The sequence below is a fragment of the Myodes glareolus genome, chromosome 9, assembly GCF_982192425.1.
Source record: "Myodes glareolus chromosome 9, mMyoGla1.1, whole genome shotgun sequence".
In the NCBI taxonomy this organism is placed as follows: domain Eukaryota; kingdom Metazoa; phylum Chordata; class Mammalia; order Rodentia; family Cricetidae; genus Myodes; species Myodes glareolus.
The window spans coordinates 23,644,396-23,766,291 of NC_142034.1; the positions used below are offsets into that span (position 1 = coordinate 23,644,396).

At 50.3% G+C, this 121,896-nt stretch overlaps 3 protein-coding genes and 3 long non-coding RNA genes across 12 annotated transcripts; 3 read left to right on the top strand and 3 right to left on the bottom strand.

Annotated features, from left to right (window-relative positions):
* Positions 1-4,670: 4,670 nt before the first annotated feature.
* Ccr7 (C-C motif chemokine receptor 7) lies at positions 4,671-15,852 on the top strand. The gene is made up of 3 exons (XM_048450752.3): positions 4,671-4,797; positions 10,915-10,964; positions 13,855-15,852. The coding sequence occupies exons 1-3, from the start codon at positions 4,788-4,790 to the stop codon at positions 14,929-14,931; spliced, it is 1,137 nt and encodes a 378-aa protein (XP_048306709.1). The 5' UTR covers positions 4,671-4,787; the 3' UTR covers positions 14,932-15,852.
* Positions 15,853-24,914: 9,062 nt separating this feature from the next.
* Positions 24,915-56,829, bottom strand: LOC125410965 (uncharacterized). Of its 2 annotated transcripts, XR_015003823.2 has the most exons (6): positions 56,750-56,829; positions 51,813-51,900; positions 50,198-50,505; positions 29,853-30,164; positions 28,540-28,665; positions 24,915-26,239 (listed from the first exon to the last, which is right to left on the bottom strand). It is a non-coding gene; the product is annotated as an uncharacterized LOC125410965 (long non-coding RNA). The 2 variants fall into 2 exon arrangements; XR_015003822.2 differs by lacking the exon at positions 29,853-30,164 and having other exon boundaries at positions 25,138-26,239.
* Positions 56,830-59,117: 2,288 nt separating this feature from the next.
* Positions 59,118-71,369, bottom strand: LOC125410866 (uncharacterized). Of its 3 annotated transcripts, XR_015003821.2 has the most exons (4): positions 70,877-71,004; positions 69,050-69,181; positions 60,997-61,099; positions 59,118-60,191 (listed from the first exon to the last, which is right to left on the bottom strand). It is a non-coding gene; the product is annotated as an uncharacterized LOC125410866 (long non-coding RNA). The 3 variants fall into 3 exon arrangements; XR_015738751.1 differs by lacking the exons at positions 59,118-60,191; positions 60,997-61,099; positions 70,877-71,004 and adding exons at positions 67,772-68,035; positions 71,237-71,369; XR_007235191.3 differs by lacking the exons at positions 59,118-60,191; positions 60,997-61,099 and adding an exon at positions 67,772-68,035.
* Positions 71,154-93,928, top strand: Tns4 (tensin 4). 4 transcript variants are annotated; one of them, XM_087910016.1, is made up of 13 exons: positions 71,154-71,293; positions 74,310-74,823; positions 80,609-80,981; positions 82,372-82,796; positions 84,343-84,429; positions 84,738-84,863; positions 86,185-86,277; positions 86,551-86,628; positions 88,153-88,224; positions 88,965-89,133; positions 89,691-89,759; positions 89,983-90,009; positions 91,607-93,928. In XM_087910016.1, the coding sequence occupies exons 2-13, from the start codon at positions 74,397-74,399 to the stop codon at positions 91,746-91,748; spliced, it is 2,088 nt and encodes a 695-aa protein (XP_087766142.1). In that variant the 5' UTR covers positions 71,154-71,293; positions 74,310-74,396; the 3' UTR covers positions 91,749-93,928. The 4 variants fall into 4 exon arrangements, with proteins under 4 accessions (XP_087766142.1, XP_087766143.1, XP_087766139.1 ...); XM_087910017.1 differs by lacking the exon at positions 71,154-71,293 and adding an exon at positions 71,422-71,558; XM_087910013.1 differs by lacking the exon at positions 71,154-71,293 and adding an exon at positions 73,053-73,114.
* A 12,120-nt stretch (positions 93,929-106,048) lies between these two features.
* Positions 106,049-117,924, bottom strand: Igfbp4 (insulin like growth factor binding protein 4). Its single transcript, XM_087910018.1, has 4 exons — positions 117,325-117,924; positions 110,844-110,989; positions 109,663-109,797; positions 106,049-107,370 (listed from the first exon to the last, which is right to left on the bottom strand). The coding sequence occupies exons 1-4, from the start codon at positions 117,671-117,673 to the stop codon at positions 107,236-107,238; spliced, it is 765 nt and encodes a 254-aa protein (XP_087766144.1). The 5' UTR covers positions 117,674-117,924; the 3' UTR covers positions 106,049-107,235.
* Positions 117,925-118,252: 328 nt separating this feature from the next.
* Positions 118,253-120,113, top strand: LOC125410969 (uncharacterized). The gene is made up of 2 exons (XR_007235213.3): positions 118,253-119,374; positions 119,839-120,113. It is a non-coding gene; the product is annotated as an uncharacterized LOC125410969 (long non-coding RNA).
* Positions 120,114-121,896: the final 1,783 nt, after the last annotated feature.

Here is a 121,896-nt window from a genome sequence, read left to right on the forward strand (position 1 = left end):
CGCCTGGTACCCCTGCTCCCACGGGCATCTGAATTGGCTTCCTACCGCTCCTATGCTAAGCCAAGTTTGTCCCCCTCGCTAACTCCCGCAATGTTGCAGTCAATGGTGTCTTTCATTGTTTCTTAAACATCTTGAAATACGTGATATTTAATGTATGATATATAAAGCTGTAAAAGTAATGCCGTGGAGGCTTGGGCGCATCACAAACATTGCCAAGTGATATTTGTTGAGCTTCCAGAACTCTTCTCTACCTCCATGTCCTTCACTAACATGTTCATGGGCGCTTTCCCTCTTCTCATATTGCTTGTAATTTGCCTCATTTTGTTTTGTTGTTTGAATCTTTTAGGTCATGGAGTCTCCTTCTGTAAAGCTGGCATCTCTGGTATTCTATATGCAGCCCTAGCTGGCCTTGTACTTGTGGCAATCCTCCTGCCTCAGCCTCTGTACCAGAAACCTCGGCTGATAATCACGACGTTGCCCATCGTCCCCACTCTTATGGACTGGATATTTCCCAGGACCATCGCCCAGAAAGAGCACACACTGAAGTCCTAGTCCTCAAAGGGCCGGGTTGAAGAGTCAGACATCTAAGGAGGAAGTTGAAATTAAACGGAGGCAGAGAGTAGGGTCCTAATTCAGTAGTATGTAACTGCCATCACCAGAAACTGACCCTGCTAAACCGTGACTCGGGACTTCCAGCCTCCAGAGCCATGAGGAAATACATTTCTGTTGTTGTGGGACTTTTTTTTTTCTTGGTTTTGGTTTTTCAAGACAGGGTTTCTATGCGTAACACCTCTGACTGCCCTGGAACTCCCTTCTGTAGACCAGGCTGGCCTCAAACTCAGAGAGATCCGCTTGTCTCTGCCTCCTGAGTGCTGGAATTAAAGGCATGGACCACCACACCTGGCCAATTTCTGTTATTTAAGCCACCCAGCCTGTGATATTTTGTTATGACAATCCAAATGGACTACACACTCCATATAAACTTAGCAAGGCCAGGGATCATGTGTGCTTGTCTTTAGATCAGTACAGTCCGACACCGTGCTAAACACATAAGCTTACCTCAAATACTTACTGAATGAATAAATGAGATCATTGAGAAACAAATCAGATAGGGTTCTGGGGTAGGCAAGATGGTTTAGTGGGTAAAGGTGCTCGCTGCCAAGCCTGACAAGCTGAGTTCGATACCAGGAGCTGACATGGTGGAAAGAGAAAAATATCTCCTGCAAGATGTCTTCTGACCTCAACAAGCATGCTGTGGCACATGTGCCTGCCCACAAACTCTCTCTCGCTCTCTCTCTCTCTCTCTCTCTCTAAATGTTTTTAAATGTTTGAAAAGCAGATAGGATCCATACCTAAGATCAAGAGTATCTATTTTGAAACAATACAAATCCTATTCAAGCTACTGCTTCAACTGGGCTCTGTAGTCAGTTTTATTTTTAAAATTTTTTAAAATGTATTTATTGGTTGGTTGGTTGATTTTTCAAGACAGGGTTTCTGTGTGTAGCCCTGGCTATCCTGGAAACTCACACTGTGGACCAGGCTGGTCTTAAACTCAGAGATCTGCCTGCCTCTGCCTCCCGAGTACTGAGATTAAAGTTGTGCGCCACCACTGCCCAGCTCCTATAATCAGCTTCTAATAAAGAAATAAGAAAGAAGACAGGGTCACCATCTCAGGGAAAAGTTGAAGTCACACCATCCATCAATCAACTGCTCACTAAGCACCTGCTACTTGAGTGTGCCTTGTCGAACAGCCTCCACTTCCATAAGGCAGCCAGTTTCAAAGGGCCAAAGATGGAGTCAGGGTACTTTCTTTTAATTGGCTTCTCCTGTGGACTTGCCTTTGTTTAATACCTTGGAGTCTGTGAAGCTGCAATTGGAGAATACAAACTCAGAATTGATGCTCATACACAAACACGTGCTCATCACAACATGGGCCACAGTGGTCCTCAGGGTGCCATGGGCTTTCATGGGAGTTCCAGTTGTAGAGGGTCCTGTTTTGACTTTTCGGTTCTCTTGATCTAACCTGGTGTAACAAGGCAGCCGTCCCAAGGTCCCTGCTTCAGTGTCTCGCTAGGGATGCAACATATAAGCTTAATAAGTGAGATGAGAAAGAATAATCAATGAGATGAGAGAGAAACTTCTGGGATAAAGGATGAGGAAGCTTGAACGAGAAAGGGTCTCATAGGCTCATATGTTTGGATACCTGATCCCCAGTCGGTGGAACTGTTTTGGGAGGGTCAGGAGGTGTGGCCTTGATGGAGGAGGTTTCAAAAGCCCACACCAGTTCCAGTTCCCTCTGTCTCTCTGTCTCTGTCTCTGTCTCTGTCTCTCTCTCCTCAACACAAAAGCTCTCAGCTACTACTCCCATACCCTGTTTGCCTGCCTGCTGCCTGCTGCCAGGTCCCCCACCATCATGGTCATGGGCTCACCCTCTGAAACTGATTTCTTTTATAAGTTGCCTTGGTCATGGTGTCTCTTCACAGGCACAGAAAAGTAAATTAGAATAATGACTTGTATACAAATATCAATAGCAGCAATTATGATAGCTAAACAGTAGAAACAATTCAAATAGCCAACTGGTGGTAGAGAAAAGAAGTGTGGTATATCCAGACAGTGGATTACTATTCAGCCACAGAAAGTAATAAAGAATTGAAACATACTGCACATAGATGAACCTAGTTAAAAGAAGGCAGGTACAAAGGTCACATGTGGCACATGTCTGTGTTTGTGAAATAACCATCAGAAGCAAATCCACAGAGGGAAAGTAGATCCGTGACTATGAGGGTCTGTGTGAATGGGAAGAAATGGGAACCATTGGTAATGACGGCAGAAGATTTAACTTAAAAATAATTCAGTATTTACCATGGTGCAGGAAATTCTGTGACTATATACACACCGTGGAAAGGTCTACTTTAAAAGGGTAGATGTTGGGGCTGAAGGGATGGCTCAGCAGTTAAGAGCACTTGATACTCTTGCCACAGACCCAAGTTTGGTTCCCAGCACCCATGTGGCAGTTCACAACCACCAATAACCAGTTCCAGAGGATCTAATGCCTTCTTCTGTCCTCCACAGGCCCTAGGCACACATGTGGTACACGTAAGTCCGTTCAGGCAAACACTCATGCACATAAAATAAAAATTAATAAATCTTTTTTACAGGCAAATACTATAGCATATGAATGATATCTAAACAAAACTGTTTTGTTTTGTTTTGTTTTTTTAATTTAGAAAAAAAAGAGACATCCTGGCATAGCCCTGTCTTTTAACCTTCCATTGCCTGTCAGTGCATCCTTATTGGTCAGTTCTCCCCAGAAACCAAAGGGAAAACTGTCTGGAAAAGGTAGTCCCTATACACTGGGCAGAACAAGGGGATCAAGTGAGTGCTTGAAGCATTATGTTGCCATGGCAATTGTTTTTAAACTATTTAGTACAGAAGCAAGGCTAAGCCATTCCAAACTCCGTACCAGGTACTGTCCCTCACTGAACTGACTACAGCCAGTGGCCAGAGATAAAAATGTACAGGTGTCTTTCCTGGAAATGGAACATTCAGTTATTTGCTCTAGAACTTAGTGACCACCTAACAAGCCCAGCATGAACTCTTGTGTTTGCTTTAAACTCACTTAATTGGACTGAGGAGCTGGCTCAGTGGATAAAAGAGTTTGCCTCACAGGCATGAGGAACTGAGTTCAAATCCCCAGAACCTCCAAAAAAAGGGAAGATGGCTGGCTTCTGGAGTTGTCCTCCGACCTCCACACACAAGCAGTGGCATGAAATTCCCATATTCATGCAGACGACTACGCACAAACACATGTGTACACAAGTCATACACACAAAACAATAGAATTAATACAAATAATGTTTTAATTTAAAACGCGAATTACTAGTCTCCCTCTGGGGGAAATGCGGCATGGGAGTGTGTGCTGGGGGAAATGGGGCATGGTAGTGTGTGCCTGTTCATCCCGGCACAGGGCAAGTGGAGGCAGGAGAACCAGAAGTTCAAGGTCATCCTCAGCTATGTTGCAAGTGTGAAGCCAGTCTGGGCTAGATGATAAATGAGACCCTGCCTCAAGAAATATAAATAAATAAATAAATAAATAAATAAATAAATAAATAAATAAATAAATAAATTTCTCTGTAGGGAGCCAGTTTGGATAATAGCTTAGGCTTGGTAAAGGCACAGACACCTGTGTCCTCTCTGGTGGCAGAGAAAGCCAAGGGGTTACAGGCACTCTCCTATCTAGCATCTTTAAACACTGAAAGCAAACTCTTTCAACTTTCACTTTGTGGTTTTTTGTCATTGAAGGCTTACCGACCCATCCATGATGGCCAGACCCCTCAAGGGACCTTGCAGGTGGATGCTGGGACAGTCGCTCTTGTTCAGGTTCATACCGGTTTGAAAAGAGTTTCCTTCAAAACAAAGAGAAGGACGAAACCCATCTCTGACTCCTGAGCCTTGTGGCACAGCCAGTCAGCTAGCTGGGCATCACAGATGGAAAGAGTCCCTCGCCGAGGCTCTACCAGGTGCTACCAGGACCCTTCAGCGTGTAAAGGACCCGTGATTCAGAGTCCTATGACCGCTGAGTGGGGCTGATACTTTTTAGACCCTGTGGTCTCAGAAGACTCTGAGGGAGGGTTGAGGGAGGAGCAGGGGTGGGAGGGGCAAGGACGAGGGTGGATTCTCTTACTACTTAAAAGGGGCTCAATACCACTTCCTCCCAGACAGGGGTAGCTGGAGATAGAGACACAAGTACAGCCTTCCTGTGTGACTTCAGCTGCCCAGAAAGCATCATGGACCTGGGTGAGTAAGCCTCCTCATGCGAGAAGAAAAACCAGACTCTGGGCAATGAGTCTAGGGTGTCCTGAGGGGAGCCGCCAGAGAAACCAAGGCAGTCGGTATGAACTGGCAGTTGCTTTCAGATAATGTCACCCTATTGCCCCCTGCCCCCGAGGATGTGCCTGCCCTTTCAGACCCATCTGAAAGGGAGGGATCGGCAACAGATGCCAGAAGGAACAGGGGGAATAAAGTGGCATCTTCTAAAGCAGCAGGGAATAGAGAGTGTGGCTGGCTGACCTTGTTTGACCTGGATAGAACTTGTTCTCAGCTGGGAGTGATAGGTGACGTTCTCTGGCACCTCAGGACACCCTGCTCCTTGTCTGTGCCCACCTTTTCTCTCCTGTTAAATCAGGATTTGAATCTCCAACCCTGTAGAGTTTTATAAGAAAGGGTAAATTGGAGGGGGCAGTGTTGTGTGTTGTGGGATCATGCAAATACAAATGCAAGCTGCAACCTCTGCCTCTCTCTCTCTCTCTCTCTCTCTCTCTCTCTCTCTCTCTCTCTCTCCCCCCCCCCCTACCCATCCCATTAGCTCAGTACCTTTTGCAAGTTAAAGGACCAGCGACTAGTGGGGGTGGGGGCGGCGTTTGGCATAGAGAAGCCATAGCCAGACCTCCAAGCACATCAGAGTCCCTAAATAAACTCCACCCACCACAGCCCAGCAGAGAGACTGCTCTTCTCAGCTTAGCCTCTGTTTCTACTATTGCAAAGTACCAGGGAAGTCCCAGGAGGCACTGAGTAGGTAGACCAGCCCCAGACTCCCCAGTTACGAATCATAAATCTCGGCTGCAGAGTCAGACCCCACTGAGGCTAAAAAGGCCAAGTTCCTAGAGGGTTCCGCTCATCAGCCAGTAAAGCACCATTGTGGCCTCAAAGCCACAAGGGGTTGACTTTAAAAAGTGAAGGTTCCCTGGTGCTGCCCTCACACCCCTCCCCACCACACCACAGTCAGCAGCACCTTTATCTTTGCCTCCCCTGCCCAGCATGCATTGCACACTGGGTCTGGACCCAGCTGTGGAAGGTATATAGTGGTGACCACCTCTGCTGGCGGGAAACTCAGGGGAAGTAGAGTTTTATTTTTACGCCTCTGCCTCCCAGATGTTTCAGGGTGTAGTTAGAAAACATTGATGAGATGAATGAGTGGATGGATGGGTAGATGGATGAATGGATGATGGATGGATGGATGGATGAATGGATGGATGGATGAATGATGGATGGATGGATGGATGGATGGATGGGTGGATGATGGATGGATGGGTAGATGATGGATGGTGGATGGTGGATGGATGGATGGATAGATAAAAATAGATAGATAGATAGATAGATAGATAGATAGATAGATAGATAGATGATGGATGGATAGATGATTGATGGATGGATGATGGATGGATGAAGGATGGATGAACAGACGGATGGACGGACAGACAGACAGACAGACAGATGATGGATGGATAGACAGATAAATAGATAGGTGGATGGATGGATGATGGATGGATAGATAGATGGATAGTTGGATGATTGATGGATGGATGATGGATGGATGGACGGACAGATGGACGGACAGACAGATGGATGGATGGAATCAATCACTCCAAGTAGTTTTTAGATTTTGATTGTCTACTCCAGCTTGTTCTGCCACCAGCCTGTTTCTGTGCCTACCCCCAGGTTTCTACCTCCACCAGTCATTGTCCCAGAGTGCTCACCCTGTCCACCTTCTCCACCTTTCCTGTATTAACCTCTAAGAAGCGGCTCCCAGGATAGAGGGAAGGTTCTGAATTTATAGCACTTGCTAATTCCATGGTGTAAATTCTCCCACCCCAGTTGACCCATTCAAGGTCTAAATGTTTAACACAAACAAATGTTTGATACCAGCCTTCCTGGCACTGGGGCATTATAGAGTCTCTCCTGGACTAGATTTGGGGATGCTAGGCGCATGGCCTTGGTACAGGGGGCGGGGCAACCCCTGGTCCTGGAAGAAGGGGTTGTCTTGCTTTTTCACTCAACTCAAAAGCACCCCAACAGCTAACCCTGAACTGCTGGTGTGAGGGGAAACTGCTCAGAACCTTTGCTCAAAACAGCCTCCGGGCCGTTGGAAGAACGGGTGGGCCACAAAGAATCTGTTTTTCACTCTCCGTCTGCCCAGCAAAGACAAGAAGTGTGTGAGGAGGCCGGGTTTCTGTTATACAAAATGAAAAACTCCAAACCGGGGCTCTTTCGTGATTTGAATGAGCAGCCCTTGAGGTGCCCTCCCACCTTCAAGAAATAGGACCACAGATCTCAGCACAACTTCTCAAAAGCAGAGATAAGACAAACGAACCCTTGAGAGACTCTTGTCTCACCACTGATCCATAGATGGTGTCAGAAGGAGAGTCAGGGTCAGCCCCTCCCGGCCCTTCAGAAACCTGGCTGTGGAGACCAACATGGTAGCCCAGGGTAGTTAGGAGAAAACACTCCCCTTTCATGGTTTTCTCTTCCAGTCACTGTGTCATTCAGTGAGAATTTTATGAATAGCCAGGCTGGTGGGGAAAATAACATCTATGTCAACATGCTCCAGCACTCCCTAGGGTATGAGGACAAGACTGAAAAACAAAAACAAAACTGTGAGTGTGGATCAGGGACGCATTTACACTGTGTTTGGGAAGAGCGTGTAGAAGTTGTCAAGCCAAATGAAGACTTAAGGGGTCAGGATGTGGCAGGGACTTCAGACTCTATGGCCATCAGAAGTCAACATGGCAAATGAGGAAACTGATTGACACACAAGCATGAGGTCCTGAGTTTGGAGCCTCAGAACCTGTGTTCAAAAGCTGGTCATAGCAATGCACACAAGAACGCCAGCCCTAGGAAGGCAGAGACTGCGGGATCCCTAGGGCTCGCTGGCCAACTAGTCTTCAGGACTGGCCAACTCCAGGTTCAGTGAGAGACCCTATCTCAATAAATCAATCAATCAATAAATAAATAAAGTGGTGAGAAACCAAGGAAGATCCCTGATGATGTCAACCTCTGACCTCCATATAGTCACACATACACCTTGGACTCCTACTCATTCAGCTCTGGTGAAGGCCATAGAGGGACAAGAAGCAGGAAAAGGCACAGGTCAAGGGGAGTGGGGGAAAGTGGGCATGTCAAAAACGAAGCCAGGCTGGGACAATCCTTACAGCTCTGTGTGACAGCATCAGGGGGTCCATACATCATCCTAAAAGGAATGGAAGCCTGCAAAGACTTTTTACCCCTGCTTTCCAAAGAGATGTACCCAATAGATTAAATGTGTGTTTTGGAAAGAGTGAGGAACAGCAAGGCCTTGGATCAGGACAGAGAAGGGACCCAGCTTCAAGAGACGGAGGTGTAGAAGCAACAGAAATGGTCAGCCAGTGGCAGTGGCAATATAGAGGGCAAGAATTGCCCTGTCCTGTGGAGGACCATCAGAAATGTCACATGACTCAGTCATGAGAACCCAGGCTAAGTGTCTCATTCACATCTCTGATCTACATTTTAATAGCTGTGTGGCTCCAGTAACGCAGCTTAACCTCTCTGGGCCTCTATTCTCTAGAATATAATAGGAGTACAGGAGCTTCCAAGATGTTTTGAGGGGAATAAACATAACAAGAGTGGGTAGGAGTGCGGTTTCCACAGCTAGAGGGCCAGCTGGGTGACCCTAGGGAAGCCTTGTGCTGCTGGTTCCTCACGTGAGTGCCTTCCAGGGTATGCATGAGGATGGATGGGGTGAGGGCACCCATATGTGGACAGCGCAATGAGAACCCAATGAGTGCCAACTGTATCACTGATGAAAGATCTGGTACCCTACTGACAAGCTCCCAGCAGCTTTCACATCCCTGCCTCCCATCTGCTTCCCTGCTTCTGCCTCCTCCCTCTCCCATGTCCCTACCTACGGTGGCTGAGAAGGTCCGGAGAGGACAATGTCTGAGGTGTCTCTGGGGCCCGATGGTGGGCAGCCAGGGTTTCCTGGGCAGTCTGGGGGGGACTAGGAAAGTAGACAGGTGGGAGTTTTAGGGCCGGAGGGGGAGAAGGTTTCCCAGGGTGGAGTGGGGTGGAGGTGTCAGGCTGGAGTGCTGGGGAATTTTTCTTTCATCATACTCATTCTGCAAACCCGAGAACTCAGGAAACACCCAGCACCTCAGTCCGTGGCTCCTCAAGCCTGACATTCCCAACCACTGCCCAAGAGCAGAGTTGCCTTATGACTGTTGACAGGTAGGAGCCCTGTGACTCACTGCCACTGACCAGGTCCTTCTGTCACCACACATGCGAATTCCCCCAAGTTCCCCTGGTGAACTGCCTCAGAAAGAGCCTGTCCTAGATCTACAGCACCCTGACTCACCAACCCCTCGCCCCCACCCCAGATCCAACATCCCTGGAATGAGAAGGCAAGGTTAATCACGCGCCCTAGAGCCCCTCCCCACAGTGGCTGCAAAGGGGCCAGGACAGGACCGAGGAGATGGGGCAGACAGAGTAAAACAGAGAAACAGTTCTTGTCCCCCCCAGGGAGTTCTCGGTCTCACTGACAGTCAGATTGAGCTTTCCCTGCAGTAACCGAAAGACGTTGACGTGTTGAAAGAAACCTCGAACGCACAAACACCAAAATGAGTCAGGGGAGGGAGGGCTGTGCATCAGACCCTGAAGAGAGTGTGGTTAAGCATAGACACGTGGCCTTGAGCACGGGGCTCAAGGGGTAATTCAGTTAGAAAGGGCGAGGAGGAGAGAGGACCTGAGAGGCCACGTGGTGATATTCCCACTCCTGGTTGCCAATGATCTGGTGCAAGCTAAGAACAAGGGGACATTGGCTGTCTGTCCCCAGAGAAAGATGGAGCTAGGGAGGCAAGGACTTTGAGGAGATGGTTGGAGGCTTGACTGTGGTAAGCATAAGGGTCTCTCCATCTTTAGAGCAAGGAAGAGCTCTTGGAGATTTAGGAAGAAGGCATCATGGGGAGAGACCACAGAGCTATGCTTTAGTAAGGAGTGTCTCTATCACATGAAGGAAGATGTGCAGGTGGGAAGAACGGAACGCTCATCCGGTGACCTGATGCCCTCCCTGCTTGTACTGAGAGTAGTAGCCAAGCTTAAAATCCCCAGTCCGGGCCCTCTCAGTCTGGAGCACATGTGGGTGTCATGTAGCTCAAACTCCAGCAGGTGGTGCTGTGGCCAAGGACACGTAACCTCTGGGTTTGTGCAGCTTCCCCGACCTCCAGAGGGCCCCCAGGCTCCTGAAGATGCCTGGAGCAAAGTCTGGTTTGGCCCAGGTGACATTCACGCGTCCCATCACAGAGACTGACTCTCCTGTGGATCTGAGCAACCGGAATTGGGGGCTAGAGAAGGGTCTCAAAGGCGAAGATGGGTGGGTAAGATAAAACCACTTGGCCGGTTGTCTTCTTGCTTAGAAGAACACACAACCCAGGCTGGCCCAAGGCTCAGCCTCCAGCAGAATGAGGAGCTGTCCACGGCACAAACAAGCTTGTTCTAGCCAAGGGTCCCTGTCTGCAGGGCATTCGAAGACAAGTTAAAGGAGAGCAAACAAGTCTCCATTTCCTTAGCTCACCTCCCTTGGGACATTTGTAAGGCTTCACATGTGGCTGTCCATACATCTGGACACCAAGATATGCTCCCAGGCCAGTGGATCCTGCCCCCAGGGTAGAGCTGGACATGTGTGCATACACCCTGACCACCCCAGAACCCTGCCTCCTCTTCCTGCTTCCTGTGGAATGGAAAAAGGGGGTGCTCAGGCCCCTGTGTGGAGCCAGCAGTCTTGAGGAGTTGTTGGGGTACAATGGATTCTGCAAACCGACAACAGCCTGGCCGGGCCAAGGCGGGAGGGGGTGGGGAGCTGTTCTGCTTCTTTCCCAGACCTGGGAGTGGAGGAGGAAGGGAGGGAGGTGAAGACAGGGATGCTGGGCAGCAGGCCAGGTGTTCAAACACACAATCTGGTTCTGATGTTCTCTTTCAGCAAATGCGATGCCTGGAGCCTGGGATGAAAGTTCCCAACGGTGCCCCCGCCCCGCAATCCCCCGCTTTCCTTAATAACAGAGTCTTGTCTCTGCCAGGCAATAACATCACCTCCTTTGTCTCCTACAGGCAAACCCATGAAAAACGTGCTGGTGGTGGCTCTCCTTGTCATATTCCAGGTGAGGTTTCCTGCTCTCTTCCAGGGGAAGCTCTCTTCCCTCCTCCATGCCCCCTCTCCAACCAGGAGTTCTGGCACACAAACAGTTGGCTAGAAGGGAAGAAATGGCCCAGACACAGCCCACCTGTCATTCATTAAGCTGACTGCCACCTCTCTCCTGGGGTTTGGGGGTTGGGGCAGACATTCTCTGGACTTCCTTTGTCCCCACTTAAATTAAACTCAGGGGGAAGTGACCTACCCACACCTCCATCGCCTCACCTCCCACCTTCCCACCCAGGAGACAGAAACACAGTTTCTGAGGTCTTAGAGAGAATTGCCCTGCGCATCACAGTGCTCGGAGGGGGCCTGTTTTACACATAGGCACGTGTCCATCTGTGACATCTGGAAGAGGGACCCTGGGTCTGGTGATCTGGTTCCTCTCCAGTCACCCAAAGTTACCTCCTCTTGCCCTTCAGTCCCAGGTTCTCCTTGTAACCTCATTCTATATGTTCTTTCCTAAAAGAGAGGGCCGGCTGGCCTGCCCGTGGGGAGGGGGGCGGGAGAAAGAGTGGCGCCTGGACCCTGTGGAGAGGACTGAGAACAGAACACATATAGAGATCTGAATTCTGCCGAGCAGAGAGCCTGCTTCACAATGCTCCATTCTCTGGCCCGGCCAGGAGGCAGAAGGTGTGCCCCAGCAAGCCCCTCAGAGAAATTGTAACTCCCAGAGTCAAGTTTCCTCCATTTGGGTGGGAGCTCTCTGGAGGTAGAAGGGGTGGTCAAGGCCAGCCTGGAGAAGTAATGCTTCAGAATTTGACTCTCCCCCAGGTCCAGAGGCCAGAAGGGCAGCTTTCCAGGAGCTCAGGCCAGGGGCAGGCCCCACGCTGGGCACTGTTCCCCAAACCCCATTTTAGAGGCCCCCTGGAGCTTGGGCTGTAGCCCTTAGCCTGGCCCCTTCCCCATCACCGCTCCCTCCCCTCCTGTACTGCTGGCTGGAAGGCCAGGGAAGGGTGAAGACATCTGTGGCTGGTTTTTGTCTTTCACTTGGGGGAAGGGGGGTTCAGACAGGGCCGGATGTGGTGGGACTGTGGGCTGCAGAGGCGGCAAGCCTGGGGGGAGGGTGTGGAGGAGGAGCAAGGGTGGGGGGAGAGAACAAGACTGGGGGCGCGTAGGAGCACACTTCTTAGAAGCTGGGAGTTCTGTCCTCCGAGGGGTCCACAAGCCCCTTAAATCCACAGGCCTCAGACCCAAGGCCTTGGACCCATTCATGAGGGGCTAAACGCAGCTAACCTCTCCCGGCTCCCCCAGCGGGGCTACAGTCACACCTGGACCAGGGAAAGAACCTTGCTGCAGACTTTTCTTCTCAAGATAGCTATGCCCAAAGAAAAGGTTCCCAAACACCACTTTGTCCTCCCTCTGTTGCCAGTAAAGGTACAATCTGTGGGCTGCCTCTGAGTGGTTGAAAGTCACTTACCCAGTGGAGGACCCATGAGCTTTCCAAAGTAGGCCTTCAACCCACTCCCCTTCATCTACCGTGGTCCATCTCTATCACACACAGGCACACACACACACACACACACACACACACACACACACAGCAGGCACCCCTTCATTGATAAAAATCACAGCAGATGCTGAACCTTCCCCCACACACACCCTGCAGCCCTGCAAAAGGGCTAAAAAAAGCCCAGAACAGCTGAGCCCTGCTGATTGGGATCTGCCGGAAGTCAGGCAAAGAGGTGTGGGGAGAGGGTGGGAACACAGAGGGAGAGTGGGAGAAGACAGAGCTTCCTTCTAGGGGCTCCAGCACCCATAGGAAGGGCACTGCAGGAGCTCTGCCCCAGAGGCCCCACCCGCCACACGTGTGTATCGACTACCCGAGTGGAGTGGGCACCATGGAGCCATGGAAATCTCCATGTCTCCTACCATTGGTCCACAGTCACCACAGTAGTGGACTACGAGGAACTCTCCCAGGGGCCTGGGAAATCTAGTCCTACCCAGAAACTTTGATCCCTTCTTGCTCCAGACCTTCCTCAACCTTGACCCTAACATAGGTTTTCCCTCAAAAGTTGAGGCATTTTTTTAGCACTCTCCCCATTCTGCCCCAGAAAACTCCACCAGGACCTAAAAGAGACTCCAGAAGACACACCTTCCCAACACCACAGCATTGGTTGAGAGTAAGATAAACCCTCTGTAGTCAGAAAAGGAACCGGCATCGAGACCCCATACCTCTCAACAGTGGAGCACAGGGGATACCTCCATCTCCCAGACGAAGAGAAGATGTGTGCTTTCCAACTCAGGGCTCAGCAGACCCCCAAACCCTAGACTCCTTGGACTGGGTGTCCCAAGAGTTGGCAAAAATCAAACCGTGACTACTGATGAGTAGAAACCTAGACTTCAGGTCCTGCCTCAGTCTCCCCAGTCAAGATGTGCAATTTAACAAGATCCCCTCCTTAGAGACTTCATGTGCACAGTAAACACATTATTTAGATTTATGTTATGTGTACAAACGTTTCGCCTGCAAGCAAAGTAAGCACACCACATGTATACGGGCTGTCTGGGGAGGTCAGAAGTGGGCATCTGATCCTGTGGAACTGGGGTCACAAACAGTTGTGAGCGCTGGGAACAAAACCAAACTTCTCTACAAGAGCATCTACTACAGTCTTAAGCACTGTGCCAGTTCTCCACCCCACACGCTGGTGCCTGAGAAGCACTGATTTCAGATCAAAGACCTACTCAGAGTTCGAGGGGCAAATATAGATTCCTGGGCCCTGCCTACTGAGATGCTGGCTCGATGGGGCTAAGGTCTGAGACTCTCCAAGAAGTAGCAAGTCCGTGATAGAGCCACCATCCTAGGCTGAGTCCCAAGCAGATCCAGGCTGCTAGCTAAACAGGTGTGTCTTCCCCCGCAGGTGTGCTTCTGCCAAGATGAAGTCACAGATGACTACATTGGTGAGAACACCACAGTGGACTATACCCTGTACGAGTCGGTGTGTTTCAAGAAAGACGTGCGGAACTTTAAGGCCTGGTTCCTCCCTATCATGTATTCAGTCATTTGCTTCGTGGGCCTGATGGGCAACGGGCTGGTGGTGTTGACCTACATCTATTTCAAGAGGCTCAAGACCATGACGGACACCTACCTGCTCAACCTGGCCGTGGCCGACATCCTCTTCCTCCTGATCCTCCCCTTCTGGGCCTATAGTGCAGCCAAGTCCTGGATCTTTGGGGTCTACCTGTGCAAATGCATCTTTGGTATCTATAAAGTGAGCTTCTTCAGCGGCATGCTCCTGCTCCTGTGCATCAGCATTGACCGCTACGTGGCCATCGTCCAGGCCGTGTCAGCCCACCGCCACCGCGCCCGCGTGCTCCTCATCAGCAAACTGTCCTGCGTTTGTATCTGGGTGCTGGCCCTATTGCTTTCCACCCCGGAGCTGCTCTACAGCGGCCTCCAGAAGAGCTACAGCGAGGACACGTGGAGATGCTCGCTCATCACTGACCACGTGGAGGCCTTGATCACCATCCAAGTGGCCCAGATGGTCATTGGCTTTTTAGTGCCTCTGCTGGCCATGAGCTTCTGCTACCTCGTCATCATCCGCACCCTGCTCCAGGCACGGAACTTTGAGCGGAACAAGGCCATCAAGGTGATCATCGCTGTCGTGGTGGTGTTCATTGTCTTCCAGGCGCCCTACAACGGTGTGGTCCTGGCCCAGACAGTGGCCAATTTCAACATCACCAACAGCAGCTGTGAGCTCAGCAAGCAACTCAACATCGCCTATGACGTCACCTACAGCCTGGCCTGTGTCCGCTGCTGCGTCAACCCTTTCTTGTACGCCTTCATCGGGGTCAAGTTCCGCAGTGACCTCTTCAAGCTCTTCAAGGACCTGGGCTGCCTCAGCCAGGAGCAGCTCCGGCAGTGGTCTTCCTGCCGGCACGTGCGACACACTTCCATGAGCATGGAGGCCGAGACCACCACCACCTTCTCCCCATAGGGGCTCCCCTGCTCGGACTACGAGGAACTCTCCCAGGGGCCCTACAATGGGGATTGGGAGCATATGCAAGGACTCAGGACCCACCAAAGAGCTGCTGAGGGAAGAGCAGGTCTGGCCAGTCAGGTTGACCTCAGGGCCTAAGAAACCGCTACCCATGCTACCTCAACCAAGGCTGGAAGAGACTCCGCTGAGAAATTATTACCCAAACCAGGACAGCTGTCCCTAAACTGACAGACGAAAGTAAGATTTGAGAGGCCATCGAACCTTCTGGAGAGAAGGGTGTGGGGCTGGTGGACACCCTGGTGGTGGGAATGGACCAGTGAGACCTCTGCAGGAACCCTCTTCTAAGCCTAGCAAGAAGTCCCGTGGATTCAAGGACAAAGGTCACTTATTCCAGAAACCCAGGTTTTGTCCCCCCAAAGCCAAGCTGGAGGAATCACTTCCTGGCTGGTGGAGGGAAGGGGAGCCATGGACTGGTCTGATTAACTCTGACTGAGCTCCCTTCTTCCAGCCTCCTTCTCCATGGTCACCAAGCCAGCAAGAGACAGTGGTCTCCATGCTCCCTCAGAACACTGCTGCCCCTCCCTTCTGCCCCTCCTCAGTTCTCCCCAGGGAGGGGGTGGTGTTTCCTGCCGGCCAGGCTGCATCATCAGCCTGAACGCAGTCCCAGCTGGGGCTCTGGATGGCCACACGGACAAGTGGTCAGGGCCTCTCCTCTAGGGTGGGAGGAAAAAGCTGGGAGAAGGGTCAGGGGCAAGAAGGAAGGTGGCCCTGCTGGCTGACAAAGGCCGGCAAGCTGCTTCTTTATTCTCTGTCAGCAACAGAAACCTTCTCCTCATGTTCTGCTTTCGATTTATAAGAGCACACATTTTACTCAGACACAAATAAAAATTTTCCCTTGAGGAAACAGCAATTTTAAAAGACCGGGGGAAAAATTCTTTGGTAAAGGGCAAGTGAGTGAGCTCTTGGTAATCCCCACACTCCACCTGATGGCCCTCGCTCCGCACACCCCTCCTCCGCAGCCTTCCTTTCTCAGCTCTCAGAAACATGAGGTCACTGAGTGCCTCCAGAGAGACGAGCCCAGGGAGCCGCGAGAGATGGAAGGAGACTGGAGGGCAGGATGTCCAACTCGCAGAGCCCAGGGCCGTGCGGGCGGCCGTGCACGTGGGGGACCACTCTGAGCGGAGAATGGAAAGGCCAGGTTGTGCCGGGGGCGTCTGTGCCAGGGACCTCGGCGGACCCCAGCTGCGTTTACACCCTGGTGTGTTTGCTGTTCCACCAGCCTGGAGCAGCCCTGGTCCTTGTCGGGCAGCCTTCAGACCCCTCTGAGAACTCGCGTTTGGTGGGACGCTAGGAGGTCACGGCGGAGTTCTAGAGGAAGGGGCTACGATGAGACAGGAGGCACGGGCTGGATGGGAGTCCTCGGTGGGTGCTGGAGAGCCGGAAACACTCAGTGTCCGCCTTTCCGGTCTCGAGTAACAGTGGCGCATGTCTTAGTCCGTTCCTGTTGCCTGTAACAAAATGCCACAGTCGGGAAAACTTATAAACAATAGAAATCTATTCTCACAGTTCTAGAAGTGAGACGATGAGCAGAGAGCCCACGGTAGTTCTCTCAAGCCCTTTTCTAAGGCATTAGCCCCACTCATGAAGGGCGGAGCCCTCCTGACCAGCCAGTAATCCCCCAAAGGGCTCCAGTACCATCAGTATGGGCTCAGGTTCCAGCATGGGGTTATTGGAGGGACATCTCCATTCAAAAGATAGCACCACAGGAATCCTTGTGGAACGCAGAGGGAGAGGACCTGACTCTGTCCACCCTCACCCCATCCCCCACGGCCCAAAGTGTCCCTGACATTATTCCCCAGAGTCCAACTGTGTCCCTACCTTCTCCATGCCAGAGAGGTTAACCCAACCTATGATGCCCAGGAAAGTGTTTGAAGGCTTCCTAAGCACTCTGAGCCTGGAGGCAGGCTATAGATGAGGCATGAAGGAGAGAGAGGCGAGCCGTTCACACAGAAATATGATTCCAATTTCCCCAAGCCCAAAGAAAATGGAGCCCGCCCCATAAGGATGCCCATTCTCTAATCTTGGAGCCACAAACACACCCATTACCCTCCTCCACAGGATGCACGGGGCTAGGAGGATTTTTAACACAGTTTGTCAGGCGCCCTCCAGGCCTGGAACTGAGCACCCTGGGAGGAACGGGACGAGCACGAGCGAGCGCAGCCAGCGGGCAGCGGCTTTCGGGATGATGGGTACTGAATATTAAAAGGTACAGCTGCGACTGTGTGACCACAGGCATTGTGGCAAGAGGATGATGCCACTGAACATGTCCGTCCCCAAGGGGAACCTGCCAGAGTGTGTGTGGGTGTGTGTATCCTAATGAGGTTACAGATGGGAAAACAACCCTCAATTCCTACAGGGGAGGAATGTAACCGAGTGGTCATGGAAAAGGAAGCTGGGCCAACCACACAAACACGCCACCCTGGCTTCAAATACATTTTTCTAGTATAACTGGACGTCTCCAAATATTTACAGAAACAACAAAACCCCCAGCAATGTTAATTCCCCAAACTGCCATGTCTCCGGAGTTCTAACCTCAGCCCTAGGCTGGCTTGACCACGGAGGCCTGGCCTGATGCACTCTTGTGCCTATCTTGAACTGAAGGGTGTTCTCCAGAAGAGAAGAGAAGGACCCCCAGGGAGCCCACCCGGGTCTTCTTTCCCATTCTCCCTTCTCATTTGCTTCGTGTAACAACACCTTCTCCCTAAGTTTGCACTTCCTCGTCATCATTCTGGAATTGCCCACAGGCCCCTTTGCTTCTTCAACTCTCCCCTGTGACACACACACACACCAGCCCCCATCCACATTCTCCCTGGCTGCACCCATTGGCCAAATCTAAGACATTCCCAGGCCACGGAGCTGCCCTTCCTGCTGGAAGGTACCACACCTCCCATCTCACGGGCTCAGCAGACTGCCGGGGACCTCAGGGCACAGGGGCTGACCCCTGTCATTCTCTCGATGGAGAAAGGAGCTGACTCACCCAGAGGGACCCAGCGATGAGGGGAGGTTGCTTAAGCTGGCTGTGGAGCCTGAGGGTCTGGCAGGGTTGCCAAAGGGGATGCAGAACAGAGGTTCTGGAGCCCAGCCGGCCCTGAATCTCAACCCTGCTGCTCCCCAGCTGTGTGACCTTCAGCTGTTGCTCAACCACTCTGAGGCTCAGATTTCTCCATTGCAAAACAGGGACGATTTGGGTAAACACTTAGCACGGAGCCCAGAATGTTGAATGAGGTAGTAGGGAGCTCCTGCTCCATAGCCAGATGGCCTGCTTCAGAGCCCGACTCCCTTACAATGCCTCAGTTTCCAAATCTGCATAATGGAGTCATTAGTAGAGCCTACCTCCCAGGGTTGAGGTAAGGAGGAAACTTCATCTGTAAAAATAAAACACTTAGAAACACCCAGGCAAGTGATAGAATCTTTTGGGAGATATTTGAGAAGTTAGAACTTTAAAACATCACAGGACTGGAGAGACGGCTCAGTGGTTAAGCTGTTCTCCCACAGGGCCCCACTGCAGTTCACAGCATCTGCACAGCAGCTCTTTTCTGTCTACAATTCCAGCCCCGTGTGATTGACACCCTCAGCTTACACTGCAGGCACGTGGTGCACAGACATGTGGAAGCAGGACACTCATATGCATAAAATAAAAACAAGTCTTTTGTTGTTGTTTTGTTTTTGTTTTTCCAGGGTTTCTCTGTGTAGCCTTGGCTGTAGACCAGTCTGGCTTCAAACTCAGAAATCCATCTGCCTCTGCCTCCTGAATGCTGGAATTAAAGGCATGGGCCGCCACCACCCAGCATAAATAAATCTTTTTAAAAATAGAATATTTCTTTTTAAAAAGAAAGAGAGAGGGTCAGAGGTGGCCCACATCTTTAATCCCAGCACTCGGGAGACAGAGGCAGGTGGATCTCTGTGAGTTCGAGGCCAGCCTGGTCTACAAGAGCTAGTTCCAGGACAGCACTACATAGAAAAACCCTGTCTTGAATAAAAAAAGGGGGTGAGGGGGGCTGGTGAGATGGCTCAGTAGTTAAGAGCACTGACTGCTCCTCCAGAGGACCTGGGTTCAATTCCCAGCACCCACATGGCAGCTCACAGCTGTCTGTAAATCCAGTTCAAGAGAATCTGACATCATTATACCAATATGCATGAAATAAAGTTAAATAAAGTTTTTTTTTAAAAAAGGGGGGGTGACACATGAGAGATGGTTCGGGGGTAAAGGGTTTGCTGTATCAATATGAGGCCCTGCATCCAGAATTCATGACACTCATGCAAAAGCCAGGATTGGTGCTGAGGAGAGTGGAGAAAGGCAGATCCCAGAGCCTCAGGCCAGCTGAGTCTCACTGAAAGTAGAAGCTTCAGGTTCAATAACAAGACCCCGGCTCAATAAATAAACACGAAATAGATGGATGAAAAAGTAAATGGTGGCAAGCAATAGAGAAAGGCATCCCAAGGAAATTGTTGCTGAATTCAAGGCCACCACGTTCAGTTAGTTCCTCAACCCTGTGTCCAGCCACATCCAATTCACGACAAACTGGAAGACACCCTCCTGCCAGGTAACCAGGTGAGGCAGCTGAGGCCCAAGAAAAAGAAAATATGTCGGCACTGGGGTCTCTAGGAGCTCTTTGATCTCAGAGCAACCCTTGAATTCCAACCCCACCACCTGACAGAGTCACCCTCAGTCCTGTCTCAATCCATACTCAATAAGAACCTCTCAGGCAGGCAGTGGAGGCAGAGGCCTTAGATCCCAGCACTTGGGGGGCCAGGGAGGGGCAGAGATAGATGGATCTCTGTGAGTTTGAGGCCAGTCTGGTCTACAGAAGGAGTTCCAGGACAGGATCCAAAGTCACACAGAGAAACCCTGCCTAAAAAAAAAGGAAAAAAGATAAAAGAAAAAAAAACTTATCTTGCCCCTGTCATTAATATGACCTATTTGAAAAAAGAAAATAAGTCATCTCGTTTGGGAATTAGATAATCAACTTTCATTTTTTTAGCCAAGGACAGAGCTGGTGGGGAAGAAACAAGGCCACGTGATGGCGGTGAGGGAAGAAAGGATAGGGGTTGCGGAGGGGCGGGACATAAGGGTGTGTCTAAGGGCTATATATTGAAGACCAGACTTGGAGAGCATATTCAGTAGACAGATAAATTCTCCAGTGTGAGTGCATGTGCACACACACACACACACCCTTCCTTACACACACTCCCTTACACACATATTCTCCCCTACACACATACTCTCCCTTATACACATACCCTCCCTTACACACACTCCCTTACACACATACTTTTCCTCTCACATACCCTCCCTTATACACATACTCTCCCTTACACACACTCCCTTATACATATATCCTCCCTTACACACACACTCTCTTACACACACCCTCCCTTACATATACACTCTCCCTTACACACATACCCTCCCTTACACACACACATACACACACACACACACACACAAACACCCTCAAGCCTCTCAGTTTTAGAGAAGAGTGAGCCCATGACTGTTTGTTTGTTTCAAGGGAAAAGTAAAAAAATGGACATGTTTCCCTAGAAAAATCTAGGGGTGATGGTCCTGGGGATTCTCTCCCCAAAAGAACAACTTATCTGACTTCAGAAGAACAAACGCTCCCAACCTCCAGGGCACAGGAACTGAGTCCCTGCTCACTCACCCAGCAGCCATCCCAGCCAGGGACACAGCCTGGGACACTGACTTCAGAGGTAGCTCCAGTCAGAGATTCTCTGATTGGCCCTGCGACCTCAGATATGAGAGGATGTCCATGGCCCACAGGGCCCTCCCTCTGATTTGTGTGTGATCTGGTCACACTTCTCTGCTGATGTCAGGCTCGCCCCCTCCTGTGTGCATTTTGAAAATGGCTAATTACCCTATTTTGTCTACCGCCTACTAAGCCCATGGAGTTCACTGGCCAGGCTTGCTGGGTCACACACAGAGTTTGCCCCCCTCCCCAGTTCTCAGCTCTCAGCATGAGCTCCGGGTAGGAGATCCTAAGGTCCAGCACCCAGAGAAGACATTTCACTCAAAGTCAGAGCTTGCCCAGCACAAAACGCTTTGTCCTAAGTAAGCGTCCACTATGGTGAGGTCTAGCAGATGTTGCAGATGAATTGCCCCCGAACCCTTTCCCTGAGTCACAAGGCAGCTGGGAACTCGGGCGGGCGCGTTGGTCTTGGATGATTGATGCAACTGCAGTCCAGTGACTGGGGCAGAGGTATCTTCCTCCAGCCCGGAGGGTGCTCTCTGCAGCCTGGCTAGCGCTAGGCCTGTCGCTAAGTCTAATGCTGAAGAGTCACCCAATCGGGAACCACCTTTGCCTCCTTCGCGACAGCTCCCGCAGCTGACTGGTGGACGTGCCACCTTGTTGGAGCGGGCACCTCTGTTCGCCACCGGCCCCGTTCCTCACACCCAGGCTCTACAGAGCCTCTGCGGCTGGGCGCTGTAGTCAGTCTCTGGACTAGAAAGTCAGGGTCGGGGGATGGTGACAATGAGGATTCGTGCCTGCTCTGCCCATGGCCTCTCTCAGTCACTCCATTCTCACCAGTGCCCCCAGCAGAGAGCAGGCCGGGAGCAGACCAGACTGGGAGAGCTTCTGAGCTCTATTGTTAAAAGAGTCACGTGGAGGATAGGGGTGGGAAGAGAGGGAGTAGGGAAGGGATGACAGGAATCAGAGGGGCTGGGGACCAAAGGGAGGCTTTGAGGAAGGGAGGAGATGGGCTGGCATTTGCTGAGTGTCCAATCTAGGTATTCACCTCCCACTGAATTCTTTTTTCTTTCCTTCTTTTTTGTTTGTTTGTTTGATTAGTTGGTGTTTTGTTTTGTTTTGTTTTGTTTTTCGAGACAGGGTTTCTCTGTAGCTTTGGAGCCTGTCCTGGAACTAGCTTTTGTAGACCAGGCTAGCCTCGAACTCACAGAGATCCGCCTGCCTCTGCCTCCCGAGTGCTGGGATTAAAGGTGTGCACCACCACCACCCGGTTGTTGGTTGGTTTTTTTGAGACAGGGTTTCTATGTGCAACAGTCTTGGCTGTCCTGGAACTCACTTTGTAGACTAGGCAGCTAGCCTCGAACTCATAGAGATGGCCTGTCTCTGCCTCCCGAGTGCTGGAACTAAAGGCGAACACCACCACTGCCCAGCTCTCCCGCTGAATTCTTTTGGCAAAGGGTTAGAGAGGGCTGGTGTAACTGACTCACGGTAATCCAGCCAGCAGCTGTGTTCCGACCATATCACCTGCTTTGCTTATACTATGTTTTCAAACCTTACCTTATTGAATTCTCTTAGCTATCCTACAGGAGGCCCATTTTACAGACAGGAAAGTAAAGCTCACCGAGTGGAAGGCCCGTAGAGCAATAAAACCACTAAAGGATTTCAGCCAGTTCTAGCTGGCCTCCAAAGGCCGTGCATCTGCCTGCTCGCTGCAGTGTCCAACCACATCACTGCTTATTCTCATCAAACACTTTGGGCGCTGGGCCTTGTACTAGGTGCACACACATATCTCAGGGCTTGCTGGGTGCAGAGTTCTGTCCTGGGAGGAGACACAGGCAGAGAACGAAGACCACCAGCTTCTGAGAGGAACAAAGCAGTGCTCCTGCACCAGGTTGGTGACTCCTCCTCCCCTCGCAGGCCTCCGCAGGCATCCTGGCTCTACCGTGGTATCACTGGGCAGCATGGGCAAGTCATCTCCGCTCCAGCTCTTCCGGACGGAGCAAGAGAAGGCTGCTAGGTCGTATATTTTCCACCCGCCCCCTCCAGTTCTGAGGTGCGGTGGGTGCATTGACTGGGTGGGGTCTGGGAGCCTGGGCACATCTCTGGGCATGTTGATGCCTGGAAGGGGTGCAAGGTGAATGGGTGAGGGGCTGAGGAAGCCACTCCACCCCCAGCTGTGGTTTCTGGTGGGGCCACCACTGTGGCAGCAGGTGGAGGGAAGTTCTTGTCACCGTTCCAACAAAGGCAATCAAACAAAAGCCTCCTGGGGCATTATGGGAACAGTGGTAAAGGCGCCAAAAATAAAACACACCTTTCCTTTGATAGGCACTGGTAGCTGCCTGGGGGTTGTGAGAAAAGTGCTCTGATTTCATGCCCCAGTTCATGCACACGCACCATGCACAAGCACAAGCATGGCCTTGCACACAACGCACATAAGTAGGTACTCAACAATCACACAAGAAACGCCACTGTACAAATCACACACATCCGTCATACATATGTCACACAGCCACACACAGAAACATATGAGGAAGACTTTCCCTGAATAAGGAGCCAGCTCCATAGGCGGTGACACACATCACATGTGTCATGTGTGTGTCATATGATATGGCTTGTCTGTTCCATTTTGAAATGTTCATGTTTTGGGTTTTGTTTTGTTTTTTTCAGTTTGGTTGGTTGGTTGGTTGGTTGTTTTTTGTTTTGTTTTGTTGGGTTTTCGAGACAGGGTTTCTCTGTGTAGCCTTGGATGTCCTACAAGTAGTCCAGGCTGGCCTTGAACTCACGATGATCTGTCTGCCTCTGCCTTCCAAATGTTGGGATAGCTAAAATATTCAGTACTTTAAAATAATCTTTTAGAGTTTTATTTTATTTAATTCATATTGGTGTTTTATCTGCATGTGGCTGTGCACCCTAATGTTCATGAAGAGATCTTATCCCCTGGAACTGGAATTACAGACAATTGTGAGCTGCCATATTGGTGCTGGGAATCGAACTCAGGTTCTCTGAAAGAGCAACCAATGCTCTTAACCATTGAGCTGTCTCTCCAGCCCCAAAGTTTTCAATAGTTTTTAAGCAAGGGGCTGAACATGGATATTTTATACTTTGTCCTTCCAGTTATAGAACCAAACTTGCTAGTATCTAAATCATAAGTATTTCACGTATGTAGTGTGCTTAAAAATCATACAAACACCAACCGGGCAGTGGGGGCACACGCCCTTAATCCCAGCAGTTGGGAGGCAGAGACGGGCAGATCTCTGTGAATTCAAGGCCAGCCTGGTCTACAGAGTGAGTTCTAGGGCAGCTAGGACTGTTTCACAGAGAAACCCTGTCTCGAAAAAAAAAATTCATACAAACACTAATAGGCAAAAATGCATCCAATGCACACACAGAGAAAAAGACAAATGCATACATACACGCCACACACACAGTACTGCAGGGCCTCACCTGTGTATATACGCTGCAGTACACAGGCCATTCCCCAGAAGGGACATGGACAGCCACTTGCAGGGTTCAGACACAGAGCTCAGCTGCAGCCCGTTGACATGATTGGATTGATTTAGCCCTAGGGATGACAGATCAGGGCTTCTGAGAATGGCATGGAAAAGAAGGGGTTAATCTCCTTTCCTGGGTCCTCAACAGTTACAGCTGGCCTGTCTTGTGGGCCATGGGCTCATCAACTAACCCTGCAGCAGAGACTAAGGAAAAGGAGCGCTTGGGGAGTGAAGGAACTCTGGGGATGCAAGGTTGGGTGGAGAGGAAGAGAGCCAAAAACAGCAGGCATGGTGCAGTGCGAACAGACTTCTGGGAACCGGCCTGTAGTTGTGGTTCTGGAAGAGCCTAGGGGGTCTTGAACCCACACAAGTCAGAGCTCCCATCCTCTCGTGCATGCGTGTCCAATCCCTTTCCAAGAGGTAGGGGGGAATACCCCCTCCCCCTCTTCTTACTCTCTAGGTGGCCTTGGACACACCACTGAACTTGCCTGGCCTCGATCTCCGTCTCCATAGAATGAGAAAACATTGTCTACATTGCAGGGTTGTGTGGTGTGCACGGCCGTGTCTCCTGGGCTCTCCCAGCACTCAGCAGCTTGCCTTCTTGCCGGATCTTGCAATCTGATTCTTGCTTCAGCAACTCCGGACCCCCTCATTAACGGCAGACCTTCGAGATGTGTTTATTTCTCGTCTTCTCCCATCACTTCCCAGCCAGATGCAAACACGGCAAGTGGATATATTTCAAGGCCCACCCTCCCTTCAGGGACTTTCAACAATCCTGAGTTCCTTTTGATCCCGCTGCTCTAGCCACAAGCCAAACAGGCCTCGAGACCTCCAGCATTTTCTTCCCCTGCCCTCTACCCCCAACCCTAATTTTGACAGTAAGAAAGGGGCTCTACCCTCCATTCTGTTAGGCGATCCCAGATGCTCCAAGAATGACCCAGAAAAACAACTCTTTTTTTTTTTTTTTTTTTTTTTTTTTTTTTTTACAGGCCCATTGTGACGGTGCATGTCTGTAGCCCCACCACACTCAGGGGGCTGAGAGAGAAGGAAAGAATTTTAGGCCAGCTTGGGCTACAGACCAAGACCCTGTCTCAGAAAAATTCTAACAAAAGGTGGGGACACGCTGCTCAATTAGAGCAATGCTTGCATAGCACACGTGAGCGCCGTATAAACTTAGTGCGGTGATTAAAGGCCTATAATCACAACACTGGAGAAATGAAGGCCAGAAGAGCAGGAATTCCAGATCATTGGCTTCGTCGTGAGTTCAAGGCTGGGCTGGGCTACATGAGTCTCTCATCTCAATCAATGCAAGCAAGCAAACAGACAAACACAGACTTACAGTATCACAGAAGAGGCAAAAGACCACCTGAATGGCTACCAAGAGGAAACCTGAGGCAAGTGCCTTTATCCACTGGGCCATCTCTTAGACCCAGAAAACCAAATACCTTCAAAATTCTTATACGGGAAAGGCATAGGTCCCTCGGACTTCTGCACAGCATCCCTGCTGATTGGCTGAGAAGGAAACTGAGTCACTGAAGAACGAAATGGCTGTCAAGCAGCAAGGCTGGCGCCTGCAATCAACTACACAACCTCCAGGATACACGGTGGCCAGATACAGCGCAGCCCCCACCGGCCTTCTCACCAACACAGCTGCTTCCCATTTGAGAGGAGGAAGGGGAAGGGCAGCAGGCTGGCTGGAGGCCGGCCAGGGTGGGAGGTCTGGTCACCAGGTGCCCCCTTGACAGGGAGGAAGCAGCAGAGCAAGAGACAGAGAGAGGAGAGCCCTTCAGCCTCCACTCTGCATCCTGGTTTTCACCATTCACCATCCGTGCGGCCCTGACAAGGGCTTCCTCAACTTTAGTGTCCCCGTCTGAGAATAGGCGTGCTGCTTTAGAGAGTCTGTTAGATGAGTCGTGAGTGTCGGGCTCTTAGCAACACGTGATACCGCGGGAAAAGCAGGGATGGGCACGCTGCAAACAATAACCAGGATGATTGGTCCCCTGCCCACTGGGCAGCTCGCTCGGCAGTGTGGGGCTCGTTCTTTGCGCTCTAGGATGAAGACACATGAGGACAGAAATCACTCGCTTTGATTACAGAGTGAAGCGGGGAGGTGGCATTGCTGAGTTCCTGGGCTTTGATGATCTCCCCAAAGGAGCCACCCTGGCCAGCCCCGCTGAAGTCCCATTGAAGCCCAGGGCCTTCCAAGAAGGAAGGCCTGTTGCATGGTGTTGCCCATACTTAGCAAGTACAGAACTCCTGATGGCTTCAGAGCCCAGGGACTGATACATCGGAGGGTTCAAAGTCAATAAATTAAACCATCACTTTGTATAAGAACTGGAAGAATGGTGAATTTGGAGTCTTCCTGTATCTTCTACATATTAAGTTATAAATTTAAAATCTAAAAAAAAAGAACCTGGGCCTGGGCTGCGAAGAGCCACCTAGGCCAAAAGGCCCTTGTATAAGACCTCTTTATTATGAATGAGGAACAGGGGACATTTTTTATTGCTGTTTTTAGGTTGGGCTGGAACAGTCCCAGACAGTAAACTTATGGCCTTGCCCTCCAATGTCCCCCCTCCTCCCAGCACACACACACACACACACACACACACACACACAACACAGAGTCCAAGGCTCTGACGCAGGGACCTATGCAAATAGATGCTGTTTCCATGGAAACAGAAACCCCAGTTTGTTTTCCCTCCCCAGTGCTCTGTAATTTCCAGCAGGGTCTGTGCAACGGCCTCATCACCTCCCAGCTAGCTACTTTGCCCTACTCTCTGGGCCGTGTCCAGCACAGGCCACTGAGCCGACCTGTAGAAGTCATGCCCAGACTCACCTCTCAAAAGGAGGTCCTTGGCACCAACCCCCTGCCTCCTCTCTGCAGGGGTCTGCCCGAGAGGTACCCAGAGAGACCATACACTATTCTTGAACCTCCCTGAGGGAGGATGGGGAGGGGTGACAGGGAGTGGAGAGCCAGGGGGCTCACTTCCAGGAAGAGGTGGGAGGGTCTCATCTGGCAGTCCAGTACCCTGGATGGCTAACAGATGATTTCTGGCTTGGCTGGGGGCTGAGTGGGCGGTGCTGCGGAGAGGCTCTCAGCGGCTGGATGGGGTGAAGGCTCCATCAGATCAGGAGCCTCCCTTGTCTGAGCTTGGAGAAGCAGCTTGGGAAGCAAAAGCAGAGCCCGAGGATTTAGAGGGTGGGGGTAGACAGTAGACAAGGTCATGTACTTTTTTTTTTCTTTTGGTTTTTCGTGACAGGGTTTCTCTGTGTAATAATAGTCCTGACTATCCTAGAACTCACTCTGTAGACCAGGATGAATTCGAACTCACAGAGATCTGACTGCCTCTGCCTCCCAAGGGCTGGCATTACAGGCGAGTGCCACCACCAACAGGGTAGGAAGAGAATGGAGGACTGCCAGGGCCACAGTGTCCCACCCTGTCCCCCACGGCACTCAGCTGGGGCTCAGGAAGCAGGTCCAGGTCTCATCCAGTTTTGAGATGACAAGGGACACAATGACACTGTGACAGACCCAGACCCAAGAGATCTAGCTTAGGTCACTCTGGTTCCAGGTCCAACACGGGGCTACTCCTAGAGACGCCTTTACTCCCACCAAGAGTTTCCCTTCCATTCCCGAGGGGGTGTCCCAGGGTCCCTTGGGGGTCCAGAAGGAGAGCCTGAGGCCCCGGTGAGACCTGGGACACCTTTAAAGTTGCTTTCCCTTGTCATCAGCGCCAGCCACACACGTAACACCCGCCTTTCCCGGCTCTGTGTTGTGGGCAAGGCAAAGACGCATGTGTGAAAGTGTCTAACTAGCTGTAGAGGCCTCTCTACTGCTGCCACAGTCATAGGGAGAGTCCCACCCCATCTCACTAGCGCTCTCCACACTTCCCAGCCAGGCCCCTGCTACCACAGGGCAGGACAGCCCCAGTCCCCATGACTCCATAGCTAGTGGCCAAGGGAAGGTTCACACTCAGGGAGGCAGAGAGAGGAAAAGGAAAGAGAGAGCAAGACCCTCTAGAGAAAGGCTGGAAGGGACAAGGGGCAGGGCAGCATCCTCTCCTTAGGTGGGCAGCCACTTTCACTAGTTTCTGGAGACCTTGTAACCTAGTGGCTTCAGGGCACAGCAGCTGGAGCCACCTTCCTCCTGCACCTTGAGGTCAATGACAACTGTGAAACCACTGACCTGATTTTCTGCAAAGAAGAAAAGATAAGCATTCCACCAGCATGTGGGTGCTACACACACACACACACACACACACACACACACACACAGTGGAAACTTTCTCTCCCTGACAGGAACCCAGCCCTGAGAGGGAAGCTTCTTAGGTACAAAGTTTAATGTTTACCTGCGGTTTGCCGGAAGCATTTCAGGGGCATCACAGTTACAGCGCGCTCGTACTGGTGTGTCTGTCAATGAAGTGGACTCCGGGACCAGGAAAAGGATTAATACGTTGCTCATCACTGTCTAAGGTCTGAGAGAGAGAAAGCAATGTCCTATGTCTCTCATCCCTAAACTCTCCAGATTCAGGGTCCCTCCAGCCTCAAAAACATACTGGGGCCAGATTCTGCCGTGGAGAAGCGAGCAGGCATTTACAGAAAGTTCCCAGTGATCTTATTATTGACCCCCATTAAAGATTAACTGCCTGCATATGGTGGAGCGGCAGTGCGCGAATGAACTCATCACCAATCTTCCATGTTAGAGCCAGAGGGACCGCTGAGTGGCAGTGAGGAAAGCCTGCTGCCCCTAGTCCTCTCTCCCAGTCTCTCTCTCTCTCTCTCTCTCTCTCTCTCTGTGTGTCTCTCTCTCTCTCTCTGTCTCTGTCTCTCTCTCTCTGTCTCTCTCTGTCTCTGTCTCTCTCTCTGTCTCTCTTTCTCTCTCTCTCTGTCTCTGTCTCTCTCTCTCTGTCTCTCTCTGTCTCTGTCTCTCTCTCTGTCTCTCTTTCTCTCTCTCTCTCTCTGTCTGTCTCTGTCTGTCTCTCTCTCTCTCTCCCATAGGGAGAGTCCCACCCCCATTTCACTAGCGCTCTCCACACTTCCCGCCCAGCCCCCTGCTACCACAGGGCAGGACAGCCACAGTCCCCATGACTCCAAGTGACCAAGGAAAGGTTCACACCCAGGGAGGCAGAGAAAGAGAGAAGCCCTCCAGAGAAAGGTCCGAAGGGACACGGGGCAGGGCAGCATCCTTTCCTTAGGGGAGCAGCCATTTCCGCCAGCTCCTGGGGATACCATCCATCATCAGGGAACTTATACACAATGTAGGCCCTAGCTTCCACGCACACAGGATCAGAATTTGCATCTTAACCTGACTCCCAGGTCCTTCCCTGCCCAGTAAGATTGAAAACTCACTGCTGGGCTCCACTACTGAGCTCAACACAGGCCTGAGTTCCTAAGAGCTGTGTCCTGCCCAAAGAACTGGCCAGCTCACCTACTTGACACAGCCTGCAGCCAAAATCATCTGAAGTGACCTGAGGGTCTAATGAGAGGCGTGAAGGACGTCACCCATGTTGAAGAGGCCATCCCATGCAGCAGGCCATCCCAAGGGTGGCTCGGTGCAGCATCCTCTCTCCCACCACTTCCTCTGTGGAACCAGGGTTACCTGCTTCTGCCCCAGCCTTGCCCCATGGCCTGTGTTCCCTGGTTCTTAGTGTTCTAGACCCACCTGTTTGGGCCCTCCACTGCTCAAGGGGTAGCATTCCTGAGATCTTTCTGCACGTGAAGCAAGTGCAGAGAGTGCTGAATGACTGAGCCCAGGACAGACGCAGCTCAAGGGAATTGAGCTGTCCTGAAAGCAGCTGGCAGGACCTGAGCCATTAGCAGCCATCAACACCCCTGGGGGTGACGGGAGCATTGATTCATTTATTGCTATTAACATCTCAGTGTGAATTAACTTCTGGCTCCTCCTTAATCGGCTGGCTGGCAGAGTGAACCGGGCTCTCCAGACTGTTGAGTTTTGATAGAAGACAGTAGTCCCCTGAAAGGAAAAGCCCAGGCCGGCTTGTTTCCATCTCTCCTCCCATTCCAGATGGCCGACCTGCTTGTCCCCGTCTCAGTGAGGCTCAAAGACAAGGGTTATAGAAGAGTCTGTCCCCAGCCCGGCGGTAGTGGCGCACGTCTTTAATCCCACCACTCAGGAAGCAGAGGCAGGCGGATCTCTGTGGGTTGGAGCCCAGCCTGGTCTGCAGAGTGACTTCCAGGACAGGTTCCAAAACTACACTTAGAAACCCTGTCAATAAATATATAAATAAACAACAACAACAAAAATAAAGAGTCTGTCCCCAGAGGTGGTCTGTACTACAGTGGACATTATCTCCAGAAGAAAAATCTACATCCAGGATTCAGGTCACCAATTTCCTGTTACTCATCAGTCTCCTGGCTGGGGTTCTGAGAGGATCTATGAAAATGAGGGCTGCCTCTACCGGCCAACAGGTCTCCCATTTCAGAGCTCTGACCAGATGGAAAGAGAGAAGGGAAAGAGGAAGGGAGGAAGGAAGGGACAGAGAGAGGGGGTGAGACACAGAAGGGACGGGGAGTGGGGGGAACAGAGGAAGGAGGGGAACTGATGCTTCCGAGGCTCTTGATTCATGCTGGTCACGATGTTAACTCTTAAGTGTGCAACTCTTAGCAATTCACTTCTCCCAATCCTGATGCCATTACTCCCACTTTACAGCTAAGGAAAATATGAGCTGGAAGAAACTGAGGCTGGGAGAAATTAGTACCACACACAGCATCACCCAGCCTGTGAGACACAGGGCCAGATTTAGAACCAAGATGGGTCTGGTGCCATTGCTACCTGCCAAGTCTGGAGACAGGAAGCCAAGAGTCTGTTCAGCCCCCTTCCAAGAACAGCAGAGGAGCCAGGGGAGCCCCAACACCCACTTCTCATGTACTTTGGCAAGTGAGCTTTGTCCTGCAAGCTCTTGTCGACTCCAGGACCAGGAAAGCCAACCAAAGAAAGCGAGGCGGCAAACTGGCCAGAGAGCACCTGCTGACGGCCTGGATTCCTGCCCCTGTGCTGGGCTAGCCTAGGCTTAAGGCCCGCCTCCCGACCTCCCTTGCTTTCCCTGCGCCAAGCCCATCTCTCCCAGGGGCCCACAGCCTCAGAGCCAGATAATTCCTGCCAGGTTTATTGGGTAGGACATGATGTGACACAGAAGGATGGCACAGACTCTGAGGCTTTAAGGGTCCCTCCTGGTGTGAGGGCAAAGGACAGGAAGGTAGCCAGGGTGGCCTGAGAAGGAACAGGGCTCCTCCCAGGCAGTACTGGACCAGGTTCGAAGGCTCCAAGCCGCCTCTCCAACACTGCTCCAGCTGAGCTATCAGCAGCATGGATCACTGATCCTCCCAGCTTTCCCACCCATGCCAACCCCAATCTGGGGAAAATTGACATTTATTAAACACAACTGTGAGTAGGTCAGGGCAGTGATCTCACCCTACCGTAAGCAGGCAGTGCTGTTCGCCTCCGTCCCATTGAGGAAAGCAAGGCCCAGAAGTGCTTCCTAGCGTGCCCAGGTCCCAGTCAGTGAAGCAGAGCAAGCCCCAGTCTCCCTGGCTCTCCTTCCAATTTAGCCTGCCGCTCTCCAGGACCACAAGCCTTTAGGTGAACCTGAGCTGATTCTGGAGACCAGGGCAGAGCCTTCCTGCCCCAAGTCCTCTGACCTCTAGTGGTCTGCGCAGATACAGGAAGTGACTACCCCTAGACCAGTTTCGGAACTGCCCTGAAGTTTAAAGGATCTCATGTCAGAGCCAAGATAGCTGGGAGAAGCATGCTAAATAGAGGACACCCTGGTGTAGCAGACTCTCAGAAGCCTTGAGAAACTCCTCTACTTGCCCAGTGGAGCACAAGGCTCCCACACAAGCTCTCCTCCTTCGTTTGACCCACTGCCCCCAACATCCCAGGGTCCCCTTGACTTTTCTTTCTTTTTCTCTTTCTTTTTTTTTTTCTTTTCTTTTTTGTTTGTTTGTTTGGTTGGTTTTGGTTTTGGTTCTTCGAGATAGGATTTCTCCGCATAGCAGCTAGCTGTGGAGAACTCACTTTGTAGACCAGACTGGCCTCGAACTCACAAAGATCTACCTGCCTCTGCCTCTCGGGTGCTGGGATTAAAGGCGTGTGCCAGCACTGCCTGGCCCCTCCTTGACTTCTTCTTATCTAACAGCTAAAATCCGCACCAGTTCATGTTCCACTAAGAAGTCCTACGTCATCCTTACGTTCCAATCTCTTCCTACCACCCCAGCCATCAGAGACCTATGTCACCTGTGAGAATTCTATGTGCACAGCCATGACAAATGTCACTTCCTGAAGCAGTATTTTAAGGTGAGTTTCCCTTTGTTTCATTCCCTGCAGATAGGCGCCTGTTGGTCATACTTCATGGACTCTGTGGTTCTCTATCACCACATCCCAATCCCCTCTACTGTACCCTTGGGGTGTTCTCCAGCCCAGTCTTTCCCCCAGCTGGAGGTGGCTTTTGTACTCAGAGAGCTGGGGTAGCTATAAAGAAGGCTCTGACTTCCTGGGGTTCAGACTGTTCCTGAGAAAGATGCTGCCCCTCTCCAAGGCTGGTTAGAGATGCCAGCTCTGCCACCAGGAATCACGAGAAATCTGGGAACAGTAAGCCAAGCCAAGGAATGTCCCACCCACGGGCCACTGGAGCCACTTCCTTCCTGGAAGCTGAACAAAGCGGAGAGTGGAGATAAGGCCTCTCCAGGCATGCAAGGCTGCAGAGAGCTAGGCCTAAAGCAGGCAACCCTAGTGGAGGGGGCTGCTAGGTGACTGTTTAGGGAGCCCAGGAGAGAAGGACGGGCACCAGGTTGAGTCAAAGCCCCATCCTGCACCTCCTCCTTCTCCTCTGCCTGACTCTCCCACCCTCCCTCCATGTCCTCACAGCCTCCTCCCCCATCTCTTGTTTCTTACTCCCATAACCACCCACTCTCCTGGACCGCAGTGCATGAAGACCAGGCGTGACTCCCAATTTCCATGCCCTTATCTTGACATTCCAGGCCTTCCTGGTGGGCCCCCCAACACACCTCTCCTCCCCACAAATTCTCCAGGCCTGCACTTTCCTGCCTCCTGGCTAGTCATGGGAGTCTTGTGACTCCCTGTGACCTGTGTCCTCCCTGCTAGCTGCTATCTTACCTGGTGGAAATCCTGACTGGAAGGATCCTTCTCCAACCCCTGTACTCCACCCACCCCGAGCAACACCACCTGATCCCCAACAGGAAAACATCTCCCCAACCCCTATGCTAGAATTGACCCCCACCCCACCCCGCCGCGCTACGCCCATACTCGCACATGCCTCCCACCCAGGGCTATGATGATTTGCTCTGGAAGGAAATAGCCACAGTAATAGAAGCAGACATCCTTGTCTACTGATGTCTACGAGGATGTCTACCGAAGACTTCCCCGCACGCTGGAAATGCAGTGCCCAGCCAGGGACCACATCTCCCAAGCCTCCCTGACATTAAAATGGAGCCACATGATCAGTGTCCATGTGTGGAATGTGAGCAGAGATGTCCCTTCTGGGCCAAAGCTGGCATGCCTTCATTTTCTCTTCCTGGTCTCCTAGCCAGATACCCATGGCTAGCATGGTCTTGGAAGCTACCCAATGAAGGTGGCAGACTGTCAGCGAAATGGTCTCTGAGCAGCTCCACTGCCTACCCTGGTATTTCCTTAAAGCAAAATAGGACAAGAAGTGTTCTTTTGTCCCTAAGCAATTAACTATTCTTGGGTCTGTTTGTTATACCAGTTAGCTTATCCAGACCAATACAAACGCTACCAGTTTTGGGAGTGCTAGGAACTCTGTGTGTGTGTCTGTCTGTGCCTCTGTGTATCTGTCTGTCTGTCTGTGTCTTCGTGTGCTTCTGTGTGTGTCTGTCTGTCTGTGTGTGTCTGTCTGTCTTTGTCTATGTGTGTGTGTCCACCTTGGTGCACCTATGTGGCTGCACATAAGTGTGCATGTGTGTAAGGCCAGAGGTTAACACTGAGTCCCTTCCTCGACCACCCTCCACCTTAGTTTTTGCAACAGGGTCTCTCCCTGAACTGATTCAGCTAGACTGGCCAAGGCAGCCAGCCCCAGACAGCCTCCTTTCTGCTCCCCGAAAGCTGAGATTACACCATGGCTTTTCTTATGTGGGTTCTCAGGCTTGGGTGACAAGGGCTTCACCAACAGAGCAATGGCCCAGCCCTGCAGCTAAACACTTCCACATTTCCTCTGTCAGTTCGTCCTCAGAGTATCTCTGCAGAAACCTGAGGGCAATTACAAGTTCAAGAATAACCTGAGCTGCAGAGTGAATTCAAGACCAGTCTCGGAAACAGCAAAATTCTATTCTAAAATCTGAAAGAAAAACAGGCAGGCAGGCAGAAAGACACTGCTAATGTTTAGTGGTAGACTTTTCATCCATACCAAGAAAAAAAAATAATGAAAAGTTAGGTCATTTGGCCAAAGTCACCCAGTGAATAAACCATTTTCTGATTATAACCAAGTGCAGAGTCACCTTAGCCCCTTGGCCCCTATCTGACACCCCACTCCCACCCACCCCCCATTTCCCATCCCCTCACCAAACTGTTGTGAACAGGAAGACCAAGTCAAGCAGGGCCCATAGTGGTGCACTCCTTTAATCCCAGCAGTCGGGGGGTAGAGACAGGCAGATCTCTGTGAGTTCGAGACCAGCCTGGTCTACAAAGCAAGTTCCAGGACAGGCTCCACAGATACAGGGAAACTCTGTCTCGAAAAACCAAAATGAAAAGAAAAGAAAAAGGGGGGCAAGTAGTCAGTGTTCTGGTCACACCTTCACCCCTGCAGTACAAGTGTCTGACCCACATTAAACAACTTCATTGTAATTGCCTTTCAGTTTCTTTTTTTCTGGCAGCTTCCTGGGTCCTCTTCAGGGCAGTGAACGCTTTTCATATGCCCACCATGTCACCACTGAGGTCAGGTGAGTGTGTACTTTGCTGAACTAGAAACACGGTCTGACAAGCTCAGTGACCTCCCCACTGTGGCCCTTGAAAGGCCTCTGTTCAGCCCTCGCCCCTCACCCGTCACTTCTGGCCTGGGCAGCTGAAGGTTCCCAGCAGGGCAGGGGTGAGAGAACAGAGACACACATCCATGGTCTGCAAGAGTGTGCCAGTGTTTTCCTGCCTAAGCCACGCAATCTGGTTTCCATTTCTTCAGGGAAGCGGGTGGAGCGTGACGGAAGGATGGAAGCAAAAGAATTCCTCAGGATGAGCGAATCAAGATCAGAAAACATCAAAGTTGCGAGAAAATGTGGGTGTCGTGGCCAAAGCCTGGCTTACGCTGGAAGAAGCTCAGAAACGGCCTTATTTCCTTCTAAAACCTTATGAGGGTTCGCCATCCGGTGCCTCTGCCCCAGAGCTGGGGAGGAGCCAGGGTACCCGCATTGTCATGGATCAGCGGCAGGGTCTCCACAAGGCGCTGGGTTGCAATGATGCACTTAGCTGTCTAACGGAGAAGGGCAGAAATAGTCCTGTCTTGGTCACCATTGCCTCTTCAGAGGTACACAGCTGGTACTTGCTGGATTGTCTGGAAGTGAATGTCCATCTGAACGAGCAGAAGTGAAGTTACCAGACTGTATAACAATGGCCTTGTTCGCCGGGCAGTGGTGGCACATGCCTTTATTTCCAGCATTCGGGAGGCAGAGGCAGGCTTTGTGAGTTCGAGTCCAGCCCGGTCTACAAGAGCTAGTTCCAGGACAGGCTCCAAAGCTACAGAGAAACTCGGTCTTGAAAAACCAAAAACCAAACCAAAACAAAACAATGGCCTTGTTCAATCAATCACATGAGTTTCCCAAGATGGGAAGCGTGATATCGGGTGTGTGGGCACCCATGCACACATGCAGCTCCCATCCATATACACAGGTTAGTCTAGAGAGTCTGTTTAGCCATTCTTTCTTAGCCAACAAGGAAAATGGGGGGTCCCTACTTTTTATTTTATCTGGAAACAGAGCTCACGCACACATCTTTTTCTCCCACCCCAAATCATACACACACACACACACACACACACACACCTTTTAGAAGACATGACGTGAATGAAAACCACTGTCCACAAGAGGGCATCCAAAGACTATCAGACTCACGCTCTCAGCGCCAGGATTACTACTAGTTGGCCTCAGAGAGACAAGGAGACTCGTGGTATTTTGGAGAGTATGAAATGGGGGAGTCCCTTGTGGAAACTCACCAGAAGAGAAGGACCACGGGGCTGAGAAGGAAACTGAGGCTGAGTCACAACGTGGTGTAAATGAATCACTGCTCGCTGGCAGAGCATCGCCACCTGTTCCCACCCCCGGCTCTGTGATAATATTTCATTTAGCTCCCAGGCACTTCTTAAATCTTTGTGTAGAACTCTTATTTCGTGTGTTGGAGTGTTTTTTGTTTTGTTGTTGTTGTTTGTTTTATTTTTGTTGTTGTTTGGTTGGGTTGGTTTGGTTTTTCAAGTCAGGGTTTCTATATAGTGCTGGCTGTCCTGGAGCTCACTCTGTAGACCAGGCTGGCCCTGAACTCACAGAGATCCGCCTGTCTCTGCCTCCCGAGTGCTGGGATTAAAGGCATGTACCACCGTCTGGTGTATAGGGGTGTTTTTGCTGAGTGTGCACCATATTCGTGCCTGATGCCTTCAGACATCAGAAGAGTGTGTCAGATCCCTTGAACTGGAGTTATAGAGAATTGTGAGCCGTGTGGATACTGGGAATAAAACCTGGGTCCTGTACAAGAACAAGTGTTCTTAACTGCTGATCTAATTCTCTAGCCCCTTCTCTCATTTTTTTAAAATAATTTATTTAACTTTATTTTCTGTGCATTGGTATGAAGGAATCATATCCCCTGGAACTGGAGTTACAGACAGTTGTGAACTGCCATGTGGGTGCTGGGAATTGAACCCAGGTCCTCTTAACCCACTTAGCTGCCAGTGTTCTTAACCCACTGAGCCATATCTCCAGCACCCCTTTGTCTCATTTTTCTGGGGGTCAGAATCACTATAGTCTCTACCTTACAGATACAAATTAAAAAATACTGTCTCCAAAAGTTAAAGTAACTTGCCTAGGAACACTCAGTGGTAAAGTCCAAATTCTAACTCAGAACCAACCAGGGGAGGTGACCCATGGCTGTAATTCCAGCACTTGCACTCAGGAGATGGAGGCAGAAGGGTCAGAGGTAAAGGTCAGTATCAGCTACTAGTTAGTTGAGGCCATACTGGGCTACATAAGATCCTGCCTCAGAAGAAAGAAGAATTTAAACTCAAGACCTGTCACTAGCAGTTCAAGTTTGACACAATTCATTCTGCTCCCTGGGGCTTAGACTTTCTGACATCCTATGGCCCGGCCCAGAATTCTGTGCAGTGAACCCCGCTTCCATGGTCTTCCTCTTGTGTAGTCGTGGAGGACCTGGAAGTTGATTTTCTGGGTGTGAATAACATGTTGTCCTGAAGCTGACCCCTCGCAGTTTGCAAACCATTGCTGTCACTGCTCTGATGTCTTCATAGCGAAAGCAATAAAGCAATTTCTAGCAAGGGGCCGAAAGCTCTTCTCCTCCACCCCTCACCCCCTTTGACCCAATCAGCTCATTCCTGGGAATTTATCCCAAGGAAACAATCCGAATGGAAGCCAAGCATTAATCTGCATAAATACATGCATGGAAGTCTTTCTTTAAAGGTCAAAAGCTGGGAACCAAAACAGGGAAGTGGTTTCAAAACTGGAGCTTCTACACAATGGGCAATCAAGCCTGGGAAACCACAGCTGTGGAACTGCCGGGAATGAGCCGAGTGCTTTTACTATACATCTAATGCCTGGCCCTCCTGCCTAACTAGCTATTCAGCCAACTATGCCGGTGGGGGAAGGGGGCTCTCTGCTCATGGCCAAGTTACACTCTAATCCCCAGTGCCCCAGGAAGTGGGGGAAACACTGGAAAGCAGCAGTGGTAACTACCCAATAATTCTTGACTTTGGGGGTTTCAAGGTCCTGGGTCCTGGCATTACATGGAGTTTTCCCAGGGTAGTTTTTATTATTAACGATGGTTTTCACCTTCCACACTGCTGGTTGCTGAGTAATCTAGCTGTTCATGTATGTTCATGTAAATTTTAATTAAGGTAGAGTATATAGTTATAAATATACTCTTTGTGTGTGTGTGTGTGTGTGTGTGTGTGTGTGTGTGATATACACATGTGATTGCAAATGCAAGCATGCCACACTACCAATGTGGAGATCAGAGGACAACTTTTGGGAGTCGCTTCTCCCCCCCACACCCCCACTGTGGGTTCCGGGGAGCAAACTCGGGTTCCAGTCCACAACTTTGCCCGCCGATCCATCTTGTCGGCCCAACAGGCATTTACTAAAGGCAGCCTGAGAGCGCCAGAAACAGACTATGAACCTAGATATCTAATTGTTGACCCACCCCCTTAATGATAGCTGATAGGCAAAGACTTCAACATGGGTGCCCCCACCATGGCTTCAGTTCATGAAAATGCATAGGCTGTGGGGATAGCTCAGTCTAGAAAGCACTTACCTTCTTACCTTCTGAGCACAAGACAGCATTCCTGAAGACAATGCTTGCCCTCTGGCATCCACAACAGACACAATATGTGTTTTTTCTTTTTCTTTCTTTCTTTCTTTCTTTCTTTCTTTTTTTAAGAAAAGGATATTTATATGGGAGAATAGAACAGGTATGGCTGGCCTTTCCCAATTCACACTTGCGTTAGTTAGTTGCCTACTGCTATGTAATTAAGTCCCCCCAAAAGCTAGAGTCCTAAACGAGCACTTCAGCCATCTCAGCGACTAGGTGCCCCGGGTGACAACATAGGTGTGGCATCTGCAAGTGCAGTCACGGTGTCCCTCAGTTCCACCATGGAAAGATCCACCTCCAAGATCTCACACGCGGTCGTTGGCACGATCCAGCTCCTCGTGGGACGTGGGACGGAGGGCCTCCATTTTCTCACCACCTCCGATCTTTGGCACACTGGCCTCTCCGTGGGTGACCCTCACACGGCAGCTGGCTTGATCACAGCACATAGAGGAGAAGGCTGGGGGGGGGGTGACTAAGAGCAAGAAGAGAGTCCCAGTTTTCCAGGGTCTAATCTCGAAAAGGACATCTCTCATTTCTGCCATGTTTTATTCATTAGGAAGCAAGTCACTAGGTCCAGCCCACACTCGAGGGAGCTCACAGGAGGACGTGCGGTATGCCTACCACATGCTCTAACATTTATAGCATCGTCTCGATAACAAAAACAATATTCGCTGGAGTTACTTGTCTAATATGGAAACGTTCTAGCTCCGCCCGGAATGCCTGCACCTACTCCTCGCAAGCGTGGTCCCCTCCCTGCACCACACAGAGCATTAAAGGTCCACCGCTCACCACCCTTCACACAAAGGCCCTGCTGGATCTGTCTGTATACCTGGCTTTTCGCCAGATTAGGGGGTTGGGGCACTGAATGGGGAGCAGTGTGACATTGCAGAAGCCAAGTGTCACAGAAAAGAGGCAAGCCCAGGCTCACCTTTGAAAAGGACTCAGTGGGTCCCTTGCTCCAAGGCCATTCTTGTTGCTTTTTAGGCTGCATTTTAAATCAGCCAGCAAGTCCCAAGCAGATGTGGCCTCGGCTTTCCCCAGCCTGTCCAGGCCTTTCTTCTCCGAGCTTTCTGCATTCCAGCTCAACTCCAGCAGGCTCTCCCTTCCTCTTTGGCTCTTGGCCTCTTGTCCTCGCTCCTCTCCTTGATCTCCCTCTCCTCTCTTTAAAAATCTCTTCTGCCGGGTTCCCACGGAAGCTGCAGAACTCAGTTGGAGCACACTTCCTTGCAGACGAGGGCAGGGGTCTTCACAGACAATGACTCCTCCCCTGGAGATGTCTGATGCCAAACAGAAGATGCTTTTTTTCCCTCCTCCCTTGGTTTTTTTGGTCATTGTTGTTGTTTTGCTTTGTTTTTGTTTCCATTGTTTTGGTTTTTGTTTTTCTGCTTTTCTGAGGCGGGGTCTCACTTTGGAGCTCCAGGGGAGCTATGTAATCCAGACTGGACTTGAAGCTCATTCCCATTCATCTACCTCAGCATCCCAAGAATCCCTAGTGCAGGGATTATATGTGGAAGTCACTACCCCAGTGGGGAGTGGGGTAGTAGTATCTAATTTTTTAATTAATTAATTTATTTTTATTATTTTTTTACTTTACATGTACGAGTGTTTTGCCTCTGTGTACAACTGTACATCACAAGAATACCAGAGGAGGGAACCTGGGTCCTTCACAACAACAAGGACTCTTAACCACTGAGCTAACTCTCAGTCCCAGAGAGTAGCATCTCTAGCCCTCAGGCAAATCTTGAAGCGAGGCAAGACTGGGAAGCACTGCCCTCCTCTCCCAGGCTCTCATCACACACCTAGGCACCATGATCTAGCTCTGTCCTGTGGGCAAAGCAAGCCCACCTTTGCAAGGCCAGTGGAGGGGAGAGAGGTCAGGCCGGGAGTAGTCAGAAAAGAATTGCCCATGCAGGGGTGAGGAGCAGGGAGTAGGTAGGGTACTCTTGACATGGGCTAAGTCCTGGGGAGGCTGGTGCCACTGTACACTGTCAGGGTACTAGTGGAGAGAGGAGGAGCCAGGACTCTTCCCCAAGTCTCTGCAGTCAGGAAACAAAGAGCCTAATGCAAGGAAGGTCCCAGGGCTCCTTCTGCACAGCGTGAGTTGCCCAGGGCAGAGCTTTACAGATGCCAGATTTAGCAAATAAAAATCCAGAAGTCCCGTGAAATTTGCATTTCAACTGTGCAACAAACACTTTTTTTAGTTGAGGGTATGTCCCCAAATAGGACACAGGTGTCCCGGGTGTTAGCTGGCAACACAGCCAAGGTTATACCAAGGCTAAAGCCTTCAGGCTTTGGTCCATGATTGCTCCAAAAGCTCCCTGGAGAAAAGAGCAAGTTCCTCAGGCTGCTGTTCCAGACAGCCCGTGCGGGGCAGAAAAATGGTAGCAGGTGTCGTGATCACAACTCAACAACTGGAAGCAACCAAATGTTACCAAAAGAGTGGATTCTTCATCCAGGACAAAAGACCACAGCTAAATGGTTTTAAACAACAGACGTTCACTGTGTTGCCGTTCTGACGATGACAAGCCCAGAATCCAACGTGCTGGCAAAACCAGTCCTCTTTTGACTTTGATCACATGGGTTGAAACTCTTTTCCAAATACGGCCACATTCATCAGCACCAGGGACGGGGTACCTTAATGTACCTTTTAAGGGATGACACAATACAAGCCATAACAAAAGGAATGACTAAATTTAAACAATACACAGACAGATGCCCATAAAAGATTTCTGGCGGCGGGGGGCGCGGGCTAAGGTGCAAAGAGTAAAACAAGCGTAACATCGTCTTTTTTCTGTGCATGGGAACATTGGTTGTTTTCCATTTTTGTTGTTGTTTAGTTTTTTGTTTTGTTGTTTGCTTGTTTGTCTGTTTGTTTGAGACAGGGTCTCACTAGTAGTCCTGGCTGTCCTGGAACTCACTACGTTGCCTGGGCCAGCCTCGAACTCACAGAGACCTGCCTGCCTTGGCCTTCCAAGTGCTGGGACTTAAGCTGTGCACCATCAAGCCTGACCTACCACTGTCCTCTTATAATATAATATATAAAGGCTAAAAACATGGCTCGGCTGTTAAGAGTGCTTAATGTTCTTCTAGAGGATCTGAGTTCAATTCCCAGCACCAATATCAGACTGCCCACAGTTGCCTAACTCCCCTTCCAGGGGCTCCAACATACACATATACACAAATAAGATAATAAAAGCACATTTTTGTCTGTTGATTTTTGAGACAGGGTTTCTCTATGTAGTCCTGCTTTCTTGGAACTCATTCTGTAGAAGTCTGGCCTCAAACTTAGAGTTCTGCCTGCTTTGCCTCCCAAGTGCTGGAATTAAAGGCATGCACCACCACCACACGGCAAAAACTAATTTTATTATGGAAATATACACATATGATCTTTGTGTAGGATTATTACTTGGTGCCCAATTTTGGGGGCATGAATTTATGAAAAAGCCATTTGCCTGAGGCTCTTTAGCCACCGGCTAAGGCCAGAGCTGGACCTGAACCCAGCCACCTAGGTTCGGGAGAAAAACTAGCGCTCCCAGCTCCCATCCACCCCAGCTTAGCTCCCATGTAAAGATGGAACATACACAGAGAATCTGGGTACTGTATGTTATTGTGTTTCTTTGAATTGTTTAACTCCCGAGGGAGGAGAAACAGCCGCCAAAAGACATTTGATTATAAATACTGCTGGATTAGTCCAACCTATTCATTTTGAAAATGCCTTGACTTCAAAATTTAAGTCAAAAGATATGTTACTTTGGAGAAAAGGTTTTGTTTTTTTTTGCCTCCACAGGAGGTAAGAGGTTGTGGATTCATTCTGGGTTAAGAAAAATAAGGTTTGATCAAGGAAGTCCCCCTGAAAAATCCCCAGTAGAAGCAGATGGCCCGGATGATCCAGTATTTCAGAGAACCTCTGTTACAGCTTCCTCTGAGTTCTACATCCAGAACAGCCTCAAAACTTTTGGCTGAGATGATCCAACTTCAAAGAACACTTTAGTCAGGACCTGGCCATAATCCTAAATTTTCTTTGGGTCCCCATAAGATAGATTATCAATGCCCCAATCAGCAGGAACTAGCCTAGAAAGCCATGCCCACATTCCCCAAAAATGGATTACAGATGCTTGTCTTTGTTTAGAGTGTTGGTTACAAGTTGTTATTGATAATGGTCAGGAGAAAAAAAAACTAAACAAAGGAGATTATATTCAGAGTCCTTGTTTTGAAAAGAAAAAAAGGGAAGTACTGTGGGATAGTGGTCTTGTACCCTGTAAAGATTTGTCACTTGTATTGATTTACCAAAATGCTGATTGGCCAGTAGCCAGGCAGGAAGTATAGGTGAGACAGCCGGAATAGGAGAATTCTGGGAAGAGGAGAGACTCAGTCTGCAGACACCAGTCAGACTGAGGTGAAGCAAGATGAGAATGCCTCACTGAGTAAGGTACCAAACCATGTGGCCAAACCTAGATAAGAATTATTGGTTAATTTAAGTTGTGAGAGCTCATTAATAATAAGCCTGAGCTAATAGGCCAACCTATTAGTTTATAATTAATAAAAGTTTCTGTGTGTTTTGTTGGGACTGAACGGCTGCAGACCAGGCAGGACAGAAACTTCCCTCTACAATTACTTAATCATTAATCCAGTTACCAAATACGTATTTGACATACACCAGGGATACATCACAGTTAAGGTAGACCCCATCCCTGCCTTCCCAAACTCTATAACTAATCAAAGAATATGCCTCTACCCATTATTGCTAATTTCCAAGTGAGCATGGAGGGGGGAGGGGCAAGGAGGGAGAACTTTCTGCATTGCTTAACTTTTGAGCAAACATGTTCTTAATTTGTAACTTTTTAAAAAATGCTTAGCCTTTCTTTCTTTCTTTCTTTTTTTTTTTTAATCTGAAACCCAGCCCTTTGGAAGCCTCTCTGTTGTTTCCCAAGCACAGTGACTGAAGCACAGCTGCATAAGTGGTGGCAACCTCCGTGTGTGGCTGCTGGACCAGCCAGCAAGGTTCGCCATGAGTACGGATGAGTGAGAACCAGTAGGAATGCGTGTCCAATCCAATTGTTCCTGTGTTACAGTTACACTGATTAAAAGAATAAGACGCCTATGATTGTTCCTGTGTGGTCCGTTGCTTTCAGGGGACTTCAACCTTTAGTTATCCCAAAATGTGTTGGTTTTGCTTGTTGATTTGACTGCCTGCTTGCTTGTTTTGTTTTTGTTTTGTTTTTTTTCTTTAGACAGCTCTTATTGGTTGGACTGGTACTCATTATGTATCTCAGGGTACTCTCAAACTTACAGCAAGCCTCCTGCCTCAGCTTGTGGAGTGCTGGGATTACAAGTGTGCACCACCACGCCCAGCTGTCAGGTTGGTTTTATATAATCTTGCTTGACCAGCCTCCAGCACAACACTCAACAATACAGACACTCAAGGAGAGGGTGTTAAATGAACACAAGACTATTATGACAGCTTGGCGTGGTACCTATCACTCCTGTAGGCTAATGTCCTTGTTTTATAACCAGTAAAACTGAAGCCTGCAAAAGTCAGGCCACAGATAAAGTTAGTGACTGTAACACAAGAGGGTTTTAACAGTTCTCAGCCCAGGCACCTACTTTAAAAATAATTTAAATTGCCGGTGGTAGTGCCTACCTTTAATCCTGGCAAAGGCAGTTGGATCTTTGTGAGTGCCAGTCTGGTCTACAGAGTGAGTCCCCGGACAGGCAAGGTTACATAGTGAAACCCTGTCTCAAAAACCAAAAAGAAAAAAAGAATTTAAATTTAGAAATTAAATATACCTAATGGTAAGATCAGAAGATCCATCAACGATGGAGTCTAAAATCATCAAACATTTTTAAACCAGTGTTTCCTTTCAATCTGGAGACTTTGCCCACTGTGGCTAGGTACTCAGCAGAGGTTGGGTTTTGTGGGTGCTGGTTAGTCGTCCCCCCACAACACACCCTTCTCCAGTTTGTTCCAATGAACAAAGAGTCACGGGAGACACACAGGGATTCAAATGTCAGCTTTCTTTGGGGACCAGATGAACCGGAGGCCATGGCTAAAACCCAAAGCCCAAACGGGCTTCACCCCCTGCTTTGAAATCACCCACCCACTCAGCGGAGCAGCTGGACTATGGAAGTTCTCTCTGGGCAGGAGCTGGGTTGGCCTGGAGTGGAGGCCTGAAGCACGCAAATCACAGAGAGCGTGCTGCTTGAGTCGGGTCCGTCCATACAGCACCAGGGACAGACCGAGCAATGCTGCAGGCTCCGTTCCCTTTCCCAGTATCCCACACTCGGGGTCCCACCTGCTCCCACAGTGGGGAATCAGTGACTGACAGGGCACCAAGGAAATCCTCCGAAAGTTTCCTCCCCCGACCTCCAGGAATTTGTCGGTTCTGGTTGATGGGCAGATAGGGAAATGGGAGGGACGGGAGAGTTGTCTCCCTTCATACTGCCGTCAATTCACTGGGTACTTGAACAGAAACTAAAAACACCTGTGTTCCAGGAAGCCGCTAGTAAGTTTAAGGGTATTTTAATTGAAAGTGAATCCGCTGCAAAGGACAGAAAACGGAACAACCAGTAACTTAAACAACAAACGGGTATGTTTTTCTAGTCTAACAGGAAATCCAAGGGTGGGTGGTTCTGGTCGGTGTGGAGCTCCGCGGTGTCACCAGGACCTGGCTCTTCTGGCCGGCCCCACCCTAGAGAGTGGCCTTGTCGCACGTTTCTCTACCGTTCACGCCACAGCCAGGTGGACAAGGCTTAGCGATAGCCTTTCTAGCATCCTTCTGTGATAGATGTGTTTTTAACCTCATTATAACTACAGGCACGGCTTGCCCTAATGCTCTGAAACGCAGACTCTGGAACTTATTTGGAAATTTGTTTAAGCGGATTCCTTTAGATAATGAAAGAGAGCGTATCGAACAGAGAATAACCTACTACCAAGGTCGTGACGTAATAATAAAAGAAGACACTGAAAATAATTGTCCCAAATCTGCTATTTTGGTTTTTTGAGGCATGGTTTCTCTGTGTAGCCCTGGCTGTCCTGGAACTCGCTCTGTAGACAGGTTAGCCTGGAACTCACAGAAATCCACCTGCCTCTGCCTCCCAAGTGCTGGCATTAAAGATGTGCTACCACTCCCACCACCACTCCCACCCTCCCACCCCACCCCCCACACCTCCGACAAAGAACTGCTTTCTTTAAAAAAAAAAAAAAGACCTTTTAAAAAAAAAAGACCTAGGGATGTTGTTTCTTCATTCTCCTACCCTACCTTCAAAAGAATCACTTTCAAGGCATTAAGAACAAAACAAAGCCCAGAAATAATACAGAACTAAACTAGCCATTATACATAAGCCTAACAAAGAGAAAATGCAATCAGTTAGCTAATTACCATGACAAGTCATTAATTCAACCATTAATTTATAAACTGACAAATATCCCCGTTTTCCTTTTTCTTGTTTTCTCCTTTGTTTTACTGCAGCAAGCTTTCAGGACCTCTGGAAGAGCAGCCAGTGCTCTTAACCACTGAGCCGTCCCTGAAGCCAGCCTTGGTTTGTGATCTTTTACAGGGGACTTTTTGCTTTCTCTGGAATTGTAGAGTCTTTTCATTTTTCCAGGCATTCCACGGTCTCTAAATTCTGTCTGTTTTATATGGTAGCAGTTTATCAAGCCCAGTCTCAACACACAAATCTTTGCAGTCTGTGAAGTTATGTTGGGAGGAAAAAAAAATCCTCCCTTGTTTTCTCTCTCTTCCCTCAAATATTTACTTTCTAAAGAGAGAGAAAGAGAGAGAGAGAGAGAGAGAGAGAGAGAGAGAGAGAGAGAGAGACAATTGGTGGAGCTTTGCCTAACATCATGACGCCGCGGATTCCATCCCCAATACCTCCTTCACTGGGTGAGAAAATGATACTTACTGGTCAAATTCAGACGTCTTGCATTAACTACTTTGTTTGTTTGTTTGGCTGGTTGGTTGGTTGGTTTTTTGGTTTTCCGAGACAGGGTTTCTCTGTGTAACAGCCCAGACTGTCCCAGAACTCACTTTGTAGACCAGGCTAGCCTCTAATTCAGGGAGATCCTCCTGCCTGTGCCTCCTGAGTGCTGGGATTAAGGTGTGCCCACCACTGCCCCGTTCATTGGCTGCTTTTTGACTCCTCTCTCTTTTCTCTAACAAAATTTTGATTCTTTCCCTTCTTGCTTTATTTTCTATTTCAACATTTCCACTGAATTTTAGTTACACTATCCACCCAACTGACTTTTTTGCTATTTGTTCTCTTTTCACCCCACTGCTCATGTTTAATAGATACAGTATCTCGTTGAGTTCTTTCTTTTAAAGTTCCTTCCGGTCTGTGAGCCTGTTTCTGTTTCTTTAGAGATCTTATTTTCAGTTTATTTATCTTAGTCTTTCTAGTTCATATTTCAGGCTTCCCCAAATAGCTCCTCGCTTCTGGCTGTCCATTCACATTTAAGAAGGGGGCAGCACAAAGTTTCCTGGAAGCCCTGTGCACACGGATAAGAGGAGATGAATGGGAGGCTTTGTCTCCTGGCAGGCTCTTCTGTCTGCCTGGAGACTTCTAAATGCCAGCCGGCAATGGGCTTTGTTCTAGGAGCCACCTTCAAACCCAGCTGGCCTAGTCTTCCCCCAGACAATTTAATTTTCTTCCAACACGAGCCTCTAACGTGGGAGAAGGAACGAAACGCAGAGCAGTGCACACATCTGGCTGGCTGAGCGCTGTGCTCTAAAGGGTCCGGGAAGTCTGCAAGTTCCGTTACAGACTTTCAGCAAAACCAGCTCTCTGCTGTGCCCTGCCCGTCAAAGTCCTGGGCTTCTCCAGGCTCCTGCGGGAGCTCAGCTCCCCTCTTCAGCTACAAGCTCTGCCGTATGCATGTCAGCCTGCAGCCTCCACTGCCCTGCTCACTAGGCCACCCTGCTCACTAGGCCGCTATCCTCTGCCAAACCGCTTTCCCTTTCTTATTTACCATTTACTGTTAAGGCGTTTCTGAACGAAGAGGGAAAAGAATGAATTTGGATGGGAAAGTCAACTGCCTTGTAATGGAGACCAGTGGACTTGGAGGGTGCTCAGCTGTGTATTTATTTACTTAGCATGTGAAAGTATGTATGTACGTTCACATATGTGTGTGCGCTTATATGTTCCTGCCTATGTGCCAGTGCATGTAGAGACCTGTGGTCAATTTCTGGTATTTTCCTCCATCTTAGGTTTGGAGGTATTTTTTTAGGCTTATTTACTTATTATTTTTTTGTATATGAGTATGTTTTGCCTGTGTGCTTGGTGCCCACTGAGGTCAGACAAGGGCATCAGATTTCCTGGGACTGGAATTAACAGATGGTTGTGAGCTACCATGTGGGTGCTAGGAATTGAACCTAGGTCCTCTGCAAGAGCATTGAGTGCTCTTAATCACTGAGTCTACTCTCCAATCCTGAGATATATTTTTAAAGATTTTATTTATTTTATGCATATGGGCATTTTTCTTGCAAGCAAGTATGTGTACCGTGTGCATGCCTAGTGTTTGAGGAGGCCAGAAAGCGTCTCAGAGCCCCCTGGAGCTGCAGCTACCGATGCTTGTGAGCTCCTCGGTAGGTGCTGGGAACCGAGATTGGGTCTTCCGGAAGAAGAAGCAGTGGCTCTGAACCACTGAGCCATCTCTGCAGCCATCCACGTTTGTCTGTTTTGTTTTGGACAGGGCTGTCTCCCTGAACCTATAGCTCGTTGATTCAGCTAGACTGGCTCTTCAGCAAGCTCCAAGGGTCCTCCCCGGTACTGTGATTACAGGCAAATGCCACATACCCAGCTTTTAGAGGTGTTGGAGATCCGAACTCAGAGCCTCAGCCTCATGTGGCAAACTCTTTACCAACTGAGCCCTCTCCCTTGCTCCAATTGCTGCGGGTTCCTATGGACCTGAACAGGCTGTGCAACCTCTCTCATCAATGATACACTTATAAAGAATTCAGAAATAGGCACAGGCATGGAAGAAATGCCTTTTTGTTACATAACACATTTCAGAGTCTGTTGATCATCCTTTAAATATGAGACTAAAATCCAGCTTGTCCTTAAATCACCCCTGCAGAACTCTAAAAACGTTATAGGATATAAATCTTGTAGAAGGCAGTCAGGACACACGCGTGGACGCAAACAGACCCGCCTGGACCTGGCTCAACCATCTACGTCCTCCGAGTGAGGCCCTGCGTCGGTACCCAACTGCTCGGAGTGCTGAAAGGACGAGATGGGCGAGGCTCCTAGTACAGCACCTGGTGATTGTGGAGCGCTCAGTAAAAACTAAGTCCTCATCCTCCCTCCTCCCCCTCCCCCTGCCTCCTCCCCACTTGATGCTAAGCTACTCGCTCTGTTTCTACCCCTGTCCTTTAGCTCTGATTCTATGCCCCCACTTCTCCACCTCTTGAATCCCTATTCAGTCACTCCTTTTTTTTTTTTTTTTTTAAGATTTGTTTAAATGTGTTTGGCTGTTTTGCCTGCATGTATGCCTGTGCACCACATGTAGGTGGTACCTGTGGTGGCCAGAAGAGGGCACCAGGTCCCCTGGAACCGCTGTCACAGAGAGCCATGTGTTAGCACGTAGGTGCTGGGAATAGAACCAATCCGGGCAAGAGCAAGTGCTCATAACTACTAAGCTACCTAGGTATTCATTTTCCAAGATTCAGATCATCTACATCGATGGTCTTCTCTAACCTTCAAGAAGTTTAACTTCATAGCCAGGCAGTAGTGGCGCACGCCTTTAATCCCAGTACTTGAAAGGCAGAGGCAGGTGGATCTCTGAGTTTGAAGCCAGTCTGGTCTACAAAGCAAGTTCCAGGACAGCCAGGGCTACACAGAGAAACCCTGTCTCAACCAAGAGGAAGAAGTGGGGGAGGAAAAGGAGGAAGGAGAAGAAGAGGAGGAGGAGGAAGGTTTAACTTCACTGTCCTGTGTGCCCACTTCCCACAGTGCCTACTCACACTATTGCCATGACTCCACTCTCTTTGCAATATGTAGAGTCATGCCCATGCCTGCACTTCTAGCGAGAAGGATTACTTACAATGTCCTGACCTTGTTCTGCATTTCCCAACCCCACATGTCCCATAGCCTGCGCCTATGGGCATTTTGATCTATGCTCAGAATTAATAGAATTGCAGCAATCTAAACCAAAGTATGAACAGCTTTATTCCACTGCCGCACTGAGCTCTGAGCTACGCTGCCCAGACTATGACCCACACGGACAGATCCTAACTTGTCCACAATGCAAACACTTTGTTCCTTTCTTGCAGAAGCTTCTGAGCTGTTGTCATCGTGACCTCCACCCCCACCCCTGCCACTTTGCCAAACACAAGCAAACACGTTCGCTGCCACGAGATAGAACGCTGGTTTGGCTAGGCCCCTGCCCCGCCCAGTGAGACACAGTCAGAGAAGAGAAGATCTCTGGGCCAGACACAGCTTACCTGGAACTCTGAGAACCTCCTGGGTGGGGTTGGGAGTTGGTTTTTTTTTTTTCACGCGCCCAAATGACAAGTCTAGCTCTGGGGCTGGGCTGGAGCAGGTTGTTTTTCTGTTTTTCTCTCAATCTCCTTGGGCAGCACATGGCAGAAGACACTTAATGCTTTGCCGGTTTCCCTCCTCCTACCTTCTCAACAACAGGTTCAGGCAAACACAGGGATAGGATCCAATCCTGAGCAGAAGTCTGTTCTGGGGCTTCAGGCAGAGCCCAAGGTCAGAGAGAATCCAGGCAGTCCACGCCGGTCTTCGTCATCTAATGAAAAAAAAAAAAAAATCAAAGTCCCTGTCATCAAGGAATCTCCAATCTAACAGCGGGGGCAGGGATAGCAACAGACCTAGGTCCCCAAGTGACTCTCTGTTTGTTTGTTGAGATAAGATCTCACTATGTAGCTCTGGCTCTCCTGGAACTTGCTATGTAGGCCAGGCTGGTCTCAAACTCAAGAAGATCCACCTGCCCCTCCCCAAGTGGCTCTTAAGTTCACAGGACCATCCTTGCACTCAGAAAACACCAGTGGACTGTGGAAGGAGGCTACAGGCATGCCCAGGAACGCCCAGCAGCAACCACTGCACTGGCTGCTTCCCTCACACGGAGCATGCCCGGTCTGTCTTCCCCTAGGGACATCGCCCAGGCAGTTCAGGTATCAGGAATGGCAACGTGAACATGGTACTTCCAAACTGTTTCCTTGAATTTTTCCTAACCCCAACTAGAGTCTTGCAAGGGATCTCTGTGAGTTCAAGGCCAGCCTGGTCTACATAGCAAGTTGCAGGCCAGCTGGGGCTATGTCAGGAAACCTAATTTCTCTTCTCTCCAAAGCTTGTCCCCCTCCTCCTTCCTTCTCCCTCTTCCCTGTTTTATGTCAGAAATACATTGTAGACTGCTCCAATAACTGGGTGCCTTTCTTAGAGCACAAAGGAAACCAGTAAACGAATCAATTTTTTAGAACTGAGTAAGCCTTCCTAGAATGTTCTCCAGGGAGCAGGGAGAGGAGAAAGACAAGGAGGGACACATACTGCTGACGTCCCTCCTGCTTGTGAAATAGAGCCTGTGTAGTCCTCACAGCCACCATATAAGGGTGACTCTAACGTCTCTATCTGATACACGGAAACGCCAGGCCTAGCCAGGAACCCTTGGCCAAAGCTTGTCAGGAGCGGAAGCGGTCAGGTGTCTCTACATTTGCCCAGGGAGACAGAAGTCAGAGGACAAATAACCCTGTCCCTAGTCCGCATTGCCCCTGGGCGTTTGCAGGGAAGCGATGGTGACTCAAAGGCTTGGAGAGAACGCTCTGAGCAGAGCATCCTCCAGGGTGTGGTGACCTCTTCTTAATTCCACAGGATGTGCATGTGTTTGTATCTCCCCGTCTCCAGGGAGGTAAGGCCACCAAAGGGAATTCCCTTCGGGCCCGTTTCCTACAGCTCACTGGAGGACATTCCACAGGGAACCACTCATCCTGAGGAAGGTGCTGAGGTATCCCCAACGTGAAGGAAAGTGTGTACAGTCTCTGTGAAGGTTGGAATGGGTCAAGACACTCCAGGGGCAGCCGACATTCGGAGAGAACTTACCCTGAACTCACCAGGATGATGTTACAGAACGTGCGGTCCTGCCTCCGGTGATCCTGCACCAGCAACTGAGGCCCAAAGAAGCTTCTGCCTGTAAGCGAGTCAAGGTCAGGCTACGGGCATTTTGTGAATCTCACAGCCAGGTGTCCCACCCAGGAATGGTGCCTCAGAGACACTTTGACACCAAGAAACTCAGGTCTCTGGAGTTTGGTACCTTGGAGTAGACCCAAGGGAACTTCTGCTACTCTGTGTCCTTAGGGCAGGCAGGAGAAGACTCCAGGTCTCTCTCTGGATTAAAACCATGCCTTCTCTCTGAGGTCACTTCCACTGATCACCACTCCGTTCTCAGCTATCTGAGGCTTATGATCTTTCCAGGGTAACCAGAGTGGCTCTGCCCTGTCCAACTGGTTTTCCTTAGTACTTCTAGAAGAGAGTTCGAAGCTGCCACCATACCCTCAGAACCTCCCACGGCCTCTGTGGACCTCTGGGTCCCTGTTGGTCATTATGTCCCCAGCTCCTGATGTTCCCAGCAATCAGGGATTGTCTTAGAATGGGCGCTTGCTTCTCTGGGACATCCTCAACCGTGGTAGAGGGAGATGGGCAGACATGAAAATGTAGTAAGATCAGGAAGGGAGAGAATGGTGTCCCCTGAGTGTGCGCTCAGTCTGGTAAGAGCCATCCTGGATTGCATGACGTGAGCAGGCAGCCTGGGGAATACAATGACAGGGCTGCTTCAGACGTCCTTGCTGGTCGCTGGAAACTCTTCTTCTGGCTTGTGACTTCTTACCCTCCCCGAAGGTCTGCTGACCTAAAGCATGCCTGTGAACCTGCTTGGGGAACCAGATGCCAGAGAACAGAATGACAAAAAAATCACTCCGCTACCCCGGGGTGGACAGAAAAGGAGAAGACAGCTGGAGACCAGACTCCCTGGGTCCCTAGCAACCCTATGACTCTTGGTCCCCTTACAGTCACAGCAGGGAGGGGGCCTGGGCTTCCTGGGTGACATGGGCAGGATGGACTCTGAGGAGAAAGCACTCTTCCATGCTGGCCTGTCCCCCACAGCCGAGCCCTCCAGGGTCACTGATAACCCTCAGTATCAGGGACATGCAGGGGGCAGGGACCGGAGGTCCTACAACCCACCTACACCCGCCAGCCATTCAGCGGTCATGGGTAACTGGCACCAAGGCCCGCTGTCAGCAAACACACCTGGTGGGCTCCTAGGAGCTCCTGACTCTAAAGCTAAGGAGTATCCATACCCCTGGAGAGCTCCCCCACCCCATAGGGGAGACTCAGACCTTACTCTGCGGGGAGGGGGGGGATGGCTGTTAGGTTTACACATTCACAACCTCAGGGCTCCCCTATCGGCCCCTCCTCCAGGGAAGGGTGCGGACCTGCGTGGGAAGGGTGGAGGCTCTATGAGTAATCAGGTTACAGAGGAATGAACTTCCAAGAACTGAGTCAGAGACAGGAGGAAGAAAGGGGGATCAGATCTGGAAGCCCCTCTCACTGGCCAGGCGACCCAGCGGCTGCCCCAGATCCTTCAGGTCTCAGCCCTCAGTCCTCAGTCCTGCTACTCTAAGGAAGGGTCTTTTCCAGGGCATGGGGCATGGCCCCATGAGTAACACAGACGATCCCTAGTACCAAGACTCCTGTAAATTTTAGCGGTTGGGGAGACCTTAATGGCGGTTTTTCCAGGGCCCTGTCCTCACTGCTGCATATGAGGGGCGCTTCTCCCGCTAACCTTGTGCCTCTGGCACGTGCAGTCTGAACCTACCTCCGGACTTTGCACTTGCAACTTGTCTGGCTTACCTTTAGGTTGTTTTCCCAGTAAGGCAGATGGCCACGGGAGGCAAAGTCCAGCAAGGCCCTGAGGCTCCCTCGGCAGACTCCTGAGTGTACCCACTGAACACATGACCTCAGGACCTTGCAAAGCCAGTCACGTGCCTGGAACTCCTCCACCACCACCACCCTGATGCTGCTCCCTCTCTAAGCAGCTACACAGCCCGGGAACCCGGCCCCTCATTTGACCCTTCGCCCTGTCTGTCAGCCATACTACAGCAAAGGTCTTTTCAAAATACAGGGTCAAGGGGCCTAGTCAAATGTTCTGTTGCTTCCCACTGCTCTTGGGATGAAGCCAAAATGTCTAGTCTGGCGCACAGGGGCTAGCCCCAGGCTTCCTCCTTAGCCTCATTTTGCTGTTTGAGCGTGGACTCCACTGTTTGTTTCAGCCCCTCAAGCAGGTCATTACTGCTCCTGTCTACCTCAGGACATCTGCACACACAGTAGCTGCCACTCTCAAGCTCCTCCACATCCCTCTTGGCTTAGCTAACACTTATTGTCTTCAGGGATTTTTGTTGGTTGGTTGGTTGATTGGTTGGTTTTTGTTTATGGCAGGAACCCTCCCTGATACTCCAAAGTTCAAGATTATTCTGTCGCAGTCAAGCCTCCATCCCTAGGTTCTTCTCTCTTCTACCCTAATAAGTATCAGCTGGAAGTGGACCAAACCCCAGCGCCAGTCCTGCCCTCTGCCCTCCAGGAGACTTAGAGCCTGACCCAGAAAGTCCTCGCACCCCAGGAGGCTTGGATTTGGGGAGAGAGGTCTTAATCCAGTTAGTCGGCTCTCCCTAGTGCCAGAGACAAGACAGAGAGGGGAAGAACTAGAGGGCGGAGCCATGGTGTAAAGTCACCTGGAAAGAGAAAGCCAAAGATTATTTGGGGAGAAAGAGAGATAAGGTGGTCAGAAAACAGGAAATGATCAGCTCTGGGAGCAGAACAGTTGAGAATTAAGGCTGCGGATCAAAGCCACAGGAACCGCCGGGTTTTCTCAGAAACGGAAGACTCTGATCAAAGCCACTCTTTCCTGTCTGGGCGGGGTAGGCAATTCATTCACAGGTTCACTTAATCATCGGTATTTGAACGTATTAGAGGGTCATTCAACAAACATTGATTGAGCACCTGTCTGTGTGCCAGGCACTGTGCTATGCCCCGAGGACACAGCCATGAGTAAAAGTGTTCTGACTTCACGAGCATCAGTGTCTAGACAGTTTTCAGGCCGCCATCTGCAGCCCCGGCTGTGAGTCACAACTAGCATAAAAAAAAAAAAAAAAAAAAAGTACAGGGATTCGAGAGTAGTGGTTCTCAACCTGTGGGTTGCAACCCCTTTGAGGTTGCATATCAGATATCATGAATATCAGATATTTACATTGCAATTCGTGACAGCAGCAGAGTTACAGTTATGAAGTAGCAACATAATAATTTTATGGTCGGAGGCCACCACCATGAGTAACTGTATTAAAGGGTTGCAGCATTGAACCACCGGACTAGAGAGTCGCTCATAGGTAAGAGCGCGTAGGACGGACCTGAGCTTGGTTCCCAGCACCTTCATAGGGCAGCTCCCAACTCCCTGCAACTAAGGGATATGATGCTCTCTTCTGGCCTCCACGGACACCTGTACTTAAATGTGCACAAACCAACACACACACAAACAGAATTTTTTAAAGAAATCTCGGTTTTGTCTTTTTAATGTGTGTGGATGTTTTTCCTGCATGTATGTTAGTGTACATGTGTCTGATGCCCTTGGAGACCAGAAGAGTACGTTGGATCCCCTAAGGCTGGAGTTACAGATGGTTGTGAGCTGCCCTGTGGGTTCTGGGGATCAAACCCAGATCCTCTGGAAGAACAGTCAGTGTTCTTAACCCCTGAGCCAGCTCTGCTGCCCTCTGACATTTTAAAGCTATCATTTCTAAAATGTCTCACCCATCACTCCCCCCCAACCCCCTCCCCAGCTGCCCTCTTGTTCCAGCAGGCCATCTCTGATACAGCCAAGATAAATTTTCAAAACGTCCATCCGATTGGGTGCTGCCCAGCTTGAAATCCCTCATGCCTCCCCACCCCTCTGAACACAAAGTTCACGGCCCATGAAGATTGGGCTAGGTGTGTGTTCTGCCCAGATGACTTAGGATGAGTGGCTGCTTCCCATCTGAGACCGGGTGCTTTCCTCCCTAAGCAGACAACTTAAACAACTCAATGTTGGGTCCATTCCATCTCAAAACCAGTATGGTTCCAGCTGGGTGTAATGGTGTGCCCCATAATCTCAGCTGCTTGAGAGGTGGGTGAGAGAATTAGAAATGCAAAGCCAGTGTCAACAACTTAGCAAGATCCATCTTAAAAATCATTTCTTTTTAAGGCCTAGGAATGTTACTAAGTGGTAGAGTGCTTTCCTAGCATGCAAAAGTCCCTGGGTCTCACCTCCTCTAAAAAGGAAGGAAAACAGGAAGGAAGGGAGGGAGGGAGGGAGGGAAGGAGGGAGGGAGGGAGGGAGGCTGGGTAATGATAGCTCAGTCAGTAAAGTGGTTGCCTTACAAGTCTGAGTTCAATACCCCAGAACCCACATTTTTAAAATAAAACAAAATTTAAAATACATGGCATGGCAATGCATATGTGTAATCTCAGCACTGAGAAGCAGGAAACGCACATGGTCTTTGAGGGTCACTGGGCAGCCAGCTTAGCCTGCTCGGTGAGTTCCGGGCCAATGAGAGTTCCTGTGTCAACAACAACAACAATGGCACTTGAGGAATAACACCCGAAGTTTGTTCCCTGAACTCCACAGCCACTCCCACCCCCCACACACGTGTATGTGCACATGCATACATACACACACACACAAGGCAGAAGGTGGGGGGGGGAGAGAAAGGAGGAAGGAAGAAGGAAAAATAGAAGACAGTGGTGTGGGAAACCCTAATTCCAGCTAGCATCCTACCAAGAAACGAGTCTGACACCAAATTGGGGATCAGTGGTTTGTGCAGTAAAAGCATAGCATTAGGGGGTGGCTGCTCCTCCCGGCTTCTGCCCTTAGTGCCTGTTCCTGTACCCCTCCCCCTCCCCCACACCTCGGTCTTCTGTCTGTGAAGAGAAAAGCTATCAGATACGGAGGAAAGTACCTGGAACAGCACTTGCTAAATTCAGGCCTGCTTGACCCTGAGGAGCCACACTGAGAGCTTCCATAGCTCAGCCTGTGGAGCCTGCAGACTGGCAGGTTTTACCCTTCCCACTCCTCCCATCATCCCTTGTTTTCCTGACCAAAGTCAGCTCCTCACATAGGTCTGGCTGAGGGCCGAATTGGCCAGGTGAGTGTTGTCAATCACAGAGGTGACCACCCAAGATTCCATGACCAGAGTGGCAGGGCTGGATCTACGCTGAGGTCTGGGGACCCCAAATCCAAAAACCCTTGTCACAAAACAAGCAACCCACACACACAGCACAGGCTGACAGCCTGCAGCCCATTCACTGTCCAGCCACTTCATTCTGTTGTCCCCAGGTGACCGGGTTGCATTCCTGCGGTTTGGGGTTTGCTGGAGTTGGTGGCAGTGACTGAAGTCTTGGCGCTCTCCCACTAGGGAGTGGGGAAGGGGTGGGGAGGGGGCTCTGGGGCCAAATTCCCCTACAAATGAGATTCCAGTGGTTTCCTCAGTTGAGGCGTCTGCAGAGTGGAGAACAAACAATGTGGGTTTAAGTTTCTCTGGAAAAATGAGCTGCTCTGCTGAAGATCTAAGCCGCTCTTGAGGCCTGCTGCCTCCCCTGGTGCCAAGCCAGCCCCCCCCCCCACCTTCCAGACACAGCAGTGAGGCAGCCCCAACTCCCAAGGCCATGCACTCCTCCCTCTGACACCCTCTGTGACCTCAAAAGTGTCACCACAAACAGGCTGCGGCTTTTCCTGACCAGAGAGAACTGGGAACCAGTCTCTGGGACCTCCTGGGACAGGTCTAGGCCAGCTGCATCTGCTGTTGCTAGTCAGGACTCAGGGTCAGGTTGCAGAGACCGGAAGGCATCATGACACTGGCTGTTTCTTGGAGCTCCCCAGGCTTTAGTAGCATAGTCCACTGTGACAGGTCCCAAAATGCAGAGCAGAAAGGGACAAAGAGGTAGCATTTATCCGCTGACTTCTCACCCCTAGCTCAGCACCACCTAAGATGCTAGCATGGTTTAGCTGTGTACCATAACCACAATGCAGAGAGGTCTGAAGTCACGCTCAGAGAACAGATCTTGACACACGAGGCCACACGCTGTAGATCCCATTTCCATACAGTATCCAGAATCGGTAAAGCCACAAAGATGGGGCATGGATTAGTGGTTGTCTGGACAGAAGAGTGACTGCTTAATGGAGATAAGGCTTCCTTTTGGAGTTAAAAAAAAAAAAAAAGGTCCAGAACTAGATAGAAATAGTGTCCGCACAATACTGTGAATGAACTAAATGTCACTCATGGAGGATATGGCCCATGCATCTACTACAATCAATGGAGACAAGAAAGTCCTTTCCCCTGGGGCCTCAGCTGTAAATGAGTCAACAGCTCTGGCCACCCTGGGGGATGAGGAGTCCAGGGGTCCAAGTGAACGTGCCCCCCAGCCATGGCCCTTCTCCCTAGGTCTCACCTTGCACACATCCTGGCAACATTCCTCCCCAATCAGGCAGGAAACCAAAGGCAAACCACACCCTGCTCTCAAGGGCCAGCAGTTTGCAGAGGAGCCGCTGGAATTTGGCTTCTCTGGGATGGGCTACGCACCTTCTGGTGCAAGATGGAAACAGGAATGAGATGATAAGAAAAAAAACGAGACCACAGGCTTGGCCTCTGATTCAAGGGGCCAGCCCTCCCCCAGGCAGCTGCCTCCTGGCCCAGAATTCCGAGTCCTCAGGGAACTTTGACCATGACCCCAGCCTTCATGGTTATTGTGAAGACATTTGTCACTACAGATGGGCACAACATACTTTAACAGTGATTAAGTTTGACTCGGGACTTTTAAATATTTAAACTTGTGGTTTGGGTTAATCTTTTATTACTTTGTAACAACAACAAAAAACAATGAAAAAAGAAAACACCAACTCGGTGGCTTAAGTCAATACCCTTTTATTTTGTGTGTGAGCATGCTCATGTATGTGTACATGTGTGTGATCATGTTGATGTGTGTGCACACTTGTATGAGCATGCGTGTGTATGTGTGGACATGTGTGAAAGCGTGTTCATATGTGTGTAAGCACATGTGTCAGCATGCAGGTGGAATGACAACCTGAGGGTGTCGTTCAGTTACTCGGGAGCCTTCAGTCTGTTTACTGAGACAGGTTCTCTCATTGGACTGGAGCTTGCAGGCAGGCCATGCGGGAGCCACCTGTCTCTGCTTCCTCGGGGTTGGCATTATAAATGCACACCACTATGACGAGATTGGCTGGTTGGTTGTTTTATTTGGTTAATACAATATATTTTGGTCATGTTTTCCCCTCCCTCTCCTCCTCCCAGATTCTCCCCACCTCCCTATCTACCCAACTTTATGCTTCATGTTCTTTCTCTCTTTTAAAAAAAAAAAATAACTGCAAGGGACTCGAGAGATGGCCCAGCAGTTAAGAGCACTGGTTGGTTGCTCTTCCAGAGGACCCAGGCTCAGCTCCCAGCACCCACAGGGCGGCTCAGTTCTAGGGGACCCGACACCCTCAGACATACACGCAGGCAAAGTACCGATGCACATAAAATGCCACAAATGCTTGGCTCTTTTATCTTAGCCGAGGCAGGCAATCTCTGAGTTCAAGGACAGCCTGGTCTGTAGAACGAGTTACAGGACGTCTAGGGCTACACAGAAGCCCTGTCTCAAAAAAAAAAAAAAAAAAAAAACTGAAGAAAAAGAAAATCAAAAAACCAATAAAGTCAAAAATACCAAAATTAAACTAACAAACAAAATGGAATTCATTTTGTGTTGGTCACCTATTCCTGGGCATGGGGCTTGCCCTGGAGTTGGTTGTACACCCGTGACACTCCACTGGGGAAGACTGGTTTCCCCTGGAGTGTGGTTGTACACCTGTGACTCTCCACTGGTTTCCCCTGGAGTGTGGTTGTACACCCGTGACACTCCACTGGGGAAGACTGGTTTCTCCTTTGCCAGCAGTTATCAATTGCTGATAGCTTCTTGGTAAAGGGTTTTTGTTTTGGTTTTATCACGGTTTCTAAGGAGCAAAACTTCAATCCTCAGGTTTGCAGGGCAAGCATTTTGCCAACTGGATCACCTTCCCAGTCCGACCCTCTTATTAGGTCACACCTGCACAAGACAGAGGTCCATGTGAGCTCATTGAGTTCCTTGCTTGGGGGTCTCACAAAGTTAAACTCCTAGGGCTCTTCAGGATGTGGAGTTCCTTCAGTCCAATGGACTAACTCCACCCCTGCAATCCCAGCACTCAGGATGCTGAGGCAGGGGATCTTGTCTCAAGTTTAAGCACAGCCTGTTTTCCGAGACAGGGTTTCTCTTTGTAGCAGTCCTGGAACTCGCTCTGTAGTCCAGGCTGATCTCAAACTCAGAGATCTGCCTCCCACTGCTGGGATTAAAGGCATGCGCCGCCGCCACCTGACACAAGAGAACGCCTTAATTAATCAGTTATTTTTTTCTTGGAATTCATAACAACATTTAATAAATAAAAACACAATTACTCAACTTCATGCTTAAAGTTCAAACAAAGTTAATTCATTTTTTTTCCACTAATGGTTCCTCGCTTGAGGCATAAATAAATCACAATCAGTTAATTTTGTGTCATTCATGTCTGCTAGTTACACAGGAATCCAATCCCTTTCCATCCCAGCACAGTAAGACTCTTGACATGCTCTTTGGGCTATTCCCCAAGTGACCAGCCAGCAGAGAGCCCATCAAGGCAGATTTTTCTAGAAGCAAACCAGAACACAGCATGGCTTCTCGCCTTTGAGACTCATACTGGCTGTAACTCAGTCCATGACCTCACCTAACTGCAGAGGAAGCTGAGAAGGGCAGTCTAGGAGAAAGAAAATTTGAATCTGGTCAGCACACAGCATGCTGGTTACCATGTTTGTTGCCTGCTGTTATGGTTTAAATCTTAAACATGCTCCACAGTGGGGGGAGGGCGTCATACTTTAAACCCTTTATTCTCCACTGAGGGTGCTGCTTTGAGAGGCTGTGACGATTTAGGAATTCAGGTGTAGTTAGCAGAAATCAATAGAGGCGGATGTTGACAGCTATGAGCATCCCCTGGTTTCTGCCTTGCTCTCCGCTCCCCTGTGCCGTGAAGCCTCTACCGCACGCTCTCACTATCATGCAGTAAGTGACTCCAGTATGACCTCCCTGCCAGAATGGACCAACACCCTCTGAGACCACGAGCCCAAATAAATCTTTCCCCACTTACACTGCTTCTGTCAGATATTGTAGAACAATAATCACTCATAGCTCCAGGTGTGTGGGGGGCCACCCAGTGCAGTGGGGCAGCAGGGCGGAGATCCCTGGGTCACCTAGAAGGAGAACAAGCAGTAAACACTTTTCCTTTCTTTTCTTTCTTTCTTTCTTTCTTTCTTTCTTTCTTTCTTTCTTTCTTTCCTTCCTTCCTTCCTTCCTTCCTTCTTCCTTCCTTCTTTCCTTTTTTTTTGTCTTTGTTTTTCATTTGTTTTGTTTTGTTTTGTTTTGTTTTTAGGACAAACTTTCTCTGTGTAGTCCTGGCTGTCCTGGAACTTGCGCTGTAGACTAGACCGGCCTCTAATGCACAGAGATCTGCCTGCCTCTGCCTCCTGAGTGCTGGGGTTAAAGGCTCCGCCTCCACCGAACTCAGCAGAGTACTTTTCCTTTACTTATTGTTTTCCTTTACTTATTGTTTCTTTACTATTATTGTATGTACGTGTGTGTGAGTACAGACACCTGCATGCCATGACATATATGTGGAGGTCAGAAGACAACAGTTCTCTCCTTCCACTGCAGTTGCAGGGATTGACCTCAGGGCTTCAGACGCTCCCAGTAACCACTTTTATCCACTGAACCATCTCACTAGCCTTATGGTTTTTTTCTCCAGTCAGTGGCAACTCAGCAGGAAGATTTGCTCATCTGATGGGCCTAGGGCCACGCAGGATAGCTCACAAACTGGTCAAGGACACCCACTCCTGGCCACCCCTGGGCGGTCAGTCCAGAAGTTTAGGTCATTGCTGCACCTAGTCAGGAACAGAACACAGGTACAGATGCCCTCAAGATTGGCCCCATGCTTCCTTCAGGAAAACTGAAGAGTCCAAGCAGGGCAGGCCGGAAGACGATAGTGGCATACCCCTACCCTTAACCCCGTTGCTCTATTTGTGGACACAGTGTCTGGTTTTCCTTTTAGATCTAGCTCTCAGGTGTAAGAATCAGCAAACTGGTTCCCAAAGCCAAACACAAATTCCCTGGTCCAGAGAGTGTCTGAGTGATGCTCTCTGAGTCTGTGACTCCTGCCTGCCCATCCTGTGTGAGCAAGGACGAGCAAGAGGAAAGTGTGGATAGGCAGAACTAAGCACACGGGCAGCACACATGCAGCCGCTCTCAGATCCCCCCAGTGCTGCCCTCAGAGAGCACAGCAGAGATGTCAGCGGTCCAGTCCTGGCCCCGCAATGGAGCACGGGTAGATCCCTTTGGCTCCATTCCTGAAGCCACAGGACGATACTCAGTGTAGATGAAGGAGAGGGAATAGGAGTAGGGATCACACCACCCACGGCCCCACATCCACACACATAGTAGACAAGATGAAGAGATCACATCACCCACAGCCCCACATCCACACACATAGTAGACAGGATGAAGGGATCACACCGCCCATGGCCCCACATCCACACACATCAGAAAGAATGAAGGGGTCACACCACCCACCACCCCACATCCACACACAGCAGAGAGGATGGAGGAATCACACTACCCACTGCCCCACATCCACACACAGCAGAGAGGATGAAGGGATCACACCACCCACCGCCCCACATCCACACACACAGCAAAGAGGATGGAGGAATCACACAACCCACCGCCCCACATCCACACACAGCAGAGAGGATTAAGGGATCACACCACCCACAGCCCCACATCCACACACAGCAGAGAGGATGAAGGGATCGCACCGCCCACGGCCCCACATCCACACACACAGCAAAGAGGACCCTAGAAGGAACGTCCAGAGGTTGCTGACTCTGTCACTCAGGTGTCAAAGGGTTCTTTAGCCCCAGTCCTAGCTGACCTGACATTCCATCGAGAGTGTCCTCCAAGCAGTGTTGTGCCGAATGTGGGAGAGAAAGTTAGAATTTAATATATATGTATTTCTATCCAAAAGCAAGAAACTCAAGACTTCTAACATTTGGCATCTAGCCTGACCCACGTCCTCCTGATTGTTGGCCTGACATATCCCCTGCATGAGTCAGTCTCTGGAAGGAGTGAAAATATTCCATTAGGCAGAGGACTTGACAGACTTATCCTCACTCTGTTGCTTGTTTTTAATATACTGTGGCATGCTAATGCTTCCCTGTGCCCAGTTCCAATGAAATCACAGTTTTCAATGTCTAATTAAGCTAAATGAATACTCCTTGAAAAGTAGCCGTTGTAGGGCGTGTTGGCTCATGCCTGTGATTTCAGCCCTCGGGAGGCTGAGGCAGGAGGACCACCTACAAATTCAAAGTTAGTCTGGCCTACACAGTGAGTCCCAGGTCAGTGTGGACTACAGAGTGAAACCTTGCACTTGCATATGCACTCGCGCGTGCATACACACTTTAAGGTAGGCAAATAGCTGAAAGAGATTTCTGTAATATGACAAGAAAACAGCAGTGTCTCCCCCAGGGAAGACGAGATTTTGTGTGGCAGGAAAAATGAGGTTCTGCCTATCAAGCAGACTGTAGTGGACCTGTTTCTACAGGCATCTGTGCTTGCCAGCAGAAAGGTAAAGCTGGGAGAGGTATCAAATAAGCAACTGTTGGGAAAGGAAGGTAAATCCATCGGGGAATTTGGAGACCAAGTTTAAAAGCATTCTCGTTATTTCATGGTTTTGGTAGCTAAGAACCTCATGCATTTCCAAGATCTTTCATATCTGCCCTTCAAACAAGGAACAAAAAAGAAAAGAAATTTTTAATTTGCTTAAAAAAAAAACTTTCTAAATGAAGAGTTTGAGTGGGTTTAAAATCCATTTGCCGGAGGTATTAAAATGCAACATTATTCCAATTTCTCCGTGAGAACAGCTGATTGACATGAGAGAAGATGGGAATTCGCAAGCCAGTTTTGAACAAAGCCTCTCCATAATTGGTGGATAAAATTGAAAATTAATGTCACGATTTCCTGAACTGAGCCCCACAACGCACCTCGTCCGTCTGGATCTAGGTGTCTTCGTGAGGCCTGTTTTCCATCCTTGGCAGCCATTAAAAAACTGAACTTTGAAATAAACCAGATTTTAAATAAGGCATTCAAATCCCGGCCCCGCAAAGTGTAAAACCAAGATTTTTCAAAAATAAACAAGCATATTCAATCACGTTGTTCTCATCGGGAGAGCAAAAAGGGATGTGAGCTAAATGAAACACCATGAAATCATTTTAAGATATTGTTCATTTTCTGTGGTCTCTTTATAGTTTTATGATGTGCGTAATATCCTGTATGAACTTATATGTCATGTGTATATTTGAAAATGGACATGCGTTTTCATAATGTAAGTACTTGTATACGTTCACATGGGTAGTTCGTGTGTATTTCTATAAAAGTTCTGTGTATGCACATACAAACAGACGGGAGCTGCGTGACTACTCCACATCTTTTATTGATGGTTTATATGAACAATAAACCCTGAATTGAAGGATGTTGGCAGTGCCTGTGTTCCCTCCAGTCCTGGCACTAGAGATGACATGGGTCCTACTCTGCCCAGGGTGTGGACACATGTCGTAAAGATGTCCCTCGACTGGGCCTGGCCTATCCTGCAGGGGCAAGGGGTCAATTAAGGCTTCAGGCATGTGTGTTGTTGTAGGTTAGAAGTCACAAGCCTGAAAGAATTAACTGAGGGCAGGAGCTGCCCCACTGTAGAGAAGTGATCTCCTACCCCTAGAAAAAGAGCTTGCTGGGCTGGTGGTGGCGCATGCCTTTAATTCCAGCACTCAGGAGGCAAAGGCAGGCAGATCTCTTGCGTTTGAGGTCAGCTTGGTCTACAGAGTTAGTTCCAAGATAGCCAGGGCTACACAGAAAAAACAAACCAAAAAGAAAAAAAATCCCTCTCTCTCTCTTCCTCACCCTTCCCCCGCTAAGAAGAAAGAGCTAAAGGCTGCCAGTTCAGGCTAAGGGGGACTTCAAAGGACACTAAAAGTCACTCTCTTTTTTTTTTTTTTTTTTTTTTTTTTGGTCAGCGCAGCAAATTGGCAGTGGAGGCCGTGTGAATTCAGACAGCCAGAGACTGGGCCCGTGGCCTTTTTCTGCTTGTTATCTGGACCTTAACATGGAGTTTGGTCCTTGGTTACCAAGATGACCACAGCAGTCTCTGCTGAAGAGTCCTTTCTGCTGTGAATTTTAGATTGGCATGCTGCAAATAAAGCCTCTGATGCCCAGGAGGCTAAATACCCAGGGCGGTCGTAAGAATACCTCTCCCCAAAGTCTTAGGTTGGTCACAAGCCAGGCATAATGGCATATGCCCGTCATTCCAGCACTTGAGAGGCTAAGGCAGGAGGGTTGTGAGTTTGAGGCCAACCCGGGCTATAATAATGAGACCCTTGCCTCAAAAACAGAGAGAGAGAGAGAGAGAGAGAGAGAGAGAGAGAGAGAGAGAGAGAGAGCGCACCTGTACTTCTGCTACCTGTGGAGTGGCTCAACCTCCCCTGAAGCAAAAAGACTTCCCTGAGGAAAGACTGTCATTCCATTCCATTTCCTCCCTGTGCTTTTTCTGCCTGTAGATGTTGTTTCCTGTATTTTCATTGCTTACAGCAGAAAATCCAGGCTGCCTAGACCAACCTATAATGGCCTATTGTTCTCCAATCCCAGCCCACTGCATTAGTCAGCTACACGGAAAGGGGTTGTGGGTTTGAATGAGAACAACCCTGATAGGCTCATGTATTTGAATGCTTAGTCCCCAGTTGGTGGAACTGTTTGGGAAGAATTAGGAGGTGTGGCTTTGTTGGAAAAGGTGTGTCACTGAGGTTTCAAAAGCTCAAGGTTTTCCCAGTTAGCTGTCTCTGCCTCATGATTGTGTCTCAAGAGGTGAGCTCTCAGCTATTGCTCCAGCACCATGTCCACCTGCCTGTTGCCATGCTCCCCACAATGATAGTCATGAACTCACTCTTCAAAATTGTAAGCCCCAAATAGACACCTTCTTTTCTAAGTTGCCTTGGTCATTGTGTCTTATCACAACAATAGAAAATTAACCAAGACAGGGGCCATTCTAGCTAATTTGGTTTTGATTTTGTTTTTTGTGTTTTTTTTTTAAAAAAGTTTATTTATTTATTATGTATACAATATTCTGTCTGTGTGTATGTCTGCAGGCCAGAAGAGGGCACCAGACCTCATTACAGATGGTTGTAAGCCACCATGTGGTTGCCGGGAATTGAACTCAGGACCTTTGGAAGAGCAGGCAATGCTCTTAACCAATGAGCCATCTCTCCAACCCCATTCTAGCTAATTTGAACAGAAAGAATTTTATGCCTTTATCCTTTGCTAGAGAACGCATTGGAAAGGCTGGAGAAGTCAGCTACGTCTGCAGCAGATCCCGGAAGAACATGCTTGAAAGAATCCCTGGGGAAGCTGTGCCTCTCTGGTACTGTCAGGGAGCTTTTTAAAAAAAAAATGAGGAACCACTCAGGGACCACTGACTTCCAGAACCATGCTCATAACTGATCAGGGGATCGAAAAGTCATTTCAACAACTTTGTAGCCACCATACTGGAGACTGGATACCAGAAGGCAGCTGTGCAAAGTTCCAGTGTCCACACCATGCTGACCATCCGAAGGAAGATGCTTCTTGTACCAACTCCTTACCCCCAAGTCTGCATAGCAGACATAACTATGTTAGCAAGATCCTAACAGCAAAGGAGTCTGAGGAACGCAGTGTCTAGCACTCATGCGCCATAGCTCAGAAGTGCTCACTAGGAAGTTAGGTGGGGGGGCCACACTATGCACACATTCTCCCTCAGCAAGTTTGCCAAGCTCACCTGTGTTCCCACTACAGCAATGATTCCAAGGGATTCTTGGGAATGCCCCCTCCAATTCCGTCTGCCCTATTTGAGGCCAGGCAGTGAGGGTGCACACCTTGAATCCCAGCACTTGGAAGGCAGAGGCAGGTGGATCTTTGTGAGTCCGAGGCCAGCCTGGTCTACAGAGTGAGTTTCGGGACAGCCAGGTCTATGTGGAGAAACCCAGTCCTGAAAAACCAAAACCAACAACAATGAAAAAAAAATAAAAAACCCTCTGCCCTTTTTGAATCTATGACACTTTTCCTGGGCTTTTTTGGGTTACTATGGGCTGAAGTTGCTCCGTAGGAATATAATGCAAGCCACACATAGAGTAGGTTGGATAACAAGCATCCAAAGGTATCGAATATATCAGGTCCTACCCTTTAGCACCTTAAATAGTAATTAAATTGTGGGAGATGGGGACGGACCTTTGCAGATGTAATTAAGGATGTCAGGGTGACGAGGGTCACCTTGATTATCCATGATTCCGTAGCTGCCTTCTCAAGTGGCCTTGGACCAGATGGACAGAGGGGATTGAGACTGGCCAGAGTGGAGACGGGAGGGAGGCAGTCACAAATTCAAGGACTCCGGGCAGTTCCCAAAAGCTGCAAGAGGCAAGGAGTGGATCCTCCCCTCTAGCCTCCAAAAGCTACGTGTCCTAGCTGGATTTGGAGCTCATGACTGTGAGACAACATATTTTGGTTGTTTAAAGTCACTGGGTTTGTGGTCATTTGATACAGATGAAATTAATTTTAATCACCTATTTTATTTAACCCAAGAGCCACAAAGCATCGTCATTTCAACACAGCACTGAGATAAAACATTATGAGTAAGAGGGTTAATGAGATGGCTCAGCAGAGGGGAAAGGCCTTTGTTGCCAAGCCCTAAGCCTGAGGTTGATCTTTGGTACTCGTGTGGTGGAGGAGAGAACTGACTCCCACAAATTGTCTTCTGACCCCCTCATGCATACGGTGGCACAGAGTCCCAATCCACCTCACACAGAAAATAGATAAACTTTTAATTATGAATATTACAGCTTACATCCTTCATGTTAAGCTAGTAACATCTAAATTGCATTTTATCCCAAAGCTCTCTCAGTGTGCATTAATCCAAAAGCTGCACCTGACTGATGGCTGCCAGATAGGATAGTGGAGCCCCGGTCTTTGGCAGACCAGCACCAGACTGAGACTGAAACCTTTCCTCCTCGCAGACAGTGAGCTCCTTGGAGTCGGCAATCTTGTCCCTTCATTTCTGTATCCTGTGCCGAAATGCAAGAGTGCTCAATAAATATATTTGAATGAACGATGGAGTTTTCTGAGACCAGGGAGGTTTCTCGCTCAGTGAAATGCCTGCTGTGAAAACTTGAGGCCCTGAGTTCAGCTTCTGGCACCCGCATAAAAAACAGGGTGCAAAGGCATGACCTTGTAATCCCAGTGCTGAGGGGCAATGACACAGGGATTCTTGAGGCTTACTGGCCAGCCAGCCTGCCCTAATTGATCCCATTAAGAGACCCTGTCTCAACAGTAAAAACAAACAAGAGTAGATGGCTCCTCACGATAGACACCTGAAGTTGATCTCTCGCCTACACACACTCACACACACATTCTCACACACACAAACTCACACACACTCTCACACATGCACACATACTACATACAGTCACACACGCGCGCACTCGCACACACGTATACACACCACACTGCGTGCGCGCACACACACATACTACACACACGCACACTCGCACACATGCATGCACACACTCACACACAGGCTCACACACGCGTGTACACACATACACACACTCACACACATGCACACTCACACACACTCACACACATGCACACTCACACACACACATGCGCACTCACACACACACACACCACACACTCACATACATGCATACACACGCACACACACACGTGTGCACACACATACACACTCTCACACACTCACACACATACTCTCACACACACGTTTGCTTTCTGTCACTGTGATAAAAGCACTCTGACCGAAAGCCACTCAGGGGAGGAAAGGGTTTGTTTCTTCTTACACCTCTGACAGAAGGAAAGGCAGTGCAGGAACCTAAGCAGAAAACACGAAAGAATGCGGCTTGCTGACTGGCTCTCTGGCTTCCTCACAGGCTATGCTTAGTTTATTTTCTTCTGCAGTAGTAGCTCAGGACCACCTGTCCAAGAAGGGGCACCACCCACAGTGGACTGGGCCTTCCTACATCAATTAAGACAATATCTCATAGGCTTGTTCATGAACCAACCTGATAAAGTCAATTATTACTCAGTTGAGGCTTGTTTTCTTCACGTGATTCTAGGCTGTGTCAAGTTGACAGTCACTCACTCGGACACACCCAGGCAGAGACAAATATATAAAAGCACACAAAATGGAGCTCCTACAAGGAAGAAAAAACTATCAGAAATAGCACTTTTTGCTTGTTTACTTAATCAGTTTTCCCTCTTCTTTCCTGAGGAAAGTGAAGGAAACATCAAAGAAAGGAAAGGTTTTGTTTTTTAAATGTATCTTTAAACATTCTGCTTAGGGGATCCCTTCTCTTAGGAAGATAAATGCAGAGCCGAAGCCAGAGAAATAATGTAGTTGAGGCTAAAGAAAGCAGGCTATGTCGATTCGTGCCTATAATCCCAGCTCTCTGGAGGCTGAGGCAGGAGGTTGTGGGTTTCAAGTCAACCTGGTCTGTGTAGTGAGACTCAGTTAAAGAAAGATAGGGGAGGGAGAGTGGAAACCACACCAGTTTCTCCACATCCCTTTCAGAAGGCAGCACAAGAGGGGTCCTTCTTGACTCCATTTATTTGTCAGGAGTTACCCTAACGCCCAAACCAAAGATATCACGAGCAGAAAACAGCGGCAGAACAATAGCCCTCAGGAGTACAGGTGCCAAATCCTTCACCAAAATATCATCAAATCGAAAAAGAATTAAGCAGCATAGCAAGAGATTTACCCCAGGTATGCTGATGGAAGACCGTAACCCATCAGGGCAACAGTGTGAGGAAGACAGTCCTACCAACACATATACAAAGACATATCATCCCCTTCAGAATGTTCTTGTGTCCAGCGCCGGGGGTGGGCAGAGGGACTGGGCAAGGTCTGCTGGGCCGCTGAAACTGAAATCAGAGTTCTGAGCCTGCTAAGCTGAAAGAAGTGGTTGCATGTGAACCAAAAGGTCTAATTGCAGAAAGAGAGAGAGAGAAAAATCAAACCCAGGGCTTCCTACATGCTGGGCAAGCTATGTATCAGCTGAGCTACAGTCCCAGGCCATTTCTCCTCCATGTAGCCCAACCCTTCCACCCAAAAAGCTTAGCAGTTGGTCCTCCCACCTGCCAACTAAGCCAAAGCCAGCGGACCAAGGCTGCCTTGGCTTGCAGCTAGCCAAATTCTTCATAAAAAAAAACTACACCTGCATTCACCAAAGCTGGTGTCTGTGGGATCACAGGGATCCTTGCCGATCTCGTTCTGTGCTGCTCTCAAGAAGAGAAGGCTTGACCACTTTGTCCAGCTTCCATTTTGTGGTGGGCACGCTGGCTCAACATGATTCTGCAAAGCCATAGGGCAACAGAAAGCGTTCCAGAAAGCAGACTGCGGAACCTAATAGAGATGCTGGGCAGCCCACTCTGCAGATCAGCCTGCTGGTGTCACCCAGTGTCTTCAGGCTGAAAACCTGCCCCATGGGGCTCTACCACTCATCCTGGCTGGACACTCCCTCACAACGTCCTGAGGACCCCTGGCAGGGAGAGAGTTGGAGTCCTGGAGAAGGAGGGGGTGACTTCCCGCCCTCCACCTAGCAGAGCTTCTTGGGAGAGTGAATTACCGAGCAGGGCAGCGTGCCCTTGATAGAACCCTCCAGGGCCTTCCAGCTTCCTCACTGGAGTCAGAAACCTGATTCCCTGGCTAGAGGTGGCCTTGTAACAGGACAGAAAGTTAGAAAAGACAACACGAGGGCCCAGTAGAGGCGTCCAGATCCACGGGATAGGTCTGGGGAAGGGTATCCAGTAGAAGCTCCCGTTCTCACTGTCTAGTCAGCCCACTGTTTCCTCCTGCCACCTCAGGATGAAAGGGGAAGCCCGCTGCACACCTTGGTCTGGGCATCCTCCTGACCACGTGGTACACGGGAAGGGCCTAACTGGGAGCTTGGAGCCCCCTACACATACCCTAACCGGGGCCTACTAGGCCAGCCCGCCATTCAACGCTCCCACCCCTCGTCCACCTACGCGCGCGCGCGCGCGCGACACACACACACACACACACACACACACACACACACACCCCTCCCAGCCTGTGACTGCCCCACCTGGACTGTTAAAACACCTCTGGGGCGGGGCCGGTCGCTGTCAAGGCCACGTGTAGGGCCTCGGGTGAGAAGGGGGATGGGCGGAGGGCGGGCTATCCTTAAGGCGGGTCCTGAGGTTTGCTGGCGCCTGCTGTCCTGACTTACCTGAGTTCAGCACAGTTTGATCCTGGGAGCCGTGAGTGCAGCGGGGATCGTGAACAGGTAAGTGCCTTTACTCATTTGGGTGTGGGTGGGGGAGCTCAGTCCAGCCTAAAGAGATCTAAGGCTGCAGCCGGGGTGCAGGGGTCTCGGTCTTGGCCTGGAGTCTTGGACGCCAGATTAGAGCCTGGACAGACCCAGGCGTCCTGACTCCCAGGCAGAGCTCTGAGACTGGCGGGACTAGGAGACAGTCCGCTGTCCCGCAGGCCTTGCTTGCTGCCCCAGGTGAGGCTTCCTGGATCTTGGGGAGGCAAAGGACAACAAGAAGGTAGGCTCAAAGGATAGGGGTCCTGGGGTTGTGCTTTGGGGAGATTGGAATTTCATCCCCTGCTTTCCCTACCTGGGCTTAAATGATGGCCATGATAAGTTTAAAAAAGAAAAAAAAAAAAGAGTTCAGCAAAGGAAGATCATAGGACTTTCCCAGTACCCCAGGAGGTCTTTGCCCCTGGAGTTTTGGGGAGGAGAAGAGAAAGAAACAGAGTTAGAATCTGAAGAGGAGAAGGTAGGAGGGAGCTGTAAATAGGGCAGAGCTAACTGGAATTCTTCCTGAGACACAGGCGTGTGTGTGTGTGTGTGTGTGTGTGTGTGTGTGTGTGTGTGTGTGTGTGTGCACGCGCCCAGGCACTCCTCCCTAAGACTTAGAGCAGAAAGGAACCAGCTAGAGAGGTACACTGGGAGGACCCGGGCTGTATAGCAACATCCCAGAGGAGCAGAGGAGCCCGTGCCTGGGACCAGGGGTGACTTGGGAAGGTTAGATGTGAATCTGCGAAAGGGCTTCCTGCCCTGGGTGTCTCCTTGGGTTCTCACGTACCAGTTGGTTCCAGAATCCCAAAAGGGGCTGAGGTAGGGGAGACCTTACGCCTGTGGGAAGAGCGCAGGGTGATGGTGGAGAACTGTCAGAGGCAAGAATACCCACCGTGAACTCCCAGACACACACTCGGAGCCTGGGCAAGTCCCTCAGCCTTGCCAGTACTCCCCCCTCACAACTGCTGGGAAATAGAAGGAGTGTCAAGTGTCTGTGATTGTCAGGTCACCGCCCGATGGGAAAACCACTGAGAGCTGTCTGGAGAGGCACAGAGACAGCCTCGGGATGCACATGTCCTGGTCATGGGGGATATGCGGGCTCCAGTGCACTCTGCTCACTCTCCCCAGCCTCCTCTGTAGCCCTGGCAGTGAACCCTGCAAGCTGCGCCTGCTCCCTGGACTCTTGGAGACTATATGGGAAAAGCTGTGTCTTGCTTGGGCTCTGTGTCCTCAGCTGCCCCCAAGGAAGGAGCTCAGGCCAGCTCCCTTCCACTGCATTTATAGACATGCTTCCCCACATGGCATCCCCACCCCTGGACCCAGCCAAGAAGTCAGATAACAAAGCCATAGGAGCCTGAGGTGAGGAACAGGGCCAGGCAGGGTGCAGAGAGGCCAGGCTTTTTGTCATTTGGCATATCAGGGCCCCTTCTCTGTGTCCCCTCTGCCTTTGAACTCTATGTGGCTGAAGGAGTTAAGATTACCAAAGTCCAAAGCCTAGATTTTAAATCCCAGATCTAAACCCTCTGTTGGTTCCTTTCGAAATTTTGTTGTTTATTTGGTTGGTTGGGTGGGTGGGTGGTGAGGGATTGAGACAGGATCTCATGTGACTCCAGCTGGCCGCGAACTCTCTGTGTAGCTCCTCATCCTCCTGCCTCTACCTCTCTTGCAGAGATTACAGGTGTGTACACCACACCCGATCCCTAAAACTTTATTGACTTTTTTGAGTCTGGGTATCTTCAGGGGCAGAATGGACTGAGGACAGAGGCTCTGGCTGGAACGCCTGCTGGACACGGCATGTTGGTCAGTACCTGGCACCTGATGGGGGTGCTCTGTAACCGGGAACCCCTTACGAGGGTGTCATACTCCGTAAGCCCCAATTTCTAAGTCATCTCCGGAACTGTCCAATGGTTTCCCGGTTTCCCATGCATCACCTTGTGGCTTCACCCTCTGACACAGGAGGGAGGCAGCGAGGCTTAAGGTCGGCACGTTCCTGTCCCACCCAGTTTTCTCACTAGTCTGTCCTAGGACCTTTTACCTCCTCCCCTACACACCAGTCCCCGAGAAACAAGTACATAGCATCAAGAGAAACAAGTATGTAGCATCAAGGTTAGACAACAGGAAGAACTTTTCACAGGAAAGGAGATAGCAAGTAAGAGCATTTCTTTTTCTGAATGAGCCCCGGGGGGGGGGGGGGGGGATGACTGTCACCTGATCCTATCACTCCCCAGTGGCTCTCTCTCTTACCTCCAGGTTTGAATTGTCAGTCCTGAGATGAGCCTGAGTCTCAGCAGAGTCTTGCTAGCCCACCTGCCCCACCCTGCCCCTCCAGCCCAAACGCCTCTGTTTCCTGGATACCTTTGACTTCCCATCTGGCCGCTGGGCCTTTGCACATGCCATATGCTGCTTTGAACACTACCTTGCCTCCTCGTTCTTACCCGCCATGCTCAGTTAGCTCCCTCTTTTCTGCTTTGCAAGTCTTCTTCCTTCTCCACAGAAGTCCTCCCTGGCCTTCCCAGCAGAGCCATAGAATCTCCTCCGAGTCCCCTCCCCTGTATCTCTGCTCTTTTCATTGCAAAATGGGACAATAGTGGCACCCACCTCATCAGGTTGTTACAACAACTTGAAATGGGCTTTTTGTATAACTCTCGGAGCCTCTGAACTTAGTAGTTCCTCATACATATCAGCTCACATTCGTTTAGAAATACACGCATGACATAGTAAGTGAATGGCAATCATCCCTTTAAGTCACTTAACCATCACTTGCATAGGCTTAGATCTACCAGACATTGTCCTAAGCATATGATTAAGGCTAGCTCATGAAGGAACTAAGACAGGGAAAAAATTATTTCCTTTGTCCAAACTTCCACAGTTAGTGAGTGTCAGAGCCAGGAAACCAACTGGGCCTTTAACTGAATGAGATGCTTTGTTCTTCACTGAGAACCCAGGCAGGGGCTTCACCTACAGAGGTCACTCAGATCCCACCCTCCTCTTTCAGGTTCTTGGAGCTCTTGGAAGCAAACGCTGGGGTAGAAGTGAGGCTGATCAGAAGCCAGAGCTTAACTGCTGGACTCACGGCCACATCATGTCCAGCTCCCTGCTGACTGGAGGTCATGTGGTCAGCTTGACTCCTCGCGAAGAATCCAGGATGGCCCTGCACCCAAGCTCCAACCCCAGCCTCCCAGCACTGTGTCCTTACTACACCACAGAGAGCTGGGGAACCCAGCCTCTGATGGCCCCCACACTCTGCAAAGGCACCTCTAGCAGGTTCCAGCCTGCCCAGCAAGCAGAAGCCAAAGCTCACTGCCCCCTGCAGCACCCTGGGGAGCAGGCCTCAGGGACCTCACAGGACCTCGACTCCTGCATTGACTTCTCACTGGAGACCCTCAACCAGATGATCCTGGAACTAGACCCCACCTTCCAGTTGCTTCCCTCTGGGACTGCTGGTCCCCAGGCTGAGCAGGCCAGCAGCATCACTTCAAGGAGCAAGAAGGAGGAACCTGAAGCCTTAGGTAAGGATTTGGGAGCACAAGTAAGAAGGGAACTGGGAGACAGAACTCGAGCAAATAGGGGCTCTTCTACGAAATTTGAGGCACAGGGCTTCTTGTCCTGTGGGGAGTACAATGAGCCCTAAACAGACTTCTGACCTTTCTGACTTCTCTGCTGCCCAAAAGGCATAAGTACAGATTTCCCTCACCAGCCAACTCTGCCTGGTCCCTGAGTTTGGAAACTGGTAGACTCCAGTTTCATGTGGTTTTTATGAGAACTCAGATGTGCTGGTCCAGGTAAGCAGCTTCCACAATGATATGCACATAGTAAGAGCTTCCTAAATGCAGAGTCCCAGAACCTTACTTAAGCTCTTTTTTTTTTAATGATTTATTTATCTTTATTTTATGTTCATTGGTGTGAAGGTGTCAGATCCCCTGGAACTGGATTTTCAGACAGTTGTGAGCTGCCATGTGGGTGCTGGGAATTGGACCCGGGTCCTCTGGAAGAGCAGTCAGTGCTCTTAACCGCTGAGCCATTTCTCCAGCCCCCTTACTTAAGCTCTTGATGTTTCTCTTTATAGCCTAATCTGGTCCCCTAAAATTATTGTAGGATTTCTAGGTGGTCCCCGATCCCTGCTTAGGGGACCATCTCTTGAGAAAGGCCCAAGATGGATGGGATGAGGGAGAGGCAGAACACAAGAAGAAGGTTGCTGATTCCCTGTTTGGGAAACACAAGTCCCAGTCTGAAGCTTCTGCCCATTTCCATGGTGTAAATTCTCCCAATTCTGAGCTACTGACAGGACGTCACCGAGCGTACGACTGAAAGTGAAGTAGTCCTGCTCTGTAGAAGAGCATATGTATCAGAGGACATAGTGGCACACACCTGGACACTGGCTTAGAACCGGGGGCGGGGCGGTGAGTTGTGAGTTCTAGGCTAGCCTGCAGTTCATAGCAAGGCCCTGTCTCCAAATTGGCATGGAGGGGGTTTTTAAAGCTGGGAATGTAACTCAGTGATAACCTAAACTGCCCTCAGCACAAAAGAAATAAAATCTCACTGTACCAATACAATAACCATAAAATCTCAGAGCCTGCATTATAGTAAGAGAGTAAGAATGTGTGGGTTTGGGGTGTGTCTGATCTTCCGTATTACACACATATATTTTCATTTTTTTATTCTTTTAAATCTTCTGGAGACAAGAGTCTGTGTAGCCCAGCCTAGTTCTTACCACTCCACCTCCCCTTCTGAACACCGCAACTGGTCAGCTTTCGTTTTTGAATGTAAGCTATCTCACTATCAGTTTGCAGAATGCAGCTGTTAATAATGACCGAGTTCGGCAACCAGCTAGACACCTTCAGAAGCCTGTAGTCTCCAGCTCGTAACAATCTGGTACAAGCTGACACCAGCACACACAGGCAGGGGAATCTGGGAAGCCCTGGGTGCTGATTCGGTTCCCCACACTTGAAACATCTCGAGGGTATTCTGGGAGTGAGGGAGCAGCAGAGGAATCCATCAAGCAGGTCCCCGGGGGTCAGATAGCAGGAATGGGGGGGTGCACACAGAAGCCAGGCTAACATCCACTTCCTGAGCATTTGCTGCATGCTAGGCCCTGTCCCTCTGCTGAGTTCTTCTGCAGGATCTCATGTAGCCCAGGCTGGCCTCAACATGCTAGGCAGCCCAAGATAACCTTAAATTTCTCATATCCTCCTGCCTCCTCTTCCCAAGCGCTAGGATTACAGGCGTGTACCGCCATGATTGGCTTGTATGGAATTTTCCTAACCTACCCCACTGAGAGGAGAATTTGACTCCACTATACAGCTGAAAAACTAAGTTAACATGGGCTTGAATAAGGAACCTGTTTAGCCTGACCCCTGGGTTCAGGCTGACCTGATGCAAGCTATTGACGTCACCTCTATGTCTTTGATTCCTCATCTATAAAGTGGACAAAATAAAGAGTTCCTACCTCCAAGAGTACAGCGATTAAGAGAAAGGATTTGTCACAAGTCTTGGTGAGCGGTGGTAGAGTGGGGCGATTGCCTCTACAGCCAGCCCCAGGGCAGCTTAGATTCTGAGACAGAAGTCGGCACAGCACCCAAGCCCTCTGGCACCCTTCAGGGGATCCTGGCCTCCCACTGCTTCCCCTCTTCCTGCCAAGCCTATTACAGGAGCTGTCTTCTCCTGCAGCAGCCCTTCTGCTGCTGAAGGCCAGTCGTGGGCACAGCACTGCGGGGAAGCGCTTTAGACCTAATTACCGTGGGCAGGAGCCAGCCCAGGTTTTAATGTTCATGCCCCAAGGCAGGGATTCCACCCGGCCAAGACCAGTTGGGGCAAGATCAGTATTAGGAGTCCGCATGCATAGGGTGGGGTGCAGGGTAGACAACAACCATCCCTTCCTCCGCTGAAGGCTTGGTGAAGAGCAGATGACTGTCAGGGCAGTGGTCCCCATCCTCAGATTGTCCGGGGACAACCTGCCACCCGAAGCATGGGTCCATCCAACTCTGGGGAACAAAGAGTACAGAAAGGTTGGCAGTGGCCAGGAGGTCCTTACTGCCCTCTGCCATGCCCCCTACTCCTCCTCCTCTTTCTCCTTTTTTTTTAAAACAAAGTCTTGCTCATTAGTCCAGGGTAGCCAGCAACCAGGCAGCCTCCTACCCCAGTCTCTCTCTAGAGTTCTGAACCACAGGCTCCCTCATTTCCAACCCCTACTCACACGCTCCTCACGCAAACCTCAGAACTCCTCCCTAAAACATCAGAGCGAGGTCAGCACCCCCTCAAGCGGCTAGTCTTCCCTTACCAAGAGTGGCAGATGCCACACCGCAGGCCCGCTGTACCCATCTCGGCCTCCCCAAACCCTCCAGTGGGCCACTGATGCTGGCGAGAAGGAGTTCACAGTCCAGGACACTGCCGAGAATTCTGGGTGAGATTCCTTATATCTTCACATCCTCAGAGTGGATTCTACCCCCCACCAACTCCCCCACACACCCTGGTGCCATCCCATCCATCCTCCTTCGAGGCACCCTGTCATCAGGAAGCAGCAGAGGCTCGCCGGCCTCCTCGCTTGGTAAAGCTAGAGCCGTCCTCTCGTGACTGCCTAGACACAGCTGAATAGATCGTTCGTGGACATTAACTCCTAGGGTGCAGAGTCCCTGCAGCTGCCGTGAAGGAAATCACAGGGGTCTTGTCTCATCGATGTGTTAGCTGAGGTTGAGGAAAGAAGCCATGGTCCTCAGTCACCCCTACGAAGTGGCAGATCAGGCTAGTCCCTATCCTTAAAGCCCTGTTTCTGTCTCTCTCCTTAAACTGGAGTTTGCTTAGAAGAAGCCAACAGGCTTCTCCTCTGAAACGCACCCCCCCCCCCCGGCACTTCTCTGAAACTCTGTCAGCACCCCCCTTCCTTGCCTCCTGTTCACCTCTCTTTATACTTGTCCTTCAGAGTCACCACCCCAGAGGGATCCTGGCTCCTAGACCCAAACACCATCTCCCTTATCCTCTCTACGACCTCCCACCCCATCCTTGGATCAGGTCCCCACATTTCATTTTCCAGCAGTTTCTGCCAGGCAAGGCTGTTTGCCAGTCCCAAGGGCAGGCTGTTTAATAACTGTCTCTCCTCCCCCCACCCACATGCCCTCCCTTCACCGACCAGGCCTGCGGCTGGCGCCTGCATCCACCCTACACTGCCGGGACTTGCCCCACAGGCCTGTAAACAGCGGCTGCACCCCAGGGATGGGGTGGGAGCCTCCACCTCCCCAACCATATTCACCTCGGGACAAGGAGTGGGGGGGTGAGTCACAGCACAGGCCCCTCCCATCCTGCTCAGCTCCCAGGCAAGGTCTTAGATATTTTTATGACCCATGAAGTTGGGGGCTAGGAGCCTCACCAGGTCAAGAGACCCACACCAGAGCAGACAAACACCAGGAAGGCCTTAGAATGGGATCCCAAAGAGTTCTTCTTGTCCTAGAAGAGGCCACAAACACAGCTCAGGGGCAGAAATTGGGACCCTCCACTCCTTTAGTTTTGTGGCATTGGACAACTCACTCAGCCTAGCTGAACCTTGAGTTCTTATTGGTTACACGGGGATCAATAGCATTTTATGTGCATTGGTGTGAAGGTGTCAGATCTCCTGGAACCAGATTTTCAGACAGTTGTGAGCTGCCATGTGGGTGCTGGGAATTGAACCCGGGTCCTCTGGAAGAGCAGTCAGTGCTCTTAACCGCTGAGCCATTTCTCCAGCCCCCGATCAATAGCATTTTAATAGAGCTGCCGTAACAGGACAGGTTACGCTGTGTTGCATGCTAGCAATTGCCTGTCTTTGGCAGAAGTGATGCAAGAATCCTCAGCTCTGCTTCCACTTAATCTCCAACCCCAGTTACCTCCTCTGTAAAACCAATGTCTGGACTACCCAAGGGCCATGCTGAGGGTTAGCGGTGGTTATGGGCATAAATGGTATAAAGTCTTTATAAAAACGAAAGCTAGCCAGGTGGTGGTGGTGCATGCCTTTAATCCCAGCACTTGGGAGGCAGAGGCAGGCAGATTTCTGTGTTCAAGGCCAGCCTGGTCTACATAGTGAGTTCTAGGACAGCCAGGACTGTTACACAGAAAAACCCTGTCTCAAAAAATCAATCAATTAATAAATAAATACAAAAATAGAAGCTGGGGCTGAGGGGTGCAGCTCAATAAAAGGCCTTGCCTAGCATTCATGAAGCCCTGGGTTCTATCCCAAGTACTCCAGTTGACACATTAAAAACTAGATGCGGTGGCTTCTACCTGTGATCACTTAGAAAGCAGAGACAAGATTATCAGAATCAGTTCGAGGCTACCCTGGGCTATGTAAGGAGTTTGGAGCTAGATTGTATCTCAAAAGGTTTTGGTTCGGTTTGGTTTTCAAGACAGGGTTTCTCTGTAACAGCCTTGGCTATCCTGGAACTCGGTTTGTAGAGCAGGCTGGCCTTGAACTCAGAGGAATTCATCTGCCTCTGTCTCCCAAGTGCTGGAATTAAAAGGGTGCATCATCACCACCACCCAACAATTTTTTTTTTAAATGAAGGAAAGAAACTTGCCAGCCTCCCGGAAAAATCTGTCACTCTCACAGCCCTCTGAGAGCCTACAGTGCATTTCCCCGAGTCTCCTCTGTTGCTCCATTCTCTTAAGCCAAAGATCCCCATTTCAGCTTGTGAGGGGCTCCCACTGGACCACCAAGAGAAGCTGGTAGGGAATGCTCTTTTCGTGAGGAGGCCTGCCGCGAACCAGGCTCCATTCATTCTGTGTTTGCTCCTCAGCACCACCCTAGAGGGTTGGGTCTAGATCTCCACTTTGCAGATAAGGAAACTGAGGCCAAGAGAGGTCTGGAAAGTTACTCAGTGCCTCCTGGCTAGAAAGAGGTAATGTCAAGATTCCCACCCAAGTTTGTGTGGCTGTGGCTGCAAAGCCAGGCTGTCTCTGCATCCCCTGAACTAGCAAGCCTGACTCAGCCCACCAGCCCTGTGCATCTGATAGAATGCCCACTTCCACCCAGGACCCCGGGTTCAGGCACCACGGGCTCATGGGAAGGAGCCATGAGTACCCAGGGCAGGCTGGACTCCACAGTTCTGAATAGGGGAGGGATGAGCTGTGTTTAGTAAACTGAGTGCTCTCCAGGGCCCTACCCTAATTTCCATCCTGGGAAACCATGGATAGGATTCATGACCCTCTAGAGGGGGGGCAGCTTGTGCACCCCCAGTTTCCACCACCTTTGCCAGACAGTACTCCACCCATCGATTCTCTCTGATTCCTGGCTCTCACCAATGCTTTCTTTCTCCCCCCACCCCCAACAAGATATAAAGTACATCGAAGTGACCTCCACCAGATCAAGATGCTTCGACGGTCCCCAACGCTGCTCCAGCCCATGTGTGACTCCACCCTTTGGCTCCCCACGCAATGGCAGCCTCCTTTTCTCCAGAGACATTCCCCGAGAGACTCGAAGCAGCAGCGAGAGCCTCATCTTCTCTGGGAACCAGGGCAGGGGTCCCTCTCCCCACACCCCATCTTCCCTTAGCAGTTCCAGCTCTGGCCAGGAAAGCAGGGCCTCAGGCTCCCCACTGGCCACTCCTCCAGGCTGGGAGAAAGGGCCAAGGGCCCCCCAGCGGGGCAGCAGGGTCTCTGTGCTGTCAGCCAGCCCCACGTCAGATGTCAGCTATGTATTTGGAAGGTAAGTTCATGACGTTGCATGCATGGTGACACACACATGGACACGGACACACACACAACAGAAGGACACTCTGTTCTGTGAGCAAAATGTACGGGCATCAAGAATAAAAGATTACACGTTGTCTGGGCTGTGGTGGCACAGTCCTTTAATCCCAACACTTAGAAGGCAGAGGTAGCTGGATCTCTGCGAGTTCAAGGCCAGCCTGGTCTACAGAGCTAGTTCCGGGACAGCCAGGGCTACACAGAGAAACCCTGTCTAGGAAAAGACAAAAAAAAAGGAATACATGTCTTTTCTACCATCACAGCCATTTCTATCTCAAATTCCCCTCAAAGCATTTAATCATAATTCAGTGTCCTGAACTCATGGCTTCCATTAACTTTTTGAGAATAGAGTACTACGTTAATGAGACTCACGTGTCTTCTTTCCAGCCACCATATGACCCATCTGGAGGAAAGGTCATTAAAATTCGGGGTAGCTCAATGTCAGCCTGCTCTGGCTTAGGACCCCAGTTCAGTTCCCAGCCCCCACAAGGCAGCTCACAATCCTCTGTTGCTCCGGTCCTGGGAGATCCAGTGCCCTCCTCTGACCCCCAACAAGCACTGTCCACACACAGCACACAGGCGCACACACAGGCGAGACCCTCACATGCACAAAATAAATAATTTTTGAAAAATTAATAAATAAATCTCAGGAGTATAAACAGACTTGGGGGCCTGAGATGAAACAACCAGGAATGAAAGCCCCCCCCCCACACGTGCTACTGACAAAACCTGGTAGGAGGCACCAACTTTATTTAAAGGGATCCCAGCTCCCTGATCTTAGGCCTCCCAGTAGAATCACACAACAGCCCATCCAGGATAACCAAACCACAAGACCTCAGTCCCACACACCAACTTCAAAGGCATTGACCATGGCGGCCCCAGGCATAGGAACCAGGGATCCACTACCATGCTTGCTGGCCTAGCAGTGTTAGCCTCCTCCAGCTAGATAGCTGCCCTGCACCAGCCACAGGCATGTCCAGCCCAGGTGCAGCAGCCTCTCAGCAGGCCTTTTGAGGGTGCTGGGGCATGGAGATCCTCCTGTCTGTGATGGTTCTGTCAGATCAGCCTGACTGGGAATGCAGGAAGAACCCAGACCGGCCTAACTGCTGGAGGTTAAACCCACCAGCTTGCTTAAATGACGAAAGGTTCTCAGGTCCGAGGAAGGTTCTGTACCCTGTTGCACGCTTGAAATTCAGATGGGGTACTCTTTGTTCTGGGTTTAGGGTGAGTGTATATGCAGTGCTCTATTTGACCCCAGATAGGGCCCCCAGATGGCTAGATTCCAGAACATAGCTCTGGTTCCCACTAACCACCCGATACCCTAAGACTCCATCTGCTCTCTTCCGCAGCAGCCAGTCCCTCCCGCTCTCAAGCCTCTCCAGCTTCCAGTCGTCTTCGCGATCCTTGGCGAGTCCAGCCAGCTCCTCTTCCAGCCTTCACAGCCTGGACCGAGGGTCCCAGTGTGGGAGACCTGGTGATGCCCAGGCTCCCAGCAACCCAATACCGAACATGGGCCAGCCCCAAGCAGCCCACTGTCCTCCAGTAGCCAAAGAGCAGGCCAGCAGTTGCCCCCCTTCTGTCACCAACTCTATGGTGGACGTACCCATTGTGCTAATCAATGGATGCCCAGAACCACAGTCTCCCCCAGCCCGGCAGACACCAGGACACCAGGGCTCTGTCCAGCCTCGGACAGCATCTCCCAGCCACCCCTGTCAGGCTACCAAGAGCCACAGTCAGACTCTACCAGATGGTCCTGTCGCTGCATCTCCAGATGGTACGTAGTAATCCAACACCTTTAGCATCTGAGGGTTTAGTTAAGAGGACTAGTCAAAGACCAAGGGGACTTGGCAACAGGCAGCTAACATTTTTATCGACTACCCACTTTTATTGACTACCGCAGTGTTGGTACACCAAGCACTGTGCCAGGGTGTGAGGATACACAGATGGACACAGTCTAGAAAGAGTGACCCAACCCAAGACCTACCATAGAGTAGGGTCCTTGCAGAGGTATAGACGCTTCATAGGTGACAGATGAAGGAGTGGATTAGGCAACTTGGAGAATGGAGGAGATGACACTGAAACTAGCCAGCACCCAGAGGAAGGGGTAAAAGGCATTCCTTGCAGAGGTAACTGTGACCGCACTGCTAGGGCAGTGTGCCCGCACAGCACAGCAAGGAAATTTGTGGGATGTTAGGTGCAGGTCACTGGGAACAGTGGCAGATTGTGGCAGAGTGTCAGAGGCCAAACTAAAAAGTGGGTTGTGCTGTTTAGACAACAAGGGCCGTTTTACTCTTTAGACAATAAGAAACTGAAGCAGGGAAGAGGATGTGGGGTCAGCAGTGCAAACGTAATGGTTTACCATGGAAGCTGCCTGGCAGGAGGGTTGTGAGACTGGAACCAGGGCTGGGCAGCTGGAGAGAGGGAGGAAACAGAACCAGGCAACCCTCGGGCAATCTGAAAAGATGCATAGTGACTAACTGGCTAACCCAAGGAGAGCCAGTGAGTACATCAGTCCTCACTCTGACGTTCACGGATGACAAAACCATAGAGGGGCAAGTGGGGAATGGAGACAAGGCATTCCAACGCAGATGGCTGAAAACCACAAAATGGCAAACACCCTTCTTCCCGGAGCTTGTGACTATAGACATTCAAAGAACCCAAAGCAGTAAACACAAGCTGAGCTGGAGCACCCTTGGGGTAGTCCCAGACTCTCCTCCCTCAGCTGTCTGGCAAACGAGAAAATGGCACCTCAGCCAGGCCTTTCAAACAACAAACTTTATCTATTACCGGAGGGCCCCACGTGCCACAAAGCACATGTGAAGGTCAAAGTACTTTTTTAAGTGGGTTGACTCTTTCTACCTTGACGTGAGTCGAAGGGGATCAAACTCAGGTTGTCAGACCCACATGCCAAGAGCTATGGCCCACTGAGCCATCCTACCAACACTAACACTATTTCCACCCTTTATGATAGGGCTTAATTCTGTAGCCAAGCTGGCTTTGACCTCAGTGTAATCCTCCTGCCTCAGCTTCCCAACTTCTGGGATGACAGCCATGAACCACCACCTGGTTGTATGGCGTGTTAGGGATCGAACCCAAGGCTTCATGTGTGCTAGGCAAGCACTCTACCCACTGAGCCACGGCTCCGGTGGGGTTTTCCTCCTTAGGCTATTTAGAGAGACCCTGGTGATGGGTGATCAGGAAGGATGAGTGGCATAGGATCCCTGGGAAGAGGAGCAGGACAGGTTTCCAGCATTCTCCCCGCTTGTCTCTCAGCCACCCTCTACCCAGTTTACAGGGTGCCCTTCTCTGCCTGTCTCCAGGTGCCACCAAGGGCATGCAGCCCACCATGAAGTTCGTGATGGACACATCCAAATACTGGTTTAAGCCAAGCATTACTCGAGAGCAAGGTAAAGCCAGCAATGTATTTTAGGAGACAAGTGTCCCCGTAACTATATCTAGTGAGTACTATGCAGCAGGGAGATGGGACCTTTGGTCACGGTTGTAAGGAAGGTGGGAAATAGCAGCCCATGGGAGGGTGGGTGACCTGCTGGCCTTATTAGGAATTAGGAAGTAAGCAAAACCTGCAGAAAGTAGACAGGAGCAAGGACTTCTGGGGGACAGAAGGTTGTGTGACTTCTCTGGGAGGACCCTGTGGGGATGGGCAGAGAGAGTGTCCGTGTAGAGTGAATCAGCCTCTAACCAAACACTGTTCCAGCAATCGATCTGCTGAGGAAGGAGAAGCCAGGTGCTTTCGTCATCAGGGACAGCTCCTCCTACCGGGGCTCCTTTGGCCTTGCCCTGAAGGTACAGGAGACACCAGCTTCTGCCCCAAATCGACCAGGTATGTACTTTTTGCTTTATCACCTCAAAGTCCTCACCATTGTGGACTCTGTCCCAATTTGACAATGATGATCAGGATGACTCCCAGGAAGAGAGTCCTGTCTCCTGGCTCTCCCAGCTGCCCTCCAACACCTAGGCACCATGAGGAGCATCTCTGAATGCCTAAGATGCCCCGCCTCCTCAGATTCCCTGTTCCACCCTTTAAGGATGGAGGAGGGGGAAGGTCCCAGCCTCTCCTCAGCCGGCTGTCTTTTGAGCACTTCTGTCTAGACTGGATTTATCTCCAGCAACCTACTGTGACTAATGTATGCATGGACTTATCACACTCCCAATATCGTATCATTCTTGTAATAACTCACCACGTGTTCAATAGCTCATCATGCTGGGCCGTGGCCTTTAATCCCGCATTCGGGAGGCAGAGGCAGAAGGATTTCTGTGAGTTCGAGGACAACCTGGTCTACAAAGCGAGTTCTAGGACAGCCAGGGCTACAAAGAAACTCTGTCTTGTAAAAAAAAAAATTGTTCATCCTATGTGAGAGAGTTTATCACATATGTAACTGCTAATCACATATGTGTGATAGCGTGTCTGCCCTCCTATGAGCTCATGGGCTTATCTGGTAACTCAGCACACACATCTCTGAGGGGTCTACCACATGCCAGACCCTGTGTAAGAACTAGGCATGTAGGGGACTCATTCCCATTTGGAAACCACCTCATTGGGGAGTTTAGGTGAGAAAAACTAACTGGGACCATGCTATAAGGTCCCAGGGTAACAGTCCCCTCACTTAAGCCCAAGACCCCCCAAAGAATTAAGACATAGAATGAGGATGGACTACCAACCTTGTGTTCTTAGCAAGGGTTTGGGGGTTTGGCTCAGTGGTAGAGAGAGTGCCGGGTATGGGTTACAGCCACAGCAGGGGGTGGGGAGTGGGGAGTGATCAGCCACCTCTGGGGCACTGTTGGTTTTCAAGGAAGCTTTTCAAAGAGCCTCCCACGAGCCCAAATGGAGGAGGAAGCTGTGGTTGGTGAGGTCAAAGGGCACTCTGCTGCCTGTCAAAGACAGCCTTGTTCCTGCAGGGAGGAGCTGATGGGAAATAATGGCACCTGGGATGGGCTGGGGCCATTTCTAAACACGGCCTCATCTGAGCGAAGGTGCTGCCACTTTGGAGCCCATGAACTCGGGCTTCCTAGGTCCAGCCCCACAGGGAGGCAGAGGCTCCTGCGAACCTCAGAAGGATCTGGAAGAAGTGGTTGGGGTCCTGCGGACCAGGCTTTGGCTAACATCAAGCTCTGAAAAAAAAACTCCTTCCTTCTTTGTCCAGGTGAGGATAGTGCTGACCTTATACGTCACTTCCTGGTGGAGTCTTCAGCCAAAGGGGTGCATCTGAAAGGAGCAGATGAGGAGCCTTACTTTGGTAAGCCTCCCCAGCCTCCCCCCCCCACCTCCCCAGCCTCTGCAGTCTCCCTACCCTCCCCAGCCTCCAGGCCTCCCCACCTCCCTAGTCTCTGCAGCCTCCACAGTTTCCCTAGCCTCCCCAGTCTCTCTCCCCTACCTCCCCAGCCTCCCTACCCTTCACAGCCTCCCCAGCCTCCACAGCCTCCCTAGCCTCCAGGATGTGGTCTCCTGCACTGTGAAGGGGGCTGGGGAAGCCCTACTTACTTACTCAGGGCTTCCTGCTCCTTTGCAGGGAGCCTCTCTGCCTTCGTGTGTCAACACTCCATCATGGCCCTGGCCCTGCCCTGCAAACTCACCATCCCACAGAAAGGTCGGTGTCTGGGTCAGACCTGTGGGCTCTTACTAAAAGTGGCTACCAAAGTGGCCACTTCAACCTTGTTTATGACTAATTTTAGGGTCAGTATGACAAGTACGTGATCTGGACTAGATCCATGTCTCTCCATTTCCCATTTAAGGATGTCCGCTCCTCTGAGCCCCCAGTGCCCACCACACACACACAAATAAGAACTTGTTTTTGGTTTTTTGTTTGTTTGTTTGTTTGTTTGTTGGGTTTGGGGGGGTTGTTTTTGTTTTTGTTTTGTTTTTTGTTTTTCGAGACCGTGTTTCTCTGTGTAGCCTTGGCTGTCCTGGAACTCACTCTGTAGACCAGGCTGACCTCGAACTCACAGAGATCCACTTGCTTCTGCCTCCTGAGTGCTGGGACTAAAGGCGTGCGCCACCCCTGCCCTACAAGAACAACCATCTTTTAGGCAAACCCAAAGTGTCAGCACCCAGATTCAGTGAGATTGTTCAGGCAAGGCATACACCACAGTGCCTGGCCCGGAATAGATCTCAGAGCAGCAGATCTTACCTGAGGGTCGTGGCCCCTGCGGGGGTGGGGAAGGGTCAGATGAACCTTTCACAAGGGTTGCATGCCAGATATTTATATTATGGTTCATTATAGTAGCAAAATCACAGTTACAAAGTAGCAGTGAAAATAATGTTATGGTTGGGGGTCACTACAACATAAGAAACTGTATTTAAAGGGTCACAGCATTAGGAAGGTGGCATTAGGTCACTGGCTTAGAGGGTGAATAGCCTCCTTGAAAGCACTGAAGAGCCTAAATCTAACAGTCTGGATGAACAAATCTGGTATTATTCCCCACACACATACCGCCTCCACCACCCTTATAACCCATAGGTAAGCAATGAGGCTGTGGTCTTTCCCTGTAGTTCCAGCACTTGGGAGGCCAAGGCAAGGTGACCAGGGACTTGAGACTATACAGTGAGTTCCAGTCCAGTCAGCACTACATAATAAGACCGATAAAAAGAAGGAAGAAAAGAAAAGAGGGAAGGGGAGAAATTAATGAGGTTCTAGGCTTAAGTAGCTGGTCCACAGGCGGACAGCTCAGTTCAGCAGCCTCATCCACAGCCTGCAGCCCCCCAGGAGCTCCCAGACCCAGGGGGTCATCTCAGTTGTGCAGGAGGAAGGTGGAGCAGGAAGAGCCCTAAGCAAGCGATGGAGACACAGCACCCCTACTCTGCAAAGAAGAGGATGGGGGGGGCGGGGTCCAAAATAAGAGGTCAGGGGCTTGTGAGGACAGGGTCAGAGCAGCAGGCCCAGACCTGGGAGGCTGGCGGGGAGAGGTGGGAAGGGATCAAAAGGCTCGCAAGCTAGGCAAAATGGTCCTCATGGCTCTAATTGAGGCAATCGCACCTGGCTTCCCAGCCTGTCACTTCCTGGAGGTGGGGGTGGCTGTGGGAGGTGTTCAAAGGGATTCTTGCTGGCTGCTCCCCTGAAAGAGGTCCACTCTCTTCCCTCTCCCCTGGGGCATTTGCCTTTGCCTCTGTTCAGAACTGGGAGGCGCAGAACCAGCGCTGGACTCCCCCACGCATGGCCAGACCTCTTGCCTGAAGATATCAGCTGGTGAGTGGTATAGGGGAGGTACTGGGTTCACCGCACCCTGGAGACCACTTCCCAGCCCCATGAACACACACACACACACACACACACACACACGCACGCAGACTCACACAAGCCCACACATGCTTCCCATTACCGCTTTGTTTCTGCAGCCTTAACAGCCCACAGCACACCCCCTCCTCGTCCTCATAAACCAAGGAGATGAGAGGCTGCCGCTGTGGGCCAGTGGGGAGGAAAGAGGACTGGGCACAGGGGAGGGGGTTCTGGTAAGCCAACACTTTTGCACATATTGTACACATATCTGTAATAGTGTCTCTCTGTGTTTGAGATTCCTGCCCTGGGGGTGGTCTCCAGGTCTGGATCCTCTGTTGGGGAGGAGGGGTGAGGTCTGAATCTTAAGGGTTTCAATGCTCCCCGCTTCCAGAGGCCAAGCATCCATTAGCACTCAGTGGTGGCTCCTTTGTGACCCCCTCCCCCTAAGCACAGTGGCTCCCCTCCTCCTGTTCTTTCTCTCTCTCCCTATTCTCACCAAAGGGTGGGGGGTGAATCGAAGGTAGAGGAAAAGAAGTTTTGGCTACCCTCGGACTCCTAGTCTCTTTGGTGGCTCTCAGAGGATCCCAGTGGATTCCTAAAGAAGAAAGGCATTCCCTCTTCCCTGTTCCTGTCCCTGGACCTGAGCCCAGCGAGCCATACACATTGTAAGACCCTGGCTACAGACCCCTCTCAATATCTGCATCCCACAGGCTGCCACACGCTGTACCTGAGCTCGGTGAGTGTGGAGACCCTGAGCGGAGCCCTGGCTGTGCAGAAGGCCACCTCAGTCACCTTGGAGAGGGATGTCCTCCCCACACCTACTGTGGTCCATTTCAAAGTCACTGAACAGGGCATCACTCTGACAGATGTCCAGAGAAAGTAAGGGCTTCGCCTAACTCCTGGGCTGCAAGACTAACAGAGCAAGGCTGGAGGGAAGGTGGGGAACAGAGGTCAGGGCCCCGGATGTGAAAGGGTTAGCAAATGCTAGGCGATATCAGACAAGGTCCCTGCCTTCTTAGGCCTCCATCATTGGAACCAACAGGGTTGAAGTTGGGCAGTTTTCATTGGGTGCTGGTTATCTCTGTATAGGCCAGACACCAATGACTCCTCAGACCGTGCAATGAGCTCGCCCCAGGACTTGGAGACTCAACCTAGCCAAAACCTTCCCTAATTTAACCAGGCAAGAGTAGACCAAGCTGTAACTCCTGGCCTCACAAAATGAATGCCAGGGGGATGGGTGGCAGAAGACCCCAGTAGAAGAACATAAGGCAGGTCTATTTCATGGGAGAAGAAAGTGAGGGAGAAAGCATGATGGGTTGTAAGAATGCTACTAGGATGGGACGTGTGAACTTCGGGGGACCCAGAAATGCGGAAATGGGGGCGCGGCGTAGGAATAGACCCTCATCAGCCTGACTTTTCTTCCTGCATCCACCCAGGTTGTTTTTCCGACGCCACTACCCACTCGCCACCCTCCGCTTCTGCGGAATGGACCCCGAGCAACGGAAGTAAGTTCAAGGCTGAGTCAAGCTAAGAAGGCTGCTCCAGGCCTAGCAGCCTTCCATGGTACCTGGGATTGAAATAGCAGAGGTGGCCTGTGAATCCTAAGAGGTCGGGGAACAGGCCATGTCGGGCATGGCAGAGTGGAGACATGGCTCCCACTGTTCATCAGCATCCTGAGGAGCCAGGCAGAGCTCCGTCACTCACTCCTCTTGTGTCCCTTTCTTTCAGGTGGCAAAAGTACTGCAAAGCTTCCAGGTAAGCCCCTCCCACCACTCAGTGGCTCTAAGAGGTGGCCTTGTGCCAGGGTTCCAGACCTGACAGAAAGAGAGCAGGCCAGGTTTGGCAGTACACACCTGTAATCCCAGAATTTAGGAGTCTGAAGCAGGAGGATTGCTATGAATCAAGGTCAGTTCCAACTAGCCTTGTCTATGTAGTCAGTTCCGGGCTATACATAATGAAACCCTACTGTAGGCAGAGGAGGTTTCTGTCCTGCCAGCCATCTCCCAAATAACCACACAGAGACTTATTATTAACTGTAAATGCTTGGCCGATAGCTTAGGCTTATTACAAACCAGCTCTGACAACTTAAATTAACCCATATTTATTAATTCACATGTTACCACATGGCTCATGGCTTGTTACCTCATTCTCTATACATCCTGCTTCCTCTGCCTCTGGCTGGTGACCCCGCCCTTCTTCCTAGCATTCTCCCAGCTTGACTCTCCCACCTAACCTCTTCCTGCCTAGCTATTGGCTAGTGAGTTCTTTATTAAATCAATGAGAGCAACACATCTTCACAGTGAACAAGAGGATTATTTCACAGTGCCATATCTCAATGGAAATAAAGGAAGGAGGGGAGGGATGGAGGGTGGGAAGAAGAGAAGAAGGAAGGAAGGAAGGAAGGAAGGAAGGAAGGAAGGAAGAGGGTTTCCATCTTGGTCTTAGGAGCCAGTGTGGTATGGCTCTTATAAGATCTCCTAGTCTGGAGCCCAAGGTGTTATACTGGAGGCATAGGCTTTTGGGGGTTTATTTATTTATACAGTATCCTGCCTGTAGGTCAGAAGAGGGCACCAGATCTCATTACAGATGGTTGTGAGCTACCACATGGTTGCTGGGAATTGAACTCAGGACCTCTGGAAGAGTAGTCAGTGCTCTTAACCGCTGAGCCATCTCTCCAGCCCCAGAGGCACAGGTTTTATCTCAGAGCTGTAGGGATGATTATCAAGTACATTCTTGCCCTAATGGAGCTTCCCAGTCTTGTCCTCAGGGAGCCCTATTCAAAATGGAAACCCAGAGTCTGAAATAAGTGCTTGCCCAGTTGGACAAGAGAGGCACCTTCTTCCTTTAGCTGCTCCATTAAAAGGAGGTACTGAAAGTGCTGGGGAGGTGACCCAGTGAGGAAAGTGTCTGCCACTCAAGCATGAGGACATGAGGTCAGAGCCCCAGAACCCATATGAAAAGCCAGACGGTATGTCTATAACTCCAGTGCTGGGGAGGCAGGGACAAGCGGATCCCTGGTGCTCATTGGCTGGCCAGCCTAGCCAATGAGTGAGCTCTAGATTCATTGAGAAACCTTGTCTCAAAATTAGTAGAGAGCAATTGAGAAAGACATCCAACACCAACCTCCATACACATGTATGGACACATGCCATGTCCCCGCAAACAAGTACATACCACACATACACACACACACACACACACACACACAAGATACAGTACACAAATTCTGCAGCTGTCTGGCTTGGGGAGAAGCAGTGAGGCGCAAGTTGAGTGTCCTCCCCTTCCAACACCCCCCTCAGCATGATGCTTCTCCTCTCTAGCCCATATCCCCACAGCTGTCTTCTCTCAACAGGATCTTTGGGTTTGTGGCCAAGAGCCAGACGGAGACACAAGAGAACGTGTGTCACCTCTTCGCAGAGTACGAAGCAGTCCAACCAGCTCTCCAGGTGGTCAGTCTGGTGACTGCTCTGCTCCAGGACACAGACAGGGTATAGAAGGGAGCTACCTGTGCACCTTCCCTGACATCTCAAGAGACTTTCCCTGGCCATGCCGCTGTGGCCACGTCGACAGACTTGACTGTTGGACCTGAGGACAGAGCAAGTTGAAGCTTTGGAGCCTGCTGTGACATTCAGCAGTAACCTTCACCCAATTCTTGGGCCTCAGGCTCTTTAATTATATATAAAGGAACCCAACCGCAAGAAAATGGTCCCTTGGAGACTCAGCTGGGAATCTTCAGTGTGTTCCTCCACGCTACTGAAGCCCACCCACATCCAGGACTCCCTGTGTAAAAATTGCCTGCAACGACACTCTGGCTTCATCAGCTTGAACACTCCCTTCGTGGCAGGTTGAGCCAGAGGCCTATGACCCCTGCAAACAGCAAACAGCAGGTGCTGGGTCAGAACTCGTAGGCCCCTGGCTGGAAGCCGGTGATGATGTGTGCAGTTTGGGGACAGGTTCGATTTCCCTCACACCTGTCTCTTCCCTGCTGGCCCAGGATTCTTTTGTTTTCAAGAGATGGAAAGGTTTGGGGGTTGTGAACGTAACTGTGTTGCTAGAGGATTTACCTGACAAGGACAAGGGCTGGGCTCGATCACTAAGCACAGTGGTGAATGCTGAAAAATCCCAGCACTTGAAGAGGCAGGAAGATCAGAAGTTCAGGGTCATTCTTAGCTACATGAGTTTAGGTCAGTCTATGCTACATGAGACCTTGTTGAGGGAAAGAGAAAGAAGGAGAGAGAGAGAGAGAGAGAGAGAGAGAGAAAGAGAGAGAGAAGGAGAGAGAGAGGGAGGGAGGGAGAGAGGGGGGGTTAACGTTTTCATAGATCTCACCCATGGAAGGGGGTACCACTTCAAGAAGGAGCTGCTGTGGGGGAAGAGTTTCAAAGTGGGAAGGTGCCTGCAAGGTCCAAAATCTATGATGGAGAGGAGACAGGGTCAAGGGCCTCAGCCAGAGCAGACCTGGCAGCCACAGTGCGTGTACCCTGTGGCGCAACCCATTTCAGCTTGCTTTGAGGGACCCATCAGATGCTGTCAGAGTCGAGTCTGAACATAGACCGGGAGTGAGTTTTTGTACCCCTCGCTTCTTTCCGCTTTGCAATCAAGGTTCTGTCAGTGGAGCCCTCTCTAATGCAGTATTTAAAACACTCTCACATCTGGAGATCTAGGTGTTGCAGTCTGATCAACTCCTAGCCATCTGGTGGAACTTTCTGGATTCCTCTGATTTTTAGGTATAATTTGCCAAGGCCTTGGGATCTTTTTCCCAAGAGCATGCTAGGAAAATCCCTAGCCTCTGCAGTTACAAACTTGGGCTATTGTCTAGTTGGTCAACTGCTCTGTGATGTTGGCCCGGGATTCTGAACGCTAGCTTGGCTGTGTCTGTGGGGCTAGCTTAATAGAAGACCCTTATCCCCATGGTCAGAAAAATCTCGGCAGTGCTCACATTCTTAATGTCTAATCCATCCTTCCCAATATATTACAGATGAATATCCCCCCCCATCTTTGCTTTCAATTTCTTGATAAGCACGTGCCCCAGAACAGGTATCACAGCTGCCTGGCATTGCTCTCATAACCAACATCTAGTGGATGAAAATGAGAGACCCTGTTGCTATAATACATATAGGGGTGCATTTCCCTGCCCCAAATCCATTCTTGCTGGGTCCTCCAGTTCCAACACACAAACACTATATGGCGTCACCAGCCTTACAAACACAAGGGGGCAGGAGAGAGTCAAGAATACAAAGAGGCAGCTTCTCCAGCTGGTTGGAGAAGTTGGACTCGTCCCCTCCCACATTCAAGGCAGCCCTGCAAAACCTGTTGCTCTTCTTCCAGCCTGCCTACCTCCTTAGGAGACTTCCGTGGCGTGCAAGGGGATGCTCACAGAAGCCCGCTGTAACTCACTGTGGAGCAAGTGTCTATCCCCCTCCTGTCGTCAGCCTACAGAGCACCATTGTCCTTGGCCAAGGTCAGACCTGAGGGATTATGATTTCAACTTAGGAAAAGAGAATCAGATGGGGAGTGTGGAGGTGGAGTGGGGAGGGTGCTAGGCTCGCATTGCAAGCTAAGACGGGCCTTCCAGCATTAGATGGACTCCGTTCCACCCATTCTAGGCTTAGTGGGAAGAGTCCTTCATACATCCCTGTATACTTCATGGAAAATAAAGTTTCTTTGTACAATAGCTGGTCCTGGACATCCAGAGCTATCTCTTGAGTGCTGAGCAGAGAAGGGCACCCAGCAGAACAGAGTAAGATCTACCTGAACACACTACATGTATGCATTGCCCATGGAGGCCAGAAGAGGGTGTTGAAACTCCCCTGGAGTTAGATAGTTGTGAGCCACTGTGTAGTGCTGGGAATTGAACCCAGGTCCTCTTGAAGAGCAGCGGGTGCTCCTAATCACTGAGTCGTCTCTCCAGCCCCCAGGGTAGTGGATTTTTTTTTTTTCTGTTTTTGTGGTCATTGTTAGCATGTGTGGTTGTGTGAACTCGGGCATGTATGGATCTCACTCTATTGCCCAGGATGGTCTGAAACTCATGGCAGTCCTCCTGCCTCAGCCTTCTTGTGCTGGGATGGAAGGGCATGAGCCATCACACCCAGCTGCGAGAAACCACTTTTTCAAGACAGGTTTTCTCTGTGTGACCCTGGCTGTCCTGGAAGTCTGTAGACCAGGCTAGCCTCAAACTCATAGAGATCCACCTGCCTCTGCCTCCGGAGGGCTGGAGGGCTGGGATTAAAGGTGCGCATCACCACCACCCTTCAAGAAATCACCTTTTACTGAAGGGCTCCTATGTGTTCATTGCCATGAGGAGTGAGTTTTATGTTTAATCTTCAGATTAGGAAACCGAGGCTTGGAGGTCACCTGCCCAACAAGTGGCCAGTCCTACTTCTCCAGCCTTCTTAGGCAGGAAAACAAATGTATGCATGAAGCACAGAAGTGTGGAAAGATGTGTTGTATTCCGTGTGTCTGCCTATAAAGTTCCCCAAGGAGCAGATGAAAGAGGTGCCAGGGCCACCAGAACTTTCAGCATGTGATCAAAAAAATCTAGAAAATTAATTTTTTTCCCCTTTTAAAGAATGACTCGGCGATTAAGAACACTGGGTACTCTTACAGAAGGCCCAAGTCAGCAGCTTACAACCACAAATAACTCCAGTCCCAGGGCAGCTGACCCCCTCTTCAGGCCTCCATAGGCACCAGGCATGCATGCAGTACACTTACACACACGGGCCAAAAAAAAAAAAAAAAAAAAAAGCAATTACCCTCGATGGAAAAACCTTTTAATGTCTCCCTATTACCTCTAGGGTGAAGTCCAAGAGCGTGGCCGTGATGCTTGCACATTGCACAACCTTTTGAACAGCACAGTGGTCCTGAGGCTAACCTCATTTTCTTTTTTTTAAGATTTACTATGTGTTCTGTGCTTTAGAAGCATGGCTGTGGGGCAGGAGGCAGGATCTGACGCCGGGGCTGGGAGGAGTGTGAGTGGGTAATGGGTCTGTGTGAACTTGGAGTTCAGAGCAGGACAAAGAAATGCCTAGAAGAAACACTCTGACCTTGCCTGGTCTGGGCCTAGCTTCCTGGTTCTCTGGGGGCCCTGTCACCTTCAGTGCAGGTTACTAGGACAAATAACCACGTTGAGAGGCCTCAGCCGTTAGATACTGACTTCCGTAACCCTGGAAGCAAGATGTAGAGGTCAGGGTACAGGATGGCCAGGCTCCACCGAACGCCCCATCCTCCTGCCTCACTGACGGCCACCTTCTCACCGGGTGCTCACATAGGTCATTACAGGGAGGGAAAAGAATTCATGTTTCTTAGAAAGCATTAGTCCCACTGGGTAGCGCACACAGAGACGGCTCAGTGGGTAAAGCCCTGGGGGAGGCAGAAGCAGGAGGATCAATGCCAGCTCACAGCCAGTTAGCCTACTGGGGCTACAGAGGGAGACCCTGTCTCCCAACCAAAGAATTAAAAAACACTGTGTGCTGAGTTGTAGTATGAGGAGTGAAGACGTGGGGACCCTGGGGGCAGCCCCTGTCTGTCTCCAGCCTCAAGCTGCTGGGAACATCTGAAAAGCCCACCCCTTCTATTTCTACCTGGAAACTGGTACCTCTCCCCCTCAGCCACTCTAGAGACCCTTTCACTCTGACTCCCTAGGGAAGCACACTCTCCCACCTCCACAACTGTCCTTGAGGCCCAGGGGGGCCAGGACAGGAGAAGGGAGGACAAGAACCCCCCCCCATCTGCTGTCTTAGCAGCCACTGGTCTGTCCGCTTTTGCTCAGCTGTCTCCTTTGTTGTTCATTTATTCTCTCAGCAAACACTCACTGAGCATCTACTGTGTGCCAGGCTCAGGAGAGCCAAAGGGAAACAAATAAGAACTCGTGTGTTTTAGATAACCAGAGAAGCGAATGTTCTGGAAAAGCCCGGTGAATGAAAAACACACACACGTCAAATAGGACGGTGGAAGAGCCGTGCGGGCACAGTGGCTGATGCCGAGAACCAGCACTCAGGAGTCCAAAGGAAGAGGAGTATCACTAGTTCAGGGCCAGCCTGGGCTACCTAGGAAGTTCCAGACCAGCCTGAGCTACAGAGTGAGACCTCGTCAAAGGAAGAAAGGAAGGGAAAAGAAGGAGGGAACAAAATAAAGAGAAAAGGAATAAAAGAAAAAGTGGAGTGCTGGAGAGATGGCTCAGTGGTTAACAGCACTGACTGTTCTTCCAGAGGTCCTGAGTTCAATTCCCAGCACCCACATGGTGGCTCACTACCATCTATAATGAGATCTGGTGCCCTCTTCTGGGGTGTAGGTACACATGCAGGCAGAACACTGTACATAATAATAATTTTTAAAAAAAAAGATAAAGAAAAAGTGGGGAGGCTATAAATAGGACGGCAGAGGAGCAGCCAAAGGACGTAACACTGGGCCGAAGGTTGAAAAGTCAACCTTGCAAAGAAGGGACTCAGGCTGAGGGAACAGCATGTGCAAAGGTCCTGAGGCTGGAGTGGGTGGTAGTAAAGAGGCTGGGGAACAGTGTATGAGAAGCCCAGGGCACCCAGTAGGAGGCTCCCGAGGCTGTAAAACAGGGTCCTTCCCACTGCCTTCCCCTGCTCCCAAGCCCAGTGTACCAGAGCAGAATCAATCCCTTAGGTTTGTGACCCCAGACACCTCGCAGGTGCTCACATACCCATGTCTTTCACATGGGGTCACGGCTCCTCTTCAGCAGTGACATACCTCTCCTTCCACTGCCCCAAGTGACTCCTCCTGACAGCGCTGCCTTCCAGATGTGAGTGTCCCTGTCTATTCAGGTGTCCAGAGATCCCCTCTCCAGTCGTGTGATGAATTGTTGGGGTAAGAATACCACCATCTGCCCTCACTGCTTCTGCTACCAGCTCATCTGTGGCGCAGACAAGCAGGTGTCTATGCCTGTCTCTGCCCCACTCCCACCCATCTTCATACTGGCTCAGCTTAACTACCAAACAAGAATGCTCATATAGGCTGCTGCTCCCGATCCTGGTCTTTTTGGCTACCAAGGAGCTGGCCCTGCTCCATCTGCCCACACTTGGCTCTCTCTTCTCAGATGTGACACTTCCCTGCTCTCCCCAAAGTTGCCTGTGTCCCCCACAAGTTCATCATCTGTACAGAGTAGGATTAGAATTGACCCTGCCTCAGCCTGCGTGGTCTTTTCCCTTCTTAGAGCCCCAAGAACAATCTCCATGTTTTTTATTAAGGGCCCTTTGCATTCTGGGAGCAGTCTTACCTTCCCACTCACTGTAGAGGTGGGAGGGAAAACATTTTCAGTATTTTCACGGCCCTAATTTATAGAGATTTTTATTTGTTTGTCCTTGCTTTTCCAGCTAGGATCTCACTATGTAGTTCTGGCTGTCCTGGAACCTGCTATGTAGACCAGGCTGGCCTTGAACTCACAGAGATCCACCTGCCTCTACCTCCTGAGTTCTGGGACTAAAGGCATGCACCACTATATAAACCCCTCTGTGCCTGGCATTTAGCATTCACCAGTTTCTAAACTTCTTTCTTTTGGGGACAAGCAACTGGGGCACCTGCAGAGGCTCCTATAGACCCCACTGTCGGACTCTTGAGAAAAAGGGGCTCACAGACCCAGGGAGCTTGAGTTCCAGCTGGCCTGGCCTGACCCCTGGCACAGCCACAGACAGGCCAGGGTCACTAGGCAGTCACATGTCACATTGAATGAGAAACCTTCAGCTATGGCTGAGAAATGAAGTCGGAAAACAACTCGGCGAAAAGCTATTGAACTTCTCTCACTTTATTAAAAAACAAAACAAAAAAAAACAATTAAAAAAAAAACACTCCATTGTCCAACTAACTTTCGACGATGCTGGAAAATTGCACTGATTTCCTGAACAGTCTGGTCTAATTTCCCCTGGGTGGAGAAAGGCTTGTTCTCCCCTCCCTCTGAGTTCCTCTGGCTTGGAAATTCTAGCTCAAACACCAGGAGGAAGAGGCGGAAGCAACCCAAAGTTCCCCCAGCTAGCCCCATCTGCCAGCACCTAAGATTGCCTTGGGCAGCCCCCTACAGCTGCTGTGGGCCCAGGCAGCTGTTTTACAACTCCATCTCATTCCCTCAGCAACCTGAGAGCACTGAGGAGCTTGGCTTAGCTTGTCCACACCCAGCTGGGTCACCTCAGACTCAAGGCCCCATGGGCAAGCAGATAGACGGAGCCACAACTCTGAAATGTTGGCGTCGCTGCCAGACTTCTGAGAGAACCTCTGCAGTGAGGGAAGCCACCAGGCTCCAGATCTCTTGCCCCAGAGCTGACCCTAAAGGGTTTACTAGCACTAACTTCTTGACTCTTACCACTTTCCCATCCCCCCAGTCTGGGATCCTATCAGACCAACCAGATTGAATCCTTTGCTGACAGCATGGGACAAAGAGAGAACAAACCGGGTGGTTAATCAGCAATGCCTTTAGAGAATGTTGTTCAGAGACACAGGAGGACGTTGTCAGAACTGAATAAAGTCACACTGGGCATGGAAGCCCTGCCCTTTAATCCTGGGGAAGCTGAAACAGGAGGATGGGAAATTCGAGGCCACGTTAGCACTAGCTCAAACTGAGACTCACCAGTCTCAAACCAACGCGGGGTAGAACAAAGAGTCCTTTAGTGAGATACTGCGCACGTGCTTCCCAGAATGCCCGCCCCAGTGCCGCAATCGTCGGCAGCGCAGCGGCAGCGCAGCGTGCTGCAGCTACGTGCTCTCTCAAGTCGGCCTGCTTTTTGAGTAACTTCTTTTCTTCATTGTAGCTCCTTTCTCAGCTTGCTTTCCTTTGACTGGGATTGGAGACCCGTCTAAAACGTCAGTACTCCCAACCCAGGAAAGGGAGGGGACACCTAAGGGAAGCAGCTGAGAAATAAAAACAACGCACAGGTCAGACATTCCTTTTGTCTTCTGGGTACTGTTCTAACATCTCAAAAATGTTCCTGCTTCTTTCCCAGAAGCCATAGAATGTTGCAGACAGTTCGGCTACGTGTTTTTACAATGCCAATAGTTAGCTACGAGTCTTTTCAAAAAACACAACCGACAGGGGGCTGGAGAGATGGCTCAGTGGTTCAGAGCATTGGCTGTTCTTCCAAAGGACTCAGAATCAATTCTCAGCACCCACAAGGTGGTCTAGGTTCAATTCCCAGCATCCATTAAAAAGTGGCTCACAACAGCTTGGAACCCTTGTTCCAGGTCTTTGTAGGTACCAGGTACTCAAGTAGTGTTCAAACATACATGCAGGCAAGATGCCCATATACGTAAAATAAATACATTTTTTTTTTTAAAAAAAAGAGAGAGGCCAGGTGGTGGTGGCGCATGCCTTTAATCCCAGCACTTGGGAGGCAGAGGCAGGCAGATCTCTGTGAGTTTGAGACCAGCATGGTCTACAAGAGCTAGTTCCAGGACAGGCTCCAAAGCAACAGAGACACCCTGTCTCAAAAAAATAAAAAAGAGAGAGCAAAGCTGTTTTTGAAAATTAAATAACTATGCAGATTTACTAATGTCTAATATCTATCAATCTTTAGAAGGCTTACATAGTTTAAGAGGCTGTGAGAGCCCCACCCCTTATTCTCAAAGGGACGAGAAGGAATTTCCTAGCAGAAAGACAGCACTTTCCTTCCCCCCTCCCACCCGGGAGATTCCAAGCACAAGGACACTCAGCTCAGCCCAGCCAACCACCTGGTGACAAAGCTGACACAGCAGGATGGGAGAGAGGAAAAGACCTTGCCACCCGTGCCAAAGCAGCTTCAAAAGGCCTCTTTATAGCTACACCTTTAAAAGCCTAGCCCACAGAGGAGTCCTAACTCCTCTCTACCTCACTGCAGTGGGGATTAGAGATGGGTTCTGAACTAGTTTGTATTACACTAAATAAACCTTGCTTATTACAGTCTGGGCCTCTGTGGTGGTCTCTCTGGGGGTTGTAATCTGGGCACAACAGAGACATCTACTTATAGAGGTGGTTCCAGCAACAATTAGCTTCATGGTACAGAAAAGATATAGTAGCTACTTCTTTTGGAGGGTGGGGCAGAGGGTCTCACTAAGAGTCCTAGAATTCATTCATAGACCAGGCTGGCCTTGAACTCACAGAGATTTGCCTGCCTCTGCTTCCAAGTGCTAGGATTTAATGTGTGCACCACCACACCTAGCCAGAAGCTATTTCTAAAGCAAAATTTGGAATGTTTGACTTTGAAGAATAAATCTATAGTTCTATCTTGGTTAGAGTTACTATTATTGTGTGAAACACCAGGACCAAAGCAATTTAGCTGGGAAAGGGTTTCTCCAGCTTAAGTTTCCATATCACGGTTCATCATTAAAGGAAGTCAGGGGAGGAACCTGGAGGCAGGAGCTGATGCAGAGGCCATGGAGGAATATTGCTTACTGACTTGCTCAACCTACTTTCTTATAGAACCCAGGACCTCAGCCCAGAAACAGCCCCACCCATAATAGGCTGGGTCCTCTCCCATCAACCACTAATTCAGAAAATGGCCTACAGGCAAACTGGGCGTTGGTGACTGCAAACCTTTAATCCCAGCACTTGGGAGGCAGAGGCAAGCAGATATTTGTGAGTTCGAGGCCAATCTGGTCTGTAAGAGCTAGTTCCAGGACAGGCTCAAAGCTACAAAGAAACCTTGTCTCAAAAAAAACAAAAAATAAAATAAAATAAATTTAAAAAATTGCCGTACGGGCTGGAGAGATGGCTCAGCGGTTAAGAGCATTGCCTGCTCTTCCAGAGGTCCTGAGTTCAATTCCCAGCAACCACATGGTGTGGCTCACAACCATCTGTAATGAGGTCTGGTGTCCTCTTCTGACCTGCAGACATACATGTAGACAGAATATTGTTTAATAACAAATAAATAAATATTAAAAAAAGAATCATCCTTTAAAATAAATAAATAAATATAATAAAATAAAAAATGCCGTACAGGCTTGCCTGCAGCCAGATCTTATGGAAGTGTTTTCTTAATTTAGGCAGGCTTCTCCCACTCTGATGTCTCTAGCTTGAAACCAACGGGTACAAGAGCCAACAATCGGGGGCTGGAGAGATGGCTCAGAGGTTAAGAGCATTGCCTGCTCTTCCAAAGGTCCTGAGTTCAATTCCCAGCAACCACATGGTGGCTCACAACCATCTGTAATGGGGTCTGGTGCCCTCTTCTGGCCTGCAGGCATACACACAGACAGAATATTGTATACATAATAAATAAATAAATAAATAAATAAATAAAGAGTTTAAATTTAAAAAAAAAAAAGAGTCAACAATCAAACTCTGAAGTCCCTTCCAAACTTAGGGAGCACTGCTGGTTATTGTAAGCCGACTGTGGACAAGCGTACCTTACACACACGTTACACACGCGTTATACACGTTAACAAAATGCCTGTTTGTCAGAGGAAACAGGTGAAAAAGCAGCCGATGCCGCTGACGTGGACAGAGGAGAAAATGGCTCGAGATGGAAGTTCCCTTCTTTCTTCTCCACCCAGGGTCAGCCCACTTCCAGTGGTAGATACCCCAAAACTGTGTCTCTGATGTCCCTCTGTGGTTGCCAAACTTGGGGGTCACAACTCATGCTCTGACTGCCTGTCCTCAATAAGCCAGGAAGAGGGACAAAGAGGCACAGAGAGCGCCTCCAAGTCTGTCTTCCAGGGGCCTTAAGTGTGATTACAGTTTAAGCAGAGAACAAAGACAGGCACCTGAAAGCAGTCTTGGCCGAGGTGTGGTTCTGCCCACCAGGGAGCCATCCTTGGCTAGGCTTCTGTCTCATTCCGTAAGGTGTTCTGACTAGTCATTGTGTGAAGTCTCTTCTGCCAAGATCCCCCTCTGAATGGCACCTTTTCCCTCTCCGCATAATATTCTGGAAGAATCTCCCATTTCTTTGGGGTCCATCATGCCCAATAGTCTAACTGAACACCACAAGTGTCTCCTTAGAATCCCTTCATTTCTGCCTGCTACAGAAGACCTCGGCTGACCTGCCTTTCACCGAGAAAGTAACCTAGTCTGCCTGACCCCAGAGGCTGACTCCAAAGCTATCCCCAGAAAGTCACCCAAGGTTAGTTCTGGTCTCTAACTCTCACTGCACAGCCCCAACTTCTATCCAGGTCCAAGATTCAATGATATCAGCCTGGGAGAAAACACAAAACAAAAAACCAGCATCCGCGGTCATGGCTGGATGCCAAGGGCCTAATCCTAGCTCTGGAATCCTGTCCCATCTGGGCCTCAGCTTCCCCATCCATATAGCCCGGGCTGTCTGTAACTGGGTTGTTTCCCAACCTCCTGTCCCTGTCATCCCAAGTGTATCTAGAGCCTTCCCCTTGGCCTGGGTGGTCCTTAGGAAGAGGGTTCTGGCCCCAGTTTCAGAATTTAGAGTTGGCAAGAGGACCAAGAGAACGAGGGGACCGAGCCAGCCATGGAAGCCACTAATCTCCATTCTTCCCCCCCTAACTCCACCCCAGGGGACTACACAGCCGCCTCCGCTGAAAGCAATTTGTCATGCCCTGAATTAAGTGATTCCAACAAGGGTTTAATTTCAGTTTAATGGCTCTGTTTTTATGTGTAATTAAATACCATTGCATGGTGAAAATATGTTGTTTGCACTTTAGAGACTGTGTAAGGGGCCTGGGAAGCCAGGCCCTGGGAGTTTTGACTCCCAGGCTCCTGTCAGTCTGCCTGGGATTGTCTAGGTGGGGGTGGGGAGATGACCTGAGGACCTGAGGCAAGAAGGCACAGTGGGGGGATGGTGGTCCCCAGGGCGCCTGCCACTCAGAAGAGTATGTTTCTAATTATCTGCACCTCTACCCTCTGACCTCAACCTTCCCCAGCCCCTGGGGCCTCAGACACAGAGTGGGCAGGATTGAATTAGACCCTTGGTTCACTGAGGTGCTATTTGGCCCCCACTAGAGGCTGGTTTCTTTGTCTCCCCTCCACTTGTGGTCCTCCCAAACTGCCCCTTCCCTCCCAACTCCCTGTGAGGACTCAAGCCTTTCTGCTACTGGCCTCCCAACTCCTTCAACTCACTCCATCCCTACACAGTGGGAATTTCTTTAGCTAGGAATGTTTGGGGGTCATTTTGCCAAGCAACCATGTGCCTTCCAGGAAGGGGAACTCTGGAGGTGCATACCCCAAGACATTCCTGGAGCAGCTTGGTGGCAGCGGGCCAGAGAGCTGGGGTGACAGACTTTTCTTGGAAGGAGCTAGGGAATGGCAGAGGCTAAGGCTCAGGACCCTTCGAGATGATGACAGGACGGAGGGCTGACCCGCCCTCAGCAGATCAGGGCTTGATCTCCACTAAGAAACGGGGAATAGAAACTGAAAGCCAGGGCATGGGTGAGCTAAGGGACCCCCACCCAGACCCTGTGCCAAGCCAGGAGAAGGAAAAAACATTTTTTTTCATATTTCTCTCTCTCTGTCTTTCTCTCTCTCTCTCTCTCTCTCTCTGTGTGTGTGTGTGTGTGTGTGTGTGTGTGAAGAGAAAGATGGAATGAGGATGTAATGGGTGAACGTGTAGGCATGCGTGTGTCACTGCACACACGCCATTGCTTGCCTATGGAGGTCAGAGGAAAACTCACAAGAGTTGATTCTCTCCTTCCACCATGTGAGTCCCAGGAACCGAACTCAGGTCTTCAGGCTTAGTGGCAAGTGCCTTTCCCTACAGAGCTACCTTGCTAGTCCAGAAATAAGTTTCTTGTGGAGGTAGCGCAGCAGACAGGACCACAGTTCTCAAGATGCAGTGAAGCGGTGACCCCACAAGGGCACAAAATTTGGTCCTTGCCTACTCTCTCCTAAGCTGCTAGCTCTGGGACGGACATGCAGAGGCTAGGGCAGGAGGACGCCTCCGAATCTGGGAATGGTGTGCAAACACAGTGTTGCCTACATTTGCTTTGACTCTTGGGACCTGGCCCCAAGACCATGGGACAAGTTATCCAGGAAAGGGGGGTGTTTGTGTGAAATGTGAAACCACTCCAAAGCGCACAGCCTCCGTTATCTGGTGCTAGACACCCCCCTCGAGCTCCACAGGGGAACATACTCTGTGGATGTCACACTGTCTCTCCTGTCACTCAGGAGAGCCTCCCATTGGACAGATTCATAGAGCCCAGATACCAGTTATACAGGTGCGTGTCTCGGCTACACTCATCACACAGATAATATATAGATATGTACTTGTAAAAGCCCATACTCCCCCAGTTCGGGAATCACTAAACCACATTCAAACATGCATGCATGAGCACGTCCGGTGCACACACAGACACGAGTCACTGTGTTACTAAGTTACTAAGCTAGGCTGTGCCTTCTTTCAGAGGTTTCTGAGAGAAAAGTGATCTTCTCTAGCCCATCCTGAAGGGTGCGAGGTCAGAGCTCAGTGAGAGGGGCTAAGGAAGCTGTGCCCTGAGGAAATACTTGTCTGTACTTGGCTGAGGGACCCAAAACTTTACCTTCAGGCTACACCACCCCACTACCTCAACATGCCTTGGCCTGGACCCCACAAGGAGGAGGCCAGGGACTGGGGGAACAATTCTCAACAGGACTATATTCCTTATCTCCTGCTACTGGCAGCAGACTGGTACCTCAGGGCAACGAGACGGCTGTAGGCTGTCCTGCTGAGGCCAAGTTAGAGATCTAGGGAGACCTAGGGAGACTACAGTCTCAGAAGAAAGTCCAGATAATAAAGAATTTAGGAGCCAGGCATGGTGGTGTATGCCTTTAATCCCAGCTCTTGGGAGGTAGAGGCAGGTAGATCTCTATGAGTTCGAGGCCAGCCTGTTCCAGAACAGTCAGGGCTACACAGAGAAACACTGTATATGCATTGGCGGGGTAAGGCGGGAGTTGGGAACCAATGATGTTTGAAACCTAGGAGTCTCTAATCAGGGAGGGGACTGGAGGGCAAGGACACAGAGAGGACACCATCCCCCAGAAGGCAAGAAACTCAACAGAGTCTCCAGGGTGCTTTTGACCTCCAGGGAAGAAACATTCATCAGAAATCAGCGGATACTTACACACACACGCACACACACACACACCACACACACGCACACACCACACAGACATACACATACCACACAGACACACACACGCACACACACACCACACACACGCACACACCACACAGACATACACACACCACACAGACACACACACGCACACACACACACACACACCACACAGACACACACACGCACACACACACACACCACACAGACACACACACCACACACACACACACACACATGCACACACACGCACACACACACACACACACACACACACACACCTGTAGAAGCAGAAGCTTTGGGAAGACGGCTATGAATCCATGCGGGGGTGTGTTCTGAAGCAAAGGCTGGGGCAGAGAGTCTTAAGTCAGGGGTTCCCACTCTCCCAGTCTTTGAGAACTGAATGTTGGAGCGTGTCCACCCCCCAGGCAAGAACAAAGACACCAGGGCCGTGGAATGTGCTGAGATTTACCACCACCATCCTGTGCCTCAAGTGCAGAGTGCCCTCTCCATCCCCATCCTGTGCAAACTCTAGGAAAGGTCCCAGCTCCACTGGGATGTGGCCCCATAAGGCTTCCTGGACCACACCTCCAAAGCCACAGGATCCTACCTCCACTGGGAGTATCTTGGGAGATCCTTGGGGATAGGGCTTTTGATTTGCAGCAGTCCCCTACCTAGCAGGAAAGGTCTGGTGATCACGCAAGGCCCACCTCCCTCCACCCCGGATTCATCCCTGTCTTTAACTGTTTTTTTGTTTTGTTTTGTTTGTTTGTTTTTGTTTTTGTTTTTTGTTTTTAAATAAATAAGCCAAACACAGTTATCTAGACGTTTTTTTGGTTTTGTTCGTTTTGTTTTTAAAAAAAAAAAGGAAAAAAAATGAATGAAAAGACATTATAGCCAACAAGCAGGTCTCTAAGTCTATCCAGGTAAGCCAGAAAATGCCCAGGAGGGTAGAGAGGGTGGGACAGGAAGTGTAAAGGGAAGGGCGATATGGGGAGGGAGGTGGGGCCACAGGCAGTGGACAGCTGGAAAGACAGGGTCATCCTGGTGACTTTGTGACCAGTAACCACAATTAGGGCTCAGGACAGGACCTCAGCAGTGCCTCATCCCTCAGCATCCTCTCCATCCAATCCAATCCTACACACACACCATCCAATCCTACATCCTTTCTTCGCTCTTAACTGCTCAAAAAGAGATGACCCCCCTCCCCACCCCCTGTCCTCTGACCCCATTCCTCTCCCACAGCAGAGATCCATGGGCAAGGCAATTAATCAGAGGACCCAATAACTAGACCAGACCCAAAGATGGGCCCTGTCCCTCAATTGCTTCCCTCTGGAGATCTGAGGAAGGAGAACAGGGGACAGCAACGAAGTTTAACTTGAGCGTGGGGGAGGGTCTCATGAGTCTTAAGCCCCCTTTCCACTCCACACCTTCCCACACTGACTAGACTGAGGAGAGGGAGAGTGGTCAATGTTCACGACTTCCCTTCTCTCTGACTCCAAGAATGAGGTTTCTTTTCTCCCACAGGCTTCCGGTTACCTTAAAGGAACACCTTGCATGCCACAATCAGAGGAAATTAGAATGAGGCCTTCCAGGGCTGAAAACTAAAGCTGGCATGTAGTATGTTGTCAATACATGTTTTGGATGGCTGAATGAATGAATGAATGAATTCAAGATTGATTTGAAAACACACTGGGGCTTCCTGTTGCTACACTCAGACCTCTTGGGCTATCTAAGCCCATAGTGGGTATTCTAGGCTCAGGTTTACCCCATGGGCCACACTTGTGCCCCATAAACACACACACAAACGCACACACATGCATGCATGCACACACACACACACACACACACACACACACACACACACACACACACCAAGGGAAACTTTGGGCAGGGCCGGAGGCAGAGAGCCAGGTCTCCAAAACTCCATGCCAGGTCAACTCTACAGCCCCCAGAGCACAGAGGTCTAGTAGGGGGCAGTGAGTCCCCCACTGCTGGCAGGCCTCACTCTTGGAAGCTGTCAGCCAGTTGGTGGCAGTCCAGTTCCCCCTTGGGTTCCAGGCCCCCTGGAAGCTTCACCCCTGTCTTCCGGTCCACACACCAGCACTTGCCACGCTGTCCATCCAGGGCGGGGTGGCACTGGCAAGAAAGGGCACAAGAACGAGAGGTCAGCTCCCAGGAAGACCACGCCACCTCCAGCCCAGCCCCCCGGATCAGACGATTGCTCTTCCAAAATGATAGCTGAAGGCAAGGGCTCTTTTTGAGCGCCAGTTCCTAGAGCTCGCTGCAGTAGGGAGACTTGTCCAAGGAAACGTTCTAGAGCGCTTCTGGTCAGGGACCTAAGAACGTCCTTAGACTTGAAGGCGTGGAAGGACTGTAAAAGGCTGGATTCTTTGAAGATGTTTCATTCAGGTGGGTTGTGACTGGGCTGGGACTTGAAACATGGAATTAAAGCTGGGAGCAGGATCCAAGTTGGGGTAAAGGGAGCATCTGGCCCACAGCTGAAGTTGGGTTAGGGATTGTGGTTAAAACGCTAAAATGTGAGCTAGGTAAAGTGTTCAGCCTAAGTCAGAAGCAGGTTGGTTAGACGTGCTAGCACAATGCCTGTGACCCCAGCCCTTAGGAAGCAGAGGCAGGAGGACTGCTGCAAGAAAGTTAAATCAGAACAAAGACAGAAGTCAAGGTCAGAAGAATGGAGGTCAGGCTAAACTTCAGGTCAGGATTAGACCAAGGGTGGGGGTGGGAAATATGCCCAGAAGCTCATTTCAAAGCCAGACTCAAAGCTGGAATGCAGATTGGCTCAAGACTCAGAATTGGTGTGGGGATAAAGAGCCAAGCGTCACAGCTTTTTTGCTGCAACAAAAATTAGAGGTAAAAATATATGCAACATTATATAACATGAAAAACAAATCCCGGTTTAATCCCGGTACGTTGGACTTCAGTTAATACTTGCATCAGTGAACCCCACTACTGTTCGATACAAGTAATGAAATCAGGTAATTTTGCAGTCGGGTGGTGGTGGCTAATGTTTGTAATCCCAGCCTTCGGGAGGCAGAGACAGGCAGAGCTCTGTGAGTGCGAGGCCGGCCTGGTCTACAAAGTGAGTTCCGGGATAGCTGGGACTGCTACACAGAGAAGCCCTGTCAGGGAGGGGATGATAATTCTTCACTTTCTCCTTGTTTTTTCTTTTTTAAAAATATTTATTTATTTATTTATTTATGTATACAGTATTCTATCTGTGTGTATGCCTGCAGGCCAGAAAAGGGCACCAGACCTCATTACAGATGTTTGCAAGCCACCATGTGGTTACTGGGAATTGAACTCAGGACCTTTGGAAGAGCAGGCAATGCTCTTAACCACTGAGCCATCTCTCCAGCCCTTCTCCTTGTTTTTTTTTGTTTTGTTTTGTTTTGTTTTAACAAACCCCAAAACTATTCTTAGAAACGGTCAGGTGTTTTGTTGTTTTGGTTTGTTTAATTGGGGGGGAGAGGTGCTGTTAAGAACTGAGACATGGAATTTGTGTTGAGATGAAGGCACGGGTTCTGAGGCGCCATCTCTGGCCCATCACGCCCTTATGTTCCTGCGTTGGGAAGGACCCAGGACAGGAGTGTCATCTTCCTAGTGAGGCCTCTGTTGGTTGAATAACAGCCCACACTAGGGTTGTTTCCCTAGTGGGGGGTGTGACATATGTCCCTATACTCACACAACCTAGAGAAGCAGGCCAAGGCTCCCCAGACCACATTGAGCACAAGGCACTCCAGTACCCTGCCAAGATATACCACCCTCCTGATGGGCCAGAGATGAGACGGAGTGAGCTGCTTCTGCTGTACACGCCAGCACGCGGGGCGTTCTGAAGGAGTAAGTGAATGTGAGGCCGCTACCTGCTGCCTTCTCTCCTGACCCCTCTTTCGTCTGCTTCCACCCCCATGACTGTCTCGGGTCACTAGACCCGGCTCTACCTCCATCCTTACTGCACCTGAGAATCTGAGCTCAGCTGCGGAAGGCTGCGCTCTTTCCTCCACGACTTCTCATAACTTGGGGTTTGTCCCTAAGCCCAGATGAAGCTGCAGACATTCAGACACAAGGAGCACTTCTTTGAAGAAGGAGGAGGGGGAGCATTGGGAGCAGGATTTACAGCACAGATGGGGAACCCTCAAGAGCTGCAAACAGCCCTGGAAGGAAGGCAAGTTCCACAATGAGCTCACACGGTGGTGTGGGCTGCCCAGGGCCCCTCTACTCCTTTTTGAGTCTGTCTCTCATCTTCAAAAAAAAAAAGAGATGGACAGAACATGCTAAGAGTCTTAGGCTAGAGCAGGGTTGTGGGAGACCCAAACATCTAGGTTGGATTGGGGAGTTTCTCTTCCTATCCTGCAGAGAGTCAGGCATTCTCCAGGATGAGGCCAGCACCTTGTAGCACAAGGGGAGACCCACCTGTTTGGGGTGGAAGTTGCCATTGCGGTCACAGTTGGGAATGGGGATGATGAAGAGGTCTTCATGGGTCCGGCTCTGCGAGGCAGCCAGTCGCTCCAGGGCCCGGTGCAGCTCGCTCTGGCAGGAACCCTGGGGCTGGGGAGTGAACAACAAAACTGCTCAGCAGAAGAGAAAGGCGGAGAGACCACGCTGGGGCTCCAGCCTGGTCTACAGAGCTGGTTCCAGGACAGGTCCAAAGCTACAGAGAAACCCTGTCTCGGGGGGGGGAAGAAAGGGGGGGAGGTCGAGGGAGAAACAAGAGGGTTAAAGGCCCTGTGCAAAGAGTCAAGGCCTGGGTACTGGGCACAAGAAGTGAAAGCAGAAACTTAGATTCAACTAACAAGGATGGACACTAAAGCACGCCTTAAAAAGCTGGCAGTGGTGGCACATATCTGTACTCCCAGCACGCTGGAAGCAGAGGCAGGAGGTCTATTGCAAGTTCAAAGCTAGCCTGGTATAAATAGGAAGTTCTAGGCCAGCCTGGGCTACAAAGTGAGACTCCTGTCTCACAAGAAATAATCAGGAAAATGGGGGTAGGGGTTAAAGAGGGAACGGTAAGGAAAGAGGCCTTGGGGGATTTATAGGCCTAAGCAAAAGGAATAAACAAGGTAACCCCTAGGCTTGAGCCCCACTGGGACAAGTAGCCAGACCCTAGAGTAGGATCCCAAATCCTCTTGCTGTGGCCAGCTTATTAAATCCTTTTGTTTCCAAGAGTTGGGCAGAGAATCCAAGAAAAGGACCAAGAGTTAGGTGATGGTGGTGCACACCTTTAATCCCAGTGCTTGGGAGGAAGAGGCAGGTGGATCTCTAGGTTCAAGGACAGCCTGGTCTAGAGTAGTGAGTACCAGGATAGCCAGAGCAACACAGGGAGATCCCGACTTCAAAAAACATCAGAAAAGGAAAAAAGTGGAAAAAAAAAAAAGGATCAAGAAACACTAGAGAGCCTGGATCCTGCTTTTACCAATCAACTCAGCTATGCCATATTTATGTGCAGAGCAGAAGAGGAATCACAAAGAGAGAAATGGGTTTCTCCCTGGGCTCTTTTGCACACACAGAAGGCTCTGGGGTTTGCTGGGTGAACATAGCCCAAGTCTAGTAATGGGATTTCTGTAAGCATACATCTGCGGGTCAGAGGTGCTCACCACAGGACGGGGTTCCTCCCGGGGTGTTCCCACGACTTTCATCTTGCTCCGATCTCGCATTTTGGCCATATGCTTCTGCAGGCACCTGTGATCGTGGGCACTGCAGGGGTTGAAGCTGTTGTTGGGATGGTCGCTCTCATCCTTGTCTGTAGGCCGTGAGGGGAAAGGCAGAGGTCAGTACCAGAAAAGAACAGAGGTTTACACTCCCCCAACCTCCCACCTGCTTCCTCCGGCATCAGGAGTCTCCATAGCACCCACAGAGCCTCTGTTGGGAAGAAATAGGAGCAGCCCCCAGTTCCACCCCACTCCTCTGGATGTCTTTGGAAGAATATTCCTCTTGAAGTCCTTGACTTGTTCCTCACCCCACCCAGTTCAGGATTCAGATAAGTCACCAGCTGCAGCAGCCCAGATGGCAGGGGGGATCCCTTGGGCCCTGCAGGGAGGTCTGAGGCAGGCAGTGGGAGGGGGGACTACTGGATCTTCTACCCGCTCTGTTCAGCTCCTCCCACCAACCCCCTCTCCATCTGCTCACTCTTCCGGTCTCCTTCCCTGCCCTTTCAGCATCTGGCTGAGCCTGCCAGGGATTCCTAGGGCCAAAATCATATTTTCCATGAGCGAGGAGTCTGGCCCCAAAGGTTCTCCCACTGTCTGGGTCTGTTAGTGTGTGTGCCTGCCTGCATGAGAGGGAGAGGGGGAGGGAGAGAGAGCGAGAGAGCGAGAGAGAGAGAGAGAGAGAGAGAGAGAGAGAAGACAGAAAGAGAGAGAGAGAGAGAGGAGAGGAGACAGAAAGGAGAGAGAGAGAGAGAGAGAGAGAGAGAGAGAGGAGACAGAAAGGAGAGAGAGAGAGAAGAGAAGAGAAGAGAAGAGAAGAGAAGAGAAGAGAAGAGAAGAGAAGAGAAGAGAAGAGGGGAGAGGAGGTGGAAAGGAGGGGAGAGGCTGTGGCCCCGGAGCAAAGAAAACAGCCACACACATTTGTCCAGCCACAACCCCTAGGTCTTGCATCTTTAAACGTGAGGCACCATACAATGTCCATGTGAGTCACCCAGAAACAGGCAAAGGGCTATCTGGAGATGCGAATCATGAAGTTGGACCCTGTCTCTACGGCCCCTCCTGAAGGTTCTATGTGAGCTGCCCCATCCAGCAGGTCCCGCACTGTGACCATGCTGCTCCCTCCTGGCAGCCAGGGCCGGAATGCAAGGCTGAGCAGGGAAAGGAGGTTGGAAAAACTTCTCAGCACATCAGAGCCACCTCTGAAATGCTCAGACTTGGCAGCTCAATGCAGGCCCAAGAGCAGAGCTCCTGCCAGCATTCCAGATGTTGGCAGGCCGACAAGAGGTTACATCTGGTTTGCCTCAGGACTTTTTTTTTTCCTAAGGAGTTAGCAGGTTCCTCCATACATGGCAACAGTCCCAGAGCTGCCTCTGGGTCAAATGGTATTTTTCTGCCTAGCCAAAACCGAGGAGTTGGTTTTTGTTTTATTCTTCTGGTTTGGGAGACAAGGGAAGGGAAGCATGCCGATGAAGGACACCAGGCAAGGAGGGATCTATACCATATATATATGAAAACTGTTAAGATTCCATACCAGAATAAAACTGACTCACCAGGGATAGGAGATTTTGACGTGCTAGTGTAGAATTAAAGGCCAGAAATAGGTAAAGCAGATAGATACAGCCATCCTTCTGCAGATGTGACAGAAGAATAGTCCCAAGGGGGCCCCGGCCCTACATCAAGCTTGGGAGAGTCAGCTGAAGAGGATGGAGGTCAGTTCTGAGAGTCACATGACATAACCAGTCTGTTTATTCTCTCTGATTGGCTGTCTTTTCACAGTCAGAATACCTTTGCACAGACTCTCTGGTTCTTTTTGGTAAACATGAGATGTTTTTAGGATCAGAGTTCAAGGATTAAAGAAGAATTTGAAGTAGGGATGGGGGTGGGAGGGACAGGCAAGGATTCTACCCCCAAGCTACAATCGCAACCCCACTATCTCTTTTCTTTTCTTTTGTTTTGAGACAGGGTCTCACATAGCCCAGAGAGGCCTCACTCAAACTTGCCATGTAGCCAAGGCTGGCCTTGAATTCCTCTTTTCCTACCCTCCCTGCCCAAGTATTGGGTTATCGGCAGGATCCGCTATAATCTGGCTCCCAGCCCTGATATTATTTTTCAGTTTTGTTTTAAGAGCTTTTAAAGAAAGGAGTTGCCTCAGCAGCTTGAGAGCGAGATATGATGCGCCTTCAAGAGTCCAGAAAAAGACGGCCCAGAGACTCGACAGCAATTCCACTTCCCAGTGTGGCGCTTCTGTGAGTAGAAGCCAACAATGAGGAGTCCTTGGGGGCTGATCCATGGGTATTTGAGATGTTCACCATTAATGAGGGCAATTGAATAGCTCGCTGAAGCCTAGAACTACATGGGGCATAGTGTGAGCCTAGAAGCATAGCTCATGCTGGTGTCAGAATTAAATGGTCCCGTGTCGTAGAGGGGCTTCACTGGTCATAGCTGAGCATGGCTGTCTCCATGGCCTAGCCCAGTGACCCAGCCCAATGACCCCTGGTTCAAATCTATACATAGAGTAAAACCCACCGTTTTAGGAGAGTAACTTCTAATCGATCTTGGGGCACAGCATAGATTAAGTCCACATCCACCCACCACACAGAACCACAAACATGTACGAACAACCACATGTCCAGACACGTGCTCTTCCAGGTGTGCACACCTCCACCCACTCAAGTACTCTGACCCTACTCTGGCCAAAAACACAGACCAGGCCAGGCCATACTAACACCCCAGTCTCTCTGGCCACGGTTTGTTGACTGTCCATTTAATCTGTAACTTTTCCTTGTCCATCCATGCATACCTGGAGAGTCCACCTTTAGGGACGGAGCTTGAGCAGGCCAGGGGGTAGGGAGTAGTGCTGAGCCTCTCAAAAACATTAACTTGCTAGCACTGTTAGTTTCTAATGCCTTCTACCAAACGCCCAATACTCCTGAGCAGGAACTGGAGGCAGACCCCTCCTCTTGTTAGGGCTCCAAGAAGCTTGTCTAGAAAGCAGTGCTGCCAAAGCGGAGCAGGTCTCCTCCTCTGGTCCCTGTATGGAGCATGTGGAGCTGGGCAGACTGCCAGTCAGCCATGACACCAGTCTTGCTCCTCTCTCCATAGCAGAGCAGGGCAAGGGGCAAGCCCTCAGGGAGAAGCTGTGTACAGCTCTGGCCCCAGTAGAGGTGAAAGATCCCCACTGCCTAACTTCACCCCCATGATTTCTCCTCAGGACCAGCCCCTGATCCCTCCAAGTCACGCAGGCCAAGAACTGAGTGGGTCCTGCCACCCAGACTGAGATATTTCAGCCATGCTCTCGAGAGTCACCCACCTGCCCACTAAAAATGCCTTTCTCTTCCTTCATCCCCTAGACCTTGGCTGAAGAATCAAAGGCCGTCCATGACAGACCCCAGGTTGTTTCTTTGAGATTTTGATCAAGGGATGCCGCTTACTGTTGCTTCCCGCTGCTGGCCTCTCCCTCTGCTGGCCTCTAAGGAGACAAGAGACCCTGCAAAAACAACCAACCCTTCTCCACCCCCGTGACTTCTCCCTCGTCCTATGCTCTGAAAAGCCTCTTAGCGTCTTCGGTCACACCCTCATTGCCACTCCAAATTGACTTTACACTCTGTATCAGACACCTCAAAACGATGAGGCATTTGACCAAGAGGGAAACTGAGGTAGAAAAGAAGAAGGGAGACTCATCTTTGGCCGCTTTAAGCGTCAATAATTTGGGCTTCGTCGGTATTAAAGAAAAACACTAGGCAACCATGTTATTCCTCCCCTCTCCCCTAAAGCACAGGATATCTGGGAAGGCCCGGTTTCCATGACATAACTAGATTCCCAGTACCAAAGTGGGACAATATTTGCTGTGTTGACTAAAAATTAACCCAGTCTGCCTGTTCCCTAACCCTGTCCCGGAGGGACCTAGTGCCTGGTTTAGGAACTCCCTGTCCCAAGCTTGACCTCCCCATTGAACATTCTCTTGAATTTCAGGAGTCGAGGGTCAATATCATGATATGAAATTGTAGACTTATGACGCATGCACCCGACCCCATCTCTGGTAGCCTTGGTAGTGCTGATCTCCAACCTGTTAGAAAGGAGAGCAGGGCAGGCTGGAAACAGAAGGGACAACGTGCCGCTATAAAAAATAAAAAAGAGAGCCTGTGCCAAAGGACCACTTACTTAAATGATCTGCCGAAGCGCAGACCCAAGAGCAAAGAGCAGAAAGAATAGACTAACACCCTTCACCAAAGTATTTCAGGACATGGGTCCCAAACCTGGAGACCGCAAAGGACAATGGTCTATTGACAAAGTAAGGTGTGAAGTAGGGACTGAGCCTTGCTCTGTCTTTCACTAGAGATCTTTCGAGGCCTTTGGACAGTTCCATGGGTACTCCTCCCATGATGCCTCCCATGGTGTCAGGCCATGACAAGGAAGTACTAGGAAGCATTGGCCATAGCTTGCCATTCGAGTGTCTAATGTTAGCCAGGTGGCGGTGGTGCACAACTTTAACCCCAGCAGTGAGGAGGTAGAGACAGGCAGATCTCTGTGAGTTTGAGGTCAGCCTGGTCAACAGAGAGAGTTCAAGGACAGCCAGGGTCCTTCTCGTTTCTGATCTTCCCTCTTCAGATAGTTGCATCCATGGTGTGGGCAGAAGACAAGATCAGGAAGTGGGAGGAGAATTAGTGACTTGAGACCTGAATTCCAAAACAGACCTAAAGGCACCCCATTTCCAGACTCCTCTAGAAGTGGACTTGCCGCACATCCACAGAACAATCAGAAACTGTGCCAGGAGTTCCTAACCCCCGAGGGCATCTGGTTTTCCTCCACAATGTAGGGATGCTTCTATTCAACCAGAAGAGAAGGCTCTTGTAGATCCCTCCTGGCTCGTGCTCAAGTTGGGAAGAGAGGCTACCAGCCACCCTCACCTGCTTCTAGATCCCCACTAAGCTGGTAGACAGCAAAGACTCAAAGTGGGCACCCTAAACATGAAGCCCTGTCTCCTGCTCTCACTGCCCCCAAGATGAAGGAATCGGCTCTCCCAGGACCCTCCTCCCCCTCCGGCCATGCTGGGTGCCAGTCTGGCATCTCTCCCAGACTATTTCTGCTGACCCAACTCTCCTTGCTCAGGGGCAGGAAGGGCAGAGAGGCACCCCTGGGGTCCACCTCCTTCCTGTTTTCCCTGCATCCTGCTTTCCTCAGACTAATAAGTTGCTGAGGGTTGAGGAAGTGGATCGGTCTGGGACCCAGAGCAGGAAGCTTGGGGCCGAAGTCCCAGCATCCGGACCGCAACAATGGAAGAATGAGCACCAGGAAAAGAGAGAAGCACAGAGTGCGGCCCAGCGGCCCAGCGGCTCAGCTCAGCAGCTCAGCGGCAGCAAGGCTTCCGAGAAGGGACAATCACCAGAGTCAGGGATACAGGCAGGCAGACCGTCCAGAAAGAGTCACCAAGAGAGACATCAAAAGAGCACCTGAGTCTGAGATAAAAGAGAGAGGCCAGCAGAAAAACAAACTAAAGCAGAGTGAGGAGAATGAAACTAATAGAACTCAGGAGAGCGAGAGGAAAGAGAACTCGGGATTGTTTGGTGAAACTAGAAGTTGGGTCACACACAGCAGGAAATAACAAAAGAGCAAGAGAAGAATTCTTAGAAGAAACTGAGAAAGGCCCACTGAGAAATGGGAACAGGGAAAAGTAAATACAAGATCGGCGCAAGGAACATTCTGAAAACCCGTCTACTTGTCCATCTGTCCCTCCTCTCCTCTCAGCCCATACAATCCCAAGATTTCTGCAGCTCTGGGCTGCCAGCCAGCAGCTCCCTCCAGTCCCCTCAGATGGCACCTGCCGGGAGGAAGGAACTAGAGACCTGGATGTGCCAGCCTGGCAGAAAGAGCCCTGTCTTCCACTGTTTCTGGGGCCTTTGGGGAAGCACAACTCTCATTCTTTACTATCGGAGTCCCTAGGATTTGTATGCCTCACTTCACCATAGGGTGACGATTGAGAAGTCCAGGCCCTGGTTCCTCACACCTTTGGGTGTCTCCGGAAAATGGGTGTGGAGCAGGCCCTGGATCAGGAACAGAAAGGGACCCCCCCAACACACTACACACTACACACACACACACACCATCCTTATCGCGGTTTTCTGGCAAATGTAACTGAACCAGGTCATTTAACTTACCATAATCGCCTCAGGAGCCAGGCTTATCATTGAGATGGAGGCCCCGCTTCCCAAAGAAGGGAAGTTTGAGCTGAAGGGATGGTACCAGGTTCCCCTTGACCAGTGGCAACTGGCACTGGGATTCAGTGCCACTTATCAGACTCTGTCACTGGACCTCCCTTCTCCACAACTCACTGGGAGCTTTTACGGGCCTCCCAGCCAACCCCAACGGGAACCAAGTGGCAAGGAAGAGGGCTCTTGGGAAAGGTGACAAAGGAATAATAGGTATGCCTTACCAGAGGACTGCAGGCTTTCCTGGATGGCCTCGATCTCCGACAGCTCCGTGCACACGCCCTGCCCGTGCATCAGTGTGCGCAGGGGCTTCTCCACTCCCCGGGGCGGGTAGCAGCGCATGCCTGAACCACAGCGTGGGGTGTACACCCCGCAGGGCATCCCCAAGCCCAGGGCACAAGTGGCGCAACAACCGCAGCCAGGCTCCCGCACCAGCTCCTCGCAACCCACAGGGGGGCGGCAGCGCGCCAGTTTCTCCTCGGAGCAGGGGGGGCAGTGGATGGCTTCGTCGCCCAGGCTCGGCAGAGGCCCTGCGGCCAGCAGCAGGGCGGCCACGAGGCCGAAGGGCAGCATGGTGAGGATGAAGATTTGGGCACAGAAGGGGAGCGCGGACTCGCGAGCGGGCTGCAAGGGACCCGGAGGCAGCGCCCAGGGCGCTAAGTGGACCAGACCTGGAGGGCGTGGGGACACGGGGCGGCCCCGGCAGGCTGGGACGGAGCTGGGGAAGTTAGCAAGCACGCTGGAGCGAAGCGAGCCTGGCCACCCAGGCGCTGCGCTGCATCCTCGGCCCGGCCCAGCAGGCGGCGGGGGCAGGGGGGCTGAGCGACTGCCCGGGACCGGCTCCCGGGACTTTATACCGGCCCCCTGGCCACACCCCCAGCGCCGTCCCTGAGGTGGGAGAGCAGAGGCGGGTGAGGGGGAACTGGAGCGGGAGAAGAGACCGTTAGGGGGAGGGGGCGCTGGCCTGAGTCACAGCCACCGCTACAATATCTGAAAGTCCTTTGCTCCGCAGGAAAAAAACAAAACCAAAAAAAAACCCAGCGCAGTTTGGAAGCGGTGGCCAGCGTGCAAAACGCCTCTGAGCCTCTGAACCAGAGCCCTCGGGGGGTTGGGAGAGGCGGGGTGGGGGGGCGAAGGGGCTGCTGCTTGGTTCCCTTCCTCGACCTTGAAGGATTCCTTCCCAGACACTTAAACAACCCTTGAGAACCTGACCTCTTAGCCGACTCAAGGTCCTTGCGTTCAGTCACCTTCCTTGGCCGAAGGCGGCCACCCTACCCCACTCCCTGGCACGTTCAGTCTCAAGCTCTGAAGACTACACTGTGCAAGGTAGGGCAAGCACTCTATAAGGGGTTCAGGAGAGCTCCGGGCTTGAGGCGCCAACAGGCAGCTGTCTTTGCACTTGCCCCCAGAACCTCTGCTGCTTGACCCCCTGCGCCCCAGGTTTCATTTGGGTCTTGCTGCACTCTGTTTCCAGAACTCCAGGACAAAGAGCCAAGCCTCTTCCTCTTTCTTAGATGTTTTCACCTCTACTACCTCGTTTAGATTCTGGAAGGAGACTGGCCTACAAGACTGACATTGGCCATATACCAAGACGTACGTTGAACAACCCCAGGGGGCACCGTTCTTTGTACTCATTGTGTAATTGTATGGTTATTGTGACCATTTCCCAGTAGGTGGCAGTCAAAGATTTCCAGAAAGGGAAGCCTCTTAATTTTCCCGACTCCACTTCGCCCCTGGGTGACATCCTATTGATGTCATACCTATACCCTACCCCTGGTAGCAATCCTTCTGGAAGTGGGAATAGATCTAGAGACCCACCTCCTACCTTCTTTCTCATTTCTCCCTACGCCTCTTTATCCTCCCCAACCAAGGAGTTTAGTTTCCTTCTGTTTGTCCGAGCATCGTCGGAGGCCGGGTGGATTTGGGAGGGTAGATAGGATCGGGAGGGTCTTGCCTAAGCATCTAAGGAGAAGCCAAACTAAAGTATAGCTCCTAGATCTCTTCTTACTCTTTGTCCCTGGACAAGGGTCTTTCAGCCGCGGAATTAGGCCACCTCCCACTTTCGGCAAAAGTAAAATGTTGGCGCGGTTGGAGGCAGAAAGGCGCCAAGCGCTGGACCTGGAGGACAGACCAAAAAGTTGCGAACTGACGGCACCTACTGGCAACCCTTAGGACTGCAGGAGAGCTGACGTGTTGGGGCCGGAGACCGGGACTTTTCAGTCACATCACAAGGATCAGGTTGGATCCCTCCTGTCCTGTCTGCCTGGGAGAAAGGTAAACAGAACAGGTTCTTCAAGATCCTGGGAGGAAGCCAGCGTTTTTCTAATTCAAAAACCAGTCCCTGCCCCCACTCTCTTCCTTAAATTCAGTCGGCCTCCTACTTAACGGATAAACTTGAAGTTTATTTCTAGCTAAAAGGAAGGCTGATTATCACCCCCCCCTTCCACCTCTTGGAACCCCTGTGGGAATAAATGGGTCAATAAGGACAGTTTTGAAGTCCAATGCCCAACTTGCCCTCCAGACAGCAAACCCAAGATGGGTAGAAACCCTGGGATGAGTACAGGTGCTGTGGAAAGCAGGCATTCTGTGCTGGTTTCTAGATGACACCGAGCGACTGCCCCCAGCCCATCCTCTGGTGTCCTCCCCACCACTGCCTAGACTCATTCCCAGGAAGCCAGAGACCAAGCACCGGCTGTCCACCTATGGCGTGTTCACTAAGCACCTTTTTATTGCTCCAGGACTTTGTGTTTCGTCTTGAGAATAAAGAGGTGACCAAAACCACTCTGCCTCAAGGAGAGAGAAGATGAGTGTGCACTGGAAATAAGTTTTCTAAGACATGCACAGGTGCCCTGGGGGATATTTATACGGGACACACGGGGATCCAGAGGCACGAGCGAGCCCTTCTATCTCTGGGGCATGAGAAGTGTTCACTGAAGAGGTGACCTGAGACCACGCCTTCAGTGCTCAAGACTAAAATAAAACTGGCATCGGCATGGTCAGGCTAGATTACCAATCCAGAATTGTCACGTGGATCTCACTAGGGACCCTGAAGCTCAGGGCTGGTCTAGCAATGGGGACTCTGCAATAACAGCCCCTTGTGGGAAAGGCCTGGGATGAAATAGACACCATAAATTTAGTGCCTTCCTAGACCTCCCCTGCTCGGAACTCATTCCAGATACCAGGAGCTCTCCTGATGAAAGCACTGTGTCCTCGTCATTCTCCCTCCCCCCCCCCCCCCCCCCCCCCCCGCTCACACACACACACATACACACTGAACTGGAGACTCTCAGGGTGGAATGTGGTCAGGGAGTAAGGAGAAGTGGAAGAGTCAGAGCCAGCCCACCCCCCCCCCAGTGTAAGCTGTAGCAGAGCCCCTCAATGTTATATGATCCTGGATCTGCCATTTAACATCTTTTCAAAAAGATTTATTGGCCTAAAAAGAAAGAAAGAAAGGAAAGAAGGGAAAGAAGGAAGGAAGGAAGGAAGGAAGGAAGGAAGGAAGGAAGGAAGGAAGGAAGAGCCAGGCAGTGGTGGCACATACCTTTAATCCCACCACTTGGGAGGCAGAAGCAGGCAGCTCTTGAGAGAACTGAGTTCAAGGCCAACCTGGTCTACAGAGTGAGTTTCAGGACAGTCCAGGCTACACAAAGAAATCCTGTCTCTAAAAAATCAAAAATGTAAAAGTTATTGGTATTTATTTATTTATTTATTTAGAGGTGGGATCTCATGTAGCCTTTGCTAGCCCGGAAGTCATTACATAGACCAGGCTAGCCTTAAACTCATAGAGCTTAAACTCAACCTACCTCTGCCTCTTGAGTGCTAGCACTGAAGGCATGTGCCCCCAAGCCCAGGTATTTTTTATTTTTAATTGTGTATACGAGTGTATGTGGTTTTTTAAAAAATATTTATTTATTTATTATGTATACAATATTCTGTCTGTGTGTACATCTGCAGGCCAGAAGAGAGCACCAGACCTCATTACAGATGGTTGTGAGCCACCATGTGGTTGCTGGGATTTGAACTCAGGACCTTTGGAAGAGCAGGCAATGCTCTTAACCACTGAGCCATCTCTCCAGCCCCCATACGAGTGTATGTGTAATGTTAAAAATAAAATGCACCATTCCCCAAGGGGCGGCAGCAGGCAGCAGGCCACGAGGGGCAGTGGGTCCCAGGCAGGGAGCTGCACAGAGGGTGAGAGACCTCGGTGGATCAGCTGATCCCATCAGGAGCTGCAGCGGGGCAAGAGACAGAGACAGGCACGCCAAGCAAAGTGAGGTTGGATATATATTTAGTGGGTTATGAAAAGGAAGAGGAAAGGGGAGAGGGAGGGAGAAGGGAGAAGATGAGAGAGAGAGAGGCAGAGAGAGAAAGAGAAACAGAGAGAGAGAGAGACAGACAGAGAGAGAGACAGAGAGAGAGGGGGAGGGGAGGGGAGGGGAAGGGAAGGGAAGGAAGATCTGCTTGCCTCTGCAGATGGTGGGGGGGGAGGACAGGGAGCAGGGCTTGTGTCTTAAAGGGACAGGACAGACCATTTTAGTGTGTGTGTGTGTGTGTGTGTGTGTGTCTGTGTGTCTGTGTGTGTGCAGGTACCCACAAAGGCAGAGGCCAGAGGTGTCAGATATCTTAGAGCTGGAGTTACCTGTGTCATAAGCCACCTGAGAACTGGTTCTGGGACCTGAACTGGAGTTCCCTGGAAGCTGAGCCCTCTCTTTCCAGGTCCCCACTTAACATTTAAATGGGATAATTTTCATCTCTGAAGAAATGAAGGAAGGGGGAGGTGAACAGAAGGGCAAAAT

Excerpts from the sequence above, each read along its gene's own strand:
- Ccr7 (XM_048450752.3), top strand. Across the intron at positions 10,965-13,854 it reads CTCTCCTTGTCATATTCCAG|GTGTGCTTCTGCCAAGATGA; the intron begins GTGAGGTTTCCT and ends CTTCCCCCGCAG.
- Tns4 (XM_087910013.1), top strand. Across the intron at positions 80,982-82,371 it reads GTCAGCTATGTATTTGGAAG|CAGCCAGTCCCTCCCGCTCT; the intron begins GTAAGTTCATGA and ends TCTCTTCCGCAG. Across the intron at positions 90,010-91,606 it reads AAGTACTGCAAAGCTTCCAG|GATCTTTGGGTTTGTGGCCA; the intron begins GTAAGCCCCTCC and ends TTCTCTCAACAG.
- Igfbp4 (XM_087910018.1), bottom strand. The coding sequence starts at position 117,673 with ATGCTGCCCTTCGGCCTCGTGGCCGCCCTGCTGCTGGCCGCAGGGCCT. Across the intron at positions 110,990-117,324 it reads GGAAAGCCTGCAGTCCTCTG|ACAAGGATGAGAGCGACCAT; the intron begins GTAAGGCATACC and ends CACGGCCTACAG. Across the intron at positions 109,798-110,843 it reads GGGAGGAACCCCGTCCTGTG|CCCCAGGGTTCCTGCCAGAG; the intron begins GTGAGCACCTCT and ends TTCACTCCCCAG.